Source organism: Phyllobates terribilis, unplaced genomic scaffold, assembly GCF_046119375.1.
Source record: "Phyllobates terribilis strain yellow unplaced genomic scaffold, ASM4611937v1 Scaffold_4__5_contigs__length_816908805, whole genome shotgun sequence".
NCBI lineage: Eukaryota > Metazoa > Chordata > Amphibia > Anura > Dendrobatidae > Phyllobates > Phyllobates terribilis.
In genome coordinates, this window is record NW_027362764.1 from 681165441 (window position 1) to 681295995 (window position 130555).

At 43.8% G+C, this 130555-nt stretch overlaps 3 non-coding genes and 26 pseudogenes across 3 annotated transcripts; all 29 read left to right on the plus strand.

Annotated features, from left to right (window-relative positions):
* The first annotated feature begins 2461 nt into the window (after positions 1 to 2461).
* On the plus strand, positions 2462 to 2581 carry LOC141269462 (5S ribosomal RNA; annotated as a pseudogene).
* Positions 2582 to 15104: 12523 nt separating this feature from the next.
* LOC141269823 (5S ribosomal RNA) lies at positions 15105 to 15224 on the plus strand (annotated as a pseudogene).
* Positions 15225 to 16206: 982 nt separating this feature from the next.
* On the plus strand, positions 16207 to 16325 carry LOC141268103 (5S ribosomal RNA; annotated as a pseudogene).
* Positions 16326 to 16931: 606 nt separating this feature from the next.
* Positions 16932 to 17051, plus strand: LOC141267318 (5S ribosomal RNA; annotated as a pseudogene).
* A 923-nt stretch (positions 17052 to 17974) lies between these two features.
* On the plus strand, positions 17975 to 18093 carry LOC141268573 (5S ribosomal RNA; annotated as a pseudogene).
* A 619-nt stretch (positions 18094 to 18712) lies between these two features.
* Positions 18713 to 18832, plus strand: LOC141267525 (5S ribosomal RNA; annotated as a pseudogene).
* Positions 18833 to 19844: 1012 nt separating this feature from the next.
* LOC141269696 (5S ribosomal RNA) lies at positions 19845 to 19963 on the plus strand (annotated as a pseudogene).
* Positions 19964 to 20583: 620 nt separating this feature from the next.
* On the plus strand, positions 20584 to 20698 carry LOC141270253 (5S ribosomal RNA; annotated as a pseudogene).
* Positions 20699 to 21648: 950 nt separating this feature from the next.
* On the plus strand, positions 21649 to 21757 carry LOC141267210 (5S ribosomal RNA; annotated as a pseudogene).
* Positions 21758 to 27358: 5601 nt separating this feature from the next.
* On the plus strand, positions 27359 to 27478 carry LOC141267450 (5S ribosomal RNA; annotated as a pseudogene).
* Positions 27479 to 42470: 14992 nt separating this feature from the next.
* On the plus strand, positions 42471 to 42589 carry LOC141266382 (5S ribosomal RNA). Its single transcript, XR_012320420.1, has one exon. It is a non-coding gene; the product is annotated as a 5S ribosomal RNA (ribosomal RNA).
* A 16912-nt stretch (positions 42590 to 59501) lies between these two features.
* On the plus strand, positions 59502 to 59620 carry LOC141269773 (5S ribosomal RNA; annotated as a pseudogene).
* A 941-nt stretch (positions 59621 to 60561) lies between these two features.
* LOC141267197 (5S ribosomal RNA) lies at positions 60562 to 60680 on the plus strand. The gene has a single exon (XR_012321210.1). It is a non-coding gene; the product is annotated as a 5S ribosomal RNA (ribosomal RNA).
* Positions 60681 to 66417: 5737 nt separating this feature from the next.
* On the plus strand, positions 66418 to 66537 carry LOC141268765 (5S ribosomal RNA; annotated as a pseudogene).
* Positions 66538 to 67478: 941 nt separating this feature from the next.
* LOC141266722 (5S ribosomal RNA) lies at positions 67479 to 67597 on the plus strand. The gene has a single exon (XR_012320749.1). It is a non-coding gene; the product is annotated as a 5S ribosomal RNA (ribosomal RNA).
* A 7299-nt stretch (positions 67598 to 74896) lies between these two features.
* On the plus strand, positions 74897 to 75016 carry LOC141269546 (5S ribosomal RNA; annotated as a pseudogene).
* A 939-nt stretch (positions 75017 to 75955) lies between these two features.
* On the plus strand, positions 75956 to 76074 carry LOC141268964 (5S ribosomal RNA; annotated as a pseudogene).
* Positions 76075 to 76694: 620 nt separating this feature from the next.
* LOC141268985 (5S ribosomal RNA) lies at positions 76695 to 76814 on the plus strand (annotated as a pseudogene).
* A 13065-nt stretch (positions 76815 to 89879) lies between these two features.
* On the plus strand, positions 89880 to 89999 carry LOC141268783 (5S ribosomal RNA; annotated as a pseudogene).
* A 941-nt stretch (positions 90000 to 90940) lies between these two features.
* LOC141270163 (5S ribosomal RNA) lies at positions 90941 to 91059 on the plus strand (annotated as a pseudogene).
* Positions 91060 to 91665: 606 nt separating this feature from the next.
* Positions 91666 to 91785, plus strand: LOC141268936 (5S ribosomal RNA; annotated as a pseudogene).
* A 6502-nt stretch (positions 91786 to 98287) lies between these two features.
* LOC141269569 (5S ribosomal RNA) lies at positions 98288 to 98396 on the plus strand (annotated as a pseudogene).
* Positions 98397 to 99017: 621 nt separating this feature from the next.
* LOC141268539 (5S ribosomal RNA) lies at positions 99018 to 99137 on the plus strand (annotated as a pseudogene).
* A 9281-nt stretch (positions 99138 to 108418) lies between these two features.
* Positions 108419 to 108538, plus strand: LOC141267914 (5S ribosomal RNA; annotated as a pseudogene).
* Positions 108539 to 115011: 6473 nt separating this feature from the next.
* Positions 115012 to 115142, plus strand: LOC141268736 (5S ribosomal RNA; annotated as a pseudogene).
* Positions 115143 to 116073: 931 nt separating this feature from the next.
* Positions 116074 to 116192, plus strand: LOC141268773 (5S ribosomal RNA; annotated as a pseudogene).
* A 620-nt stretch (positions 116193 to 116812) lies between these two features.
* On the plus strand, positions 116813 to 116932 carry LOC141270346 (5S ribosomal RNA; annotated as a pseudogene).
* Positions 116933 to 117883: 951 nt separating this feature from the next.
* Positions 117884 to 118002, plus strand: LOC141269912 (5S ribosomal RNA; annotated as a pseudogene).
* Positions 118003 to 118923: 921 nt separating this feature from the next.
* On the plus strand, positions 118924 to 119042 carry LOC141270290 (5S ribosomal RNA; annotated as a pseudogene).
* The last annotated feature ends 11513 nt before the right edge of the window (positions 119043 to 130555 follow it).

Consider the following 130555-nt stretch of genomic DNA (forward strand, 5'->3'; position numbering starts at 1 on the left):
GCAGGTGCTCCGTCACTAGGATGTATAAGAGAGGGGACAGAGGACATCCCTGCCTTGTCCCATTGGTGATTGTGAAAGGTGATGAAAATGTTCTGATGCACCCCCTGGGCCTTGGGACACCCGGAGCCGGACCCTTTTTGGTGGATGCTGGTGGTTGTAGTCTTCGTGGCGGCGACCCGGTTCCGTGGCTCAGGGTGGTCAAACCAGTGGCGGAACTATTTATGTGGTTTTGATGTTTAAATGTCCGACTATGCCACCCGTGGATTGCGGTCAGAGTGAACCGCCGCTGCAGGGCAGACCGCTGAGGCTGGTGTTGTGGGTGCAGCAGAGCGTAGCATAACTCCCCACGGGAGGAGTATAGCCTCAGGGCAGTGTATGCGGAGGATGGGGGTGATGGTGCAGGGCAGCAGCAGTAACGACACGGAGTCAGTGATGCAGTCCAGGGCCTTTACTCACAGTTCTTATTATCCAGACCACGTCTGCAGGTAACGGCTGCCCACGTCGTACTGTGCTCAAGAGGTGAGGGGCTCAGACAACTCCCAGATAACTTTGGAGCGCTTCACAGGACCCCCTTTGTGTGTCCTTTGTCTGGCCTTTCTTACCAACCCTTCTGTCCGGCTGCCTCGGGCCTCCTCTTGGTAAACTTGGCGCCAGTTTCCCTGACCCTATGTGGTGCCTTCCTAGCGGGTGTAGTGAGGGGCTGCGCCACATAAAATGTCACAGCCTCCGGTTTCTAGCTGAGGGTCGTTTCCTGCCTCCACTAGTTTCGGGGACCGGTCACCCCCTTTGGCCTGACCCCTCCACGCAGGTGGATTCGGGCGTGCGGTGGCGACTCGCCCGTCCGCACCCCTGGGATCCCTTCATTCCTCATTCCTGGAGCCTTCTCCGCTCCTCTTCCTTCCTTCTCCCTCTTGCAGGCCTGGGCCTCTGTTACTAGGCCCGCCTCCGGAGCAGAGCTCATGCAGAGCCCCTGCTCCCTGCCACTTCTGCTCAGACTTCTCTGCACTGAACTAAGATGGTGCCCACCTTTAATAATCCCTTCTCAATGCACCCAGGAACTGCTTCCTCCCTGCTCCTGCACTACAGGGTTCCCCTTCCTCAGTGTTCCCTCCCCCCACTCCAGCCAGGGACAGGGACTGTCGTGCCCATCTCAGAGGCATATTGGTCGCCCTGCCCCACAGCAATGTGGTGTAATGCATGCAGGTGTCGGGTCCTGATCCACACTCCATCCTTACCTGAGAGTGAGATATCACACCTCTGGGTGAGGTGCAATACCTCTGTAGCAACCGAGCCCTTAGGGTGCTACAGTTCCATTTATCTTCAGCCTAGGTGACGTATTGTGATACAGGGCCGTGATTTTGGCTATAAAAGGGTCCCCTAGACCCCTACCCCAAGCTTTTTAAGAGAATAATATATGGCGTGCCAGGAGACTCTATGGAATGCTTTCTCAGCATCCAACGAGAGTATCTAATTACAAATTTTTAACTGCATCTAGCCCAGGAAATACTTTGTGCCTAGTAGCAGTGTCTGCTAGTCAGCGGATTATCCCGGCTGTTAAGCAAGCTACACCACCTGTAGTTTAGACACTTAATTTTTTCAAAGGAAGTGCTTCGGGACCATGGGATACTCAGTGAAGAGCATCAGGAGGCACCCCAAGGCATAGGGGCTGGGACTGGCAGTAGGATGCCTTGCGGTGGACAGCCAAGATCGATCCTTATAAAAGCTTTTTAACTGCAGCAGCTTTAGTGGACGCTACTGGAGCTGGAATTACGCGGCTGCTGGCATGAGACTTGCCCTCCAATAGATCCTTGTAAATGGATTTAAAGTGTATTCATTCAAATTAGAGAGACAATTTAAATTAAAAAGCTTAGAGCTGCCTCCACCACAGGGGGGCTCGCTCGACCCACCAGCGGACAGGCACCAGTATTAGGAGAGGGGGGCTTGCCATCAGGGTTCACCGCGGCTCTGGCACAAACCCGGCTTCACGGAGGTGGCACGGGCAGGAGCGGACTGGCCGTGTCGGCTTCTCACTTTTTGGATTTTAGAAGGGCATGACATGCCTATATCTGTGTCTCCCCCTCCTTTTACTCCTCCACCTCTTTTATTTTCGCATGACTATATGTACTTGTCACTTTTCCATGTGTTAGTTATGTCTTCTGAGCAGTTTGTCAGCTTTTGGACACCTTTGAAGGTGTTTTCTATGTGTTTCTATGTGTTTTTGTTTGCCTGCCATTGGTTTTCACGGTGTTCGAAGGTGTTCGACGAACAGTTCGACGAACAGTTCGGCGAACACACGGGTGTTCGACGAACCGAACCGAACTCGAACACTACGGGGGTGGCTCAACACTAGTAGGGACGGCACAGCCTTAGCATGGACCCTTCGGAGCCCGCCCCGTCACGGCCAGATTGCTCGCCATCAAGCGATCCGGAGAAAGGCTGGCCGGGCGATGGATCGAGCAACGTCTACTGGCCATGCCACCTTGGATACGCCCGATCTCCTCTGATTTCGGAAGCAAAGGAGGGCTGGGCTCGGACAGTACTTGGAAGGGAGACCTCCTGGGAACACCGGGTGCTGTAGACCATTTTGATGACGTTTTGCCCTACTGCCCAGCTCGGCTAGCATGGAACGGCGCCTTGCCGGACACCGACCTTAAGTAACTTAGATGATGGAAGCCCCAAGGCCTCTGAGCCAGTTGGCAGCTAAGTACGCTACCCCGCCGCCTTCACGCAGGCCTGACACCGAGCTCCTTGCCACGGCTAGGAGTGCTTATTGACTCCGCAGCTCGCCGTGTGGAAATGATGGCGTTAAAAGCACTCGGGGCCGTGAAGGGGCCAGGCTTTCAGCAGGTGCGCAGGGAAGGTTTTGGATGCCGGCGGCCTAGCGAGGGCCAGCAGAAGTAACATGTTTCTCTGCAAAGAAGCTTGTGTAACCAAGCCAGACGGCTGACAAAGAGCTAACCTCAGTGCAAGGAAGGCAAGGAAGGTGCGGAAGGAATTGGGGAGGGGGGGGTGATTCCTGCTAGGGCCCTGAAATCATAAAACAGGCAGGAGAGTCAGACGCATGGTGATGGAGAGGTTGTAGGGGCAGATAGGGGGTGTTGTCACGTGCGAGCACGTGTGCATGCTGGCTTGTGTGTGAGAGTGCGCTTCCCAGGTGTGTCGCGCTGCAGACAGTCAAAGGGATTGTTTCCTTTCATTAAAAGTTAATCCCCGGCTGCAGGCTATTAGAAAGCAACTAACCGCGCTCTACTCACCTTACCCGGGTCTACCGGTGAGTCTCGCCTCTGCTCCCGGCCTGTGGCATTGGCCGTGAAGCTGACGTTCCGTCGACAGCGCTGCAGCCGATCAGTGAGCTCAGCGGCTCTGAGTGGGGCGTTGTGTCTACAAGACCTTTTTAGGAAGCCAGCAAAAAAATTGAAGAGAAGGGAAAGCACAAAAGGACCTGGTCTTGCTGAGCACTGTAAAGGGCAGCCGACAGCCAGACGTCAAAGTAGAAAAGCAGCAAGTGAGAGGCTTGTCTCTGCCTATGGCCACACCACCCTGAACACCCCCGATCTCATCTGATTTTGGAAGCTAAGCAGGGTCAGGCCTGGTTAGTACTTGGATGGGAGACTGTAAAATAATACTCTTCCTGTATTATTTTTTTCTACTGAGGACTTCTCAAAGTATCAATATCACGATATTCTTATAAAAAAATGTATCTATTTATTCTTGGATTGTCCATTAAAAAGAATCAGATTGCAGCAGGTACATACAATAATTAGTTATAAAGTAATTGTCCATTTGTCCATAATTAGCTTAATTGTTGAGATTCACCCATCTTTCCTTGGATCCTGGCTGGTAAATCATGTCTTTGTCCAGCATGTGTCCAGGCCTACATGTCATCTGCTTCTCAGCATGAAGATTCTGTGTCTTGTGGGGTGGGCAGAGCAAGAGAGCCCCCCTTTCTGTACCATGGGCTTTTATAGCCAGTCGTATGGACACCTGTTCTACATATGATAGTGAACCAAAAATACACACACAAATAGCGCATGTCAACTAGACACGATGGCTGAGGCATAGAACTCAGAAAAATGATTATCGATTAACATTCCAAATGAATTTCCATAATTAACCATTTAACATTTCCCCCTTTTTTGAGAATAAAAGGACTTTAACTGAAAATCTCCAAAGAAGATACATTCATCAATCATTTTTTCTTTCCTTCTTCCTTGGCAATATCATTAAATTTCCATAATAATAATAATAGTAATAATAGTATCAATATCGGATTATTGTTATATAATGATGTGAATTCATGTTATGGTAAGCCGTGACTAATATTCATTTAATATGTATAATTATACTTCCCTATATCTAAATTGAAGCAATCGCGGGTTCAATCGTCATCATCTGATGTCATCGGGTCGTCGTCTCGTCTTCTTCTTGGTTCTTTTATAACACAGTCTTTAGATGAAAACTCCTTTGAAATAAATTACAGCATGTAGATATTGTACAGTCCATAATTGTGTTCATTATTGTTCAGTCCATAAACTGTACTCTTTATTAGAAAGATCATGTGTGTCAGTTGATAAGAAAACAAAGTCCATGGATGAAATGTAGCTTTAATATCTGTGCAGTGTCACCTGGACTTACGTTGGATCGTCTTTGGAATCTTCCGTGTGTCCGCACTGGTCTCGTGTCACTTTTGGAACAGATGTGACGTCTTTGGTCAGTAAAGCAAGGGTAACTTGACACTTTCCTGCTTTATATAGCACCATAACTAGTACTCAGTCCTTTATATACAGGACACATATGCCAGGTATTACCTGTTCACCAGCTTTCATTGAAGCGTTGCAGGTGATAAGAAACCACTGGAACGTGATGAAACTTGAACACAACACAGTACATATAGGATCATCGTCCTCTGCCGTCCTGGTGATCAGTGGTGTGAATTGTATTGTATGTAATGGACACAGTCTATTATAACACTCAGCATTCACACCTGTTACCTTCTGAGACGTCCGGATATCAGTTGCTTCTTCTTGTAACTTTTGAGAATCTCTTTGATTTATAAAAATTAAAAGTCTTTATTAAGATAGAATTCATAATTGCGATGTCTTGATTGAAGTCTTCATTCCCTAATCTGATACCAAATCTGGCAGTTTTTCCTAACCTATAATATCACAGCGTACCATAGCAATCAGTAATATCCATCTAATTATTATCAAAATATTAAAATAAATTATGTTTGGAATAATAAACAATAATAGATAATAATTCATTATCAATCAAGTTCTCCATATGATAGAACATTTTTATGTCATAGGTGTAATTACTTTTTCCAACCCATAGGTGTCAGTGTATTTTGAAAAAACAAGTTTTTATATCTTTATTAAACCAATAATATCAAAGAATGTATACTCCTGAACCAAAATGAATAAATATATGAATGTATGAATGAATGAATGAATGAATAAATGAATGAATGAATTGTTGTGTTTACTCAGAAAATGTAAACATTTTTTTCCTTAGCAATATATATTTAATGAAGCAATACTCTTGTATTAGACATTACTTTATTAAATATTAATGTGTTTTCTCAATTGAGATATTGAACTCAAATAAAATCAAATGAGAATTAAAAAATTAAAAAATAGAAAAATAAGAAGTATAAAGTAAGAATAAAATTTTAAAAATGAAAAATAAAATTAAGAGTAAAAATAAGAATAAAAATAAGGCCTTTAAATTTTAATAACAAATGCAGAGTAATTATATTCTCCATAAAAAATACCATTATAGCTCCATTATCTGGATGATTTCATATTTGTCATAACCTTGTACCACCAAAAAATATTAAATTATGCAACTTTGCATGTAATACCCTTCTTAATTATACCATAGTACCTTATTATTATTTCTTCTTTATTAAAATGTGTGGAAAATAAGTATTGATCAAAAGTGATTATGTAATCAGGATCAAAAACACATTTTCCCCCTTAATACCAGAAATATTATTTTATAAAATTTATGTATATATCAGAACCAAATTAAAAATAATTTTTCTTCTAGAAATATTGTGCATAAATTTCATATCGATGAGTAGCATAGATTTGACTAAAGAGAGGTGTGTACCTATTTAGGTAACCATTAAAAATAATATTATAGTTATTCAAGAATATTATCATGTGGAAAATTATTCTAAATATAAATTTGCTTTGTAAACCATTTTGATGTGTGGTTGCCCTTATCCACTATTAGTTAAATCAAGAAATAATAATTATTAAAGAAATATAGAAATATATATATGTAGATACAGTAATACCTAATTATGTATTATAATTTCCTCAGAATTAAATATATTTTTGTACCTTCACATAAAGAAACATTTTTTTTTTTCAAACATACAAACATACGAGGCCTCTGTCACATCAATCACACTTAGCAGCTGCTGATTTACTCATCTGTCACCTTCACTCTGACATTCACAGATCTGTTCAACTCAAACATTCCACATATGAAGTTTTATATATATATATATATATATATATATATATATTTAACCCAAAATTGTTGTATCCCAATTTATTAATGCGCATTGCCATATCAATTGAATATCTTTATATTTATATACTGGATTTTGGCTGTTGGAGCTGAAAAAAGGACATCGGTAAACCAGGGGAGGAGTCCTGAGGAGATAATTTGCATATTCCCACTGCATTTTGGGGTAAGTGAAGAGTCTCCGTGAGCTCAAAGAACACTGGATTTTGGCTGTTGGAGCTGAAAAGAGGACATCGGTAGACCAGGGGAGGAGTCATGAGGAGATAATTTGCATATTCCCACTGCATTTTGGGGTAAGTGAAGAGTTTACGCAAGCTCAAAGAACCCTGGATTTTGGCTGTTGGAGCTGAAAAGAGGACATCGGTAAACCAGGGGAGGAGTCCTGAGGAGATAATTTGCATATTCCCACTGCATTTTGGGGTAAGTGAAGAGTCTCCGCGAGCTCAAAGAACACTGGATTTTGGCTGTTATAGCTGAAAAGAGGACATCGGTAAACCAGGGGAGGAGTCCTGAGGAGATAATTTGCATATTCCCACTGCATTTTGGGGTAAGTGAAGAGTCTCCGTGAGCTCAAAGAACACTGGATTTTGGCTGTTGGAGCTGAAAAGAGGACATCGGTAAACCAGGGGAGGAGTCCTGAGGAGATAATTTGCATATTCCCACTGCATTTTGGGGTAATTGAAGAGTCTCCGCAAGCTCAAAGAACACTGGATTTTGGCTGTTGGAGCTGAAAAGAGGACATCGGTAAACCAGGGGAGGAGTCCTGAGGAGATAATTTGCATATTCCCACTGCATTTTGGGGTAAGTGAAGAGTCTCCGCGAGCTCAAAGAACGCTGGATTTTGGCTGTTGGAGCTGAAAAGAGGACATCGGTAAACCAGGGGAGGAGTACTGAGGAGATAATTTGCATATTCCCACTGCATTTTGGGGTAAGTGAAGAGTCTCCGCGAGCTCAAAGAACACTGGATTTTGGCTGTTGGAGCTGAAAAGAGGACATCCTGCTACATGTTCACAGACTTGCCAGTGGAAAAGCCAAACTTCACATGCCAGAAATGCAAGCTTGTGTCCCTGTTGGAGGAGAAGTTGCGAAATCTAGAAGAGAGGTTAACTACCTTGAAAATCATTAAGGAAGGTGAAGAGTTCTTAGACAGAGCAGAATTATCTCTTCATGATTCAGAAAGAGAAGAAATTTGAACTGCACCTGACGAAACAGAGGAATGGAAGCATGTGACCCACAGAAGCAGGAGGATCGAGAGGCAGTCAGCACCCATACTGCTCAGGAACCAGTACCAGCCTCTCACGCAGGAGAACCATGAAGAAATACAGCAAAATAAGACTTTGCCAGCAATGAATAACCTTGTAAGCCCTCAGAATCCTCCTGGATGGGAAAAGAAGAATGTTGTGAAGAAAAAACGGAGAGTGGTGGTCATGGGGGATTCCCTGTTAAGAGGAAAAGAGGCCGCTATCTGCAGACCAGACATAACCTCAAGAGAAATGTGCTGTCTTCCAGGAGCAAAAATTAAAGATGTGTCTGACAGGATATCAAGACTATTCAGACCTACAGATCACTACCCATTCCTGCTAATACATGTGGGGACAAATGACACCGCAAGATAGGACCTGGAAACCATCTGCAGTAACTTTGAAGACTTAGGCAAGAAAGTGAAAGAATTGGGAGCACAGGTGGTCTTCTCATCCATCCTCCCAGTGGATGGCCATGGAACAATGAGGTGGAATAAGATTCTACAGGTGAACAACTGGCTACGTCGATGGCGCCGTCAACAAGGATTTGGATTTCTGGATCACGGAATGAATTACCTATACGATGGACTACTTGCTAGAGATGGGGTGCACCTTACGAAGACTGGAAAACATGTATTTGGAAGTCGCCTTGCTACACTCATCAGAAGAGCTTTAAACTAGAACAATGTGGGAAGGGAAGCAAAAGGCCAGAAAAAGCCATACAGCTGACAAATACTATTGAGATCTCTGCTACTGGAAGTGGAAAGGAAGAACAAAGACAAAACAATTTAAATAATAAAAATATGGGAGGAAGAGAAACCAATCACAAACTAAAATGTTTTTATACAAATGCACAAAGCATGGGCAACAAACAAGGAGAATTGGAACTACTAACGCAGGAAAAGGAATATGATGTCATTGGAATCACTGAAACTTGGTGGGACGATACACATGATTGGAATAAAAGGCTAAAAGGATACAACTTATTTGCAAGAAACAGACTTGATAAACGAGGAGGAGGTGTTGCATTGTATGTTAGAAAAGCGTATATCTGCACAGAGATTGAAGCTTCAGAGACTGGGAGTTCTGTGGAAACTGTTTGGGTAAGAATACAAGGAGAGAACAACGGAAAGGACACCATTGTAGGCATTTACTACAGGCCACCTGGGCAAGCTGAAGATATGGATGAACTCTTTATGTATCAAATGACCAAGTTCTCCAAAAAATATGACGTAGTGGTCATGGGAGATTTCAACTATCCAGACATTTGTTGGGAATCTCTCTCAAGTAAAACTAACAGGTCAAGCAAATTCTTATCCTCTCTTGCTGACAACTTTATCTTCCAAAAGGTAGGGGAGAAAACAAGGGGATCTGCTACTTTGGATCTAATCCTTATAAACAGGGAGGAAATGGTTGAGGAGGTAAAGGTGGCTGGGACCCTAGGAGGCAGCGATCATGCTATTATAGAATTTTGGATAACTAGAGGAGGAAGACATGTGAAGACTCAAACTTCAAGGTTAGATTTTAGAAAGGCAGATTTTAAGAGACTCAGAAAGAGAATAGGAGGGATCCAATGGCTGGATGTCCTTAAGGACAAAAATGTCCAGGAAGGATGGGAAATTTTTAAAAATGAGATTCTCAAAGCACAATCGTTAACAATCCCGAAAAGTAGGAAGAATGGGAAGCATTTAAGGAAACCAGGATGGATGAACACAGAACTTAAACACATGCTAAAAAGAAAGAAAGAAATGTTTATTAAATGGAAAGAGGGAGGCATATCTAAAGAAGATTATAATGCAGTCTGCAGATCCTGCAGGGCACGTATCAGGTTAGCTAAAGCAGACAATGAATTAAGGCTTGCAAGAGATGTCAAAAGCAATAAAAAAGGATTTTGGGGGTATGTCAAAAGTAAAAGAAAAGTCAAAGATGCTATAGGATTTTTACAGGATGAAAATGGAGAAATGGGAAGAGAGGATGTTGAGAAGGCCGAACGTTTTAATTCTTATTTTGCATCTGTTTTCTCTCAGAAAGAAAATGTAACATCAACTGATCTCCACTGTCCTTTTAAAGGAATAGAGGAATCCAAGATATCTGTAAACAGAAAGATTGTGAGGGAATATTTAGCTAACATAAATGAGTTCAAGTCTCCAGGTCCAGATGAATTACACCCCAGAGTACTGAAGGAGATCGTAGAAGAAATTTTAGAACCACTCTCCATAATCTTTGAAAATTCTTGGAGAACAGGAGAAGTCCCAGAAGACTGGAGAAGAGCAAATGTTGTTCCTATCTTCAAAAAGGGGAAGAAGGTGGACCCAGGGAACTATAGGCCGGTGAGTCTGACTTCTATACCAGGAAAGATCTTTGAACAAATTATTAAACAACATGTATGTAAGTACATGGATAAGAATGAAGTGATTAACCAGAGTCAGCATGGGTTTGTAACTAACAAGTCATGTCAGACTAACTTAATTTCCTTCTATGACAGAATCACTGACTGGGTGGATCAGGGAAATGCTGTAGATATAGTATATCTTGACTTCAGCAAAGCATTTGACAAAGTATCTCACACCATCCTTATTGAAAAAATGACCAAGTATGCAATGGACCAGGCAACTGTTAGGTGGATTCATAACTGGCTTAGTGATCGGACTCAAAGGGTGGTTGTAAATGGCTTCACATCCAGCTGGATGAATGTCTCAAGTGGGGTACCACAGGGCTCCGTCCTGGGACCTGTATTGTTCAACATCTTTATCAATGATTTAGATGAAGGAATTGAGGGTAAACTGATTAAATTTGCTGATAACACAAAGCTAGGAGGGATAGCTAATACTAGAGAAGAGAGAGAGAGGATTCAAAAAGACCTAAATAAACTGGAGCAGTGGGCAGCAACCAACAGAATGGTTTTTAACAGGGAAAAATGCAAAGTACTACATCTGGGCAATAAAAATGAAAAAAGCATATACAGAATGGGAGGAATAGAGCTAAGCAACAGTACATGTGAAAAAGACTTAGGTATACTAATAGATCATAGACTGAACATGAGTCAACACTGTGATGCAGCAGCAAAAAAGGCAAATACAATTCTGGGATGTATTAACAGAAGCATACAGTCTAGATCACGTGAAGTCATTATCGGTCTTTACTACTCTTTGGTCAGACCTCATCTGGAATACTGTGTACAGTTTTGGGCACCACATTTTAAAAAAACATAGACAAACTGGAGCAAGTTCAGAGAAGAGCGACCAGAATGGTGACTGGTCTGCAAACCATGTAGTATGAGGAACGGTTGCAAGATTTGGGAATGTTTAGCTTGAAAAAAAGAAGACTGAGAGGAGACTTAATAGCTGTCTACAAATATGTCAAGGGCTGTCACATTGTAGAAGGATGATCTTTATTCTCATTTGCACAAGGAAAGACTAGAAGCAATGGGATGAAACTAAATGGGAGGAGACACAGATTAGATATTAGAAAAAACTTTTTGACAGTTAGGGTGATTAATGAGTGGAACAGGCTGCCACGAGAGGTGGTGAGTTCCCCTTCAATGGACGTCTTCAAACAGAGGCTGGACAGACATCTGTCTGAGATGATCTAGTGAATCCTGCTTTGAGCAGGGGGTTGGACCAGATGACCCAGGAGGTCCCTTCCAACTCTACCATTCTATGATTCTATGATTCTATTTCTTTGAATATTCCCCAAGTACATATTATATAATATGAGAGTAAGTCACGGGAATTTCAGACACTTGAAAAAACTCTTGTCTTAGATTTTTTTTTCACTGACTGCCCGGTCTTAAGTTACATCAGTTGAAAATAGAATGAATGGGATCCTATACTATTAGCTCAAAGTTCAAAGGCCGCAGCTGTCACACGTCATGCTGTAAAGCTACTTTAATTTGCACGAACACTTCATGCACAGAAAATATTAGCAACACAAAAGAATTAATAAGTATTACATATATATTATAGTTCAACTAGATATATTGTTATTATTTTAAAATGTTATACACATAAAATCATGCAATTTTTTCACTTCCTGTGTGAATAAAGAAATAAATCCATTTTAGAGTTCTTTGATCAAATCCTGCTTTGGAATGAAAACTCTAAGGAAATATAAGAAAATAAAATTAAATATCAAATTCATACAGAAACAGAATTATTTAAATATCTTATACATATATTGGTTGGTTCTAATGTAATTCAAAATATTGCTACTTAAATTTATATATATGAAGTTCTAATTTATTAATTAATATATATATATATATTTTATAAACGTATATATAAATACAATTATACGCAATCTCTACTTAGACAAGTGTATGTATATAAATATATATATATATATATATATATATATATATATGAACTATTAGAAACTATGTATCTACAATTTTACTGTATAAGATTATAAATAAATATTGAGACATTGTATTACATTTTGATACAACATTATAATTACCGTTTTTCCTTAGCCACTCCCTAAACCAAATCTTCTGTCTCTCTCAAATATCTCCAGGAACGCCCTATTTAGGAAAGACATTTTTCTATCCTTCAAAACCTCAGAGAACTGCCTGTTCTTCTGTCCACATTCCATGACGTCACTGTGAGTTGGTCGTCTCACCTGTCTCTGTCCATCAGTTTCAGCCATTTTCCTTTTTAGAGAATCACAGTTCTGACTGAGAATTAACTCATTCTGTGGAGAGATGGATCTTTGCACTGGCTGATATGGCTTATAACATATATGAAATCTTCTGCGTATTTGATAGAGTTCACTATGGGGATGACTCAGTCTAGGAGAGTTTGATATTGGCTTTTGGTAAGATTTTACCTTTCCTGGTTTTATAAATTTAGCTTGATTTATTTTCTTTTCACGATTCTCATGTTTTCTAACAAAATCCAGCATCTGCGCACATTCAAATAATGAATTTTTTTGTGATGCCATAACTTGGGAAACTGAATTTAGGAATTTGAATTTTTGTACAAAAGTTGTTATCATATGTTGTACTTTTCCATTTTTGATGAGAGCTTTGTACAACCGTTCAAATATGGACATGAATGTATATGTACATTCCTTCCTACCAATCCTTAGTTTCTGCAGATCTTCTATGTTGGGAAAATCCTTTGTGACACAATAAATCAAATATCTTAATCTGTCCGAATCATTTTCCCATCCATTAGGAGAGTCATTTTCACAGGGCATTAAATGTAAACGTCTGGACAATGTCACAGGAATCCATATTTTAAATAATTGATTCCTCTCCTCATTGGATAAATCAAACTTATCAGAGAAGCTCTCAAATGTCTCTGAATTTCTACAGGCATGGATTTTGACATCATATTTTGGCATGATTTTGTATAATTTCAGCAAATTTTTCCTCATTTTAATTTGGAGTTGAGCCTGGGTAATTCCAGAATTCTCTGATATTTTTAGTGGCTCTTGTACGTCCGTTCCTCCTACGTCACTCACGTCTCCTCCCACATCACCTAGTATGTCGGTTTCTCGTATGTCAGTCATGTCTCCTCCCATGTCAGGTTTCTGTATGTCCGTCTCTTGGTCAGACCCAAGGTCACCTTCAGTTACAGACACGTGTCTTACTTCTTGTTCATTTTCCACATTACAGTCAGAATCAGTATCACCGTCTGACACTTCTACACTATTTTCCTGCTTAGAAATCTCTAACACAAGACTATGAAAAAAATCTACCAAATGTAGAATATTTCTCAATTTCTGTTTGTCTCTATTTACCAATTTAGAAGTTAACTGTAAATTCTGCAATTCACATTCTTTGTATAAACTGAGCCACAAAACTTCTATGTCATCTCCTACATTAACTTTGAAATTAATATTACTTTGTTTAGCAAAAGAAGAAATTATATCCATATTTTGCTTACCTTAAGATTCCTTGGCTTCTCTTTATCAGCACGTCCTGTCTTCAGTTCGTCTGATTCTTTTCCTGTGTGATTCTGTTCCTTGTTAGTACCTCTGCTTCCGGTCTTTCCTCAGTCTGTAGGTCCTTTCTGCTTCTCGTGACAAACTAGTGAATTTACTGACACGTGAACAACAGCTGTTCAGCTCGTCAGGACTCCCCCCTTGTTCACGGAAGAAATTCACTTACTTAATTTAAAAAACAAAAAAACAGGACTGGCTGGCTCACCATTGTAAAATAATACTCTTCCTGTATTATTTTTTTCTACTGAGTACTTCTCAAAGTATCAATATCACAATATTCTTATAAAAAAATGTATCTATTTATTCTTGGATTGTCCATTAAAAAGAATCAGATTGCAGCAGGTACATACAATAATTAGTTATAAAGTAATTGTCCATTTGTCCATAATTAGCTTAATTGTTGAGATTCACCCATCTTTCCTTGGATCCTGGCTGGTAAATCATGTCTTTGTCCAGCATGTGTCCAGGCCTACATGTCATCTGCTTCTCAGCATGAAGATTCTGTGTCTTGTGGGGTGGGCAGAGCAAGAGAGCCCCCCCTTTCTGTACCATGGGCTTTTATAGCCAGTCGTATGGACACCTGTTCTACATATGGTAGTGAACCAAAAATACACACACAAATAGCGCATGTCAACTAGACACGATGGCTGAGGCATAGAACTCAGAAAAATGATTATCGATTAACATTCCAAATGAATTTCCATAATTAACCATTTAACAGAGACCGCCTGGGAATGCCAGGTGATGTAGGCTTTTGCTTTTTCCTTCCTTCCACCAGCAGGGGGCACTCTCTTCTATGCCTTTTTTCCATTCCCTTTCACAAGTGCACACATTCATTCTCTTTTCTTTTTTTCATTTGCTTTCTCTCTTGCGCTATTTCATCTCTGCAAAATACCAGCATCCTTCTGATCACCGTGGGCCTCCAACATTGTTGCTTCTTTACTTTTAATACTAGGCTCCTTTTCACCAGGACCGGCGTCTCCCGCGTGGCTGGAGGCAACAACCGTTAACCCCAAGCAGAAGACCTTTGCAGGCAACACGACCCTCAACCCTGAAGAGCAGCTCAAAGTCACTGGCAACCATCTCACCCTCTTCCTTCATTCACCCCTGGACGTCTCGCTCCGCCCCCAAGTTACGGGTCCAGCTTGCTCTTTCTGTCACATTACCGCGATGAAGGGTTTAGCCTGCATGAGACCCTGCGCCGAGCCATTTTTGAAGACACCTGATGCGGCGGGTGAATCACTGCTAAACAAACCACACCTGTAGGGACGGCACAGCCTTTGCATGGACCCTTTGGAGCCCGCCCCGTCACCGCCAGATTGCTCGCCATCAAGCGATCCTGAGAAAGGCTGGCCTGGCGATGGATCGAGCAGCGTCTACTGGCCATACCACATTGGATACGCCCGACCTCATCTAATCTCGGAAGCAAAGCAGGGCTGGGCTTGGACAGTACTGGAATGGGAGACTTCCTGGGAACACCGGGTGCTGTAAACCATTTTGATGACGTTTTGCCCTACTGCCTAGCTCGGCTAGCATGGAACGGCGCCATGCCGGACACCGACCTTAAGTAACTTAGATGATGGAAGCCCCAAGTCCTCTGAGCCAGTTGGCAACTAAGTACGCTACCCCGCCGCCCTTCACGCAAGCCTGACACCGAGCTTCTTACCACGGCTAGGAGTGCTTATTGACTCCGCAGCTCGCCGTGTGGAAATGATGGCGTTAAAAGCACCCCGGGGCCGTGAATGGGACAGGCTTTCAGCAGGTGCCCAGGGAAGGTTTTGGATGCCGGCCGCCTAGCGAGGGCCAGCAGAAGTAACATGTTTCTCTGCAAAGAAGCTTGTGTAACCAAGCCAGACGGCTGCCAAAGAGCTAACCTCAGTGCAAGGAAGGCAAGGAAGGTGCGGAAGGAATTGGGGAGGGGGGGTGATTCCTGCTAGGGCCCTAAAATCATAAAACAGGCAGGAGAGTCTGACGCATGGTGACGGAGAGGTTGTAGGGGCAGTTAGGGGGTGTTGTCACGTGCGAGCACGTGTGCATGCTGGCTTGTGTGTGAGAGTGCGCTTCCTAGGTGTGCTGCGCTGCAGACAGTCAAAGGGATTGTTCCCATTCATTAAAAGTTAATCCCCGCTGCAGGCTATTAGAAAGCAACTAACCGCGCTCTACTCACCCTACCCGGGTCTACCGGTGAGTCTCGTCTCTGCTCCCAGCCTGTGGCATTGGCCGTGAAGCTGACGTTCCGTCGACAGCGCTGCAGCCGATCAGTGAGCTCAGCGGCTCTGAGTGGGGCCTTCTGTCTACAAGACCTTTTATGGAAGCCAGCAAAAAAATTGAAGAGAAGGGAAAGCACAAAAGGACCTGGTCTTGCTGAACACTGGAAAGGGCATCCGGCAGCCAGCCTTCAAAGTAGAAAAGCAGCAAGTGAGAGGCTTGTCTGTGCCTTCAAAGTAGAAAAGGAGCAAGTGAGAGATCTGTCTCAGGCTGTGGCCACACCACCCTGAACATGCCTGATCTTATCTGATATCAGAAGCTAAGCAGGGCTGGGCCTGGTTAGTATTTAGATGGGAGACCACCTGGTAATACCAGGTGCTATAGGCTTTTGCTTTTTCCTTCCTTCCACCAGCAGGGGGCACTCTCTTCTATGCCTTTTTTCCATTCCCTTTCACAAGTGCACACATTCATTCTCTTTTCTTTTTTTCATTTGCTTTCTCTCTTGCGCTATTTCATCTCTGCAAAATACCAGCATCCTTCTGATCACCGTGGGCCTCCAGCATTGTTGCTTCTTTACTTTTAATACTAGGACCAGCGTCTCCCGCGTGGCTGGAGGCAACCACCGGTAACCCCAAGCAGAAGACCTTTGCAGGCAACACGACCCTCCCCCATGAAGAGCAGCTCAAAGTCACTGGCAACCATCTCACCCTCTTCCTTCATTCACCACTGGACGTCTCGCTCCGCCCCCAAGTTACGGGTCCAGCTTGCTCTTTCTGTCACATTACCGCGATGAAGGGTTTAGCCTGCAGGAGAACCTGCGCCGAGCCATTTTTGAAGACACCTGATGCGGCGGGTGAATCACTGCTAAACAAACCACACCTGTAGGGACGGCACAGCCTTTGCATGGACCCTTCGGAGCCCGCCCCGTCACGGCCAGATTGCTCACCACCAAGCGATCCTGAGAAAGGCTGGCCGGGCGATGAGTCAAGCAGCGTCTACTGGCCATACCACCTTGGATACACCCGATCTCGTCTGATCTCGGAAGCAAAGCAGGGCTGGGCTCAGACAGTACTTGAATGGGAGACCTCCTGGGAACACCGGGTGCTGTAGACCATTTTGATGACGTTTTGCCCTACTGCCCAGCTCGGCTAGCATGGAACGGCGCCTTGCCGGACACCGACCTTAAGTAACTTAGATGATGGAAGCCCCAAGGCCTCTGAGCCAGTTGGCAGCTAAGTACGCTACCCCGCTGCCTTCACGCAGGCCTGACAGCGAGCTCCTTGCCACGACTAGGAGTGCTTATTGACTCCGCAGCTCGCCGTGTGGAAATGATGGCGTTAAAAGCACCCGGGACCGTGAAGGGGCCAGGCTTTCAGCAGGTGCCCAGGGAAGGATTTGGATGCCGGCCGCCTAGCGAGGGCCAGCAGAAGTAACATGTTTCTCTGCAAAGAAGATTGTGTAACCAAGCCAGACGGCTGACAAAGAGCTAACCTCAGGGCAAGGAAGGAATTGGGGAGGGGGGGGTGATTCCTGCTAGGGCCCTGAAATCATAAAACAGGCAGGATAGTCTGACGCATGGTGACGGAGAGGTTGTAGGGGCAGATAGGGGGTGTTTTCACGTGCGAGCACGTGTGCATGCTGGCTTGTGTGTGAGAGTGCGCTTCCTAGGTGTGGCGCGCTGCAGACAGTCAAAGGGATTGTTCCCATTCATTAAAAGTTATTCCCCGGCTGCAGGCTATTAGAAAGCAACTAACTGCGCTCTACTCACCCTACCCGGGTCTACCAGTGAGTCTCGCCTCTGCTCCCGGCCTGTGGCATTGGCCATGAAGCCGACGTTCCGTCGACAGCGCTGCAGCCGATCAGTGAGCTCAGCGGCTCTGAGTGGGGCGTTGTGTCTACAAGACCTTTTAAGGAAGCCAGCAAAAAAGTTGAAGAGAAGGGAAAGCACAAAAGGACCTGGTCTTGCTGAGCACTGGAAAGGGCAGCCGGCAGCCAGACGTCAAAGTAGAAAAGCAGCAAGTGAGATTCTTGTCTCTGCCTAAGGCCACACCACCCTGAACACGCCTGATCAAGTCTGATCTTACAAGCTAAGCAGGGTCAGGCCTGGTTAGTACTTGGATGGGAGACCACCTGGGAATACCAGGTGCTGTAGGCTTTTGCTTTTTCCTTCCTTCCACCAGCAGGGGGCACTCTCTTCTATGCCTTTTTTCCATTCCCTTTTACTAGTGCACACATTCATTCTCTTTTCTTTTTTTCATTTGCTTTCTCTTGCGCTATTTCATCTCTGCAAAATACCAGCATCCTTCTGATCACCGTGGGCCTCCAGCATTGTTGCTTCTTTACTTTTAATACTAGGCTCCTTTTCACCAGGAACAGCGTCTCCCGTGTGGCTGGAGGCAACAACCGGTAACCCCAAGCAGAAGACCTTTGCAGGCAACACGACCCTCCCCCCTGAAGAGCAGCTCAAAGTCACTGGCAACCATCTCACCCTCTTCCTTCATTCACCCCTGGACGTCTCGCTCCGCCCCCAAGTTACGGGTCCAGCTTGCTCGTTCTGTCACATTACCGCGATGAAGGGTTTAGCCTGCAGGAGACCCTGCGCCGAGCCATTTTTGAAGACACCTGATGCGGCGGTTGAATCACTGCTTAACAAACCACACCTGTAGGGACGGCACAGACTTTGCATGGACCCTTCGGAGCCCGCCCCGTCACGGCCAGATTGCTCGCCACCAAGCGATCCTGAGAAAGGCTGGCCGGGCGATGGATCGAGCAGCTTCTACTGGCCATACCACCTTGGATATGCCCGATCTCGTCTGATCTCGGAAGCAAAGCAGGGCTGGGCTCGGACAGTACTTGAATGGGAGACCTCCTGGGAACACCAGGTGCTGTAGACCATTTTGATGACGTTTTGCCCTACTGCCCAGCTCGGCTAGCATGGAACGGCACCTTGCCGGACACCGACCTTAAGTAACTTAGATGATGGAAGCCCCAAGGCCTCTGAGCCAGTTGGCAGCTAAGTACGCTACTACGCAGGCCTGACACCGAGCTCCTTTCCACGGCTAGGAGTGCCCATTGACACCGCAGCTCGCCGTGTGGAAATGATGGCGTTAAAAGCACCCAGGGCCGTGAAGGGGCCAGGCTTACAGCAGGTGCCCAGGGAAGGTTTTGGATGCCGGCCGCCTAGCGAGGGCCAGCAGAAGTAACATGTTTCTCTGCAAAGAAGCTTGTGTAACCAAGCCAGACGGCTGACAAAGAGCTAACCTCAGTGCAAGGAAGGCAAGGAAGATGTGGACGGAATTGGGGAGGGGGGGGTGATTCCTGCTAGGGCCCTGAAATCATAAAACAGGCAGGAGAGTCTGACGCATGGTGACGGAGAGGTTGTAGGTGCAGATAGGGGGTGTTGTCAGGTGCGAGCACGTGTGCATGCTGGCTTGTGTGTGAGAGTGCGCTTCCTAGGTGTGGCGTGCTGCAGACAGTCAAAGGGATTGTTCCCTTTCATTAAAAGTTAATCCCCGGCTGCAGCCTATTAGAAAGCAACTAACCGCGCTCTACTCACCCTACCCGGGTCTACCGGTGAGTCTCGCCTCTGCTCCCGGCCTGTGGCATTGGCCGTGAAGCTGACGTTCCGTCGACAGCGCTGCAGCCGATCAGTGAGCTCAGCGGCTCTGAGTGGGGCGTTGAGTCTACAAGACCTTTTAAGGAAGCCAGCAAAAAAATTGAAGAAAAGGGAAAGCACAAAAGGACCTGGTCTTGCTGAGCACTGGAAAGAGCAGCCGGCAGCCAGACGTCAAAGTAGAAAAGCAGCAAGTGAGAGGCTTGTCTGTGCCTTCAAAGTAGAAAAGCAGCAAGTGAGAGGCTTGTCTGCGCCTTCAAAGTAGAAAAGCAGCAAGTGAGAGGCTTGCATGTGCCTACGGCCAAACCACTCTGTACATGCCCGACCTTGTCTAATCTTGGAAGCTAAGCAGGGTTGGGCCTGGTTAGTACTTGGATGGGAGACTGCCTGGGAATGCCAGGTGCTCTAGGCTTTTGCTTTTTCTTTCCTTCCACCAGCAGGGGGCACTCTCTTCTATGCCTTTTTTCCATTCCGTTTCAAAAGTGCACACATTCATTCTCTTTTCTTTTTTTCATTTGCTTTATCTCTTGCGCTATTTCATCTCTGCAAAATACCAGCATCCTTCTGATCACCGTGGGCCTCCAGCATTGTTGCTTATTTACTTTTAATACTAGGCTCCTTTTCACCAGGACCAGCGTCTCCCGCGTGGCTGGAGGCAACCACCGGTAACCCCAAGCAGAAGACTTTGCAGGCAACACGACCCTCCCCCCTGAAGAGCAGCTCAAAGTCACTGGCAACCATCTCACCCTCTTCCTTCATTCACCTCTGGACGTCTCGCTCAGCCCCCAAGTTACGGGTCCAGCTTGCTCTTTCTGTCACATTACCGCGATGAAGGGTTTAGCCTGCAGGAGACCCTGCGCCGAGACATTTTTGAAGACAACTGATGCGGCGGGTGAATCACTGCTAAACAAACCACACCTGTATGGACGGCACAGCCTTTGCATGGACCCTTCGGAGCCTGCCCCGTCACGGCCAGATTGCTCGCCAACAAGCGATCCTGAGAAAGGCTGGCCGGGCGATGGATCGAGCAGCGTCTACTGGCCATACCACCTTGGATACGCCCGATCTCGTCTGATCTCGGATGCAGGGCTGGGCTCGGACAGTACTTGGATGGGAGACCTCGTGGGAACACAGGGTGCTGTAGACTATTTTGATGTCGTTTTGCCCTACTGCCCAGCTCGGCTAGCATGGAACGGCGCCTTGCCGGACACCGACCTTAAGTAACTTAGATGATGGAAGCCCCAAGGCCTCTGAGCCAGTTGGCAGCTAAGTACGCTACCCCGCCGCCTTCACGCAGGACTGACACCGAGCTCCTTGCCACGGCTAGGAGTGCTTATTGACTCCGCAGCTCGCCGTGTGGAAATGATGGCGTTAAAAGCACCCGGGGCCGTGAAGGGGCCAGGCTTTCAGCAGGTGCCCAGGGAAGGTTTTGGATGCCGGCCGCCTAGCGAGGGCCAGCAGAAGTAACATGTTTCTCTGCAAAGAAGCTTGTGTAACCAAGCCAGACGGCTGACAAAGAGCTAACCTCAGTGCAAGGAAGGCAAGGAAGGTGAGGAAGGAATTGGGGAGGGGGGGTTGTGATTCCTGCTAGGGCCCTGAAATCATAAAACAGGCAGGAGAGTCTGACGCATGGTGACGGAGAGGTTGTAGGGGCAGAGAGGGGGTGTTGTCACGTGCGAGCACGTGTGCATGCTGGCTTGTGTGTGAGAGTGCGCTTCCTAGGTGTGGCGCGCTGCAGACAGTCAAAGGGATTGTTCCCTTTCATTAACAGTTAATCCCCGGCTGCAGGCTATTAGAAAGCAACTAACCACGCTCTACTCAACCTACCCGGGTCTACTGGTGAGTCTCGCCTCTGCTCCCGGCCTGTGGCATTGGCCGTGAAGATGACGTTCCGTCGACAGCGCTGCAGCCGATCAGTGAACTCAGCGGCTCTCAGTGGGGCGTTCTGTCTACAAGACCTTTTAAGGAAACCAGCAAAAAAATTGAAGAGAAGGGAAAGCACAAAAGGACCTGGTCTTGCTGAACACTGGAAAGGGCAGCCGGCAGCCGGCAGTCAGACTTCAAAGTAGAAAAGCAGCAAGTGAGAGGCTTGTCTGTGCCTACGGCCACACCACCCTGAATGCGCCTGATCTCAGAAGCTAAGCAGGGTTGGGCCTGGTTAGTACTTGGATGGGAGACCGCCTGGGAATACCAGGTGTTGTAGGCTTTTGCTTTTTCTTTCCTTCCACCAGCAGGTCTCACTCTCTTCTGTGCCTTTTTTCTATTCCCTTTCACAAGTGCACACATTCATTCTCTTTTCTTTTTTTCATTTGCTTTCTCTCTTGCGCTATTTCATCTCTGCAAAATACCAGCATCCTTCTGATCACCGTGGGCCTCCAGCATTGTTGCTTCTTTACTTTTAATACTAGGCTGCTTTTCACCAGGACCAGCATCTCCCGCGTGGCTGGAGGCAACCACCGGTATCCCCAAGCAGAAGACCTTTGCAGGCAACACGACCCTCCCCCCTGAAGAGCAGCTCAATGTCACTGGCAACCATCTCACCCTCTTCCTTCATTCACCCCTGGACGTCTCGCTCCGCCCCCAAGTTACGGGTCCAGCTTGCTCTTTCTGTCACATTACCGCGATGAAGGGTTTAGCCTGCAGGAGACCCTGCGCCGAGACATTTTTGAAGACACCTGATGCGGCGGGTGAATCACTGCAAAACAAACCACACCTGTAGGGACGGCACAGCCTTTGCATGGACCCTTCGGAGCCCGCCCCGTCACGGCCAGATTGCTCGCCACCAAGCGTGTTACAACTCTCCTGTTAGGTTTTTTTTTATTTTGCTGGTCACATGACCATTTTGCCTATTTTATCCGGCTCCGCCCTCCTGGCTTTGCTGGACTTCATTTGTATTTACTACTGTTGAGCTAGCTTGTTGCTCTGTTGCCGTTCTCTGTTAGTTTTGCTAGGTCTTCTGACCCCTATGCCTTTTTGTTGTGTGTTTGTCTTTGACTGCTACTATTTCTGCTAGGAGGTGTCCAACTTTTCCCAGTCCCTAGATCTTGTAGGGATCCCTCCCTCACATCTATAGGTCTGCGTTCAGACTAGCCGAGGACTTTAGTGGGTCTGATCGCAGGATCAGGTTCCCCGTTACGTCGTAGGGATCTAGTTTAGTTCTATTGTAGGGATAGATCTCCTTTCTTTCCTTAGTCTCTGTAGCAGATCATAACAGTAATTCCAGCCATAAAAAAAAAAAAATTTCTCTAAGAAAAGACCTCCAGTTTTCCATCATGGTCTCGGTGCAAGATTTGGCTCAACGCTTGCAGGGACTCTCTCTGGAGGTGACCAAGCTCCAACAACACGTGAGTAGCTGTTCTGGAGCTCATTTTTTGGAGCCTAAGGTACGTCTGCCTGGTCTATTTTTTGGCAAACAACAAGATTTTTTTTCTTTTAAAAATGCTTGTCTATTATATTTTCGTTTGAGACCCGGATCCTCTGGTGATGAATCACAGCGCATAGGGATCATAATGTCACTTTTGCGCAAAGATCTTCAGGGATGGGCCTTCTCTCTCCAACCTAGTGATCCGTGCTTTAGATCAGTGGATAGTTTTTTTTCTGCTTTGGGTTTGTTGTACGATGATCCTGATCGTGTCTCATTTGCTGAGTCTGAATTAAGACGTTTGAGGCAGGGATCAGGTAATGTGGAAAAATATTGTTCTCACTTCCGTCGGTGGTCTGCCCAGGTGGGGTGGAACGATTCTGCTCTGAAAAGCTTGTTTCTTGCAGGGCTATGTGAAAGGGTAAAGGATTTACTGATTGCTTATCCCACACCTGGAAACTTGCAGGAGGCAATGCAATTAGCTATACGGGTGGACAGGAGACTGCGTGAAAGGGTTAATGAGAGCAAATCCTCTGCTATGTCAGCTTCGAGTCCTGAGAGGTTCTGTGCTGACAATGGAGAGCCGATGGCACCCAACTCTCAGGAAAAAGACCGCCGACTTTCTGAAGGCTTGTGTTTCTATTGCGGAAATTCGGGTCATTTTATTAAGAGCTGTGTGCTTCGTAAGAAGAAAGAAAAAAAAATGGTCAGTCATGCTCGTATTGCCTGTTTAAATTCTAAGGGAGTATTCCTATCTGCCACTACTGCTGCTCAGGATGAATTAATTGAGTTTCGGGTATTTGTGGATTGTGGATCTACTCTGAATGTGATTGATGGGGGATTCTTAAGAAAAACTTAGATTAGAACCTAAAACTTTGTCATCCCCTATTGCTGTGGTTTCAGTCGATGGCTCTCCCTTGAAGAGTGTTACTCACAAGGTCTGTGAATTTCCCTTCACTATTAATGGTATTCATCAAGAGAATTTGGATTTGGTGGTATTGGATAATTTGCCTTCTCCAGTAATATTGGGGTTACCCTGGTTAAAATTGCACAATCCTGTACTGGATTGGTCTACCAATGAAATTAAGTCCTGGAGCCCTAAGTGTTATGACAAGTGTTGTAACGGGTGCATTGCTGCTGTGGATAGAGGGGAATTGCCTGTACCTATTCAGGATTTTTGGAGAGTTTTTTCTGAGGAGGAGTCGCAGGTTTTGCCTCCCCATAGAGACTATGATTGTACCATTGAATTTGTCCCTGGCGCGACTCTTCCTAAGAGTCGTTTATTTAATCTTACTATTCCTGAAAGAAAGGCTTTGGAAGAATACATACAGACAAGCTTGGCCGCCGGTCACATTAGGCCTTCCAAGTCTCCTGTAGCTGTTGGATTTTTTTTTGTAAAAAAAAAAGATGGCGGTTTACGTCCTTGTCTGGACTTTCGTGAGATTAATAAAATTACTGTACGCAATCCTTACCTACTGCCATTGATTCCTGATTTATTTAACCAGTTAGTGGGGGCCAAGTGGTTCTCTAAAATTGATCTCCGGGGAGCATACAATTTGTTGCGCATGAAGGAGGGTGATGAATGGAAGACTGCTTTTAACACTCCTGTGGGTCATTTTGAGAATCTGGTTATGCCTTTTGGTCTCACCAATGCTCCAGCATTTTTTCAGAATCTTATTAATGATATCCTTAGACCTTTAATCGGCAAAAATGTGGTTGTGTATTTGGATGACATTTTGATTTATTCGCCGGATCTGGAGTCTCATTGGCGGAGCGTACGTGAGGTATTACAGTTATTAATGGACAATTCGCTTTTTGCTAAGCTGGAGAAATGTGAGTTCGCTGTACAGAGAATTAGTTTTTTGGGCTACATTGTCTCCAGTGAAGGTTTTGAGATGGACCCGGTTAAAGTTCAAGCTGTGCAGGAATGGCCTAGGCCTATTGATTTGAAATCGATACAGAGGTTTTTGGGTTTCGCCAATTATTACAGAAAATTCATAAAAAAGTTTTCTATTATTGTCAAACCGCTGACCGATCTCACCAGGAAAGGTGCTAATGTGGTTCAGTGGACTTCTGAGGCTATTGAAGCTTTTGTGTTTCTAAAGGAGAGGTTCACCTCTGCTCCCATCCTTATGCAGCCTGATGTGACTAAGCCGTTTTTGGTTGAGGTTGATGCTTCTTCGGTGGGGGTTGGTGCGGTGTTGTCTCAGGAAAACAAGGATGGAGTACATCCCTGTGCCTTTTTTTCAAAAAAATTTTCCGAGACTGAACTTAATTACGATATTGATAATCGGGAATTGCTGGCGATTAAACTCGCATTTGAACACTGGCGTCATCTCTTGGAAGGTGCTGAATTTCCCATTCAAGTTTTCACTGATCATAAAAATCTGATCTATCTTGATGCTGCCAAGCGCTTGAATGCCCGTCAGGCTAGGTGGGCACTTTTTTTCTCGCGGTTTAATTTTTCCGTTACTTACATCCCGGGTACCAAGAATGTTAAAGCGGATGCTTTGTCTCGCAGCTTTTCTCCCATGGTCGGTGTTGAGGAGGAAGAGGAGACCATTTTACAAGAAGGTGTTGTGATTGCTGCTTTGGACTCCGTTTTGGAGGATGAGATTCTTAAAGCACAGGAGAATGCCCCATCTAACACTCCCCATGGGAGGTTGTTTGTGCCTAGGACCTTTAGGAGAGATTTGTTTGTTGAGTGTCATGAGTCTCGGTTGGCAGGTCATCCAGGAATTTCTGAGACCAAGAGACTTGTGGGTCGCAGTTTTTGGTGGCCTGGATGGCAGAAGGAAGTCATTAAGTGGGTGCGCCAATGTACTGTGTGTGCAAGATCCAAGTCTTCGCATGCTCCTGCTGCGGGGTTGCTTTGCCCTCTGGAGGTTCCTAGTGCACCTTGGACACATCTGGCTATGGACTTTATTACTGACCTTCCTCCCTCTGAAGGTTTCACGGTCATCTGGGTGGTCGTGGACCGTTTTAGCAAGATGTGTCACTTGGTTCCCTTCATCAAACTGCCTTGCGGTAAGACACTCGCTAAGGCCTTTGTCAAGGAGATTGTCAGACTACATGGTGTTCCTACTGACATTATTTTTGATAGGGGACCTCAGTTCGTGGCTCGTTTTTGGCGTGCCTTTTGTGACAGGTTGGGAGTTCATTTGTCGTTTTCATCCGGATATCATCCTGAGTCTAATGGCCAGACAGAAAGGAAGAACCAGGATGTTGAGCAGTTCTTGCGTTGTTTTGGGGCAGACAATCAAGAGGGGTGGTCTGAGTTTCTGCCACTTGCTGAATTTGCTCTTAACAACCATACATCCTCTTCTGCTGGGTGTTCGCCTTTTTTTTGTTGTTCTGGGAGACATCCGTCTTTTGGGTCATTTTCCAAATTGGTTTCGGCTGTGCCTGAGGAGGAGAGTTTTTCCGGTGATTTGGAGAGAGTTTGGACGGATGTGCGTGGTAATCTTCAGGAGGCTAACAAAAAATCTAAGAGGTACTTTGATAGGAAACGGCAAGAGATTTTGTTTGCGGTTGGTGACATGGTTTGGTTGTCCTCTAAGAATCTGCGATTGAGGATTCCTTCTAAAAAATTGGGTCCCAAGTTCGTAGGGCCCTTTAAGGTACTTCAGATAGTTAACCAATCTGCTGTTAGGCTGGAGGTTCCTACGTCCTGGAGGATTAATCCGGTGTTTCATGTTTCTCTGTTGAAAAAAGCTGATGTGTCGGATGGTGACGCCTCTGCCACTGTTCCTCCGGTGGTGGAGGACGGGGAATATGAAATTTCCCGCATCCTAAATTCTAGACGGTATAGAGGGAGTTTGCAGTATCTCGTCGCTTGGAAGGGTTTCGGACCTGAGGATAACTCATGGGTGAGAGCGGATTATGTTTCTGCCCCCAGACTTCTCCGAGCGTTTCACCGGAGGTTTCCTGGTAAGCCTGGGCCTAGGGGATCCGGAGGATCGTCTTAGAAGAGGGGGTACTGTTACAACTCTCCTGTTAGGTTTTTTTTAGTTTGCTGGTCACATGACCATTTTGCCTATTTAATCCGGCTCCACACACCTGGCTTTGCTGGACTTCATTTGTATTTACTACTGTTGAGCTAGCTTGTTGCTCTGTTGCCGTTCTCTGTTAGTTTTGCTAGGTCTTCTGACCCCTATGCCTTTTTGTTGTGTGTTTGTCTTTGACTGCTACTATTTCTGCTAGGAGGTGTCCAACTTTTCCCAGTCCCTAGATCTTGTAGGGATCCCTCCCTCACATCTATAGGTCTGCGTTCAGACTAGCCGAGGACTTTAGCGGGTCTGATCGCAGGATCAGGTTCCCCGTTACATCGTAGGGATCTAGCTTAGTTCTATTGTAGGGATAGATCTCCTTTCTTTCCTTAGTCTCTGTAGCAGATCATAACAAAGCGATCCTGAGAAAGGCTGGCCGGGCGATGGATCGAGCAGCGTCTACTGGCCATACCACCTTGGATGCGCCTGATCTCGTCTGATCTCGGAAGCAAAGCAGGGCTGGGCTCGAACAGTACTTGGATGGGATACCTCCTGGGAACACCGGGTGCTGTAGACCATTTTGATGACGTTTTGCCCTACTGCCCAGCTCAGCTAGCATGGAACGGCTCCTTGCCGGACACCGACCTTAAGTAACTTAGATGATGGAAGCCCCAAGGCCTCTGAGCCAGTTGGCAGCTAAGTACGCTACCCCGCCGCCTTCACGCAGGCCTGACACCGAGCTCCTTGCCACGGCTAGGAGTGCTTATTGACTCCGCAGCTCGCCGTGTGGAAATGATGGCGTTAAAAGCACCCGGGGCCGTGAAGGGGCCATGCTTTCAGCAGGTGCCCAGGGAAGGTTTTGGATGCCGGCCGCCTAGCGAGGGCTAGCAGAAGTAACATGTTTCTCTGCAAAGAAGCTTGTGTAACCAAGCCAGACGGCTGACAAAGAGCTAACCTCAGTGCAAGGAAGGCAAGGAAGGTGCGGAAGGAATTGGGGAGGGGAGGGGGTGATTCCTGCTAGGGCCCTGAAATCATAAAACAGGCAGGAGAGACTGACGCATGGTGACGGAGAGGTTGTAGGGGCAGATAGGGGGTGTTGTCACGTGCGAGCTCGTGTGCATGCTGGCTTGTGTGTGAGAGTGCGCTTCCAAGGTGTGGCGCGCTGCAGACAGTCAAAGGGATTGTTCCCTTTCATTAAAAGTTAATCCCCGGCTGCAGGCTATTAGAAAGCAACTAACCGCTCTCTACTCAACCTAGCCGGGTCAACCGGTGAGTCTCGCCTCTGCTCCCGGCCTGTGGCATTGGCCGTGAAGCTGACGTTCCGTCTACAGCGCTGCAGCCGATCAGTGAGCTCAGCGGCCCTGAGAGGGGCGTTGTGTCTCCAAGACCTTTTAAGGAAGCCAGCAAAAAAATTGAAGAGAAGGAAAAGCACAAAAGGACCTGGTCTTGCTGAGCACTGGAAAGGGCAGCCGGCAGCCAGACGTCAAAGTAGAAAAGCAGCAAGTGAGAGGCTTGTCTCTGCTTACGGCCACACCACCCTGAACATGCTCGATTTCATCTGATCTCAGAAGATAAGCAGCGTTGGGCCTGGTTAGTACTTGGATGGGAGACTGTAAAATAATACTCTTCCTGTATCATTTTTTTCTACTGAGGACTTCTCAAAGTATCAATATCACGATATTCTTATAAAAAATTGTATCTATTTATTCTTGGATTGTCCATTAAAAAGAATCAGATTGCAGCAGGTACATAAATAATTAGTTATAAAGTAATTGTTCATTTGTCCATAATTAGCTTAATTGTTTAATTGTTGAGATTCACCCATCTTTCCTTGGATCCTGGCTGGTAAATCATGTCTTTGTCCAGCATGTGTCCAGGCCTACATGTCATCTGCTTCTCAGCATGAAGATTCTGTGTCTTGTGGGGTGGGCAGAGCAAGAGAGCCCCCCCCTTTCTGTACCATGGGCTTTTATAGCCAGTCGTATGGACACCTGTTCTACATATGGTAGTGAACCAAAAATACACACACAAATAGCGCATGTCAACTAGACACGATGGCTGAGGCATAGAACTCAGAAAAATGATTATCGATTAACATTCCAAATGAATTTCCATAATTAACCATTTAACATTTCCCCCTTTTTGAGAATAAAAGGACTTTAACTGAAATATCTCAAAAGAAGATACATTCATCAATCATTTTTTCTTTCCTTCTTCCTTGGAAATATCATTAAATTTCCATAATAATAATAATAGTAATAATAGTATCAATATCGGATTATTGTTATATAATGAAGTGAATTCATGTTATGGTAAGCCGTGACTAATATTCATTTAACATGTATAATTATACTTCCCTATATCTAATTTGAAGCAATCGCGGGTTCAATCGTCATCATCTGATGTCATCGGGTCGTCGTCTCGTCTTCTTCTTTGTTCTTTTATAACACAGTCTTTAGATGAAAACTCCTTTGAAATAAATTACAGCATGTAGATGATGTACTCATTATTGTTCAGTCCATAAACTGTACTCTTTATTAGAAAGATCATGTGTGTCAGTTGATAAGAAAACAAAGTCCATGGATGAAATGTAGCTTTAATATCTGTGCAGTGTCACCTGGACTTACGTTGGATCGTCTTTGGAATCTTCCGTGTGTCCGCACTGGTCTCGTGTCACTTTTGGAACAGATGTGACGTCTTTGGTCAGTAAAGCAAGGGTTAACTTGCCACTTTCCTGCTTTATATAGCACCATAACCAGTACTCAGTCCTTTATATACAGGACACATATGCCAGGTATTACCTGTTCACCAGCTTTCATTGAAGCGTTGCAGGTGATAAGAAACCACTGGAACGTGATGAAACTTGAACACAACACAGTACATATAGGATCATCGTCCTCTGCCGTCCTGGTGATCAGTGGTGTGAATTGTATTGTATGTAATGGACACAGTCTATTATAACACTCAGCATTCACACCTGTTACCTTCTGAGACGTCCGGATATCAGTTGCTTCTTCTTGTAACTTTTGAGAATCTCTTTGATTTATAAAAATTAAGAGTCTTTATTAAGATAGAATTCATAATTGCGATGTCTTGATTGAAGTCTTCATTCCCTAATCTGATACCAAATCTGGCAGTTTTTCCTAACCTATAATATCACAGCGTACCATAGCAATCAGTAATATCCATCTAATTATTATCAAAATATTAAAATAAATTATGTGCGGAATAATAAACAATAATAGATAATAATTCATTATCAATCAAGTTCTCCACATGATAGAACATTTTTATGTCATAGGTGTAATTACCTTTTCCAACCCATAGGTGTCAGTGTATTTTGAAAAAACAAGTTTTTATATCTTTATTAAACCAATAATATCAAAGAATGAATACTCCTTAACCAAAATGAATAAATATATGAATGTATGAATGAATGAATGAATAAATGAATGAATGAATTGTTGTGTTTACTCAGAAAATGTAAACATTTTTTTCCTTAGCAATATATATTTAATGAAGCAATACTCTTGTATTAGACATTACTTTATTAAATATTAATGTGTTTTCTCAATTGAGATATTGAACTCAAATAAAATCAAATGAGAATTAAAAAATGAAAAAATAGAAAAATAAGAAGTATAAAGTAAGAATAAAATTTTAAAAATGAAAAATAAAATTAAGAGTAAAAATAAGAATAAAAATAAAAATAAGGCCTTTAAATTTTAATAACAAATGCAGAGTAATTATATTCTCCATAAAAAATACCCTTATATCTCCATTATTTGGATGATTTCATATTTGTCATAACCTTGTACCATCAAAAAATATTAAATTATGCAACTTTGCATGTAATACCCTTCTTAATTATACCATAGTACCTTATTATTATTTCTTCTTTATTAAAATGTGTGGAAAATAAGTATTGATCATAAGTGATTATGTAATCAGGATCAAAAACACATTTTCCCCCTTAATACCAAAAATATTATTTTATAAAATTTAGGTATATATCAGAACCAAATTAAAAATAATTATTCTTCTAGAAATATTGTGCATAAATTTCATATCGATGAGTAGCATAGATTTGACTAAAGAGATGTGTGTACCTATTTAGGTAAACATTAAAAATAATATTATAGTTATTCAAGAATATTATCATGTGGAAAATTATTCTAAATATAAATTTGCTTTGTAAACCATTTTGATGTGTGGTTGCCCTTATCCACTATTAGTTAAATCAAGAAATAATAATTATTAAAGAAATATAGAAATATATATATGTAGATAATACCTAATTATGTATTATATTTTCCTCAAAATTAAATATATTTTTGTACCTTCACATAAAGAAACATTTTTTTTTTCAAACATACAAACATACGAGGCCTCTGTCACATCAATCACACTTAGCAGCTGCTGATTTACTCATCTGTCACCTTCACTCTGACATTCACAGATCTGTTCAACTCAAACATTCCACATATGAAGTTTTAGATATATATATATATATTTAACCCAAAATTGTTGTATCCCAATTTATTAATGCGCATTGCCATATCAATTGAATATCTTTATATTTCTTTGACTATTCCCCAAGTACATATTATATAATATGAGAGTAAGTCACTGGAATTTCAGACACTTGAAAAAACTCTTGTCTTAGATTCTTTTTTCACTGACTGCCCGGTCTTAAGTTACATCAGTTGAAAATAGAATGAATGGGATCCTATACTATTAGCTCAAAGTTCAAAGGCCGCAGCTGTCACACGTCATGCTGTAAAGCTACTTTAATTTGCACGAACACTTCATGCACAGAAAATATTAGCAACACAAAAGAATTAATAAGTATTACATATATATTATAGTTCAACTAGATATATTGTAATTATTTTAAAATGTTATACACATAAAATCATGCAATTTTTTCACTTCCTGTGTGAATAAAGAAATAAATCCATTTTAGAATTCTTTGATCAAATCCTGCTTTGGAATGAAAACTCTAAGGAAATATAAGAAAATAAAATTAAATATCAAATTCATACAGAAACAGAATTATTTAAATATCTTATACATATATTGGTTGGTTCTAATGTAATTCAAAATATTGCTACTTAAATTTATTTATATGAAGTTCTAATTTACTAATTAATATATATATATATATATCTTATAAACGTATATATAAATACAATTATACGCAATCTGTTATGCACACGCCCGGACTGACTGGCGTGTGCGTGTTTATGTAGTGATTCCACTGTGCCATGAACCGGAGAGTGCCTGGAGGGGCGTAACTAAGTATCTGCCCGATCCGACCAAGGTCGCACGAAGGCATACGACGCCAGTGCACCAGGGAGGAACCGAGCAGAGGAACCAGGGTCTACTCCAGGTCAGGCTCCGGACACGGCTGTTGACCCACACCGGGGAATACAGGAACAGGCAGACTAGAGCACAGGCTGGGTAGGGTCAGTACAGACTGGGAGACAAATTCGAAACCGCAGACGCGGTAGACAGAGCTGAGCAAAGCGAAAACCGCAGACGCGGTGGACAGAGCTGAGCAAAGCGAAAACCGCAGACGCGGTGGACTGAGCTGAGCAAAGCGAAAACCGCAGACACGGCGGACAGAGCTGAGCAAAGCGAAAACCGCAGACGCGGCGGACAGAGCTGAGCAAAGCGAAAACCGCAGACGTGGCAGACAGAGCTGAGCAAAGCGAAAACCGCAGACGCGGCGGACAGAGCTGAGCAAAGCGAAAACCGCAGACGCGGCGGACAGAGCTGAGCAAAGCGAAAACCGCAGACGCGGCGGACAGAGCAGAGCAAAGCGAAAACCGCAGACGGGGCGGGCAGAGCAGAGCAAAGCGAAAACCGCAAACGGGGCGGGCAGAGCAGAGCAAAGCGAAAACCGCAGACGGGGCGGACAGAGCAGAGCAAAGCGAAAACCGCAGACGGGGCGGACAGAGCAGAGCAAAGCGAAAACCGCAGACGCGGCGGACAGAGCTGAGCAAAGCGAAAACCGCAGACGCGGCGGACAGAGCTGAGCAAAGCGAAAATCGCAGACGCGGCGGACAGAGCTGAGCAAAGCGAAAACCGCAGACGCGGCGGACAGAGCTGAGCAAAGCGAAAACCGCAGACCTGGCGGACAGAGCTGAGTAAAGCGAAAACCGCAGATGCGGCGGACAGAGCTGAGCAAAGCGAAAACCGCAGACGCGGCGGACAGGACTCTTTTCACACGGAACAGACTAGAAGGGAAAGGCAGAACCAGATACCCACAGGGTACTTGCAGAGAAGTAGCGAGTGGACCACAAACTCACAAACGGAAGTACAGTGACAACGAGCAGGAGTTAGGTACGAGTTCAGACTCTGCAGAAAAAGGAATGGAACGGACATAGAGAAAAAACAGGTAAAAGATAGGAGAGAGTTCAGACTGGAACTGAGTGTACGGAGGAGACCGACACTGCAGCGGGATACAGGAGCGGGTCTGGGAATACGGCCCCCAGAGAGGCAGGACGAACAGGCAAGGAGCGTGTTCAGACTGGTCTGGAAATACAGCCTCCAGGAAGGCGGAACGAACAGGCAAGGAACGAGTACAGACTGCAGGTTAAGGTACACAGATAGGACACAGTACAGACACGGGAACTGATACCGCAAGGCAGGAGACATAGACAGGACTCAATTCAGACACGGGAACTGATACCGCAAGGCAGGAGACAAAGACAGGACTCAGTTCAGACACGGGAACTGATACCGCAAGGCAGGAGACATAGACAGGACTCAGTTCAGACACGGGAACTGATACCACAAGGCAGGAGACAAAGAACGGGACCCAGTTCAGACACGGGAACTGATACCGCAAGGCAGGAGACAAAGACAGGACTCAGTTCAGACACGGGAACAGATACCGCAAGGCAGGAGACATAGACAGGACTCAGTTCAGACACGGGAACTGATACCGCAAGGCAGGAGACAAAGAACGGGACCTGGCACCTTCAAAGTGCAAGCACACACTGAATGAAACACTATGCTCAGGCAGGGATAGATGGGAGCAGCTGAGCTATATACCTGGTGACAGACAGCAATAGGCTGAGGACGCACAAGGGGTGTGACCCACAGCAGGTACAAAAAGCTGGAAGTGATCGGGCGCTGCCCTTAAGCAGCAGAAACAGACAAACAGACAGCAAGGAGGGAAGCCAGAGAGACATTCTGGACTGGAGATCAAGTGCGCGCTGTTGCACAGTGGGAGATGGACCACCATGCCAGGACGCCGCCAGGTATGTTACAGTACCCCCCCCCTTACGCCCCCTCTTCTTCAGGCCTGCCAGAATCTTCCGCAGGGAATTCGAAGGCCAGTTGTTCACTTCAAGGAGATCACTTCCACAGTCCACAGGAAAAATTGATCTCATCTGGTTAGCTAGGATGCTACCTCCTATCCAGCCATCCTTGGCAACAGACGAAACGGGTGGAGTACCAATAACAGCACACAAGGAAGTCTCTCTCCACATATTTTCAGGTGGCACCCCAGAGGGTACAGGAGACAACTGGAAGTCCTTCACCGGGTTGGAGGGGGACAGAGACTTGGGGGTAATCTCTGCTTCGAGGTACATCTTGTCAAGCTCACAGGAAGAAATAGACGGGTTATCAGGTACATAATGAGGAAAAGTCACTGTCTCTTTGTTATCTGGTGGTACCCCGGAGAATTCAGGAAACAACTGGAGGTCCTCCGCCGGGTCAGAAGAGTGCAGAGGCTCAGAGAAAACATCTGCTTCAGAGTACACTAGGTCGGACTCACTGGAGGAAGCAGGCGAGGTATCGGGTAACGAGTATAGGAAAGTCTCTGTCCATTCACCACCAGGTGGCACCCCAAAGGGTTCTGGAGACAACTGGGGGTACTCCGCCTGGTCAGAGGAGTGTAGAGACTCATGGGTAACCTCTGCTTCAGAGTACACAAGGTCGAACTCACTGAACGAAGCAGGCGAGGTATCAGATCCAGGATATAGGAAAGTCTCTGTCCATTCACCACCAGGTGGCACCTCGAAGGGTTCTGGAGACAACTGGAGGTCCTCTGCCTGGTCGGAGGGGTGTAGAGACTTGGGAGTTACCTCTGCTTCGGAGTACACTAGGTTGGACTCACTGGACGAAGCGAGCGAGGTATCAGGTACAGAGTATAGGAGAGTCTCTGTCCTTTCGCTACCAGGTAGCACCCCGTAGGGTTCTGGAGACGACTGGAGGTCCTCCGCCTGGTCGGAGGGGTGTAGAGACTCGGGAGTAACCTCTGCTTCGGAGTACACTAGGTTGGACTCACTGGACGAAGCGAGCGAGGTATCAGGTACAAAGTATAGGAGAGTCTCTGTCCTTTCGCTACCAGGTAGCACCCCGAAGGGTTCTGGAGACAACTGGAGTTCCTCCGCCTGGTCGGAGGGGTGTAGAGACTCGGGGGTAACAACCACTTTGGGGTACCCATTGTCAGGCTCACAGGACGAAGCGGACAAAGTATCGAGTACCGAGTGTAGAGATGTCTATCTCCATTTGTCATCGAGTGGTATCCCGGAGGATTCAGGAGGCAACAGGGGGTCCTTCACCAGGTAGTAGAGGTGCACAGACTCAGAGGTAACCACAGCTTTGGAGCATCCTTGGACATGCACACCGGTTAAAGTGGGTGAAGCATCTGATGCCGGGTGCAGGAAGTTCTCCTGTGTGGAGTCTGGATGGGCAGAAGTCTCTTCGGGCAGGAGAACCGGTGCACTACCAACGCACATTACCCGTTGGGGCTTCTGCGGGATACAGGGAGATGAAGCTTCAGTAGGGACTTCAAGGTTGGGGTCAGGAGGTCTCAGGGAGGACAGACCCTGGCGTGACGGCTTGCCTCTACGTCTAGCACGTCTGGACTGCCTCTTGAGGTTGGGAGAAGTCTTCTGGGAAGCGTAGTCACCCTGTGAGGATTCTGGGTGGGCAGTAGTCTCATTGGGCTGGAGGACTATTGCGCTACCCACACACATTACCCATCGGGGCTGCTCCGGGATATTGGGAGGTGAAGCTTCAGCAGGAGCCTCCGGGTTAGGATCATCGAAGACCATTAGAAAGGCCACCAGGAAGGCCATTAGGTCCAGGAGGATCGGATCCTGTGTTTCATATAGGGGGTTGATCCATTCCAAGGCATCACCCGCCAGGTAAGACATAATGAATGCCACCTTAACCCGATCGATGGGAAAACATAGAGGGTAGAACTTGAAGTGTAGCATGCATTGCTCCACAAATGCACGACTTTGTCTTGGATCCCCATAGTGACGTGGCGGATCCGCAGGAACGAGAGCAGATAGATCCATCTGGACGGGTGCGTAATTCGCCTGGAACTCAACTGAGAAAAAAAAAAATTATTTATTTATTTTTAATGCATGTATTCGCTGGAAAACTTCTCAGAGAGCGAAGGCCGTGGGGCTCAACGGGAACCATGGCCTGATCATGCTGTTATGCACACGCCCGGACTGACTGGCGTGTGCGTGTTTATGTTGTGATTCCACTGTGCCATGAACCGGAGAGTGCCTGGAGGGGCGTAACTAAGTATCTGCCCGATCCGACCAAGGTCGCACGACGGCATACGACGCCAGTGCACCAGGGAGGAACCGAGCAGAGGAACCAGGGTCTACTCCAGGTCAGACTCCGGACACGGCTGTTGACCCACACCGGGGAATACAGGAACAGGCAGACTAGAGCACAGGCTGGGTAGGGTCCAGTACAGACTGGGAGACAAATTCGAAACCGCAGACGCGGTAGACAGAGCTGAGCAAAGCGAAAACCGCAGACGCGGTGGACAGAGCTGAGGAAAGCGAAAACCGCAGACGTGGTGGACAGAGCTGAGCAAAGCGAAAACCGCAGATGCGGCGGACAGAGCTGAGCAAAGCGAAAACCGCAGACGCGGCGGACAGAGCTGAGCAAAGCGAAAACCGCAGAAGGGCGGACAGAGCTGAGCAAAGCGAAAACCGCAGATGCGGCGGACAGAGCTGAGCAAAGCGAAAACCGCAGACGCGGCGGACAGAGCTGAGCAAAGCGAAAACCGCAGACGCGGCGGACAGAGCAGAGCAAAGCGAAAACCGCAGACGCGGCGGACAGAGCTGAGCAAAGCGAAAACCGCAGACGCGGCGGACAGAGCTGAGCAAAGCGAAAACCGCAGACGCGGCGGACAGAGCAGAGCAAAGCGAAAACCGCAGACGGGGCGGACAGAGCAGAGCAAAGCAAAAACCGCAGACGGGGCGGACAGAGCAGAGCAAAGCGAAAACCGCAGATGGGGCGGACAGAGCAGAGCAAAGCGAAAACCGCAGACGGGGCGGACAGAGCAGAGCAAAGCGAAAACCGCAGACGCGGCGGACAGAGCTGAGCAAAGCGAAAACCGCAGATGCGGCGGACAGAGCTGAGCAAAGCGAAAACCGAGGACGCGGCGGACAGAGCTGAGCAAAGCGAAAACCGCAGACGCGGCGGACAGAGCTGAGCAAAGCGAAAACCGCAGACGCGGCGGACAGAGCTGAGCAAAGCGAAAACCGCAGACGCGGCGGACAGGACTCTGTTCACACGGAACAGACTAGAAGGGAAAGGCAGAACCAGATACCCACAGGGTACTTGCAGAGAAGTAGCGAGTGGACCACAAACTCACAAACGGAAGTACAGTGACAACGAGCAGGAGTTAGGTACGAGTTCAGACTGCAGAAAAAGGAATGGAACGGACATAGAGAAAAAACAGGTAAAAGATAGGAGAGAGTTCAGACTGGAACTGAGTGTACGGAGGAGACCGACACTGCAGCGGGATACAGGAGCGGGTCTGGGAATACGGCCCCCAGAGAGGCAGGTCGAACAGGCAAGGAGCCTGTTCAGACTGGCCTGGAAATACAGCCTCCAGGAAGGCGGAACGAACAGGCAAGGAACGAGTACAGACTGCAGGTTAAGGTACACAGATAGGACACGGTACAGACACGGGAACTGATACCGCAAGGCAGGAGACATAGACAGGACTCAGTTCAGACACGGGAACTGATACCGCAAGGCAGGAGACAAAGACAGGACTCAGTTCAGACACGGGAACTGATACCGCAAGGCAGGAGACATAGACAGGACTCAGTTCAGACACGGGAACTGATACCGCAAGGCAGGAGACAAAGAACGGGACCCAGTTCAGACACGGGAACTGATACCGCAAGGCAGGAGACAAAGACAGGACTCAGTTCAGACACGGGAACAGATACCGCAAGGCAGGAGACATAGACAGGACTCAGTTCAGACACGGGAACTGATACCGCAAGGCAGGAGACAAAGAACGGGACCTGGCACCTTCAGAGTGCAAGCACACACTGAATGAAACACTATGCTCAGGCAGGGATAGATGGGAGCAGCTGAGCTATATACCAGATGACAGACAGCAATAGGCTGAGGACGCACAAGGGGTGTGACCCACAGCAGGTACAAAAAGCAGGAAGTGATCGGGCGCCGCCCTTAAGCAGCAGAAACACACAAACAGACAGCAAGGAGGGAAGCCAGAGAGACATTCTGGACTGGAGATCAAGTGCGCGCTCTTGCACAGTGGGAGATGGACCACCATGCAAGGACGCCGCCAGGTATGTTACACAATCTCTACTTAGACAAGTGTATATATATATATATATATATATATATATATATATGAACTATTAGAAACTATGTAGCTACAATTTTACTGTATAAGATTATAAATAAATATTGAGACATTGTATTACATTTTGATACAACATTATAATTACAGTTTTTCCTTAGCCACTCCCTAAACCAAATCTTCTGTCTCTCTCAAATATCTGTGAGTTGGTCGTCTCACCTGTCTCTGTCCATCAGTTTCAGCCATTTTCCTTTTTAGAGAATCACAGTTCTGACTGAGAATTAACTCATTCTGTGGAGAGATGGATCTTTGCACTGGCTGATATGGCTTATAACATATATGTAATCTTCTGCGTATTTGATAGAGTTCACTATGGGGATGACTCAGTCTAGGAGAGTTTGATATTGGCTTTTGGTAAGATTTTACCTTTCCTTGTTTTATAAATTTAGCTTGATTTATTTTCTTTTCACGATTCTCATGTTTTCTTACAAAATCCAGCATCTGCGCACATTCAAATAATGAATTTTTTTGTGATGCCATAACTTGGGAAACTGAATTTAGGAATTTGAATTTTTGTACAAAAGTTGTTATCATATGTTGTACTTTTCCATTTTTGATGAGAGCTTTGTACAACCGTTCAAATATGGACATGAATGTATATGTACATTCCTTCCTACCAATCCTTAGTTTCTGCAGATCTTCTATGTTGGGAAAATCCTTTGTGACACAATAAAACAAATATCTTAATCTGTCCGAATCCTTTTCCCATCCATTAGGAGAGTCATTTTCACAGGGCATTAAATGTAAACGTCTGGACAATGTCACAGGAATCCATATTTTAAATAATTGATTCCTCTCCTCATTGGATAAATCAAACTTATCAGAGAAGCTCTCAAATGTCTCTGAATTTCTACAGGCATGGATTTTGACATCATATTTTGGCATGATTTTGTATAATTTCAGCAAATTTTTCCTCATTTTAATTTGGAGTTGAGCCTGGGTAATTCCAGAATTCTCTGATATTTTTAGTGGCTCTTGTACGTCCGTTCCTCCTACGTCACTCACGTCTCCTCCCACATCACCTAGTATGTCGGTTTCTCTTATGTCAGTCATGTCTCCTCCCATGTCAGGTTTCTGTATGTCCGTCTCTTGGTCAGACCCAAGGTCACCTTCAGTTACAGACACGTGTCTTACTTCTTGTTCATTTTCCACATTACAGTCTGAATCAGTATCACCGTCTGACACTTCTACACTATTTTCCTGCTTAGAAATCTCTAACACAAGACTATGAAAAAAATCTACCAAATGTAGAATATTTCTCAATTTCTGTTTGTCTCTATTTACCAATTTAGAAGTTAACTGTAAATTCTGCAATTCACATTCTTTGTATAAACTGAGCCACAAAACTTCTATGTCATCTCCTACATTAACTTTGAAATTAATATTACTTTGTTTAGCAAAAGAAGAAATTATATCCATATTTTGCTTACCTTAAGATTCCTTGGCTTCTCTTTATCAGCACGTCCTGTCTTCAGTTCGTCTGATTCTTTTCCTGTGTGATTCTGTTCCTTGTTAGTACCTCTGCTTCCTGTCTTTCCTCAGTCTGTAGGTCCTTTCTGCTTCTCGTGACAAACTAGTGAATTTACTGACACGTGAACAACAGCTGTTCAGCTCGTCAGGACTCCCCCCTTGTTCACGGAAGAAATTCACTTACTTAATTAAAAAAAAAAAAAAACAGGACTGGCTGGCTCACCATTGTAAAATAAAACTCTTCCTGTATTATTTTTTTCTACTGAGGACTTCTCAAAGTATCAATATCACGATATTCTTATAAAAAAGGTATCTATTTATTCTTGGATTGTCCATTAAAAAGAATCAGATTGCAGCAGGTACATACAATAATTAGTTATAAAGTAATTGTCCATTTGTCCATAATTAGCTTAATTGTTGAGATTCACCCATCTTTCCTTGGATCCTGGCTGGTAAATCATGTCTTTGTCCAACATGTGTCCAGGCCTACGTGTCATCTGCTTCTCAGCATGAAGATTCTGTGTCTTGTGGGGTGGGCAGAGCAAGAGAGCCCCCCCTTTCTGTACCATGGGCTTTTATAGCCAGTCGTATGGACACCTGTTCTACATATGGTAGTGAACCAAAAATACACACACAAATAGCGCATGTCAACTAGACACGATGGCTGAGGCATAGAACTCAGAAAAATGATTATCGATTAACATTCCAAATGAATTTCCATAATTAACCATTTAACAGAGACCGCCTGGGAATGCCAGGTGCTGTAGGCTTTTGCTTTTTCCTTCCTTCCACCAGCAGGGGGCACTCTCTTCTATGCCTTTTTTCCATTCCCTTTCACAAGTGCACACATTCATTCTCTTTTCTTTTTTTCATTTGCTTTCTCTCTTGCGCTATTTCATCTCTGCAAAATACCAGCATCCTTCTGATCACCGTGGGCCTCCAGCATTGTTGCTTCTTTACTTTTAATACTAGGCTCCTTTTCACCAGGACCAGCGTCTCCCGCGTGGCTGGAGGCAACCACCGGTAACCCCAAGCAGAAGACCTTTGCAGGCAACACGACCCTCCCCCCTGAAGAGCAGCTCAAAGTCACTGGCAACCATCTCACCCTCTTCCTTCATTCACCCCTGGACGTCTCGCTCCGTCCCCAAGTTATGCGTCCAGCCTGCTCTTTCTGTCACATTACCGCGATGAAGGGTTTAGCCTGCAGGAGACCCAGCGCCGAGACATTTTTGAAGACACCTGATGCAGCGGGTGAATCACTGCTAAACAAACCACACCTGTAGGGACGGCACAGCCTTTGCATGGACCCTTCGGAGCCCGCCCCGTCATGGCCAGATTGCTCGCCACCAAGCGATCCTGAGAAAGGCTGGCCGGGCGATTGATCGGACAGCGTCTACTGGCCATACCACCTTGGATACGCCCGATCTCGTCTGATCTCGGAAGCAAAGCAGGGCTGGTCTCGGACAGTACTTGGATGGGAGACTATTTTGATGACGTTTTGCCCTACTGCCCAGCTCGGCTAGCATGGAACGGCGCCTTGCCGGACACCGACCTTAAGTAACTTAGATGATGGAAGCCCCAAGGCCTCTGAGCCAGTTGGCAGCTAAGTACGCTACCCCGCCGCCTTAACGCAGGCCTGACACCGAACTCTTTGCCACGGCTAGGAGTGCTTATTGACTCAGCAGCTCGCCGTGTGGAAATCATGGCGTTAAAAGCACCCGGGGCCGTGAAGGGGCCAGGCTTTCAGCAGGTGCCCAGGGAAGGTTTTGGATGCCGGCCGAATAGCGACGGCCAGCAGAAGTAACATGTTTCTCTGCAAAGAAGCTTGTGTAACCAAGCCAGACGGCTGACAAAGAGCTAACCTCAGTGCAAGGAAGGCAAGGAAGGTGCGGAAGGAATTGGGGAGGGGGGGGTGATTCCTGCTAGGGCCCTGAAATCATAAAACAGGCAGGAGAGTCTGACGCATGGTGACGGAGAGGTTGTAGGGGCAGATAGGGGGTGTTGTCACGTGCGAGCACGTGTGCATGCTGGCTTGTGTGTGAGAGTGCGCTTCCTAGGTGTGGCGCGCTGCAGACAGTCAAAGGGATTGTTCCCTTTCATTAAAAGTTAATCCCCGGCTGCAGGCTATTAGAAAGCAACTAACCGCGCTCTACTCACCCTACCCGGGTCTACCGGTGAGTCTCGCCTCTGCTCCCGGCCTGTGGCATTGGCCGTGAAGCTGACGTTCCGTCGACAGCGCTGCAGCCGATCAGTGAGCTCAGAGGCTCTGAGCGGGGCGTTGTGTCTACAAGACCTTTTAAGGAAGCCAGCAAAAAAATTGAAGAGAAGGGAAAGCACAAAAGGACCTGGTCTTGCTGAGCACTGGAAAGGGCAGCCGGCAGCCAGACGTCAAAGTAGAAAAGCAGCAAGTGAGAGATCTGTCTCTGCCTATGGCCACACCAATCTGAACATGCCTGATCTTGTCTGATCTCAGAAGCTAAGCAGGTTTGGGCCTGATTAGTACTTGGATGGGAGACCACCTGGGAATACCAGGTGCTGTAGGCTTTTGCTTTTTTCTTCCTTCCACCAGCAGGGGGCACTCTCTTCTATGCCTTTTTTCCATTCCCTTTCACAAGTGCACACATTCATTCTCTTTTCTTTTTTTCATTTGCTTTCTCTCTTGCGCTATTTCATCTCTGCAAAATACCAGCATCCTTCTGATCACCGTGGGCCTCCAGCATTGTTGCTTCTTTACTTTTAACCACTTCGCGCCAGAGCCTGTTTTTGCCTTCGTGACCGGGCCAATTTTTTCAATTCTGACCACTGTCACTTTATGAGGTAATTACTCTGGAACGCTTCAACGGATCCCCCTGATTCTGAGACTGTTTTTTTGTGACATATTGTACTTCATGATAGTGGTAAAATTTCTTTGATATCTCTTGCGTTTGATTGTGGAAAAATCGGAAATTTCGCGAAAATTTTGAAAATTTTGCAATTTTCAAATTTTGAATTTTCATGCCCTTTAATCAGAGAGATATATCACACAAAATAGTTAATAAATAACATTGCCCACATGTCTACTTCACATCAGCACAATTTTGGAACCAAAATTTTTTTTTGTTAGGAAGCTATAAGGGTTAAAAGTTGACCAGCGATTTCTCATTTTTACAACAAAATTTACAAAAACATTTTTTTTAGGGACCACATCTTATTTGAAGTGACTTTGAGGAGCCTTTATGACAGAAAATACCCAAAAGTGATACCATTCTAAAAACTGCACCCCTCAAGGTGCTCAAAACCACATTCAAGAAGTTTATTAACCCTTCAGGTGCTTCACAGGAATTTTTGGAATGTGGAAGAAAACAATGAACATTTAACATTTTTTCACAAAACTGCTACTTTAACCTCAAATTTTTAATTTTCACAAGGGCAGCCAGAAAAAATGGACCCTAAAATGTGTTGTGTAATTTCTCCTGAGCACGCTGATACCCCATATGTGGTGCAAAGCCACTGTTTGGGTGCACGGCATGGCTTGGAAGGTAAGGAGCGCCATTTGACTTTTGGAATGGAAATTTGACTGGAATGGATAGCGGACGCCATGTTGCATTTGGAGAGCCCCAGAGGTGTCTAAACAGAGGAAACCCCCAACAAGTGACCCCATTTTGGAAACTAGACCCCTCAAGGAACTTATCTAGATGTGTGGTGAGCACCTTGAACCCCCAGGGGCTTCACAGAATTTTATAATGTTGAAGTGTGAAAATAAAAAAACACATTTTTAACACAAAACTGCTACTTTAGCCTCAAATTTTTAATTTTCACAAGGGCAGCCAGAAAAAATGGACCCCAAAATGTGTTGAGCAATTTCTCCTGAGCACGCTGATACCCCATATGTGGTGCAAATCCACTGTTTGGGCGCACGGCATGGCTTGGAAGGTAAGGAGCGCCATTTTACTTTTGGAATGGAAATTTGACTGGAATGGATAGCGGACGCCATGTTGCATTTGGAGAGCCCCTGAGGTGCCTAAACAGAGGAAACCCCCAACAAGTGACCCCATTTTGGAAACTAGACCCCTCAAGTAACTTGTCTAGATGTGTGGTGAGCACCTTGAACCCCCAGGGGCTTCACAGAATTTTATAATGTTGAAGTGTGAAAATAAAAAAACACATTTTTAACACAAAACTGCTACTTTAGCCTCAAATTTTTAATTTTCACAAGGGCAGCCAGAAAAAATGGACCCCAAAATGTGTTGTGCAATTTCTCCTGAGCATGCTGATACCCCATATGTGGTGCAAAGCCACTGTTTGGGCGCACGGCATGGCTTGGAAGGTAAGGAGCGCCATTTGACTTTTGGAATGGAAATTTGACTGGAATGGATAGCGGACGCCATGTTGCATTTGGAGAGCCCCTGAGGTGCCTAAACAGAGGAAGCCCACAACAAGTGACCGAATTTTACAATCTACTCCTCTGTATAAATTAATCTCGTGGTGGGAAAATAAGTAGATAGGTAAATGGTCACTAAACCCATAGATGAATTCCCACAGAGGTGTCATTTCTATAATGGGGTCACTTCAGGGGGGATTATGCTGTTCTGGCACTTTTCAGAGTACCAGAGCTAAAGAATCCCCCCTGAAGTGACCAAATTTTGGAAATGAAACCCCTCTGGGAATTCATCTATGGGTTTAGTGACCATTTTAACTCAATGGATGATTTCCAGAAACAAGCACGCAATGGAAGGTTTAGATTCTGGAGAACCCCCCCTGGAAATTAAGTGAGCTCTACTCGAATGTGTCATTCACTAAATGAACCAAATGTTTGAATGACAAATTGGGATACATTTTTACAGTTTAAAAACGTGGTTCTGTGTGGAAGATTTTAAAGCAGTCAGTGACGCATAAGGCTGGCAATGATGGGCATTGTGGGCAATAGTAGCGGGTATCATGCCTCATTCCTCTCTTAGTACATACACGACATCTTTTCTGGGGGTTCCTTCTTGTTTCCGTTGCTGGAATAAGTGCAATAAAATGTCGCTCAGTGAGTCTTTTCACATCCTCAGATTCTAATGGATGAGCGGGGCTAACACTTTGAAAGACAAGATTTTCAATTACCTTTTCTTGATAATCAAGAAAAGGATCTGAATTTCCTGCTTTTTTGTACAACACAAAAGAATTGTATGTGGCCACCTGAAACAAATAAATAACCAACTTTTTATACCAGGTATAGGACTTTCTTGATACCTGGTATGGCTGTAGAACCTGGTCTGCAAGGTCCACCCCCCCCATGTGCTTGTTGTAGTCAATGACTGACACAGGTTTTTGCTTCGGAGTGGTGGATCCTAGTTCTACAGTGGCCCTTGTGGCATCTGTGTGGATTGAGCTGAGGACAAAAATATCCCTCTTATCCCTATATTTCAGGGCAAGCAGCTCTCCGTTGTGTACAGACCCTGACTGCCCCTTTTGAAACTTTTGGTTGACCAATGGTTGTGGAAACCCCTGACGGTTTTTACGGATGGTCCCACAAGCCCCGATGTTGTGTTCAACCAGACTTTTAAATAGGGGTATGCTGGTGTAATAATTGTCCACATATAGATTGTAGCCTTTTTGAAAAAATGGACTTATCAGCTCCCAAACTATTTTTCCAGATGTCCCCAGATAAGTAGGGCATCCTGGTGGGTTTAGTTGGCTATCTTTCCCCTCATATATGCGAAAAGCGGATGTGTATCCGGTTGAACTTTCGCACATTTTATAGAGCTTTATTCCAAACCTTGCCCTTTTAGATGGGATAAATTGCTTGAGGTGCAGTCTTCCTTTGAATTTTACAAGGGACTCGTCTATAGAAATATTTTGTGTTGGGGTGTAGAGGCTTAAGAATTTTTCTGACAAATTTTCAATGATGGGTCTAATTTTATATAACCTGTCATGTTCTGGGGCATTTCTGGGCAGGCATTGACTATTGTCGTTAAAATGCCAAAACCGCATGAGCATTTCATAACGGGTCCTAGGCAGAATGACTGAAAACATAGGGGTGGCTTGAACAGGGTGGTTGGACCAGTAGGATCGAATGCTCGGTTTTTTAACAAGCCCCATGGCAAATGTAAGTCCTAAAAATTTTTTTATTTCCGGGACATTAGTTGGTGTCCATAAATTTGCCCTAGCATAGTAAGATCGGGGATTCTGGCTTATGAATTGGGACGCGTATAAATTTGTTTGCACGACAATATGCTCTAGCAAGCTGTCTGTAAAAAACAAATTAAAAAAATGAATTGGTCCAAAATCTTCCACCTCCACATTTATACCAGGAATGGCATTGAAATCAGGGCTGAATGGAGCAGCCGAATCTGAAGCCTCCCATCTGGGAAATGCTAGATCATGTGGCAACGCCCCTTGTACACTGGCGTGCGCCAATTCACTAGTAGCAGGGACAGCGCTTGTACTGGGCAGTGTTCCCTGATTTGGAGACGTTTCTCCAGTAGCGCTATTTGCCCCTATTGCTGTACTGGTCCTTGGGCTTGAGGATGGAACAGAATCACTGCTCATTTCTGGGCTCTCAGTGTCGCCGCTACTAAAGCCCTCAAAATCCATATCTCCATCTGAAATTGCGCTGTCATCAGTGTCAGAACACAGCAGGGCATACACCTCCTCTGCGGTATAAGTCTGACGGGCCATTTTATTTTTATATTTTTTGACTGGACTGAACGGACCGGACTGAAAGGACGGGACCGGACTGGACTGACCGGACTGATCTGACAGGACTGACTGACTGATGTGACAGGACTGACTGACTGATCTGACAGGACTGACTTACTGACAGATCTGACAGGACTGACTGACTGACAGATCTGACTGACTGACAGATCTGACAGGACTGACTGACTGACAGATGTGACAGGACTGACAGATCTAACAGGACTGACTGACAGACAGATCTGACTGACTGACAGATCTGACAGGACTGACTGACTGACAGATCTGACAGGACTGACTGACTGACAGATCTGACCTGACTGACTGACTGACAGATCTGACAGGACTGACTGACTGACAGATCTGACAGGACTGACTGACTGACAGATCTGACAGGACTGACTGACAGATCTGACAGGACTGACTGACTGACAGATCTGACAGGACTGACAGGACTGACTGACAGATCTGACAGGACTGACTGACAAATCTGACAGGACTGACTGACTGACAGATCTGACAGGACTGACAGATCTGACTGACAGATCTGACAGGACTGACAGATCTGACTGGACTGATCTGACAGGACTGACTGATCTGACAGACTCACTAACCCTAACTCTTACTTTCTTTTTTATTTTATTTTTTTTTTTACTTTCACAGTGGCAAGGCTGACAGCTCTTGTCACACTGTTTCTCCTCTGCTCTCTCACTGAGATCGGAGGAGAAACTGCATTTATCAGACAGATCGCCCGGGAAAGTTTGTTGCTAAAACAAACTTCCCTGGTGATCTCTCTGATTGGCTGGTGTGACGCTGACATCATCGAGTCCTGAGCCAATCAGGTCTCGATGATGTCAGAGGTCACAGCACTGGGATCCCCGCCGCTGACAGGTATGTGGGGGGTCCCGATCGCCGACCACTGGCTGTCCCTATCTTTTAAATGCCGCGATCGCTATGGATCGCGGCATCTAAAAGATAGGAACAGGTTAACATCATGGGGACCTGATCCAATCAGGTCCCCATGATGCCACATGTCAGAGCTATCGCTCTGAACCGGTACCGCAGCGCTAGCAGGACCCTGGGGGTCCTGAGCGCTGCGGGACCACCCACCTTTTTTAAACGTCGGCGCTGCACAGAGCCCAGGCAGCGCCGACGTTTATGTACAGTGGGCGGTCCTGAACCGGTTAATACTAGGCTCCTTTTCACCAGGACCAGCGTCTCCCGCGTGGCTGGAGGCAACCACCGGTAACCCTAAGCAGAAGACCTTTGCAGGCAACATGACCCTCCCCCCTGAAGAGCAGCTCAAAGTCACTGGCAACCATCTCACCCTCTTCCTTCATTCACCCCTGGACGTCTCGCTCCGCCCCCAAGTTACAGGTCCAGCTTGCTCTTTCTGTCACATTACCGCGATGAAGGGTTTAGCCTTCAGCAGCAAGTGAGAGGCATGTCTCTGCCTACGGCCACACCACCCTGAACACGCCCGATCTCATCTGATCTTGGAAGCTAAGCAGGGTCGGGCCTGGTTAGTAATTGGATGGGAGACTGTAAAATAATACACTTCCTGTATTATTTTTTTCTTCTGAGGACTTCTCAAAGTATCAATATCACGATATTCTTATAAAAAAATGTATCTATTTATTCTTGGATTGTCCATTAAAAAGAATCAGATTGCAGCAGGTACATACAATAATTAGTTATAAAGTAATTGTCCATTTGTCCATAATTAGCTTAATTGTTTAATTGTTGAGATTCACCCATCTTTCCTTGGATCCTGGCTGGTAAATCATGTCTTTGTCCAGCATGTGTCCAGGCCTACATGTCATCTGCTTCTCAGCATGAAGATTCTGTGTCTTGTGGGGTGGGCAGAGCAAGAGAGCCCCCCCTTTATGTACCATGGGCTTTTATAGCCAGTCGTATGGACACCTGTTCTACATATGGTAGTGAATCAAAAATACACACACAAATAGCGCATGTCATCTAGACACGATGGCTGAGGCATAGAACTCAGAAAAATGATTATCGATTAACATTCCAAATGAATTTCCATAACTAACCATTTAACATTTCCCCCTTTTTGAGAATAAAAGGACTTTAACTGAAAATTCTCAAAAGAAGATACATTCATCAATCATTTTTTCTTTCCTTCTTCCTTGGCAATATCATTAAATTTCCATAATAATAATAATAGTAATAATAGTATCAATATCGGATTATTGTTATATAATGATGTGAATTCATGTTATGGTAAGCCGTGACTAATATTCATTTAATATGTATAATTATACTTCCCTATATCTAAATTGAAGCAATCGCGGGTTCAATCGTCATCATCTGATGTCATCGGGTCGTCGTCTCGTCTTCTTCTTGGTTCTTTTATAACACAGTCTTTAGATGAAAACTCCTTTGAAATAAATTACAGCATGTAGATATTGTACAGTCCATAATTGTGCTCATTATTGTTCAGTCCATAAACTGTACTCTTTATTAGAAAGATCATGTGTGTCAGTTGATAAGAAAACAAAGTCCATGGATGAAATGTAGCTTTAATATCTGTGCAGTGTCACCTGGACTTACGTTGGATCGTCTTTGGAATCTTCCGTGTGTCCGCACTGGTCTCGTGTCACTTTTGGAACAGATGTGACGTCTTTGGTCAGTAAAGCAAGGGTTAACTTGACACTTTCCTGCTTTATATAGCACCATAACCAGTACTCAGTCCTTTATATACAGGACACATATGCCAGGTATTACCTGTTCACCAGCTTTCATTGAAGCGTTGCAGGTGATAAGAAACCACTGGAACGTGATGAAACTTGAACACAACACAGTACATATAGGATCATCGTCCTCTGCCGTCCTGGTGATCAGTGGTGTGAATTGTATTGTATGTAATGGACACAGTCTATTATAACACTCAGCATTCACACCTGTTACCTTCTGAGACGTCCGGATATCAGTTGCTTCTTCTTGTAACTTTTGAGAATCTCTTTGATTTATAAAAATTAAAAGTCTTTATTAAGATAGAATTCATAATTGCGATGTCTTGATTGAAGTCTTCATTCCCTAATCTGATACCAAATCTGGCAGTTTTTCCTAACCTATAATATCACAGCGTACCATAGCAATCAGTAATATCCATCTAATTATTATCAAAATATTAAAATAAATTATGTTTGGAATAATAAACAATAATAGATAATAATTCATTATCAATCAAGTTCTCCATATGATAGAACATTTTTATGTCATAGGTGTAATTACCTTTTCCAACCCATAGGTGTCAGTGTATTTTGAAAAAACAAGTTTTTATATCTTTATTAAACCAATAATATCAAAGAATGTATATGTAGTGCCGGCGTCCCTGCCCTCTGCTAGGCAGGGACGCTGTTCCCCTCACCTCTCTGCTCCGTGCCCGGCGTCCTCCTCCCGCTCTGCTGGCAGCGCGCGCTCCTTCCTGCCCACTGTGCTTAGGGCGCGCGTGCTCTCCCTCCCTCTTAAAGGGGCCGCGCGCGCCGTCATAAGGAGTCCCCGGCCAATGGCCGGAGGACTTCACCATATATAAGGCACCTCCTCCAAAATGGAGGTGCCCGAGCAATGTTGTTGCACTGTTCACTACTCTGCTTCAGACCAGACCAAGATGGTCAAAACCCATCAGGACTTACGCCGTGCCGAGGGGAGCTGCTTCTACTGTGGCAGTAAGGAGCACCGGATCCGTGCCTGCCCGGAGAGGTCGGGAAACGCCTGTGTCTAGGTTCGCTCAGAGAGGTCGACCTAGACAAGAATAAATCCTCTCCATCTCTGCTGCTGTCAGTCTCAATCGTCTGCGGGGAGAACCGTTATTTCGAACTAGCCCAACTTGACTCTGGAGCAGCCGGGAATCTTATTTCACAGTCCCTGGTAGAGAAATACCGCATCCCCACCAAACCTCTGGCTGTACCCTTGTCTGTTGCTGCCGTGGATGGGGGTCTCTTACCACGCCCCATCCAACTCATCACCGAATCCATTACTCTGCAGGTGGGAATGCTGCATTCTGAGAGTATCTCCTTTCATGTTCTGCCTGGACTCTCTCACGCCCTCTTGCTAGGTCTACCTTGGCTCCAGAGACATGCACCCGTGCTTGACTGGCAGACCGGAGAAGTCCTTCGCTGGGGACAGGACTGCCATAAGACCTGTCTGGTTCCCGTCCATCCCGTCCGTCCTTCTCCTACCCCAGCTAATCTACCTGGACTTCCGATTCCTTATTGGTCTTATGCTGATGTCTTTAATAAAAAGGAGGCAGAGACACTACCCCCTCATAGACCATACGACTGCCCTATCGACCTGTTACCCGGTACTACTCTTCCCCGTGGGCGTATTTATCCATTATCCGCTGCTGAGACCCGGTCGATGTCCGAATATATTGAGGAGAATCTGGCCAGGGGATTCATCCGGAAATCTACCTCCCCGGCGGGAGCAGGCTTCTTTTTCGTCAAAAAGAAGGACGGCTCTCTCTGTCCCTGTATAGACTATAGAGGCCTTAACCAGATCACGGTGAAGAATAAGTACCCCCTTCCGCTCATTCCGGAGTTATTTGATCGTCTGAGGGGGGCTAGAATCTTCACCAAACTGGACCTCCGTGGGGCGTACAACCTGGTTCGTATCCGTCAGGGGGATGAATGGAAGACGGCATTCAACACCCGGGACGGCCACTATGAATATCTGGTAATGCCCTTTGGTCTCTGTAACGCTCCTGCCGTCTTTCAAGAGTTGGTCAATGACATCTTTCGGGACCTTCTCTACTCCTGCGTAGTGGTGTGCCTGGACGACATCTTGGTCTTCTCTCCGGATCTCCAGACTCACCGGAGGGACGTTCGTCAGGTCCTGCTCAGGCTCAGGCAGAATCACCTCTTCGCTAAATACGAGAAGTGCCTCTTTGAGCAGACCTAGCTTCCGTTTTTGTGCTACATTATTTCTCAGACCGGCCTATGAATGGATCCAGAGAAACTGTCTGCCATCGAGAAATGGCCTCGACCGGAGGGGTTGAAGGCCATTCAGCGGTTCCTGGGCTTCGCCAACTACTACGGCCTCTTCATACCGCACTTCTCTTCCCGGACTGCCCCAATTTCCGCGCTCACCCATAAGGGTACTAATCCCAAAGAGTGGCCGCCCGAAGCAGAGGAGGCCTTTCTTTCCTTAAAACAGGCCTTCTCTTCCGCCCCGGTGCTGCATCGCCCGGACGGCAACAAGCAGTTCTTCCTGGAAGTTGACGCCTCCTCCTCTGGAGCCGGAGCGGTACTTACTCAAAAATCATCTTCCGGGAGGATGGTAACTTGCGGCTTCTTCTCTAAACTCTTCTCCTCCTCAGAGCGCAATTATTCCATATTAGACCGAGAGTTATTGGCCATCAAACTGGCATTGGAGGAGTGGCGTTACCTGCTCGAGGGGGCTCTTCACCCGGTAATAATTTACACTGACCACAAGAACTTGGCTTATCTCCAGCATGCCCAGAGACTTAACCCGCGCCAAGCCCGGTGGTCCTTGTTTTTTGCTCGCTTTGACTTTGTTCTTCATTTTCGCCCGGCTGACGAAAACGTCAAGGCGGACGCCTTGTCTCGATCCTTTCTGGTGTCTGATCTCGAGGAAGATCCGAAACACATCATCGATCCCGCCAGAGTAATGCAGGTGGCTCCCGTGAGTCTAAATCGTCTCCCTCCCGGAAAGACGTTCGTATCAGTACCTGATCGGGAGAAGATCCTTCACTGGGGTCACTCGTCTAAACTGGCTGGCCACGCCGGTCAGAAAAAGACCCTCCAGCTTATTACCCGGCACTACTGGTGGCCTACCCTGCACAAGGACGTAATAGACTTTGTTTCTGCCTGTGTGTCCTGCGCCCGCAACAAGGTTCCGAGACATCTGCCAGCCGGTCGTCTCCTTCCGCTTTCTGTACCTGCTGCCCCCTGGCAGCATATAGCAATGGACTTTATAACTGACCTCCCAGTCTCTGCCGGTTGTACGGTCATTTGGGTGGTCGCTGACCGCTTCTCCAAGATGGCTCATTTTGTTCCCCTGCCAGGCCTCCCGTCTGCACCCGAGCTAGCTAAAGACTTTATTCGTCACATCTTCCGTCTTCATGGCCTGCCCCTCCACATCATGTCGGATCGTGGGGTACAGTTCACCTCACGCTTCTGGAGAGCCACTTGTAAACTGCTAGACGTCACCCTGGACTTCTCTTCCGCTTACCACCCACAGTCCAATGGTCAAGTGGAGCGGATCAATCAGAACCTGACCAGTTACCTCCGGCACTTCGTTAATGCCCATCATTCAGACTGGGTGGATCTCTACCATGGGCCAAGTTCTCTTATAACAATCACGAGAGCGAATCCACCTCCAAATCCCCGTTTTTTGTAGTCTTCGGTCAGCATCCTCGGATTCCTTTTCCTGTCTCCACCTCTGTGGACAACCCGGCTGCGGAATCTCTCGTTAGCAAATTTTCCTCCATTTGGGAGAGTACCCGATCCGCACTCCTTCAGTCGTCCGAACGGATGAAAAGACACGCTGACAAAAAACGCCTGGATCCTCCACAATTTCATCCTGGAGATAAAGTCTGGCTCTCATCTAAATATGTCCGACTCAAGATACCTTCTTACAAGTTAGGGCCTCGGTTCATCGGTCCTCTGGAGGTCATCAGTCAGATCAACCCGGTGGCCTATAAATTGAAACTCCCGGCCAACTTATGGATCCCTAACTCCTTCCATGTATCTCTCCTCAAACCTGTGGTACTTAACTCTTTTTCCAAGTCTACAGGTACGACTCCTGCTCCGGTTTCTGCTGAGGACGAGTTTGAGGTAGAGAACATTCTTGCCACCAAAAGGGTAAGAGGAAAGACCATTTTTCTAGTAGATTGGAAGGGGTTTGGTCCTGAGGAGAGAACGTGGGAGCTCCGGGAGAACATCCATGCCCCGCTCATCCTTGCTAAATTTCTGTCTGGCCTAAAAAAGGGGGTGCCTAAAGGGGGGGGTACTGTAGTGCCGGCGTCCCTGCCCTCTGCTAGGCAGGGACGCTGTTCCCCTCACCTCTCTGCTCCGTGCCCGGCGTCCTCCTCCCGCTCTGCTGGCAGCGCGCGCTCCTTCCCGGCCACTGTGCTTAGGGCGCGCGCACTCTCCCTCCCTCTTAAAGGGGCCGCGAGCGCCGTCCTAAGGAGTCCCCGGCCAATGGCCGGAGGACTTCACCATATATAAGGCACCTCCTCCAAAATGGAGGTGCCCGAGCAATGTTGTTGCACTGTTCACCACTCTGCTTCAGCCCTCAGGTCCCGTTGCCAGTTACCTGCCAGATACCTGCCAGATTCCTGCCAGCTTGCTGTCTTATTCCTGCCTGATATTCTGCTACCTGCCTGCTAGCCTGAGGTCCGACGGTCTGCCTTACAACTCCTGTCAGTCTGTCTAAGGACCAGCTTGCCCGCTCACCTGGGAGCGCACATCTGCTACCTGCCTGCTAGTCTACCTGAAGGCCCCGCCGTCACGTGCTGTGACCACCTGCCTGTCCAGTGACTCCTGCCCGCTCACCTGGGAGCGCTCATCTGCCGCCTGTCTGTTGGTCTTCCTGGAGGCTCCGCCGTCACATGCTGTGACCACCCGTTTATCCAGAGACTCTCGCCTGCTCACCTGGGAGCTCACGTCTACCATCAGCCGCCACAGGTCGTTCCAACCCTTTACCCAGAGACTGCCCCGGTCACTTGCCGTGACCCTCTGCCCGTTCACCCAGAGACTGCCCCGGTCACTTGCCGTGACCATCTGCCCGTTCATCCAGAGACTGCCCCGGTCACTTGCCGTGACCTCCTGCCCATTCTTCCAGAGACTGTCCCGGTCACCTGCTGTGACTGCCTGCCTGGTCGCCACCCGCTCCCTTACAAGGACCGCCCCCTTGTATAGTAGCTCAGAGGTTCCGCCTCCCAGACCCGTTACAGTATACTCCTGAACCAAAATGAATAAATATATGAATGTATGAATGAATGAATGAATGAATGAATGAATAAATGAAAAAATGAATGAATGAATTGTTGTGTTTACTCAGAAAATGTAAACATTTTTTTCCTTAGCAATATATATTTAATGAAGCAATACTCTAGTATTAGACATTACTTTATTAAATATTAATGTGTTTTCTCAATTGAGATATTGAACTCAAATAAAATCAAATGAGAATTAAAAAATGAAAAAATAGAAAAATAAGAAGTATAAAGTAAGAATAAAATTTTAAAAATGAAAAATAAAATTAAGAGTAAAAATAAGAATAAAAATAAAAATAAGGCCTTTAAATTTTAATGACAAATGCAGAGTAATTATATTCTCCATAAAAAATACCCTTATAGCTCCATTATCTGGATGATTTCATATTTGTCATAACCTTGTACCACCAAAAAATATTAAATTATGCAACTTTGCATGTAATACCCTTCTTAATTATACCATAGTACCTTATTATTATTTCTTCTTTATTAAAATGTGTGGAAAATAAGTATTGATCAAAAGTGATTATGTAATCAGGATCAAAAACACATTTTCCCCCTTAATACCAAAAATATTATTTTATAAAATTTATGTATATATCAGAACCCAATTAAAAATAATTATTCTTCTAGAAATATTGTGCATGAATTTCATATTGATGTGTAGCATAGATTTGACTAAAGAGAGGTGTGTACCTATTTAGGTAACCATTAAAAATAATATTATAGTTATTCAAGAATATTATCATGTGGAAAATTATTCTAAATATAAATTTGCTTTGTAAACCATTTTGATGTGTGGTTGCCCTTATCCACTATTAGTTAAATCAAGAAATAATAATTATTAAAGAAATATAGAAATATATATATGTAGATAATACCTAATTATGTATTATAATTTCCTCAGAATTAAATATATTTTTGTACCTTCACATAAAGAAACATTTTTTTTTTTAAACATACAAACATACGAGGCCTCTGTCACATCAATCACACTTAGCAGCTGCTGATTTACTCATCTGTCACCTTCACTCTGACATTCACAGATCTGTTCAACTCAAACATTCCACATATGAAGTTTTAGATATATATATATATATATATATTTAACCCAAAATTGTTGCATCCCAATTTATTAATGCGCATTGCCATATCAATTGAATATCTTTATATTTCTTTGAATATTCCCCAAGTACATATTATATAATATGAGAGTAAGTCACTGGAATTTCAGACACTTGAAAAAACTCTTGTCTTAGATTCTTTTTTCACTGGCTGCCCGGTCTTAAGTTACATCAGTTGAAAATAGAATGAATGGGATCCTATATTATTAGCTCAAAGTTCAAAGGCCGCAGCTGTCACACGTCATGCTGTAAAGCTTCTTTAATTTGCACGAACACTTCATGCACAGAAAATATTAACACAAAAGAATTAATAAGCATTACATATATATTATAGTTCAACTAGATATATTGTTATTATTTTAAAATGTTATACACATAAAATCATGCAATTTTTTCACTTCCTGTGTGAATAAAGAAATAAATCCATTTTAGAGTTCTTTGATCAAATCCTGCTTTGGAATGAAAACTCTAAGGAAATATAAGAAAATAAAATTAAATATCAAATTCATACAGAAACAGAATTATTTAAATATCTTATACATATATTGGTTGGTTATAATGTAATTCAAAATATTGCTACTTAAAGTTATATATATGAAATTCTAATTTATTAATTAATATGTATATATATATATTTTATAAAAGTATATATAAATACAATTATACGCAATCTCTACTTAGACAAGTGTATATATATATATATATATATATATATATATGAACTATTAGAAACTATGTAACTACAATTTTACTGTATAAGATTATAAATAAATATTGAGACATTGTATTACATTTTGATACAACATTATAATTACAGTTTTTCCTTAGCCACTCCCTAAACCAAATCTTCTGTCTCTCTCAAATATCTCCAGGAACGCCCTATTTAGGAAAGACATTTTTCTATCCTTCAAAACCTCAGAGAACTGCCTGTTCTTCTGTCCACATTCCATGACGTCACAGTGAGTTGGTCGTCTCACCTGTCTCTGTCCATCAGTTTCAGCCATTTTCCTTTTTAGAGAATCACAGTTCTGACTGAGAATTAACTCATTCTGTGGAGAGATGGATCTTTGCACTGGCTGAAATGGCTTATAACATATATGAAATCTTCTGCGTATTTGATAGAGTTTGATAGAGTTCACTATGGCGTTGACTCAGTCTAGGAGAGTTTGATATTGGCTTTTTATAAGATTTTACCTTTCCTGGTTTTATAAGTTTAGCTTGATTTATTTTCTTTTCACGATTCTCATGTTTTCTAACAAAATCCAGCATCTGCGCACATTCAAATAATGAATTTTTTTGTGATGCCATATCTTGGGAAACTGAATTTAGGAATTTGAATTTTTGTACAAAAGTTGTTATCATATGTTGTACTTTTCCATTTTTGATGAGAGCTTTGTACAACCGTTCAAATATGGACATGAATGTATATGTACATTCCTTCCTACCAATCCTTAGTTTCTGCAGATCTTCTATGTTGGGAAAATCCTTCGTGACACAATAAATCAATACCTTAATCTGTCCGAATCATTTTCCCATCCATTAGGAGAGTCAGTTTCACAGGGCATTAAATGTAAACGTCTGGACAATGTCACAGGAATGCATATTTTAAATAATTGATTCCTCTCCTCATTGGATAAATCAAACTTATCAGAGAAGCTCTCAAATGTCTCTGAATTTCTACAGGCATGGATTTTGACATCATATTTTGGCATGATTTTGTATAATTTCAGCAAATTTTTCCTCATTTTAATTTGGAGTTGAGCCTGGGTAATTCCAGAATTCTCTGATATTTTTAGTGGCTCTTGTACGTCCGTTCCTCCTATGTCACTCACGTCTCCTCCCACATCACCTAGTATGTCGGTTTCTCGTATGTTAGTCATGTCTCCTCCCATGTCAGGTTTCTGTATGTCCGTCTCTTGGTCAGACCCAAGGTCACCTTCAGTTACAGACACGTGTCTTACTTCTTGTTCATCTTCCACATTACAGTCTGAATCAGTATCACCGTCTGACACTTCTACACTATTTTCCTGCTTAGAAATCTCTAACACAAGACTATGAAAAAAATCTACCAAATGTAGAATATTTCTCAATTTCTGTTTGTCTCTATTTACCAATTTAGAAGTTAACTGTAAATTCTGCAATTCACATTCTTTGTATAAACTGAGCCACAAAACTTCTATGTCATCTCCTACATTAACTTTGAAATTAATATTACTTTGTTTAGCAAAAGAAGAAATTATATCCATATTTTGCTTACCTTAAGATTCCTTGGCTTCTCTTTATCAGCACGTCCTGTCTTCAGTTCGTCTGATTCTTTTCCTGTGTGATTCTGTTCCTTGTTAGTACCTCTGCTTCCTGTCTTTCCTCAGTCTGTAGGTCCTTTCTGCTTTTCGTGACAAACTAGTGAATTTACTGACACGTGAACAACAGCTGTTCAGCTCGTCAGGACTCCCCCCTTGTTCACGGAAGAAATTCACTTACTTAATTTGAAAAACAAAAAAACAGGACTGGCTGGCTCACCATTGTAAAATAATACTCTTCCTGTATTATTTTTTTCTACTGAGGACTTCTCAAAGTATCAATATCAAGATATTCTTATAAAAAATGTATCTATTTATTCTTGGATTGTCCATTAAAAAGAATCAGATTGCAGCAGGTACATAAAATAATTAGTTATAAAGTAATTGTCCATTTGTCCATAATTAGCTTAATTGTTGAGATTCACCCATATTTCCTTGGATCCTGGCTGGTAAATCATGTCTTTGTCCAGCATGTGTCCAGGCCTACATGTCATCTGCTTCTCAGCATGAAGATTCTGTGTCTTGTGGGGTGGGCAGAGAAAGAGAGCCCCCCCTTTCTGTACCATGGGCTTTTATAGCCAGTCGTATGGACACCTGTTCTACATATGGTAGTGAACCAAATATACACACACAAATAGCGCATGTCAACTAGACACGATGGCTGAGGCATAGAACTCAGAAAATTGATTATCGATTAACATTCCAAATGAATTTCCATAATTAACCATTTAACAGAGACCGCCTGGGAATGCCAGGTGCTGTAGGCTTTTGCTTTTTCCTTCCTTCCACCAGCAGGGGGCACTCTCTTCTATACCTTTTTTCCATTCCCTTTCACAAGTGCGCACATTCATTCTCTTTTCTTTTTTTCATTTGCTTTCTCTCTTGCGCTATTTCATCTCTGCAAAATACCAGCATCCTTCTGATCACCGTGGGCCTCCAGCATTGTTGCTTCTTTACTTTTAATACTAGGCTCCTTTTCACCAGGACCAGCGTCTCCCGGGTGGCTGGAGGCAACCACCGGTAACCCCAAGCAGAAGGCCTTTGCAGGCAACACGACCCTCCCCCCTGAAGAGCAGCTCAAAGTCACTGGCAACCATCTCACCCTCTTCCTTCATTCACCCGTGGACGTCTCGCTCAGACCCCAAGTTACGGGTCCAGCTTGCTCTTTCTGTCACATTACCGCGATGAAGGGTTTAGGGTGCAGGAGACCCTGCGCCGAGCCATTTTTGAAGACACCTGATTCAGCGGGTGAATCATTGCTAAATAAACCACACCTGTAGGGACGGCACAGCCTTTGCATGGACCCTTCGGAGCCCGCCCCGTCACGGCCAGATTGCTCACCACCAAGCGATCCTGAGAAAGGCTGGCCGGGCGATGGATCAAGCAGTGTCTACTGGCCATACCACCTTGGATACGCCTCATCTTGTCTGATCTCGGAAGCAAGCAAGGCAGGGCTCGGACAGTACTTGGATGGGAGACCTCCTGGGAACACCGGGTGCTGTAGACCATTTTGATGACGTTTTGCCCTACTGCCCAGCTCGGCTAGCATGGAACGGCGCCTTGCCGGATACCGACCTTAAGTAACTTAGATGATGGAAGCCCCAAGGCCTCTGAGCCAGTTGGCAGCTAAGTACGCTACCTCGCCGCTTTCACGCATGCCTGACACCGAGCTCTTTTCCACGGCTAGGAGTGCTTATTGACTCCGCAGCTCGCCGTGTGGAAATGATGGCGTTAAAAGCACCCGGGGCCGTGAAGGGGCCAAGCTTTCAGCAGGTGCCCAGGGAAGGTTTTGGATGCCGGCCGCCTAGCGAGGGCCAGCAGAAGTAACATGTTTGTCTGCAAAGAAGCTTGTGTAACCAAGCCAGACGGCTGACAAAGAGCTAACCTCAGGGCAAGGAAGGCAAGGAAGGTGCGGAAGGAATTGGGGAGGGGGGGGTGATTCCTGCTAGGGCCCTGAAATCATAAAACAGGCAGGAGAGTCTGACGCATGGTGACGGAGAGGTTGTAGGGGCAGATAGGGGGTGTTGTCACGTGCGAGCACGTGTGCATGATGGCTTGTGTGTGAGAGTGCGCTTCCTAGGTGTGGCGCGCTGCAGACAGTCAAAGGGATTGTTCCCTTTCATTAAAAGTTAATCCCCGGCTGCAGGCTATTAGAAAGCAACTAACCGCGCTCTACTCACCCTACCCGGGTCTACCGGTGAGTCTCGCCTCTGCTCCCGGCCTGTGGCATTGGCCGTGAAGCTGACGTTCCGTCGACAGCGCTGCAGCCGATCAGTGAGCTCAGCGCCTCTGAGTGGGGCCTTCTGTCTTCAAGACCTTTTAAGGAAGCCAGCAAAAAAATTGAAGAGAAGGGAAAGCACAAAAGGACCTGGTCTTGCTGAGCACTGGAAAGGGCAGCCGGCAGCCAGACGTCAAAGTAGAAAAGCAGCAAGTGAGAGGCTTGTCTCTCCCTACGGCCACACCACCCTGAACATACCCAATCTTGTCTGATCTTGAAAGCCAAGCAGGGTTGGGCCCGGTTAGTACTTTGATGGGAGACCGCCTGGGAATACCAGGTGCTGTAGGCTTTTGCTTTTTCCTTCCTTCCACCAGCAGGGGGCACTCTCTTCTATGCCTTTTTTCCATTCCCTTTCACAAGTGCACACATTCATTCTCTTTTCTTTTTTTCATTTGCTTTCTCTCTTGCGCTATTTCATCTCTGCAAAATACCAGCATCCTTCTGATCACCGTGGGCCTCCAGCATTGTTGCTTCTTTACTTTTAATACTAGGCTCCTTTTCACCAGGACCAGCATCTCCCGCGTGGCTGGAGGCAACCACCGGTAACCCCAAGCAGAAGACATTTGAAGGCAACACGACCCTCCTCCCTGAAGAGCAGCTCAAAGTCACTGGCAACCATCTCACCCTCTTCATTCATTCACCCCTGGACGTCTCGCTCCGCCCCCAAGTTACGGGTCCAGCTTGCTCTTTCTGTCACATTACCGCGATGAAGGGTTTAGGGTGCAGGAGACCCTGCGCTGAGCCATTTTTGAAGACACCTGATGCGACGGGTGAATCAATGCTAAACAAACCACACCTGTAGGGACGGCACAGACTTTGCATGGACCCTTCGGAGCCCGCCCCGTCACGGCCAGATTGCTCGCCACCAAGCGATCCTGAGAAAGGCTGGCCGGGCGATGGATCGAGCAGCTTCTACTGGCCATACCACCTTGGATACGCCCGATCTCATCTGATAATATCACAGCGTACCATAGCAATCAGTAATATCCATCTAATTATTATCAAAATATTAAAATAAATTATGTTTGGAATAATAAACAATAATAGATAATAATTCATTATCAATCAAGTTCTCCATATGATAGAACATTTTTATGTCATAGGTGTAATTACCTTTTCCAACCCATAGGTGTCAGTGTATTTTGAAAAAACAAGTTTTTATATCTTTATTAAACCAATAATATCAAAGAATGTATACTCCTGAACCAAAATGAATAAATATATGAATGTATGAATGAATGAATGAATGAATAAATGAATGAATGAATTGTTGTGTTTACTCAGAAAATGTAAACATTTTTTTCCTTAGCAATATATATTTAATGAAGCAATACTCTTGTATTAGACATTACTTTATTAAATATTAATGTGTTTTCTCAATTGAGATATTGAACTCAAATAAAATCAAATGAGAATTAAAAAATGAAAAAATAGAAAAATAAGAAGTATAAAGTAAGAATAAAATTTTAAAAATGAAAAATAAAATTAAGAGTAAAAATAAGAATAAAAATAAAAATAAGGCCTTTAAATTTTAATGACAAATGCAGAGTAATTATATTCTCCATAAAAAATACCCTTATATCTCCATTATCTGGATGATTTCATATTTGTCATAACCTTGTACCACCAAAAAATATTAAATTATGCAACTTTGCATGTAATACCCTTCTTAATTATACCATAGTACCTTATTATTATTTCTTCTTTATTAAAATGTGTGGAAAATAAGTATTGATCAAAAGTGATTATGTAATCAGGATCAAAAACACATTTTCCCCCTTAATACCAAAAATATTATTTTATAAAATTCATGTATATATCAGAACCAAATTAAAAATAATTATTCTTCTAGAAATATTGTGCATAAATTTCATATCGATGAGTAGCATAGATTTGACTAAAGAGAGGTGTGTACCTATTTAGGTAACCATTAAAAATAATATTATAGTTATTCAAGAATATTATCATGTGGAAAATTATTCTAAATATAAATTTGCTTTGTAAACCATTTTGATGTGTGGTTGCCCTTATCCACTATTAGTTAAATCAAGAAATAATAATTATTAAAGAAATATAGAAATATATATATGTAGATAATACCTAATTATGTATTATAATTTCCTCAGAATTAAATATATTTTTGTACCTTCACATAAAGAAACATTTTTTTTTTTAAACATACAAACATACGAGGCCTCTGTCACATCAATCACACTTAGCAGCTGCTGATTTACTCATCTGTCACCTTCACTCTGACATTCACAGATCTGTTCAACTCAAACATTCCACATATGAAGTTTTAGATATATATATATATATATATATATTTAACCCAAAATTGTTGCATCGAAATTTATTAATGCGCATTGCCATATCAATTGAATATCTTTATATTTCTTTGAATATTCCCCAAGTACATATTATATAATATGAGAGTAAGTCACTGGAATTTCAGACACTTGAAAAAACTCTTGTCTTAGATTCTTTTTTCACTGGCTGCCCGGTCTTAAGTTACATCAGTTGAAAATAGAATGAATGGGATCCTATATTTTTAGCTCAAAGTTCAAAGGCCGCAGCTGTCACACGTCATGCTGTAAAGCTTCTTTAATTTGCACGAACACTTCATGCACAGAAAATATTAGCAACACAAAAGAATTAATAAGCATTACATATATATTATAGTTCAACTAGATATATTGTTATTATTTTAAAATGTTATACACATAAAATCATGCAATTTTTTCACTTCCTGTGTGAATAAAGAAATAAATCCATTTTAGAGTTCTTTGATCAAATCCTGCTTTGGAATGAAAACTCTAAGGAAATATAAGAAAATAAAATTAAATATCAAATTCATACAGAAACAGAATTATTTAAATATCTTATACATATATTGGTTGGTTATAATGTAATTCAAAATATTGCTACTTAAAGTTATATATATGAAATTCTAATTTATTAATTAATATGTATATATATATATTTTATAAAAGTATATATAAATACAATTATACGCAATCTCTACTTAGACAAGTGTATATATATATATATATATATATATATATATGAACTATTAGAAACTATGTAACTACAATTTTACTGTATAAGATTATAAATAAATATTGAGACATTGTATTACATTTTGATACAACATTATAATTACAGTTTTTCCTTAGCCACTCCCTAAACCAAATCTTCTGTCTCTCTCAAATATCTCCAGGAACGCCCTATTTAGGAAAGACATTTTTCTATCCTTCAAAACCTCAGAGAACTGCCTGTTCTTCTGTCCACATTCCATGACGTCACAGTGAGTTGGTCGTCTCACCTGTCTCTGTCCATCAGTTTCAGCCATTTTCCTTTTTAGAGAATCACAGTTCTGACTGAGAATTAACTCATTCTGTGGAGAGATGGATCTTTGCACTGGCTGAAATGGCTTATAACATATATGAAATCTTCTGCGTATTTGATAGAGTTCACTATGGCGTTGACTCAGTCTAGGAGAGTTTGATATTGGCTTTTTATAAGATTTTACCTTTCCTGGTTTTATAAGTTTAGCTTGATTTATTTTCTTTTCACGATTCTCATGTTTTCTAACAAAATCCAGCATCTGCGCACATTCAAATAATGAATTTTTTTGTGATGCCATATCTTGGGAAACTGAATTTAGGAATTTGAATTTTTGTACAAAAGTTGTTATCATATGTTGTACTTTTCCATTTTTGATGAGAGCTTTGTACAACCGTTCAAATATGGACATGAATGTATATGTACATTCCTTCCTACCAATCCTTAGTTTCTGCAGATCTTCTATGTTGGGAAAATCCTTTGTGACACAATAAATCAATACCTTAATCTGTCCGAATCATTTTCCCATCCATTAGGAGAGTCAGTTTCACAGGGCATTAAATGTAAACGTCTGGACAATGTCACAGGAATGCATATTTTAAATAATTGATTCCTCTCCTCATTGGATAAATCAAACTTATCAGAGAAGCTCTCAAATGTCTCTGAATTTCTACAGGCATGGATTTTGACATCATATTTTGGCATGATTTTGTATAATTTCAGCAAATTTTTCCTCATTTTAATTTGGAGTTGAGCCTGGGTAATTCCAGAATTCTCTGATATTTTTAGTGGCTCTTGTACGTCCGTTCCTCCTATGTCACTCACGTCTCCTCCCACATCACCTAGTATGTCGGTTTCTCGTATGTTAGTCATGTCTCCTCCCATGTCAGGTTTCTGTATGTCCGTCTCTTGGTCAGACCCAAGGTCACCTTCAGTTACAGACACGTGTCTTACTTCTTGTTCATCTTCCACATTACAGTCTGAATCAGTATCACCGTCTGACACTTCTACACTATTTTCCTGCTTAGAAATCTCTAACACAAGACTATGAAAAAAATCTACCAAATGTAGAATATTTCTCAATTTCTGTTTGTCTCTATTTACCAATTTAGAAGTTAACTGTAAATTCTGCAATTCACATTCTTTGTATAAACTGAGCCACAAAACTTCTATGTCATCTCCTACATTAACTTTGAAATTAATATTACTTTGTTTAGCAAAAGAAGAAATTATATCCATATTTTGCTTACCTTAAGATTCCTTGGCTTTTCTTTATCAGCACGTCCTGTCTTCAGTTCGTCTGATTCTTTTCCTGTGTGATTCTGTTCCTTGTTAGTACCTCTGCTTCCTGTCTTTCCTCAGTCTGTAGGTCCTTTCTGCTTTTCGTGACAAACTAGTGAATTTACTGACACGTGAACAACAGCTGTTCAGCTCGTCAGGACTCCCCCCTTGTTCACGGAAGAAATTCACTTACTTAATTTAAAAAACAAAAAAACAGGACTGGCTGGCTCACCATTGTAAAATAATACTCTTCCTGTATTATTTTTTTCTACTGAGGACTTCTCAAAGTATCAATATCAAGATATTCTTATAAAAAATGTATCTATTTATTCTTGGATTGTCCATTAAAAAGAATCAGATTGCAGCAGGTACATAAAATAATTAGTTATAAAGTAATTGTCCATTTGTCCATAATTAGCTTAATTGTTGAGATTCACCCATCTTTCCTTGGATCCTGGCTGGTAAATCATGTCTTTGTCCAGCATGTGTCCAGGCCTACATGTCATCTGCTTCTCAGCATGAAGATTCTGTGTCTTGTGGGGTGGGCAGAGAAAGAGAGCCCCCCCTTTCTGTACCATGGGCTTTTATAGCCAGTCGTATGGACACCTGTTCTACATATGGTAGTGAACCAAATATACACACACAAATAGCGCATGTCAACTAGACACGATGGCTGAGGCATAGAACTCAGAAAATTGATTATCGATTAACATTCCAAATGAATTTCCATAATTAACCATTTAACAGAGACCGCCTGGGAATGTCAGGTGCTGTAGGCTTTTGCTTTTTCCTTCCTTCCACCAGCAGGGGGCACTCTCTTCTATACCTTTTTTCCATTCCCTTTCACAAGTGCGCACATTCATTCTCTTTTCTTTTTTTCATTTGCTTTCTCTCTTGCGCTATTTCATCTCTGCAAAATACCAGCATCCTTCTGATCACCGTGGGCCTCCAGCATTGTTGCTTCTTTACTTTTAATACTAGGCTCCTTTTCACCAGGACCAGCGTCTCCCGGGTGGCTGGAGGCAACCACCGGTAACCCCAAGCAGAAGGCCTTTGCAGGCAACACGACCCTCCCCCCTGAAGAGCAGCTCAAAGTCACTGGCAACCATCTCACCCTCTTCCTTCATTCACCCGTGGACGTCTCGCTCAGACCCCAAGTTACGGGTCCAGCTTGCTCTTTCTGTCACATTACCGCGATGAAGGGTTTAGGGTGCAGGAGACCCTGCGCCGAGCCATTTTTGAAGACACCTGATTCAGCGGATGAATCACTGCTAAATAAACCACACCTGTAGGGACGGCACAGCCTTTGCATGGACCCTTCGGAGCCCGCCCCGTCACGGCCAGATTGCTCACCACCAAGCGATCCTGAGAAAGGCTGGCCGGGCGATGGATCAAGCAGTGTCTACTGGCCATACCACCTTGGATACGCCTCATCTTGTCTGATCTCGGAAGCAAAGCAAGGCAGGGCTCGGACAGTACTTGGATGGGAGACCTCCTGGGAACACCGGGTGCTGTAGACCATTTTGATGACGTTTTGCCCTACTGCCCAGCTCGGCTAGCATGGAACGGCGCCTTGCCGGATACCGACCTTAAGTAACTTAAATGATGGAAGCCCCAAGGCCTCTGAGCCAGTTGGCAGCTAAGTACGCTACCTCGCCGCTTTCACGCATGCCTGACACCGAGCTCTTTTCCACGGCTAGGAGTGCTTATTGACTCCGCAGCTCGCCGTGTGGAAATGATGGCGTTAAAAGCACCCGGGGCCGTGAAGGGGCCAAGCTTTCAGCAGGTGCCCAGGGAAGGTTTTGGATGCCGGCCGCCTAGCGAGGGCCAGCAGAAGTAACATGTTTGTCTGCAAAGAAGCTTGTGTAACCAAGCCAGACGGCTGACAAAGAGCTAACCTCAGGGCAAGGAAGGCAAGGAAGGTGCGGAAGGAATTGGGGAGGGGGGGGTGATTCCTGCTAGGGCCCTGAAATCATAAAACAGGCAGGAGAGTCTGACGCATGGTGACGGAGAGGTTGTAGGGGCAGATAGGGGGTGTTGTCACGTGCGAGCACGTGTGCATGATGGCTTGTGTGTGAGAGTGCGCTTCCTAGGTGTGGCGCGCTGCAGACAGTCAAAGGGATTGTTCCCTTTCATTAAAAGTTAATCCCCGGCTGCAGGCTATTAGAAAGCAACTAACCGCGCTCTACTCACCCTACCCGGGTCTACCGGTGAGTCTCGCCTCTGCTCCTGGCCTGTGGCATTGGCCGTGAAGCTGACGTTCCGTCGACAGCGCTGCAGCCGATCAGTGAGCTCAGCGCCTCTGAGTGGGGCCTTCTGTCTTCAAGACCTTTTAAGGAAGCCAGCAAAAAAATTGAAGAGAAGGGAAAGCACAAAAGGACCTGGTCTTGCTGAGCACTGGAAAGGGCAGCCGGCAGCCAGACGTCAAAGTAGAAAAGCAGCAAGTGAGAGGCTTGTCTCTCCCTACGGCCACACCACCCTGAACATACCCAATCTCGTCTGATCTTGAAAGCCAAGCAGGGTTGGGCCCGGTTAGTACTTTGATGGGAGACCGCCTGGGAATACCAGGTGCTGTAGGCTTTTGCTTTTTCCTTCCTTCCACCAGCAGGGGGCACTCTCTTCTATGCCTTTTTTCCATTCCCTTTCACAAGTGCACACATTCATTCTGTTTTCTTTTTTTCATTTGCTTTCTCTCTTGCGCTATTTCATCTCTGCAAAATACCAGCATCCTTCTGATCACCGTGGGCCTCCAGCATTGTTGCTTCTTTACTTTTAATACTAGGCTCCTTTTCACCAGGACCAGCATCTCCCGCGTGGCTGGAGGCAACCACCGGTAACCCCAAGCAGAAGACATTTGAAGGCAACACGACCCTCCTCCCTGAAGAGCAGCTCAAAGTCACTGGCAACCATCTCACCCTCTTCATTCATTCACCCCTGGACGTCTCGCTCCGCCCCCAAGTTACGGGTCCAGCTTGCTCTTTCTGTCACATTACCGCGATGAAGGGTTTAGGGTGCAGGAGACCCTGCGCTGAGCCATTTTTGAAGACACCTGATGCGGCGGGTGAATCAATGCTAAACAAACCACACCTGTAGGGACGGCACAGACTTTGCATGGACCCTTCGGAGCCCGCCCCGTCACGGCCAGATTGCTCGCCACCAAGCGATCCTGAGAAAGGCTGGCCGGGCGATGGATCGAGCAGCTTCTACTGGCCATACCACCTTGGATACGCCCGATCTCATCTGATAATATCACAGCGTACCATAGCAATCAGTAATATCCATCTAATTATTATCAAAATATTAAAATAAATTATGTTTGGAATAATAAACAATAATAGATAATAATTCATTATCAATCAAGTTCTCCATATGATAGAACATTTTTATGTCATAGGTGTAATTACCTTTTCCAACCCATAGGTGTCAGTGTATTTTGAAAAAACAAGTTTTTATATCTTTATTAAACCAATAATATCAAAGAATGTATACTCCTGAACCAAAATGAATAAATATATGAATGTATGAATGAATGAATGAATGAATAAATGAATGAATGAATTGTTGTGTTTACTCAGAAAATGTAAACATTTTTTTCCTTAGCAATATATATTTAATGAAGCAATACTCTTGTATTAGACATTACTTTATTAAATATTAATGTGTTTTCTCAATTGAGATATTGAACTCAAATAAAATCAAATGAGAATTAAAAAATGAAAAAATAGAAAAATAAGAAGTATAAAGTAAGAATAAAATTTTAAAAATGAAAAATAAAATTAAGAGTAAAAATAAGAATAAAAATAAAAATAAGGCCTTTAAATTTTAATGACAAATGCAGAGTAATTATATTCTCCATAAAAAATACCCTTATATCTCCATTATCTGGATGATTTCATATTTGTCATAACCTTGTACCACCAAAAAATATTAAATTATGCAACTTTGCATGTAATACCCTTCTTAATTATACCATAGTACCTTATTATTATTTCTTCTTTATTAAAATGTGTGGAAAATAAGTATTGATCAAAAGTGATTATGTAATCAGGATCAAAAACACATTTTCCCCCTTAATACCAAAAATATTATTTTATAAAATTCATGTATATATCAGAACCAAATTAAAAATAATTATTCTTCTAGAAATATTGTGCATAAATTTCATATCGATGAGTAGCATAGATTTGACTAAAGAGAGGTGTGTACCTATTTAGGTAACCATTAAAAATAATATTATAGTTATTCAAGAATATTATTATGTGGAAAATTATTCTAAATATAAATTTGCTTTGTAAACCATTTTGATGTGTGGTTGCCCTTATCCACTATTAGTTAAATCAAGAAATAATAATTATTAAAGAAATATATAAATATATATATGTAGATACAGTGCCTACAAGTAGTATTCAACCCACTGCAGATTTAGCTGGTTTGATAAGATGCAAATAAGTTAGAGCCTTCAAACTGCAAACGAGAGTAGGTTTTATGAAAAGAAGCATAAATCTTACAAACCAAAAAGTTATGTTGCTCAGTTGAATTTTATTAAATTTTAAACATAAAAGTGTGGGTCAATTATTATTCAACCCCTATGTTTAATTTTTTGTGGAATAACCCTTGTTTGCAATTACAGCTAATAATCGTCTTTTATAAGACCTGATCAGGCCGGCACAGGTCTGTGGAGTTATCTTGGCCCACTCCTCCATGCAGATCTTCTCCAAGTTATCTAGGTTCTTTGGGTGTCTCATGTGGACTTTATTCTTGAGCTTCTTCCACAAGTTTTCAATTGGGTTAAGGTCAGGAGACTGACTAGGCCACTCCAACACCTTGACTTTTTCCCTCTTGAACCAGGCCTTGGTTTTCTTGGCTGTGTGCTTTGGGTCGTTGTCTTGTTGGAAGATGAAATTACGACCCATCTTAAGATCCTTGATGGAGGAGCGGAGGTTCTTGGCCAAAATCTCCAGGTAGGCCGTGCTATCCATCTTCCCATGGATGCGGACCAGATGGCCAGGCCCCTTGGCAGAGAAACAGCCCCACAGCATGATGCTGCCACCACCATGCTTGACTGTAGGGATGGTATTCTTGGGGTCGTATGCAGTGCCATCCAGTCTCCAAACGTCACGTGTGTGGTTGGCACCAAAGATCTCGATCTTGATCTCATCAGACCATAGAACCTTGAACCAGTCTGTCTCAGAGTCCTCCAAGTGATCATGAGCAAACTGTAGACGAGACTTGACATGACGCTTTGAAAGTAAAGGTACCTTACGGGCTCGTCTGGAACGGAGACCATTGCGGTGGAGTACGTTACTTATGGTATTGACTGAAACCAATGTCCCCACTGCCATGAGATCTTCCCAGAGCTCCTTCCTTGTTGTCCTTGGGTTAGCCTTGACTCTTCGGACAAGCCTGGCCTCGGCACGGGAGGACACTTTCAAAGGCTGTCCAGGCCGTGGAAGGCTAACAGTAGTTCCATAAGCCTTCCACTTACGGATGATGCTCCCAACAGTGGAGACAGGTAGGCCCAACTCCTTGGAAAGGGTTTTGTACCCCTTGCCAGCCTTGTGACCCTCCACGATCTTGTCTCTGATGGCCTTGGAATGCTCTTTTGTCTTTCCCATGTTGACCATGTCTGAGTGCTGTTCACAAGTTTGGGGAGGGTCTTAAATAGTCAGAAAAGGCTGGCAAAAGAGATCTTTAATCCACACATGTGAAGCTCATTATTCTTGGTGCCTGAACTACTTCTTAATACTTTAGGGGGACCAAACAGAATTCTTGTGGTTTGAGGGGTTGAATAATAAATGACACTCTGAATTAACTTTTAACGTTTTAAAAAAACGAAAAAAAAGTTGCTGCAGTGCATTTCCCACTTCCAGGCTGATCTACAGTATAAATGTCACAATGCCAAGTTAATTCCGCATGTGTCAACCACCTAAATCTGCAGGGGGTTGAATACTACTTGTAGGCACTGTAATACCTAATTATGTATTATAATTTCCTCAGAATTAAATATATTTTTGTACCTTCACATAAAGAAACATTTTTTTTTTCAAACATACAAACATACGAGGCCTTTGTCACATCAATCACACTTAGCAGCTGCTGATTTACTCATCTGTCACCTTCACTCTGACATTCACAGATCTGTTCAACTCAAACATTCCACATATGAAGTTTTAGATATATATATATTTAACCCAAAATTGTTGTATCCCAATTTATTAATGCGCATTACCATATCAATTGAATATCTTTATATTTCTTTGAATATTCCCCAAGTACATATTATATAATATGAGAGTAAGTCACTGGAATTTCAGACACTTAAAAAAACTCTTGTCTTAGATTCTTTTTTCACTGGCTGCCCGGTCTTAAGTTACATCAGTTGAAAATATAATGAATGGGATCCTATACTATTAGCTCAAAGTTCAAAGGCCGCAGCTGTCACACGTCATGCTGTAAAGCTACTTTAATTTGCACGAACACTTCATGCACAGAAAATATTAGCAACACAAAAGAATTAATAAGTATTACATATATATTATAGTTCAACTAGATATATTGTTATTATTTTAAAATGTTATACACATAAAATCATGCAATTTTTTCACTTCCTGTGTGAATAAAGAAATAAATCCATTTTAGAGTTCTTTGATCAAATCCTGCTTTGGAATGAAAACTCTAAGGAAATATAAGAAAATAAAATTAAATATCAAATTCATACAGAAACAGAATTATTTAAATATCTTATACATATATTGGTTGGTTCTAATGTAATTCAAAATATTGCTACTTAAATTTATATATATGAAGTTCTAATTTATAAATTAATATATATATATATTTTATATTCGTATATATAAATACAATTATGTGCAATCTCTACTTAGACAAGTGTATATATATATATATATATATATATATATATGAACTATTAGAAACTATGTAACTACAATTTACTGTATAAGATTATAAATAAATATTGAGACATTGTATTACATTTTGATACAACATTATAATTACAGTTTTTCCTTAGCCACTCCCTAAACCAAATCTTCTGTCTCTCTCAAATATCTCCAGGAACGCCCTATTTAGGAAAGACATTTTTCTATCCTTCAAAACCTCAGAGAACTGCCTGTTCTTCTGTCCACATTCCATGACGTCACAGTGAGTTGGTCGTCTCACCTGTCTCTGTCCATCAGTTTCAGCCATTTTCCTTTTTAGAGAATCAAAGTTCTGACTGAGAATTAACTCATTCTGTGGAGAGATGGATCTTTGCACTGGCTGATATGGATTATAACATATATGAAATCTTCTGCGTATTTGATATAGTTCACTATGGGGATGACTCAGTCTAGGAGAGTTTGATATTGGCTTTTGGTAAGATTTTACCTTTCCTGGTTTTATAAATTTAGCTTGATTTATTTTCTTTTCACGATTCTCATGTTTTCTAACAGAATCCAGCATCTGCGCACATTCAAATAATGAATTTTTTTGTGATGCCATAACTTGGGAAACTGAATTTAGGAATTTGAATTTTTGTACAAAAGTTGTTATCATATGTTGTACTTTTCCATTTTGATGAGAGCTTTGTACAACCGTTCAAATATGGACATGAATGTATATGTACATTCCTTCCTACCAATCCTTAGTTTCTGCAGATCTTCTATGTTGGGAAAATCCTTTGTGACACAATAAATCAAATATCTTAATCTGTCCGAATCATTTTCCCATCCATTAGGAGAGTCATTTTCACAGGGCATTAAATGTAAACGTCTGGACAATGTCACAGGAATCCATATTTTAAATAATTGATTCCTCTCCTCATTGGATAAATCAAACTTATCAGAGAATTCATCAAATGTCTCTGAATTTCTACAGGCATGGATTTTGACATCATATTTTGGCATGATTTTGTATAATTTCAGCAAATTTTTCCTCATTTTAATTTGGAGTTGAGCCTGGGTAATTCCAGAATTCTCTGATATTTTTAGTGGCTCTTGTACGTCCGTTCCTCCTACGTCACTCACGTCTCCTCCCACATCACCTAGTATGTCGGTTTCTCGTATGTCAGTCATGTCTCCTCCCATGTCAGGTTTCTGTATGTCCGTCTCTTGGTCAGACCCAAGGTCACCTTCAGTTACAGACACGTGTCTTACTTCTTGTTCATTTTCCACATTACAGTCAGAATCAGTATCACCGTCTGACACTTCTACACTATTTTCCTGCTTAGAAATCTCTAACACAAGACTATGAAAAAAATCTACCAAATGTAGAATATTTCTCAATTTCTGTTTGTCTCTATTTAACAATTTAGAAGTTAACTGTAAATTCTGCAGTTCACATTCTTTGTATAAACTGAGCCACAAAACTTCTATGTCATCTCGTACATTAACTTTGAAATTAATATTACTTTGTTTAGCAAAAGAACAAATTATATCCATATTTTGCTTACCTTAAGATTCCTTGGCTTCTCTTTATCAGCACGTCCTGTCTTCAGTTCGTCTGATTCTTTTCTGTGTGATTCTGTTCCTTGTTAGTACCTCTGCTTCCTGTCTTTCCTCAGTCTGTAGGTCCTTTCTGCTTCTCGTGACAAACTAGTGAATTTACTGACACGTGAACAACAGCTGTTCAGCTCGTCAGGACTCCCCCTTGTTCACGGAAGAAATTCACTTACTTAATTTAAAAAACAAAAAAACAGGACTGGCTGGCTCACCATTGTAAAATAATACTCTTCCTGTATTATTTTTTTCTACTGAGGACTTCTCAAAGTATCAATATCACGATATTCTTATAAAAAAATGTATCTATTTATTCTTGGATTGTCCATTAAAAAGAATCAGATTGCAGCAGGTCATACAATAATTAGTTATAAAGTAATTGTCCATTTGTCCATAATTACCTTAATTGTTGAGATTCACCCATCTTTCCTTGGATCCTGGCTGGTAAATCATGTCTTTGTCCAGCATGTGTCCAGGCCTACATGTCATCTGCTTCTCAGCATGAAGATTCTGTGTCTTGTGGGGTGGGCAGAGCAAGAGAGCCCCCCCTTTCTGTACCATGGGCTTTTATAGCCAGTCGTATGGACACCTGTTCTACATATGGTAGTGAACCAAAAATACACACACAAATAGCGCATGTCAACTAGACACGATGGCTGAGGCATAGAACTCAGAAAATTGATTATCGATTAACATTCCAAATGAATTTCCATAACTAACCATTTAACAGAGACCGCCTGGGAATGCCAGGTGCTGAAGGCTTTTGCTTTTTCCTTCCTTCCACCAGCAGGGGGCACTCTCTTCTATGCCTTTTTTCCATTCCCTTTCACAAGTGCACACATTCATTCTCTTTTCTTTTTTTCATTTGCTTTCTCTCTTGCGCTATTTCATCTCTGCAAAATACCAGCATCCTTCTGATCACCGTGGGCCTCCAGCATTGTTGCTTCTTTACTTTTAATACTAGGCTCCTTTTCACCAGGACCAGCGTCTCCCGCGTGGCTGGAGGCAACCACCGGTAACCCCAAGCAGAAGACCTTTGCAGGCAACACGACCCTCCCCCCTGAAGAGCAGCTCAAAGTCACTGGCAACCATCTCACCCTCTTCCTTCATTCACCCCGGAGACGTCTCACTCCGCCCCCACGTTACGGGTCCAGCTTGCTCTTTCTGTCACATTACCGCGATGAAGGGTTTATCCTGCAAGAAACCCTGCGCCGAGACATTTTTGAAGACACCTGATGCGGCCGGTGAATCACTGCTAAACAAACCACACCTGTAGGGACGGCACAGCCTTTGCATGGACCCTTCGGAGCCCGCCCCATCACGGCCAGATTGCTCGCCAAAAAGCGATCCTGAGAAAGGCTGGCCGGGCGATGGATCGAGCAGCGTCTACTGGCCATACCACCTTGGATACCCCCGAACTTGTCTGATCTTGGAAGCAAAGCACGGTTGGGCTCGGACAGTACTTGGATGGGAGACCTCCTGGGAACACAAGGTGCTGTAGACCATTTTGATGACGTTTTGCCCTACTGCCCAGCTCGGCTAGCATGGAACGGCGCCTTGCCGGACACCGACCTTAAGTAACTTAGATGATGGAAGCCCCAAGGCCTCTGAGCCAGTTGGCAGCTAAGTACGCTACCCCGCCGTCTTCACGCAGGCCTGACACCGAGCTCCTTGCCATGGCTAGGAGTGCTTATTGACTCCGCAGCTCGCCGTGTGGAAATGATGGCATTAAAAGCACCCGGGGCCGTGAAGGGGCCAAGCTTTCAGTAGTTGCCCAGGGAAGGTTTTGGATGCCGGACGACTAGCAAGGGCCAGCAGAAGTAACATGTTTCTCTGCAAAGAAGCTTGTGTAACCAAGCCAGACGGCTGACAAAGAGCTAACCTCAGTGCAAGGAAGGCAAGGAAGGTGCGGAAGGAATTGGGGAGGGGGGGGTGATTCCTGCTAGGGCCCTGAAATCATAAAACAGGCAGGAGAGTCTGACGCATGGTGACGGAGAGGTTGTAGGGGCAGATAGGGGGTGTTGTCACGTGCGAGCACGTGTGCATGCTGGCTTGTGTGTGAGAGTGCGCTTCCTAGGTGTGGCGTGCTGCAGACAGTCAAAGGGATTGTTCCCTTTCATTAAAAGTTAATCCCCGGCTGCAGGCTATTAGAAAGAAACTAACCGCGCTCTACTCACCCTACCCGGGTCTACCGATGAGTCTCGCCTCTGCTCCCGGCCTGTGGCATTGGCAGTGAAGCTGACGTTCTGTCGACAGCGCTGCAGCCGATCAGTGAGCTCAGCGGCTCTAAGTGGGGCGTTGTGTCTACAAGACCTTTTAAGGAAGCCAGCAAAATTTGAAGAGAAGGGAAAGAACAAAAGTACCTGGTCTTGCTGAGCACTGGAAAGGGCAGCCGGCAGCCAGACTTCAAAGTAGAAAAGCAGCAAGAGAGAGGCTTGTCTCTGCCTACGGTCACACCAACTTGAACACGCCCAATCTCGTCTGATCTTGGAAGCTAAGCAGCGTCAGGCCTGGTTAGTACTTGGATAGGAGACCACCTGGGAATACCAGGTGCTGGAGGCTTTTGCTTTTTCCTTCCTTCCACCAGCAGGGGGCACTCTCTTCTATGCCTTTTTTCCATTCCCTTTCACAAGTGCACACATTCATTCTCTTTTCTTTTTTTCATTTGCTTTCTCTCTTGCGCTATTTCATCTCTGCAAAATACCAGCATCCTTCTGATCACCGTGGGCCTCCAGCATTGTTGCTTCTTTACTTTTAATACTAGGCTCCTTTTCACCAGGACCAGCGTCTCCCACGTGGCTGGATTCAACCACCGGTAACCCCAAGCAGAAGACCTTTGCAGGCAACACGACCCTCCCCCCTGAAGAGCAGCTCAATGTCACTGCAACCATCTCACCCTCTTCCTTCATTCACCCCTGGACGTCTCGCTCCGCCCCCAAGTTACGGGTCCAGCTTGCTCTTTCTGTCACATTACCGTGATGAAGGGTTTAGCCTGCAGGAGACCCTGCGCCGTGACATTTTTGAAGACACCTGATGCGGCGGGTGAATCACTGCTAAACAAACCACACCTGTAGGGACGGCACAGACTTTGCATGGACCCTTCGGAGCCCGCCCCGTCACGGCCAGATTGCTCGCCACCAAGCGATCCTGAGAAAGGCTGGCCGGGCGATGTATCGAGCAGCGTCTACTGGCCATACCACCTTGGATATGCCTGATGTCGTCTGATCTCGGAAGCAAAGCAGGGCTGGGCTCAGACAGTACTTGGATGGGAGACCTCCTGGGAACACTTTGTGCTGTAGACCATTTTGATAACGTTTTGCCCTACTGCCCAGCTTGGCTAGCATGGAACGGCGCCTTGCCGGACACCGACCTTAAGTAACTTAGATGATGGAAGCCCCAAGGCCTCTGAGCCAGTTGGCAGCTAAGTACGCTACCCCGCCGCCTTCACGCAGGACTGACACCGAGCTCCTTGTCACGGCTAGGAGTGCTTATTGACTCCGCAGCTCGCCGTGTGGAAATGATGGCGTTAAAAGCACACGGGGCCGTGAAGGGGCCAGGCTTTCAGCAGGTGCCCAGGGAAGGTTTTGGATGCCGGCCGCCTAGCGAGGGCCAGCAGAAGTAACATGTATCTCTGCAAAGAAGCTTGTGTAACCAAGCCAGACGGCTGCCAAAGAGCTAACCTCAGTGCAAGGAAGGCAAGGAAGGTGCGGAAGGAATTGGGGAGGGGGGGTGGGTGATTCCTGATAGGGCCCTGAAATCATAAAACAGGCAGGAGAGTTTGACGCATGGTGACGGAGAGGTTGTAGGGGCAGATAGGGGGTGTTGTCACGTGCGAGCACGTGTGCATGCTGGCTTGTGTGTGAGAGTGCGCTTCCTAGGTGTGGCGCGCTGCAGACAGTCAAAGGGATTGTTCCCTTTCATTAAAAGTTAATCCCCGGCTGCAGGCTATTAGAAAGCAACTAACCGCGCTCTAATCACCCTACCCGGGTCTACCGGTGAGTCCCGCCTCTGCTCCCGGCCTGTGGCATTGGTCGTGAAGCTGACGTTCCGTCGACAGCGCTGCAGCCGATCAGTGAGCTCAGCGGCTCTGAGTGGGGCGTTGTGTCTACAAGACCTTTTAAGGAAGCCAGCCAAAAAATTGAAGAGAAGGGAAAGCACAAAAGGACCTGGTCTTGCTGAGCACTGGAAAGGGCAGCCGGCAGCCAGACGTCAAAGTAGAAAAGCAGCAAGTGAGAGGCTTGTCTCTGTCTACGTCCACACGACCCTGAACAAGCTCGATCTCATCTGATCTCGAAAGCTAAGCAGGGTCGGGCCTGGTTAGTACTTGGATGGGAGACTGTAAAAGAATACTCTTTCTGTATTATTTTTTTCTACTGAGGACTTCTCAAAGTATCAATATCAAGATATTCTTATAAAAAATGTATCTATTTATTCTTGGATTGTCCATTAAAAAGAATCAGATTGCAGCAGGTACATACAATAATTAGTTATAAAGTAATTGTCCATTTGTCCATAATTAGCTTGTTGAGATTCACCCATCTTTCCTTGGATCCTGGCTGGTAAATCATGTCTTTGTCCAGCATGTGTCCAGGCCTACATGTCATCTGCTTCTCAGCATGAAGATTCTGTGTCTTGTGGGGTGGGCAGAGCAAGAGAGCCCCCCCTTTCTGTACCATGGGCTTTTATAGCCAGTCGTATGGCACACTTGTTCTACATATGGTAGTGAACCAAAAATACACACACAAATAGCGCATGTCAACTAGACACGATGGCTGAGGCATAGAACTCAGAAAAATGATTATCGATTAACATTCCAAATGAATTTACATAATTAACCATTTAACATTTCCCCCTTTTTTGAGAATAAAAGGACTTTAACTGAAAAATCTCAAAAGAAGATACATTCATCAATCATTTTTTCTTTCCTTCTTCCTTGGCAATATCATTAAATTTCCATAATAATAATAGTAATAGTAATAATAGTATCAATATCGGATTATTGTTATATAATGATGTGAATTCATGTTATGGTAAGCCGTGACTAATATTCATTTAATATGTATAATTATACTTCCCTATATCTAAATTGAAGCAATCGCGGGTTCAATCGTCATCATCTGATGTCATCGGGTCGTCGTCTCGTCTTCTTCTTGGTTCTTTTATAACACAGTCTTTAGGTGAAAACTCCTTTGAAATAAATTACAGCATGTAGATATTGTACAGTCCATAATTGTGTTCATTATTGTTCAGTCCATAAACTGTACTCTTTATTAGAAAGATCATGTGTGTCAGTTGATAAGAAAACAAAGTCCATGGATCAAATGTAGCTTTAATATCTGTGCAGTGTCACCTGGACTTACGTTGGATCGTCTTTGGAATCTTCCGTGTGTCCGCACTGGTCTCGTGTCACTTTTGGAACAGATGTGACGTCTTTGGTCAGTAAAGCAAGGGTTAACTTGACAATTTCCTGCTTTATATAGCACCATAACCAGTACTCAGTCCTTTATATACAGGACACATATGCCAGGTATTACCTGTTCACCAGCTTTCATTGAAGCGTTGCAGGTGATAAGAAACCACTGGAACGTGATGAAACTTAAACACAACACAGTACATATAGGATCATCGTCCTCTGCCGTCCTGGTGATCAGTGGTGTGAATTGTATGTAATGGACACAGTCTATTATAACACTCAGCATTCACACCTGTTACCTTCTGAGACGTCCAGATATCAGTTGCTTCTTCTTGTAACTTTTGAGAATCTCTTTGATTTATAAAAATTAAAAGTCTTTATTAAGATAGAATTCATAATTGCGATGTCTTGATTGAAGTCTTCATTCCCTAATCTGATACAAATCTGGCAGTTTTTCCTAACCTATAATATCACAGCGTACCATAGCAATCAGTAATATCCATCTAATTATTATCAAAATATTAAAATAAATTATGTTTGGAATAATAAACAATAATAGATAATAATTCATTATCAATCAAGTTCTCCATATGATAGAACATTTTTATGTCATAGGTGTAATTACCTTTTCCAACCCATAGGTGTCAGTGTATTTTGAAAAAACAAGTTTTTATATCTTTATTAAACCAATAATATCAAAGAATGTATACTCCTGAACCAAAATGAATAAATTTATGAATGTATGAATGAATGAATGAATGAATGAATAAATGAATGAATGAATTGTTGTGTTTACTCAGAAAATGTAAACATTTTTTTCCTTAGCAATATATATTTAATGAAGCAATACTCTTGTATTAGACATTACTTTATTAAATATTAATGTGTTTTCTCAATTGAGATATTGAACTCAAATAAAATCAAATGAGAATTAAAAAATGAAAAAATAGAAAAATAAGAAGTATAAAGTAAGAATAAAATTTTAAAAATGAAAAATAAAATTAAGAGTAAAAATAAGAATAAAAATAAAAATAAGGCCTTTAAATTTTAATGACAAATGCAGAGTAATTATATTCTCCATAAAAAATACCCTTATATCTCCATTATCTGGATGATTTCATATTTGTCCTAACCTTGTACCACCAAAAAATATTAAATTATGCAACTTTGCATGTAATACCCTTCTTAATTATACCATAGTACCTTATTATTATTTCTTCTTTATTAAAATGTGTGGAAAATAAGTATTGATCAAAATTGATTATGTAATCAGGATCAAAAACACATTTTCCCCCTTAATACCAAAAATATTATTTTATAAAATTTATGTATATATCAGAACCAAATTAAAAATAATTATTCTTCTAGAAATATTGTGCATAAATTTCATATCGATGAGTAGCATAGATTTGACTAAAGAGAGGTGTGTACCTATTTAGGTAGCCATTAAAAATAATATTATAGTTATTCAAGAATATTATCATGTGGAAAATTATTCTAAATATAAATTTGCTTTGTAAACCATTTTGATGTGTGGTTGCCCTTATCCACTATTAGTTAAATCAAGAAATAATAATTATTAAAGAAATATAGAAATATATATGTAGATACAGTAATACCTAATTATGTATTATAATTTCCTCAGAATTAAATATATTTTTGTACCTTCACATAAAGAAACATTTTTTTTTTCAAACATACAAACATACGAGGCCTCTGTCACATCAATCACACTTAGCAGCTGCTGATTTACTCATCTGTCACCTTCACTCTGACATTCACAGATCTGTTCAACTCAAACATTCCACATATGAAATTTTAGATATATATATATATATATATATATATATATATTTAATCCAAAATTGTTGTATCCCAATTTATTAATGCGCATTGCCATATCAATTGAATATCTTTATATTTCTTTGAATATTCCCCAAGTACATATGATATAATATGAGAGTAAGTCACTGGAATTTCAGACACTTGAAAAAACTCTTGTCTTTGATTCTTTTTTCACTGGCTGCCTGGTCTTAAGTTACATCAGTTGAAAATAGAATGAATGGGATCCTATACTATTAGCTCAAAGTTCAAAGCCGCCGATGTCACACGTCATGCTGTAAAGCTACTTTAATTTGCACGCACACATCATGCACAGAAAATATTAGCAACACAAAAGAATTAATAAGTATTACATATATATTATAGTTCAACTAGATATATTGTTATTATTTTAAAATGTTATACACATAAAATCATGCAATTTTTTCACTTCCTGTGTGAATAAAGAAATAAATCCATTTTTAGAGTTCTTTGATCAAATCCTGCTTTGGAATGAAAACTCTAAGGAAATATAAGAAAATAAAATTAAATATCAAATTCATACAGAAACAGAATTATTTAAACATCTTATACATATATTGGTTGGTTCTAATGTAATTCAAAATATTGCTACTTAAATTTATATATATGAAGTTCTAATTTTTTAATATATATATATTTTATAAACGTATATATAAATACAATTATACGCAATCTCTACTTAGACAAGTGTATATATATATATATATATATATGTATATATGAACTATTAGAAACTATGTAACTACAATTTTACTGTATAAGATTATAAATAAATATTGAGACATTGTATTACATTTTGATACAACATTATAATTACAGTTTTTCCTTAGCCACTCCCTAAACCAAATCTTCTGTCTCTCTCAAATATCTCCAGGAACGCCCTATTTAGGAAAGACATTTTTCTATCCTTCAAAACCTCAGAGAACTGCCTGTTCTTCTGTCCACATTCCATGACGTCACTGTGAGTTGGTCGTCTCACCTGTCTCTGTCCATCAGTTTCAGCCATTTTCCTTTTTAGAGAATCACAGTTCTGACTGAGAATTAACTCATTCTGTGGAGAGATGGATCTTTGCACTGGCTGATATGGCTTATAACATATATGAAATCTTCTGCGTATTTGATAGAGTTCACTATGGGGATGACTCAGTCTAGGAGAGTTTGATATTGGCTTTTGGTAAGATTTTACCTTTCCTGGTTTTATAAATTTAGCTTGATTTATTTTCTTTTCACGATTCTCATGTTTTCTAACAAAATCCAGCATCTGCGGACATTCAAATAATGAATTTTTTTGTGATGCCATAACTTGGGAAACTGAATTTAGGAATTTGAATTTTTGTACAAAAGTTGTTATCATATGTTGTACTTTTCCATTTTTGATGAGAGCTTTGTACAACCGTTCAAATATGGACATGAATGTATATGTACATTCATTCCTACCAATCCTTAGTTTCTGCAGATCTTCTATGTTGGGAAAATCCTTTGTGACACAATAAATCAAATATCTTAATCTGTCCGAATCATTTTCCCATCCATTAGGAGAGTCATTTTCACAGGGCATTAAATGTAAACGTCTGGACAATGTCACAGGAATCCATATTTTAAATAATTGATTCCTCTCCTCATTGGATAAATCAAACTTATCAGAGAAGCTCTCAAATGTCTCTGAATTTCTACAGGCATGGATTTTGACATCATATTTTGGCATGATTTTGTATAATTTCAGCAAATTTTTCCTCATTTTAATTTGGAGTTGAGCCTGGGTAATTCCAGAATTCCCTGATATTTTTAGTGGCTCTTGTACGTCCGTTCCTCCTACGTCACTCACGTCTCCTCCCACATCACCTAGTATGTCGGTTTCTCGTATGTCAGTCATGTCTCCTCCCATGTCAGGTTTCTGTATGTCCGTCTCTTGGTCAGACCCAAGGTCACCTTCAGTTACAGACACGTGTCTTACTTCTTGTTCATTTTCCACATTACAGTCAGAATCAGTATCACCGTCTGACACTTCTACACTATTTTCCTGCTTAGAAATCTCTAACACAAGACTATGAAAAAAATCTACCAAATGTAGAATATTTCTCAATTTCTGTTTGTCTCTTTTTACCAATTTAGAAGTTAACTGTAAATTCTGCAATTCACCTTCTTTGTATAAACTGAGCCACAAAACTTCTTTGTCATCTCCTACATTAACTTTGAAATTAATATTACTTTGTTTAGCAAAAGAAGAAATTATATCCATATTTTGCTTACCTTAAGATTTCTTGGCTTCTCTTTATCAGCACGTCCTGTCTTCAGTTCGTCTGATTCTTTTCCTGTGTGATTCTGTTCCTTGTTAGTACCTCTGCTTCCTGTCTTTCCTCAGTCTGTAGGTCCTTTCTGCTTCTCGTGACAAACTAGAGAATTTACTGACACGTGAACAACAGCTGTTCAGCTCGTCAGGACTCCCCCCTTGTTCACGGAAGAAATTCACTTACTTAATTTAAAAAACAAAAAAACAGGACTGGCTGGCTCACCATTGTAAAATAATACTCTTCCTGTATTATTTTTTTCTACTGAGGACTTCTCAAAGTATCAATATCACGATATTCTTATAAAAAAATGTATCTATTTATTCTTGGATTGTCCATTAAAAAGAATCAGATTGCAGCAGGTACATACAATAATTAGTTATAAAGTAAATGTCCATTTGTCCATAATTACCTTAATTGTTGAGATTCACTCATCTTTCCTTGGATCCTGGCTGGTAAATTATGTCTTTGTCCAGCATGTGTCCAGGCCTACATGTCATCTGCTACTCAGCATGAAGATTCTGTGTCTTGTGGGGTGGGCAGAGCAATAGAGCCCCCCCTTTCTGTACCATGGGCTTTTATAGCCAGTCGCATGGACACCTGTTCTACATATGCTATTGAACCAAAAATACACACACAAATAGCGCATGTCAACTAGACACGATGGCTGAGGCATAGAACTCAGAAAAATGATTATCGATTAACATTCCAATTGAATTTCCATAATTAACCATTTAATATTTCCCCCTTTTTTGAGAATAAAAGGACTTTAACTGAAAAATCTCAAAAGAAGATACATTCATCAATCATTTTTTCTTTCCTTCTTCCTTGGCAATATCATTAAATTTCCATAATAATAATAGTAGTAATTATAGTATCAATATCGGATTATTGTTATATAATGATGTGAATTCATGTTATGGTAAGCCGTGACTAATATTCATTTAATATGTATAATTATACTTCCCTATATCTAAATTGAAGCAATCGCGGGTTCAATCGTCATCATCTGATGTCATCGGGTCGTCGTCTCGTCTTCTTGGTTCTTTTATAACACAGTCTTTAGATGAAAACTCCTTTGAAATAAATTACAGCATGTAGATATTGTACAGTCCATAATTGTGTTCATTATTGTTCAGTCCATAAACTGTACTCTTTATTAGAAAGATCATGTGTGTCAGTTGATAAGAAAACAAAGTCCATGGATGAAATGTAGCTTTAATATCTGTGCAGTGTCACCTGGACTTACGTTGGATCGTCTTTGGAATCTTCCATGTGTCCGCACTGGTCTCGTGTCACTTTTGGAACAGATGTGACGTCTTTGGTCAGTAAAGCAAGGGTTAACTTGACACTTTCCTGCTTTATATAGCACCATAACCAGTACTCAGTCCTTTATATACAGGACACATATGCCAGGTATTACCTGTTCACCAGCTTTCATTGAAGCGTTGCAGGTGATAAGAAACCACTGGAACGTGATGAAACTTGAACACAACACAGTACATATAGGATCATCGTCCTCTGCCGTCCTGGTGATCAGTGGTGTGAATTGTATTGTATGTAATGGACACAGTCTATTATAACACTCAGCATTCACACCTGTTACCTTCTGAGACGTCCGGATATCACTTGCTTCTTCTTGTAACTTTTGAGAATCTCTTTGATTTATAAAAATTAAAAGTCTTTATTAAGATAGAATTCATAATTGCGATGTCTTGATTGAAGTCTTCATTCCCTAATCTGATACCAAATCTGGCAGTTTTTCCTAACCTATAATATCACAGCGTACCATAGCAATCAGTAATATCCATCTAATTATTATCAAAATATTAAAATAAATTATGTTTGGAATAATAAACAATAATAGATAATAATTCATTATCAATCAAGTTCTCCATATGATATAACATTTTTATGTCATAGGTGTAATTACCTTTTCCAACCCATAGGTGTCAGTGTATTTTGAAAAAACAAGTTTTTATATCTTTATTAAACCAATAATATCAAAGAATGTATACTCCTGAACCAAAATGAATAAATATATGAATGTATGAATAAATGAATGAATGAATAAATGAATGAATGAATTGTTGTGTTTACTCAGAAAATGTAAACATTTTTTTCCTTAGCAATATATATTTAATGAAGCAATACTATTGTATTAGACATTACTTTATTAAATATTAATGTGTTTTCTCAATTGAGATATTGAACTCAAATAAAATCAAATGAGAATTAAAAAAATGAAAAAATAGAAAAATAAGAAGTATAAAGTAAGAATAAAATTTTAAAAATGAAAAATAAAATTAAGAGTAAAAATAAGAATAAAAATAAAAATAAGGCCTTTAAATTTTAATGACAAATGCAGAGTAATTATATTCTCCATAAAAAATACCCTTATATCTCCATTATCTGGATGATTTCATATTTGTCATAACCTTGTACCACCAAAAAATATTAAATTTTGCAACTTTGCATGTAATACCCTTCTTAATTATAGCATAGTACCTTATTATTATTTCTTCTTTATTAAAATGTGTGGAAAATAAGTATTGATCAAAATTGATTATGTAATCAGGATCAAAAACACATTTTCCCCCTTAATACCAAAAATATTATTTTATAAAATTTATGTATATATCAGAACCAAATTATAAATTTCATATCGATGAGTAGCATAGATTTGACTAAAGAGAGGTGTGTACCTATTTAGGTAACCATTAAAAATAATATTATAGTTATTCAAGAATATTATCATGTGGAAAATTATTCTAAATATAAATTTGCTTTGTAAACCATTTTAATGTGTGGTTGCCCTTATCCACTATTAGTTAAATCAAGAAATAATAATTATTAGAGAAATATAGAAATATATATATGTAGATAATACCTAATTATGTATTATAATTTCCTCAGAATTAAATATATTTTTGTACCTTCACATAAAGAAACATTTTTATTTTTTCAAACATACAAACATACGAGGCCTCTGTCACATCAATCACACTTAGCAGCTGCTGATTTACTCATCTGTCACCTTCACTCTGACATTCACAGATCTGTTCAACTCAAACATTCCACATATGAAGTTTTAGACATATATATATTTAACCCAAAATTGTTGTATCCCAATTTATTAATGCGCATTGCCATATCAATTGAATATCTTTATATTTCTTTGAATATTCCCCAAGTACATATTATATAATATGAGAGTAAGTCACTGGAATTTCAGACACTTGAAAAAACTCTTGTCTTAGATTCTTTTTTCACTTGCTGTCCGGTCTTAATTTACATCAGTTGAAAATAGAATGAATGGGATCCTATACTATTAGCTCAAAGTTCAAAGGCCGCAGCTGTCACACGTCATGCTGTAAAGCTACTTTAATTTGCACGAACACTTCATGCACAGAAAATATTAGCAACACAAAAGAATTAATAAGTATTACATATATATTATAGTTCAACTAGATATATTGTTATTATTTTAAAATGTTATACACATAAAATCATGCAATTTTTTCACTTCCTGTGTGAATAAAGAAATAAATCCATTTTAGAGTTCTTTGATCAAATCCTGCTTTGGAATGAAAACTCTAAGGAAATATAAGAAAATAAAATTAAATATCAAATTCATACAGAAACAGAATTATTTAAATATCTTATACATATATTGGTTGGTTCTAATGTAATTCAAAATATTGCTACTTAAATTTATATATATGAAGCTCTAATTTATTAATTAATATATATATATATATATATTTTATAAACGTATATATAAATACAATTATACGCAATCTCTACTTAGACAAGTGTATATATATATATATATATATATATAAACTATTAGAAACTATGTAACTACAATTTTACTGTATAAGATTATAAATAAATATTGAGACATTGTATTACATTTTGATAAAACATTGTAATTACAGTTTTTCCTTAGCCACTCCCTAAACCAAATCTTCTGTCTCTCTCAAATATCTACAGGAACGCCATATTTAGGAAAGACATTTTTCTATCCTTCAAAACCTCAGAGAACTGCCTGTTCTTCTGTCCACATTCCATGACGTCACTGTGAGTTGGTCGTCTCACCTGTCTCTGTCCATCAGTTTCAGCCATTTTCCTTTTTAGAGAATCACAGTTCTGACTGAGAATTAACTCATTCTGTGGAGAGATGGATCTTTGCACTGGCTGATATGGCTTATAACATATATGAAATCTTCTGCGTATTTGATAGAGTTCACTATAGGGATGACTCAGTCTAGGAGAGTTTGAAATTGGCTTTTGGTAAGATTTTACCTTTCCTGGTTTTATAAATTTAGCTTGATTTATTTTCTTTTCACGATTCTCATGTTTTCTAACAAAATCCACCATCTGCGCACATTCAAATAATGAATTTTTTGGGATGCCATAACTTGGGAAACTGAATTTAGGAATTTGAATTTTTGTACAAAAGTTGTTATCATATGTTGTACTTTTCCATTTTTGATGAGAGCTTTGTACAACCGTTCAAATATGGACATGAATGTATATGTACATTCCTTCCTACCAATCCTTAGTTTCTGCAGATCTTCTATGTTGGGAAAATCCTTTGTGACACAATAGATCAAATATCTTAATCTGTCCGAATCATTTTCCCATCCATTAGGAGAGTCATTTTCACAGGGCATTAAATGTAAACGTCTGGACAATGTCACAGGAATCCATATTTTAAATAATTGATTCCTCTCCTCATTGGATAAATCAAACTTATCAGAGAAGCTCTCAAATGTCTCTGAATTTCTACAGGCATGGATTTTGACATCATATTTTGGCATGATTTTGTATAATTTCAGCAAATTTTTCCTCATTTTAATTTGGAGTTGAGCCTGGGTAATTCCAGAACTCTCTGATATTTTTAGTGGCTCTTGTACGTCCGTTCCTCCTAAGTCACTCACGTCTCCTCCCACATCACCTAGCATATCGGTTTCTCGTATGTCAGTCATGTCTCCTCCCATGTCAGGTTTCTGTATGTCCGTCTCTTGGTCAGAACCAAGGTCACCTTCAGTTACAGACACGTGTCTTACTTCTTGTTCATTTTCCACATTACAGTCTGAATCAGTATCACCGTCTGACACTTCTACACTATTTTCCTGCTTAGAAATCTCTAACACAAGACTATGAAAAAAATCTACCAAATGTAGAATATTTCTCAATTTCTGTTTGTCTCTATTTACCAATTTAGAAGTTAACTGTAAATTCTGCAATTCACATTCTTTGTATAAACTGAGCCACAAAACTTCTATGTCATCTCCTACATTAACTTTGAAATTAATATTACTTTGTTTAGCAAAAGAAGAAATTATATCCATATTTTGCTTACCTTAAGATTCCTTGGCTTCTCTTTATCAGCACGTCCTGTCTTCAGTTCGTCTGATTCTTTTCCTGTGTGATTCTGTTCCTTGTTAGTACCTCTGCTTCCTGTCTTTCCTCAGTCTGTAGGTCCTTTCTGCTTCTCGTGACAAACTAGTGAATTTACTGACACGTGAACAACAGCTGTTCAGCTCGTCAGGACTTCCCCCTTGTTCACGGAAGAAATTCACTTACTTAATTTAAAAAACAAAAAAACAGGACTGGCTGGCTCACCATTGTAAAATAATACTCTTCCTGTATTATTTTTTTCTACTGAGGACTTCTCAAAGTATCAATATCACGATATTCTTATAAAAAAATGTATCTATTTATTCTTGGATTGTCCATTAAAAAGAATCAGATTGCAGCAGGTACATACAATAATTAGTTATAAAGTAATTGTCCATTTGTCCATAATTAGCTTAATTGTTGAGATTCACCCATCTTTCCTTGGATCCTGGCTGGTAAATCATGTCTTTGTCCAGCATGTGTCCAGGCCTACATGTCATCTGCTTCTCAGCATGAAGATTCTGTGTCTTGTGGGGTGGGCAGAGCAAGAGAGCCCCCCCTTTCTGTACCATGGGCTTTTATAGCCAGTCGTATGGACACCTGTTCTACATATGGTAGTGAACCAAAAATACACACACAAATAGCGTATGTCAACTAGACACGATGGCTGAGGCATAGAACTCAGAAAAATGATTATCGATTAACATTCCAAATGAATTTACATAATTAACCATTTAACAGAGACCGCCTGGGAATGCCAGGTGCTGTAGGCTTTTGCTTTTTCCTTCCTTCCACCAGCAGGGGGCACTCTCTTCTATGCCTTTTTTCCATTCCCTTTCACAAGTGCACACATTCATTCTCTTTTCTTTTTTTCATTTGCTTTCTCTATTGAGCTATTTCATCTCTGCAAAATACCAGCATCCTTCTGATCACTGTGGGCCTCCAGCATTGTTGCTTATTTACTTTTAATACTAGGCTCCTTTTCACCAGGACCAGCGTCTCCCGGGTGGCTGGAGGCAGCCACCGGTAACCCCAAGCAGAAGACCTTTGCAGGCAACACGACCCTCCCCCCTGAAGAGCAGCTCAAAGTCACTGGCAACCATCTCACCCTTTTCCTTCATTCACCCCTGGACGTCTCGCTCCGTCCCCAAGTTACGGGTCCAGCTTGCTCTTTCTGTCACATTACCGCGATGAAGGGTTTAGCCTGCAGGAGACCCAGCGGCGAGACATTTTTGAAGACACCTGATGCGGCGGGTGAATCACTGCTAAACAAACCACACCTGTAGGGACGGCACAGCCTTTGCATGGACCCTTCGGAGCCCACCCCGTCACGGCCAGATTGCTCGCCACCAAGCGATCCTGAGAAAGACTGGCCGGGCGATGGATCAAACAGCATCTACTGGCCATACCACCTTGGATACGCCTGATCTCGTCTGATCTTGGAAGCAAAGCAGGGCTGGGCTCAGACAGTACTTGGATGGGAGACCTCCTGGGAACACCGGGTGCTGTAGACCATTTTGATGACGTTTTGCCCTACTGCCCAGCTCGGCTAGCATGGAACGGCGCCTTGCCGGACACCGACCTTAAGTAACTTAGATGATGGAAGCCCCAAGGCCTCTGAGCCAGTTGGCAGCTAAGTACGCTACCCCGCCGCCTTCACCCAGGCCTGACACCGAGCTCCTTGTCACGGCTAGGAGTGCTTATTGACTCCGCAGCTCACCGTGTGGAAATGATGGCGTTAAAAGCACCCGGGGCCGTGAAGGGGCCAGGCTTTCAGCACGTGCCCAGGGAAGGTTTTGGATGCCGGCCGCCTAGCGAGGGCCAGCAGAAGTAACATGGTTCTCTGCAAAGAAGCTTGTGTAACCAAGCCAGATGGCTGCCAAAGAGCTAACCTCAGTGCAAGGAAGGCAAGGAAGGTGCGGAAGGAATTGGGGAGGGGGGGGTGATTCCTGCTAGGGCCCTGAAATCATAAAACAGGCAAGAGAGTCTGACGCATGGTGACGGAGAGGTTGTAGGGGCAGATAGGGGGTGTTGTCACGTGCGAGCACGTGTGCATGCTGGCTTGTGTGTGAGAGTGCGCTTCCTAGGTGTGGCGTGCTGCAGACAGTCAAAGGGATTGTTCCCTTTCATTAAAAGTTAATCCCCGGCTGCAGCCTATTAGAAAGCAACTAACTGCGCTCTATTCACCCTACCCGGGTCTACTGGTGAGTCTCGCCTCTGCTCCCGGCCTGTGGCATTGGCCGTGAAGCTGACGTTCCGTCGACAGTGCTGCAGCCGATCAGTGAGCTCAGCCGCTCTGAGTGGGGCGTTGAGTCTACAAGACCTTTTAAGGAAGCCAGCAAAAAAATTGAAGAAAAGCGAAAGCACAAAAGGACCTGGTCTTGCTGAGCACTGGAAAGGGCAGCCGGCAGCCAGACGTAAAAGTAGAAAAGCAGCAAGTGAGTGGCTTGTCTCTGCCTACGGCCCCACCACCCTGAACACGCCTGATCTCGTCTGATCTTGGAAGCTAAGCACTTTTGGGCCTGGTTATTACTTGGATGGGAGACCGCCTGGGAATACCAGCTGCTATAGGCTTTTGCTTTTTCCTTCCTTCCACCAGCAGGGGGCACTCTCTTCTATGCCTTTTTTCCATTCCCTTTCACAAGTGCACACATTCATTCTCTTTTCTTTTTTTCATTTGCTTTCTCTCTTGCGCTATTTCATCTCTGCAAAATACCAGCATCCTTCTGATCACCGTGGGCCTCCAGCATTGTTGCTTCTTTAATTTTAATACTAGGACCAGCGTCTCCCGCGTGGCTGGAGGCAACCACCGGTAACCCCAAGCAGAAGACCTTTACAGGCAACACGACCCTCCACCCTGAAGAGCAGCTCAAAGTCACTGGCAACCATCTCACCCTCTTCCTTCATTCACCCCTGGACGTCTCGCTCCGCCCCCAAGTTACGGGTCCAGCTTGCTCTTTCTGTCACATTACCGCGATGAAGGGTTTAGCCTGCAGGAGACCCTGCGCCGAGACATTTTTGAAGACACCTGATGCGGCGGGTGAATCACTGCTAAACAAACCACACCTGTAGGGATGGCACAGCTTTTGCATGGACCCTTAGGAGCCCGCCCCGTCACGGCCAGATTGCTCGCCACCAAGCGATCCTGAGAAAGGCTGGCCGGGCGATGGATCGAGCAGCGTCTACTGGCCATACCACATTTGATACGCCCGATCTCGTCTGATCTTGGAAGCAAAGCAGGGCTGGGCTCAGACAGTACTTGGATGGGAGACCTCCTGGGAACACCGGGTGCTGTAGACCATTTTGATGACGTTTTGCCCTACTGCCCAGCTCGGCTAGCATGGAACGGCGCCTTGCCGGACACCGACCTTAAGTAACTTAGATGATGGAAGCCCCAAGGCCTCTGAGCCAGTTGGCAGCTAAGTACGCTACCCCGCCGCCTTCACGCAGGCCTGACACCGAGCTCCTTGCCACGGCTAGGAGTGCTTATTGACTCCGCAGCTCGCCGTGTGGAAATGATGGCGTTAAAAGCACCCGGGGCCGTGAAGGGTCCAGGCTTTCAGCAGGTGCCCAGGGAAGGTTTTGGATGCCGGCCGACTAGCGAGGGCCAGCAGAAGTAACATGTTTCTCTGCAAAGAAGCTTGTGTAACCAAGCCAGACGGCTGACAAAGAGCTAACCTCAGTGCAAGGAAGGCAAGGAAGGTGCGGAAGGAATTGGGGAGGGGGGGTGATTCCTGCTAGGGCCCTGAAATCATAAAACAGGCAGGAGAATCTGACGCATGGTGACGGAGAGTTTGTAGAGGCAGATAGGGGGTGTTGTCACGTGCGAGCACGTGTGCATGCTGACTTGTGTGTGAGAGTGCGCTTCCTAGGTGTGGCGCGCTGCAGACAGTCAAAGGGAATGTTCCCTTTCATTAAAAGTTAATCCCCGGCTGCAGGCTATTATAAAGCAAGTAACCGCGCTCTACTCACCCTACCCGGGTCTACCGGTGAGTCTCGCCTCTGCTCCCGGCCTGTGGCATTGGCCGTGAAGCTGACGTTCCGTCGACAACGCTGCAGTCGATCAGTGAGCTCAGCGGCTCTGAGTGGGGCCTTCTGTCTACAAGACCTTTTAAGTAGTGTTGAGCCACCCCCATAGTGTTCGGGTTCGGTTCGGTTCGTCGAACACCGGGATGTTCGAGGAACTGTTCGTCGAACTGTTCGTCGAACACCTTAGAACACCGTCGAACACCGTTAAAACCAATGGCAGGCAAACAAAAACACATAGAAACACATAGAAAACACCTGCAAAGGTGTCCAAAAGCTGACAAACTGCTCAGAAGACACTCTCTTTAAAAAAGCCGGCCGGCAAATTCAGCAGCGGCATACACCGGTACCCGACAATTTAGACAAGAAGGAATAGAGCATCACACATAGATTAGATAGATAGAAACATGTCAGTCACACATATAAGAAGCACAGTGACAGTGTTGGTTACTGCACTTGTCATTTAGTGTAAAGGATTTATTAAAAAAATATTGGTGTTTTCATGCACCGTCTCTTTAAAAAAGCCGGCCGGCAATTCAGCATCTGTACCCGACAAATTAGAACAGAAAGAATAGAGCTTCACACATAGATTAGATAGATAGAAACATGTCAGTCACATATATAATAAGTACAGTGATAGTGTTGCTTACTATACTTGTCATTTAGTGTAAAGGATTTATTTAAAAAAATAATAGTGTTTTCATGCACTGTCTCTTTAAAAAAGCCGGCCGGCAATTCAGCAGCGGTACCCGACAATTTAGAACAGAAAGATAGAGCATCACACATAGATTAGATAGATAGAAACATGTCAGTCACATATATATGAAGTACAGTGATAGTGTTGGTTACTGTACTTGTCATTTAGTATTAAAATAAAGGATTTATTATTAAAAAAATTGGCGTGGGGTTCCCCTTAATTTTAGGCTCTAGCGGAGGTTAAGCAGACGGCTGGGGCAGATGTTTGAAGCCTGGGAAGGGGGTAATACCCACGTAGCTTCCCAGGCTACTAATATCAGCCCCCAGCTGAATACATAGCCTTTACTAGCTATTAAAATGGGGGACCCCCCCAAAAAAATGACGTGGGGTCCCCCCTAATTTAATAGCTAGCAAAGGCTAGGCAGACAGCTGGGGGCTGATATTAATAGCCCAGGAAGGGAGCCATGAATATTGGCCCCCTCCCAGGCTAGAAACACCAGCCGTCAGCAGCCCCAGAAATGGTGCATTCATAGGATGCGCCAATTCTGGCACTTAGCCTCGCTCTTCCACGCTGCCCTGGTGCGGTGGCAGGGGGTAATAGGGTTGGGGTTGATGTCAGCTTATAATGCCAGCTGACATCAAGCCCAGGTTAGTAATGGAGAGGCGTCTATGAGACACCCCCATTACTAACCCCATAGTCAAAGTTAAAAAAAACACAAACACCCAGAATAAAGTCCTTTAATTGAAATAAAGACACAATCCTTTATTGTTCTAAATTAAACCATACTTACCATCACGCCCATTCCAGCTGAAGCCAACGATCTCCTGCAATAAAAGAAAAATAATAAAGCAACCTCATCCTTACCTTTCCATGGTTCCCACGACAGCTTCAGCTCTGCTACATCGAGATGACAGGCTGGACCGCAGCAGAACGCTGCCATCCAGCCTGTCATCCCGCAGACACTGAGAAGCGCAGGCTTGCTTGCGCTGCTCAGCGTCTCTCTGTGACGACATCCAGATGAGCCGAGTTCATGTCCAATGAACTCGGCTCACCTCATGCACGTCACTGACAGCGTGGGAAAATTCTCACGCTGAAGCGCTGATTGCAGGAGAATTTTCCCACGCTGTCAGTGACGTGCATGAGGTGAGCCGAGTTCATTGGACATGACCTCGGCTCATCTGGATGCCGTCACAGCGAGACAGTGAGGAGCGCAAGCATGCCTGCGCTTCTCAGTGTCTGCGGGATGACAGACTGGATGGCAGCGTTCTGCTGCGGTCCAGCCAGTCATCTCGATGTAGCAGAGCTGAAGCTGTCGTGGGAACCATGGAAAGGTAAGGATGAGGTTGGTTTATTATTTTTCTTTTATTGCAGGAGATCGTTGGCTTCAGCTGGAATGGGTGTGATGGTAAGTATGGTTTAATTTAGAACAATAAAGAATTGTGTCTTTATTTCAATTAAAGGACTTTATTCTGGGTGTTGTGTTTTTTTTAAATACTTTACTAGAAATTCATGGCAGTCATGTCTAATACTGGCGTGACCCCATGAATTTTGGGCTTGGGGCCAGCTGATAATACCAAGCTGGCCCTAACCCCTTTATTACCCAGTGAGCCACCGCATCAGGGCCCTGGATGAGTTGGGTACAGCGCCAGAAGATGGCGCTTCTATGAACGCGACATTTTCTGGGGCGGCTGCGGACTGCAATTTGCAGCGGGGGTGGCCCAGAAAGCTTGGGCCTCCCTGCGCTGCAGATTGCAGCCCCCAGCTGCCTAGTTGTACCTGGCTGGACACAAAAATAGGGCGAAGCCCCACGTACTTTTTTTTTAATTATTTCATGAAATTCATGAAATAATTAAGAAAAAAAGGCCTTCCCTATATTGTTGTGTCCGGCCAGGTACAAATAGGCAGCTGATGGTTGGGGGCAGCCCGTTCCTGCCTGCTGTACCTGGCTGGACACAAATATAGTGCGAAGCCCCACTTCAATTTTTTTTAATTATTTCATGAATTTCATGAAATAATTAAGAAAAAAAGGGCTTCCCTATATTGTTGTGTCCGGCCAGGTACAAATAGGCAGCTGGTGGATGGGGGCAGCCCGTTCCTGCCTGCTGTACCTGGCTGGACACAAATATAGTGCGAAGCCCCACTTCAATTTTTTTAAATTATTTCAGGAAATTCATGAAATAATTAAAAAAAAATTGACGTGGGGCTTCGCACTATATTTGTGTCCAGCCAGGTACAGCAGGCAGGAACGGGCTGCCCCCAACCACCAGCTGCCTATTTGTACCTGGCCGGACACAACAATATAGGGAAGCCCTTTTTTTCTTAATTATTTCATGAAATAATTTAAAGAAAATTGACGTGGGGCATCGCCCTGTTTTTGTGTCCAGCCAGGTACAACTAGGCAGCTGGGGGCTGGAATCCGCAGCGCAGGGAGGCCCAAGCTTTCTGGGCCACCCCCGCTGCAAATTGCAGTCCGCAGCCACCCCGGAAAATGGCGCGTTCATAGAAGCGCCATCTTCTGGCGCTGTACCCAACTCATCCAGGGCCCTGATGCGGTGGCTCACTGGGTAATAAAGGGGTTAGGGCCAGCTTGGCATTATCAGCTGGCCCTAAGCCCGAAATTCATGGGGTCACGCCAATATTAGACATGACCACCATGAATTTCTAGTAAAGTATTTAAAAAAAACACAACACCCAGAAAAAAGTCCTTTAATTGAAATAAACACACAATTCTTTATTGTTCTAAATTAAACCATACTTACCATCACGCCCATTCCAGCTGAAGCCAACGATCTCCTGAAATAAAAGAAAAATAATAAAGCAACATCATCCTTACCTTTCCATGGTTCCCATGACAGCTTCAGCTCTGCTACATCGAGATGACAGGCTGGACCGCAGCAGAACGCTGCCATCCAGCCTGTCATCCCGCAGACACTGAGAAGCGCAGGCTTGCTTGCGCTCCACAGTGTCTCTCTGTGAGGGCATCCAGATGAGCCGAGTTAATGTCCAATGAACTCGGCTCACCTCATGCACGTCACTGACAGCGTGGGAAAATTCTCCTGCACTCAGCGCTTCATCGTGGGAGAATTCTCACACTGAAGCGCTGAGTGCAGGAGAATTCTCCCACGCTGTCAGTGACGTGCAGGAGGTGAGCTGAGTTCATTGGACATGAGCTCACCTTATGCACGTCACTGACAGCGTGGGAAAAATCTCCTGCACTCAGCGCTTCAGCGTGGGAGAATTCTCACGCTGAAGCGCTGAGTGCAGGAGAATTCTCCCACGCTGTCAGTGACGTGCAGGAGGTGAGCTGAGTTCATTGGACATGAGCTCACCTTATGCACGTCACTGACAGCGTGGGAGAATTCTCCTGCACTCACCGCTTCAGCGTGAGAATTTTCCCACGCTGTCAGTGACGTGCATGAGGTGAGCCGAGTTCATTGGACATGAACTCGGCTCATCTGGATGTCGTCACAGAGAGACGCTGAGCAGCGCAAGCAAGCCTGCGCTTCTCAGTGTCTGCGGGATGAGAGGCTGGATGGCAGCATTCTGCTGCGGTCCAGCCTGTCATCTCGATGTAGCAGAGCTGAAGCTGTCGTGGGAACCATGGAAAGGTAAGGATGAGGTTGCTTTATTATTTTTCTTTTATTGCAGGAGATCATTGGCTTCAGCTGGAATGGGCGTGACGGTAAGTATGGTTTAATTTAGAACAATAAAGGATTGTGTCTTTATTTCAATTAAAGGACTTTATTCTGGGTGTTTGTGTTTTTTTTAACTTTGACTATGGGGTTAGTAATGGGGGTGTCTTATAGACGCCTCTCCATTACTAACCTGGGCTTGATGTCAGCTGGCATTATAAGCTGACATCAACCCCAACCCTATTACCCCCTGCCACCGCACCAGGGCAGTGTGGAAGAGCGAGGCTAAGTGCCAGAATTGGCGCATCCTATGAATGCGCCATTTCTGGGGCGGCTGACGGCTGGTGTTTCTAGCCTGGGAGGGGGCCAATATTCATGGCTCCCTTCCTGGGCTATTAATATCAGCCCCCAGCTGTCTGCCTAGCCTTTGTTAGCTATTAAATTAGGGGGGACCCCACGTCAATTTTTTGGGGGGGTCCCCCATTTTAATAGCTAGTAAAGGCTATGTATTCAGCTGGGGGCTGATATTAGTAGCCTGGGAAGCTCCGTGGGTATTACCCCCTTCCCAGGCTTCAAACATCTGCCCCAGCCGTCTGCTTAACCTCCGCTAGAGCCTAAAATTAAGGGGAACCCCACGCCAATTTTTTTAGTAATAAATCCTTTATTTTAATACTAAATGACAAGTACAGTAACCAACACTATCACTGTACTTCATATATATGTGACTGACATGTTTCTATCTATCTAATCTATGTGTGAAGCTCTATTCTGTCTGTTATAAATTGTCGGGTACCGCTGCTGAATTGCCGGCCGGCTTTTTTAAAGAGACGGTGCATGAAAACACTATTATTTTTTTTGATAAATCCTTTACGCTAAATGACAAGTACAGTAAGCAGCACTTTCACTGTACTTCGTATATATGTGGCTGACATGTTTATATCTATCTAATCTATGTGTGAAGCTCTATTCTTTCGGTTCTAAATTGTCGGGTACAGGTGTATGCCGCTGCTGAATTGCCGGCTTTTCATGTTTCACTGTTGGCACTGTTCCCATCGATTTGGGCAATCACTGTAATGCCACAACCACCATGGCTGTGGCATTACAGTGAGTGGCAGACAATCCCTGCGTGATTGGTGCTCTAAATAGCGCCAGACATGCAGGACACGCTTTTGGTGCACGAACAGTTATCGAACATAACCTCGAACAGCCGAATTTTTTGCAAATCGTTCGGGTTCGTCGAACAACTCGAACACCGCCCAAAACAGCTCGAATTTGAGATTGGCGAACAGTTCTAGTCGAACACCGCTCATCTCTACTTTTAAGGAAGCCAGCAAAAAAATTGAAGAGAAGGGAAAGCACAAAAGGACCTGGTCTTGCTGAGCACTGGAAAGGGCAGCCGGCAGCCAGACGTCAAAGTAGAAAAGCAGCAAGTGAGAGGCTTGTCTCTGTCTACGGCCACACCATCCTGAACACGCCTGATTTCGGAAGCTAAGCAGGGTCGGGCCTGGTTAGTACTTGGATAGGAGACCACCTGGGAATACCAGGTGCTGTGGGCTTTTGCTTTTTCCTTCCTTCCACCAGCAGGGGGCACTCTCTTCTATGCCTTTTTTCCATTCCCTTTCACAAGTGCACACATTAATTCTCTTTTTTTTTTTTCATTTGCTTTCTCTCTTGCGCTATTTCATCTCTGCAAAATACCAGCATCCTTCTGATCACCGTGGGCCTCTAGCATTGTTGCTTCTTTACTTTTAATACTAGGCTCGTTTTCACCAGGACCAGCGTCTCCCGCGTGGCTGGAGGCAACCACCGGTAACCCCAAGCAGAAGACCTTTGCAGGCAACACGACCCTCCCCCCTGAAGAACAGCTCAAAGTCACTGGCAACCATCTCACCCTCTTCCTTCATTCACCCCTGGACGTCTCGCTCCGCCCACAAGTTACGGGTCCAGCTTGCTCTTTCTGTCACATTACCGCGATGAAGGGTTTAGCCTGCAGGAGACCCTGCGCCGAGACATTTTTGAAGACACCTGATGCGGCGGGTGAATCACTGCTAAACAAACCACACCTGTAGGGACGGCACAGCCTTTGCATGGACCCGTCGGAGCCCGCCCCGTCATGGCCAGATTGCTCGCCACCAAGCGATCCTGAGAAAGGCTGGCCAGGCGATGGATCGAGCAGCGTCTACTGGCCATACCACGTTGGATACGCCCGATCTCGTCTGATCTCGGAAGCAAAGCAGGGCTGGGCTCGGACAGTACTTGGATTGGAGACCTCCTGGGAACACTGAGTGCTGTAGACCATTTTGATGAAGTTTTGCCCTACTGCCCAGCTCGACTATCATGGAACGGCACCTTGCCGGACACCGACCTTAAGTAACTTAGATGATGGAAGCCCCAAGGCCTCTGAGCCAGTTGGCAGCTAAGTACGCTACCCCGCCGCCTTCACGCAGGCCTGACACCGAGCTCCTTGCCACGGCTAGGAGTGCTTATTGACTCCGCAGCTCGCCGTGTGGAAATGATGGCGTTAAAAGCACCCGGGGCCGTGAAGGGGCCAGGCTTTCAGCAGGTGACCAGGGAAGGTTTTGGATGCCGGCCGCCTAGCGAGGGCCAGCAGAAATAACATGTTTCTCTGCAAAGAAGCTTGTGTAACCAAGCTAGACGGCTGACAAAGAGCTAACCTCAGTGCAAGGAAGGCAAGGAAGGTGCGGAAGGAATTGTGGAGGGGGGCGGTGATTCCTGCTAGGGTCCTGAAATCATAAAACAGGCAGGAGAGTCTGATGCATGGTGACGGAGAGGTTGTAGGGGCAGATAGGGGGTGTTGTCACATGCGAGCACGTGTGCATGCTGGCTTGTGTGTGAGAGTGCGCTTCCTAGGTGTGGCGCGTTGCAGACAGACAAAGGGATTGTTCCCTTTCATTAAAAATTAATCCCCGGCTGCAAGCTATTAGAAAGCAACTAACCGCGCTCTACTCACCCTACCCGGGTCTACCGGTGAGTCTCGCCTCTGCTCCCGGCCTGTGGCATTGGCCGTGAAGCTGACATTCCGTCGACAGCACTGCAGCCGATCAGTGAGCTCAGTGGCTCTGAGTGGGGCGTTCTGTCTACAAGACCTTTTAAGGAAGCCAGCAAAAAAATTGAAGAGAAGGGAAAGCACAAAAGGACCTGGTCTTGCTGAGCACTGGAAAGGGCAGCCGGCAGCCACACGTCAAAGTAGAAAAGCAGCAAGTGAGAGGCTTGTCTCTGCCTACGGCCACACCGCCCTGAACACGCCCAATCTCATCTGATCTTGGAAGCTAAGCAGGGTCAGGCCTGGTTAGTACTTAGATGGGAGACTGTAAAATAATACTCTTCCTGTATTATTTTTTTTCTACTAAGGACTTCTCAAAGTATCAATATCACGATATTCTTATAAAAAAATGTATCTATTTATTCTTGGATTGTCCATTAAAAAGAATCAGATTGCAGCAGGTACATACAATAATTACTTATAAAGTAATTGTCCATTTGTCCATAATTAGCTTAATTGTTGAGATTCACCCATCTTTCCTTGGATCCTGGCTGGTAAATCATGTCTTTGTCCAGCATGTGTTCAGGCCTACATGTCATCTGCTTCTCAGCATGAAGATTCTGTGTCTTGTGGGGTGGGCAGAGCAAGAGAGCCCCCCCTTTCTGAACCATGGGCTTTTATAGCCAGTCGTATGGACACCTGTTCTACATATGGTAGTGAACCAAAAATACACACACAAATAGCGCATGTCAACTAGACACGATGGCTGAGGCATATAACTCAGAAAAATGATTATCGATTAACATTCCAAATGAATTTCCATAATTAACCATTTAACATTTCCCCCTTTTTTGAGAATAAAAGGACTGTAACTGAAAAATCTCAAAAGAAGATACATTCATCAATCATTTTTTCTTTCCTTCTTCCTTGGCAATATCATTAAATTTGCATAATAATAATAACAGTAATAATAGTATCAATATCGGATTATTGTTATATAATGATGTGAATTCATGTTATGGTATGCCGTGACTAATATTCATTTAATATGTATAATTATACTTCCCTATATCTAAATTGAAGCAATCACGGGTTCAATCGTCATCATCTGATGTCATCGGGTCGTCGTCTCATCTTCTTCTTGGTTCTTTTATAACACAGTCTTTAGATGAAAACTCCTTTGAAATAAATTACAGCATGTAGATATTGTACCGTCCATAATTGTGTTCATTATTGTTCAGTCCATAAACTGTACTCTTTATTAGAAAGATCATGTGTGTCAGTTGATAAGAAAACAAAGTCCATGGATGAAATGTAGATTTAATATCTGTGCAGTGTCACCTGGACTTACGTTGGATCGTCTTTGGAATCTTCCGTGTGTCCGCACTGGTCTCGTGTCACTTTTGGAACAGATGTGACGTCTTGGTCAGTAAAGCAAGGGTTAACTTGACACTTCCCTGCTTTATATAGCACCATAACCAGTACTCAGTCCTTTATATACAGGACACATATGCCAGGTATTACCTGTTCACCAGCTTTCATTGAAGCGTTGCAGGTGATAAGAAACCACTGGAAGGTGATGAAACTTGAACACAACACAGTACATATAGGATCATCGTCCTCTGCCGTCCTGGTGATCAGTGGTGTGAATTGTATTGTATGTAATGGACACAGTCTATTATAACACTCAGCATTCACACCTGTTACCTTCTGAGACGTCCGGATATCAGTTGCTTCTTCTTGTAACTTTTGAGAATCTCTTTGATTTATAAAAATTAAAAGTCTTTATTAAGATAGAATTCATAATTGCGATGTCTTGATTGAAGTCTTCATTCCCTAATCTGATACCAAATCTGGCAGTTTTTCCTAACCTATAATATCACAGCGTACCATAGCAATCAGTAATATCCATCTAATTATTATCAAAATATTAAAATAAATTATGTTTGGAATAATAAACAATAATAGATAATAATTCATTATCAATCAAGTTCTCCATGTGATAGAACATTTTTATGTCATAGGTGTAATTACCTTTTCCAACCCATAGGTGTCAGTGTATTTTGAAAAAACAAGTTTTTATATCTTTATTAAACTAATAATATCAAAGAATGTATACTCCTGAACCAAAATGAATAAATATATGAATGTATGAATAAATGAATGAATGAATAAATGAATGAATGAATTGTTGTGTTTACTCAGAAAATGTAAACATTTTTTTCCTTAGCAATATATATTTAATGAAGCAATACTCTTGTATTAGACATTACTTTATTAAATATTAATGTGTTTTCTCAATTGAGATATTGAACTGAAATAAAATCAAATGAGAATTAAAAAATGAAAAAATAGAAAAATAAGAAGTATAAAGTAAGAATAAAATTTTAAAAATGAAAAATAAAATTAAGAGTAAAAATAAGAATAAAAATAAAAATAAGGCCTTTAAATTTTAATGACAAATGCAGAGTAATTATATTCTCCATAAAAAATACCCTTATATCTCCATTATCTGGATGATTTCATATTTGTCATAACCTTGTACCACCAAAAAATATTAAATTATGCAACTTTGCATGTAATACCCTTCTTAATTATACCATAGTACCTTATTATTATTTCTTCTTTATTAAAATGTGTGGAAAATAAGTATTGATCAAAAGTGATTATGTAATCAGGATCAAAAACACATTTTCCCCCTTAATACCAAAAATATTATTTTATAACATTTATGTATATATCAGAACCAAATTAAAAATAATTATTCTTCTAGAAATATTGTGCATAAATTTCATATCGATGAGTAGCATAGATTTGACAAAAGAGAGGTGTGTACCTATTTAGGTAACCATTAAAAATAATATTATAGTTATTCAAGAATATTATCATGTGGAAAATTATTCTAAATTTAAATTTGCTTTGTAAACCATTTTGATGTGTGGTTGCCCTTATCCACTATTAGTTAAATCAAGAAATAATAATTATTAAAGAAATATAGAAATATATATATGTAGATAATACCTAATTATGTATTATAATTTCCTCAGAATTAAATATATTTTTGTACCTTCACATAAAGAAACATTTTTTTTTTTCAAACATACAAACATACGAGGCCTCTGTCACATCAATCACACTTAGCAGCTGCTGATTTACTCATCTGTCACCTTCACTCTGACATTCACAGATCTGTTCAACTCAAACATTCCACATATGAAGTTTTAGATATACAGTACAGACCAAAAGTTTGGACACACCTTCTCATTTAAAGATTTTTCTGTATTTTCATGACTATGAAAAGTGTACATTCACACTGAAGGCTTCAAAACTATGAATTAACACATGTGGAATTATATACTTAACAAAAAAAGTGTGAAGCAACTGAAAATATGTCTTCTATTCTAGGTTCTTCAAAGTAGCCACCTTTTGCATTGATGACTGCTTTGCACACTCTTGGCATTCTCTTGATGAGCTTCAAGAGGTAGTCACCGGAAATGGTTTTCACTTCACAGGTGTGCCCTGTCAGGTTTAATAAGTGGGATTTCTTGCCTTATAAATGGGGTTGGGACCTTCAATTGTGTTGTGCAGAAGTCTGGTGGATACACAGCTGATAGTCCTACTGAATAGACTGTTAGAATTTGTATTATGGCTAGAAAAAATCAGCTAAGTAAAGAAAAACGAGTGGCCATCATTACATTAAGAAATTAAGGTCAGTCAATCTGAAAAATTGGGCAAACTTTGAAAGTGTCCCCAAGTGCAGTTGCAAAAACCATCAAGCGCTACAAAGAAACTGGCTCACATGAGGACCGCCCCAGGAAAGGAAGACCAAGAGTCTCCTCTGCTTCTGAGGATAAGTTTATCCTAGTCACCAGCCTCAGAAATCACAGGTTAACAGCAGCTCAGATTAGAGACCAGGTCAATGCCACACAGAGTTCTAGCAGCAGACACATCTCTTCAACTACTGTTAAGAGGAGACTTTGTGCAGCAGGCCTTCATGGTAAAATAGCTGCTAGGAAACCACTGCTAAGGACAGGCAACAAGCAGAAGAGACTTGTTTGGGCTAAAGAACACAAGGAATGGACATTAGACCAGTGGAAATCTGTGCTTTGGTCTGATGAGTCCAAATTTGAGATCTTTGGTTTCAACCACCGTGTCTTTGTGCGACGCAGAAAAGGTGAACGGATGGACTCTACATGCCTGGTTCCCATCGTGAAGCATGGAGGAGGAGGTGTGATGGTGTTGGGGTGCTTTGATGGTGACACTGTTGGGGATTTAATCAAAATTGAAGGCATACTGAACCAGCATGGCTACCACAGCATCTTGCAGCGGCATGCTATTCCATCCTGTTTGCGTTTAGTTGGACCATCATTTATTTTTCAACAGGACAATGACCCCAAATACACCTCCAGGCTGTGTAAGGGCTATTTGACCAAGAAGGAGAGTGATGGGGTGCTAGGCCAGATGACCTGGCCTCCACAGTCACCAGACCTGAACCCAATCGAGATGGTTTGGGGTGAGCTGGACCGCAGAGTGAAGGCAAAGGGGCCAACAAGTGCTTAGCATCTCTGGGAACTCCTTCAAGATTGATGGAAGACCATTTCTGGTGACTACCTCTTGAAGCTCATCAAGAGAATGCCAAGAGTGTGCAAAGCAGTAATCAAAGCAAAAGGTGGCTACTTTGAAGAACCTAGAATATAAGACATATTTTCAGTTGTTTCACACTTTTTTGTTAAGTATATAATTCCACATGTGTTAATTCATAGTTTTGATGCCCTCAGTGTGAATGTACAATTTTCATAGTCAAGAAAATACAGAAAAATCTTTAAATGAGAATGTGTGTCCAAACTTTTGGTCTGTACTGTAAATATATATATATTTAACCCAAAATTGTTGTATCCCAATTTATTAATGCGCATTGCCATATCAATTGAATATCTTTATATTTCTTTGAATATTCCCCAAGTACATATTATATAATATGAGAGTAAGTCACTGGAATTTCAGACACTTGAAAAAACTCTTGTCTTAGATTCTTTTTTCACTGGCTGCCCGGTCTTAAGTTACATCAGTTGAAAATAGAATGAATGGGATCCTATACTATTAGCTCAAAGTTCAAAGGCCGCAGCTGTCACACGTCATGCTGTAAAGCTTCTTTAATTTGCACGAACACTTCATGCACAGAAAATATTAGCAACACAAAAGAATTAATAAGTATTGCATATATATTATAGTTCAACTAGATATATTGTTATTATTTTAAAATGTTATACACATAAAATCATGCAATTTTTTCACTTCCTGTGTGAATAAAGAAATAAATCCATTTTAGAGTTCTTTGATCAAATCCTGCTTTGGAATGAAAACTCTAAGGAAATATAAGAAAATAAAATTAAATATCAAATTCATACAGAAACAGAATTATTTAAATATCTTATACATTTATTGATTGGTTCTAATGTAATTCAAAATATTGCTACTTAAATTTATATATATGAAGTTCTAATTTATTAATTAATATATATATATATTTTATAAACGTATATATAAATACAATTATACGCAATCTCTACTTAGACAAGTGTATATATATATATATATATATATATATATATATGAACTATTAGAAACTATGTAACTACAACTTTACTGTATAAGATTATAAATAAATATTGAGACATTGTATTACATTTTGATACAACATTATAATTACAGTTTTTCCTTAGCCACTCCCTAAACCAAATCTTCTGTCTCTCTCAAATATCTCCAGGAACGCCCTATTAGGAAAGACAGTTTTCTATCCTTCAAAACCTCAGAGAACTGCCTGTTCTTCTGTCCACATTCGATGACGTCACTGTGAGTTGGTCGTCTCACCTGTCTCTGTCCATCAGTTTCAGCCATTTTCCTTTTTAGAGAATCACAGTTCTGACTGAGAATTAACTCATTCTGTGGAGAGATGGATCTTTGCACTGGCTGATATGGCTTATAACATATATGAAATCTTCTGCGTATTTGATAGAGTTCACTATGGGGATGACTCAGTCTAGGAGAGTTTGATATTGGCTTTTGGTAAGATTTTACCTTTCCTGGTTTTATAAATTTAGCTTGATTTATTTTCTTTTCACGATTCTCATGTTTTCTAACAAAATCCAGCATCTGCGCACATTCAAATAATGAATTTTTTTGTGATGCCATAACTTGGGAAACTGAATTTAGGAATTTGAATTTTTGTACAAAAGTTGTTATCATATGTTGTACTTTTCCATTTTTGATGAGAGCTTTGTACAACCGTTCAAATATGGACATGAATGTATATGTACATTCCTTCCTACCAATCCTTAGTTTCTGCAGATCTTCTATGTTGGGAAAATCCTTTGTGACACAATAAATCAAATATCTTAATCTGTCCGAATCATTTTCCCATCCATTAGGAGAGTCATTTTCACAGGGCATTAAATGTAAACGTCTGGACAATGTCACAGGAATCCATATTTTAAATAATTGATTCCTCTCCTCATTGGATAAATCAAACTTATCAGAGAAGCTCTCAAATGTCTCTGAATTTCTACAGGCATGGATTTTGACATCATATTTTGGCATGATTTTGTATAATTTCAGCAAATTTTTCCTCATTTTAATTTGGAGTTGAGCCTGGGTAATTCCAGAATTCTCTGATATTTTTAGTGGCTCTTGTACGTCCGTTCCTCCTACGTCACTCACGTCTCCTCCCACATCACCTAGTATATCGGTTTCTCGTATGTCAGTCATGTCTCCTCCCATGTCAGGTTTCTGTATGTCCGTCTCTTGGTCAGACCCAAGGTCACCTTCAGTTACAGACACGTGTCTTACTTCTTGTTCATTTTCCACATTACAGTCAGAATCAGTATCACCGTCTGACACTTCTACACTATTTTCCTGCTTAGAAATCTCTAACACAAGACTAGGAAAAAAATCTACCAAATGCAGAATATTTCTCAATTTCTGTTTGTCTCTATTTACCCATTTAGAAGTTAACTGTAAATTTTGCTATTCACATTCTTTGTATAAACTGAGCCACAAAACTTCTATGTCATCTCCTACATTAACTTTGAAATTAATATTACTTTGTTTAGCAAAACAAGAAATTATATCCATATTTTGCTTACCTTAAGATTCCTTGGCTTCTCTTTATCAGCACGTCCTGTCTTCAGTTCGTCTGATTTTTTTCCTGTGTGATTCTGTTCCTTGTTAGTACCTCTGCTTCCTGTCTTTCCTCAGTCTGTAGGTCCTTTCTGCTTCTCGTGACAAACTAGTGAATTTACTGACACGTGAATAACAGCTGTTCAGCTCGTCAGGACTCCCCCCTTGTTCAGGGAAGAAATTCACTTACTTAATTTAAAAAACAAAAAAACAGGACTGGCTGGCTCGCCATTGTAAAATAATACTCTTCCTGTATTATTTTTTTCTACTGAGGACTTCTCAAAGTATCAATATCACGATATTCTTATAAAAAAATGTATCTATTTATTCTTGGATTGTCCATTAAAAAGAAACAGATTGCAGCAGGTACATACAATAATTAGTTATAAAGTAATTGTCCATTTGTCCATAATTAGCTTAACTGTTGAGATTCACCCATCTTTCCTTGGATCCTGGCTGGTAAATCATGTCTTTGTCCAGCATGTGTCCAGGCCTACATGTCATCTGCTTCTCAGCATGAAGATTCTGTGTCTTGTGGGGTGGGCAAAGCAAGAGAGCCCCCCCTTTCTGTACCATGGGTTTTTATAGCCAGTCATATGGACACCTGTTCTACATATGGTAGTGAACCAAAAATACACACACAAATAGCGCATGTCAACTAGACACGATGGCTGAGGCATAGAACTCAGAAAAATGATTATCGATTAACATTCCAAATGAATTTCCATAATTAACCATTTAACAGAGACCGCCTGGGAATGCCAGGTGCTGTAGGCTTTTGCTTTTTCCTTCCTTCCACCAGCAGGGGGCACTCTCTTCTATGCCTTTTTTCCATTCCCTTTCACAAGTGCACACATTCATTCTCTTTTCTTTTTTTCATTTGCTTTCTCTCTTGCGCTATTTCATCTCTGCAAAATACCAGCATCCTTCTAATCACCGTGGGCCTCCAGCATTGTTGCTTCTTTACTTTTAATACTAGGCTCCTTTTCACCAGGACGAGCGTCTCCCGGGTGGCTGGAGGCAACCACCGGTAACCCCAATCAGAAGACCTTTGCAGGCAACACGACCCTCCCCCCTGAAGAGCAGCTCAAAGTCACTGGCAACCATCTCACCCTCTTCCTTCATTCACCCCTGGACGTCTCGCTCCGCCCCCAAGTTACGGGTCCAGCTTGCTTTTTCTGTCACATTACCGCGATGAAGGGTTTAGCCTGCAGGAGACCCTGCGCCGAGCCATTTTTGAAGACACCTGATGCGGCGGGTGAATCACTGCTAAACAAACCACACCTGTAGGGACGGCACAGCCTTTGCATGGACCCTTCGGAGCCCGCCCCGTCACGGCCAGATTGCTTACCAACAAGCGATCCTGAGAAAGGCTGGCCGGGCGATGGATCGAGCAGCGTCTACTGGCCATACCACCTTGGATACGCCCGATCTCGTCTGATCTCGGAAGCAAATCAGGGCTGGGCTCGGACAGTACTTTAATGGGACACCTCCTGGGAATACCGGGTGCTGTAGACCATTTTGATGACGTTTTGCCCTACTGCCCAGCTCGGCTAGCATGGAACGGCGCCTTGCCGGACACCGACCTTAAGTAACTTAGATGATGGAAGCCCCAAGGCCTCTGAGCCAGTTGGCAGCTAAGTACGCTACCCCGCCGCCCTTCACACAGGCCTGACACCGAGCTCCTTACCACGGCTAGGAGTGCTTATTAGAGATGAGCGGTGTTCGACTAGAACTGTTCGCCAATCTCAAATTCGAGCTGTTTTGGGCGGTGTTCGAGTTGTTTGACGAACCCGAACGATTTGCAAAAAATTCGGCTGTTCGAGGTTATGTTCGATAACTGTTCGTGCACCAAAAGCGTGTCCTGCATGTCTGGCGCTATTTAGAGCACCAATCATGCAGGGATTGTCTGCCACTCACTGTAATGCCACAGCCATGGTGGTTGTGGCATTACAGTGATTGCCCAAATCGATGGGAACAGTGCCAACAGTGAAACATGAAAAGCCGGCAATTCAGCAGCGGCATACACCTGTACCCGACAATTTAGAACCGAAAGAATAGAGCTTCACACATAGATTAGATAGATAGAAACATGTCAGCCACATATATACGAAGTACAGTGACAGTGTTGCTTACTGTACTTGTCATTTAGCGTAAAGGATTTATCAAAAAAAATAATAGTGTTTTCATGCACTGTCTCTTTAAAAAAGCCGGCCGGCAATTCAGCAGCGGTACCCGACAATTTATAACAGACAGAATAGAGCTTCACACATAGATTAGATAGATAGAAACATGTCAGCCACATATATACGAAGTACAGTGACAGTGTTGCTTACTGTACTTGTCATTTAGTATTAAAATAAAGGATTTATTATTAAAAAAATTGGCGTGGGATTCCCCTTAATTTTAGTCTCTAGCGGAGGTTAAGCAGACGGCTGGGGCAGATGTTTGAAGCCTGGGAAGGGGGTAATACCCACGGAGCTTCCCAGGCTACTAATATCAGCCCCCAGCTGAATACATAGCCTTTACTAGCTATTAAAATGGGGGACACCCCAAAAAAAATGACGTGGGGTCCCCCCTAATTTAATAGCTAGCAAAGGCTAGGCAGACAGCTGGGGGCTGATATTAATAGCCCAGGAAGGGAGCCATGAATATTGGCCCCCTCCCAGGCTAGAAACACCAGCCGTCAGCCGCCCCAGAAATGGCGCATTCATAGGATGCGCCAATTCTGGCACTTAGCCTCGCTCTTCCACGCTGCCCTGGTGCGGTGGCAGGGGGTAATAGGGTTGGGGTTGATGTCAGCTTATAATGCCAGCTGACATCAAGCCCAGGTTAGTAATGGAGAGGCGTCTATAAGACACCCCCATTACTAACCCCATAGTCAAAGTTAAAAAAAACACAAACACCCAGAATAAAGTCCTTTAATTGAAATAAAGACACAATCCTTTATTGTTCTAAAATAAACCATACTTACTGTCACGCCCATTCCAGCTGAAGCCAACGATCTCCTGCAATAAAAGAAAAATAATAAAGCAACCTCATCCTTACCTTTCCATGGTTCCCACGACAGCTTCAGCTCTGCTACATCGAGATGACAGGCTGGACCGCAGCAGAACGCTGCCATCCAGCCTCTCATCCCGCAGACACTGAGAAGAGCAGGCTTGCTTGCGCTGCTCAGCGTCTCTCTGTGACGACATCCAGATGAGCCGAGTTCATGTCCAATGAACTCGGCTCACCTCATGCACGTCACTGACAGCGTGGGAAAATTCTCACGCTGAAGCGGTGAGTGCAGGAGAATTCTCCCACGCTGTCAGTGACGTGCATAAGGTGAGCTCATGTCCAATGAACTCAGCTCACCTCCTGCACTTCACTGACAGCGTGGGAGAATTCTCCTGCACTCAGCGCTTCAGCGTGAGAATTCTCCCACGCTGAAGCGCTGAGTGCAGGAGAATTTTCCCACGCTGTCAGTGACGTGCATGAGGTGAGCCGAGTTCATTGGACATTAACTCGGCTCATCTGGATGCCCTCACAGAGAGACACTGTGGAGCGCAAGCAAGCCTGCGCTTCTCAGTGTCTGCGGGATGAGAGGCTGGATGGCAGCGTTCTGCTGCGGTCCAGCCTGTCATCTCGATGTAGCAGAGCTGAAGCTGTCATGGGAACCATGGAAAGGTAAGGATGAGGTTGCTTTATTATTTTTCTTTTATTTCAGGAGATCGTTGGCTTCAGCTGGAATGGGCGTGATGGTAAGTATGGTTTAATTTAGAACAATAAAGAATTGTGTGTTTATTTCAATTAAAGGACTTTTTTCTGGGTGTTGTGTTTTTTTTAAATACTTTACTAGAAATTCATGGTGGTCATGTCTAATATTGGCGTGACCCCATGAATTTCGGGCTTAGGGCCAGCTGATAATGCCAAGCTGGCCCTAACCCCTTTATTACCCAGTGAGCCACCGCATCAGGGCCCTGGATGAGTTGGGTACAGCGCCAGAAGATGGCGCTTCTATGAACGCGCCATTTTCCGGGGTGGCTGCGGACTGCAATTTGCAGCGGGGGTGGCCCAGAAAGCTTGGGCCTCCCTGCGCTGCGGATTCCAGCCCCCAGCTGCCTAGTTGTACCTGGCTGGACACAAAAACAGGGCGAAGCCCCACGTCAATTTTCTTTAAATTATTTCATGAAATAATTAAGAAAAAAAGGGCTTCCCTATATTGTTGTGTCCGGCCAGGTACAAATAGGCAGCTGGTGGTTGGGGGCAGCCCGTTCCTGCCTGCTGTACCTGGCTGGACACAAATATAGTGCGAAGCCCCACGTCAATTTTTTTTAAATTATTTCATGAATTTCCTGAAATAATTTAAAAAAATTGAAGTGGGGCTTCGCACTATATTTGTGTCCAGCCAGGTACAGCAGGCAGGAACGGGCTGCCCCCATCCACCAGTTGCCTATTTGTACCTGGCCGGACACAACAATATAGGGAAGCCCTTTTTTTCTTAATTATTTCATGAATTTCATGAAATATTTAAAAAAAATTGAAGTGGGGCTTCGCACTATATTTGTGTCCAGCCAGGTACAGCAGGCAGGAACGGGCTGCCCCCAACCACCAGCTGCCTATTTGTACCTGGCCGGACACAACAATATAGGGAAGGCCTTTTTTTCTTAATTATTTCATGAATTTCATGAAATAATTAAAAAAAAAGTACGTGGGGCTTCGCCCTATTTTTGTGTCCAGCCAGGTACAACTAGGCAGCTGGGGGCTGGAATCTGCAGCGCAGGGAGGCCCAAGCTTTCTGGGCCCCCCCCCGCTACAAATTGCAGTCCGCAGCCACCCCGGAAAATGGCGCGTTCATAGAAGCGCCATCTTCTGGCGCTGTACCCAACTCATCCAGGGCCCTGGTGCGGTGGCTCACTGGGTAATAAAGGGGTTAGGGCCAGCTTGGTATTATCAGCTGGCCCCAAGCCCAAAATTCATGGGGTCACGCCAGTATTAGACATGACCGCCATGAATTTCTAGTAAAGTATTTAAAAAAAACACAACACCCAGAATAAAGTCCTTTAATTGAAAAAAAGACACAATTCTTTATTGTTCTAAATTAAACCATACTTACCATCACACCCATTCCAGCTGAAGCCAACGATCTCCTGCAATAAAAGAAAAATAATAAACCAACCTCATCCTTACCTTTCCATGGTTCCCACGACAGCTTCAGCTCTGCTACATCGAGATGACAGGCTGGACCGCAGCAGAACGCTGCCATCCAGTCTGTCATCCCGCAGACACTGAGAAGCGCAGGCATGCTTGCGCTCCTCACTGTCTCGCTGTGACGGCATCCAGATGAGCCGAGGTCATGTCCAATGAACTCGGCTCACCTCATGCACGTCACTGACAGCGTGGGAAAATTCTCACGCTGAAGTGCTGAGTGCAGGAGAATTCTCCCACGCTGTCAGTGATGTGCATGAGGTGAGCTCATGTCCAATGAACTCAGCTCACCTCCTGCACGTCACTGACAGCGTGGGAAAATTCTCCTGCAATCAGCGCTTCAGCGTGAGAATTTTCCCACGCTGTCAGTGACGTGCATGAGGTGAGCCGAGTTCATTGGACATGAACTCGGCTCATCTGGATGTCGTCACAGAGAGACGCTGAGCAGCGCAAGCAAGCCTGCGCTTCTCAGTGTCTGCGGGATGAGAGGCTGGATGGCAGCGTTCTGCTGCGGTCCAGCCTGTCATCTCGATGTAGCAGAGCTGAAGCTGTCGTGGGAACCATGGAAAGGTAAGGATGAGGTTGCTTTATTATTTTTCTTTTATTGCAGGAGATCGTTGGCTTCAGCTGGAATGGGCGTGATGGTAAGTATGGTTTAATTTAGAACAATAAAGGATTGTGTCTTTATTTCAATTAAAGGACTTTATTCTGGGTGTTTGTGTTTTTTTTAACTTTTACTATGGGGTTAGTAATGGGGGTGTCTTATAGACGCCTCTCCATTACTAACCTGGGCTTGATGTCAGCTGGCATTATAAGCTGACATCAACCCCAACCCTATTACCCCCTGCCACCGCACCAGGGCAGCGTGGAAGAGCGAGGCTAAGTGCCAGAATTGGCGCATCCTATGAATGCGCCATTTCTGGGGCGGCTGACGGCTGGTGTTTCTAGCCTGGGAGGGGGCCAATATTCATGGCTCCCTTCCTGGGCTATTAATATCAGCCCCCAGCTGTCTGCCTAGCCTTTGCTAGCTATTAAATTAGAGGGGACCCCACGTCATTTTTTTGGGGGGGTCCCCCATTTTAATAGCTAGTAAAGGCTATGTATTCAGCTGGGGGCTGATATTAGTAGCCTGGGAAGCTCCGTGGGTATTACCCCCTTCCCAGGCTTCAAACATCTGCCCCAGCCGTCTGCTTAACCTCCGCTAGAGACTAAAATTAAGGGGAACCCCACGCCAATTTTTTTAATAATAAATCCTTTATTTTAATACTAAATGACAAGTACAGTAACCAACACTATCACTGTACTTCATATATATGTGACTGACATGTTTCTATCTATCTAATCTATGTGTGATGCTCTATCTTTCTGTTCTAAATTGTCGGGTACCGCTGCTGAATTGCCGGCCGGCTTTTTTAAAGAGACAGTGCATGAAAACACTATTATTTTTTTAAATAAATCCTTTACACTAAATGACAAGTACAGTAAGCAACACTATCACTGTACTTATTATATATGTGACTGACATGTTTCTATCTATCTAATCTATGTGTGAAGCTCTATTCTTTCTGTTCTAAATTGTCGGGTACAGATGCTGAATTGCCGGCCGGCTTTTTTAAAGAGACGGTGCATGAAAACACTAATATTTTTTTTAATAAATCCTTTACACTAAATGACAAGTGCAGTAACCAACACTGTCACTGTGCTTCTTATATGTGTGACTGACATGTTTCTATGTATCTAATCTATGTGTGATGCTCTATTCCTTCTTGTCTAAATTGTCGGGTACCGGTGTATGCCGCTGCTGAATTTGCCGGCCGGCTTTTTTAAAGAGAGTGTCTTCTGAGCAGTTTGTCAGCTTTTGGACACCTTTGCAGGTGTTTTCTATGTGTTTCTATGTGTTTTTGTTTGCCTGCCATTGGTTTTAACGGTGTTCGACGGTGTTCTAAGGTGTTCGACGAACAGTTCGACGAACAGTTCCTCGAACATCCCGGTGTTCGACGAACCGAACCGAACCCGAACACTACGGGGGTGGCTCAACACTAGTGCTTATTGACTCCGCAGCTCGCCATGTGGAAATAATGGCGTTAAGAGCACCCGGGGCCGTGAAGGGGCCAAGCTTTCAGCAGGTGCCCAGGGAAGGTTTTGGATGCCGGCCGCCTAGCGAGGGCCAGCAGAAGTAACATGTTTCTCTGCAAAGAAGCTTGTGTAGCCAAGCCAGACGGCTGACAAAGAGCTAACCTCAGGGCAAGGAAGGCAAGGAAGGTGCGGAAGGAATTGGGGAGGGGGGGGTGATTCCTGCTAGGGCCCTGAAATCATAAAACAGGCAGGAGAGTCTGACGCATGGTGACGGAGAGGTTGTAGGGGCAGATAGGGGGTGTTGTCACGTGCGAGCACGTGTGCATGCTGGCTTGTGTGTGAGAGTGCGCTTCCTAGGTGTGGCGCGCTGCAGACAGTCAAAGGGATTGTTCCCTTTCATTAAAATTTAATCCCCGGCTGCAGGCTATTAGAAAGCAACTAACCGCGCTCTACTCACCCTACCCGGGTCTACCGGTGAGTCTCGCCTCTGCTCCCGGCCTGTGGCATTGGTCATGAAGCCGACGTTCCGTCGACAGCGCTGCAGCCGATCAGTGAGCTCAGCGGCTCTGAGTGGGGTCTTCTGTCTACAAGACCTTTTAAGGAAGCCAGCAAAAAAATTGAAGAGAAGGGAAAGCACAAAAGGACCTGGTCTTGCTGAGCACTGGAAAGGGCAGCCGGCAGCCAGACTTTAAAGTAGAAAAGCAGCAAGTGAGAGGCTTGTCTCTGCCTATGGCCACACCAACCTGAACATGCCCCTGAACATGCCCAATCTCGTCTGATCTCGGAAGTTAAGCAGATTTGGGCCTGGTTAGTACTTGGATGGGAGACCTTCTGGGAACATCAGGTGCTGTAGACCATTTTGATGACGTTTTGCCCTACTGCCCAGCTCGGCTAGCATGGAACGGCACCTTGCTGGACACCGACCTTAAGTAACTTAGATGATGGAAGCCCCAAGGCCTCTGAGCCAGTTGGCAGCTAAGTACGCTACCCCGCCGCCCTTCACGCAGGCCTGACACCGAGCTCCTTGCCACGGCTAGGAGTGCCTATTGACACCGCAGCTCGCCGTGTGGAAATGATGGCGTTAAAAGCACCCGGGGCCGTGAAGGGGCCAGGCTTACAGCAGGTGCCCAGGGAAGGTTTTGGATGCCGGCCGCCTAGCGAGGGCCAGCAGAAGTAAGATGTTTCTCTGCAAAGAAGCTTGTGTAACCAAGGCAGACGGCTGACAAAGAGCTAACCTCAGTGCAAGGAAGGCAAGGAAGGAATTGGGGGGGGGGGTGATTCCTGCTAGGGCCCTGAAATCATAAAACAGGCAGGGGGGTCTGACGCATGGTGACTTAGAGGTTGTAGGGGCAGATAGGGGGTGTTGTCACGTGCGAGCACGTGTGCATGCTGGCTTGTGTGTGAGAGTGCGCTTCCTAGGTGTGGCGCGCTGCAGACAGTCAAAGGGATTGTTCCCGTTCATTAAAAGTTAATCCCCAGCTGCAGGCTATTAGAAAGCAACTAACCGCGCTCTACTCACCCTACCCGGGTCTACCGGTGAGTCTCGCCTCTGCTCCCGGCCTGTGGCATTGGCCGTGAAGCTGACGTTCCGTCGACAGCGCTGCAGCCGATCAGTGAGCTCAGTGGCTCTGAGTGGGGCCTTCTGTCTACAAGACCTTTTAAGGTAGCCAGCAAAAAAATTGAAGAGAAGGGAAAGCACAAAAAGACCTGGTCTTGCTGATCACTGGAAAGGGCAGCCGGCAGCCAGACTTCAAAGTAGAAAAGCAGCAAGTGAGAACCTTGTCTCTGCCTATGGCCACACCACCTTGAACACACTCGATCTCGTCTGATCTCGGAAGCTAAGCAGGGTTCAGTCTGGTTAGTACTTGGTTGGGAGACTGCCTGGGAATACCAGGTGCAGTAGGCTTTTGCTTTTTCCTTCTTTCCACCAGCAGGGGGCACTCTCTTTTATGCCTTTTTTCCATTCCTTTTCACAAGTGCACATATTCATTCTCTTTTCTTTTTTTCATTTGCTTTCTCTCTTGCGCTATTTCATCTCTGCAAAATACCAGCATCCTTCTGATCACCGTGGGCCTCCAGCATTTTTGCTTCTTTACTTTTAATACTAGGCTCCTTTTCACCAGGACCAGCGTCTCCCGCGTGGCTGGAGGCAACCACCGGTAACCCAAGCAGAAGACCTTTGCAGGCAACACGACCCTCCCCCCTGAAGAGCAGCTCAAAGTCACTGGCAACCATCTCACCCTCTTCCTTCATTCACCCCTGGACGTCTCGCTCCGCCCCCAAGTTATGGATCCAGCTTGCTCTTTCTGTCACATTACCGCGATGAAGGGTTTAGCCTGCAGGAGACCCTGCGCCGAGACATTTTTGAAGACACCTGATGCGGCGGGTGAATCACTGCTAAACAAACCACACCTGTGGGGACGGCACAGCCTTTGCATGGACCCTTCGGAGCAAGCCCCGTCACGGCCAGATTGCTCGCCACCAAGCGATCCTGAGAAAGGCTGGCCGGGCAATGGATCAAGCAGTGTCTACTGGCCATACCACCTTTGATATGCCTGATCTCGTCTGATTTCGGAAGCAAAGCAGGGCTGGGCTCGGACAATATTTGGACGGGAGACCTCCTGGGAACACTGGCTGCTGTAGACCATTTTGATGACGTTTTGCCCTACTGCCCAGCTCGGCTAGCATGTAATGGCGCCTTGCCGGACACCGACCTTAAGTAACTTAGATGATGGTAGCTCCAAGGCCTCTGAGCCAGTTGGCAGCTAAGTACGCTACCCCGCCGCCTTCACGCAGGCCTGACACCGAGCTCCTTGCCACGGCTAGGAGTGCTTATTGACTCCAAAGCTCGCCGTGTGGAAATGATGGGGTCAAAAGCACCCGGGGCCGTGAAGGGGCCAGGCTTTCAGCAGGTGCCCAGGGAAAGATTTGGATGCCAGCCGCCTAGCGAGGGCCAGCAGAAGTAACATGTTTCTCTGCAAAGAAGCTTGTGTAACCAAGCCAGACGGCTGACAAAGAGCTAACCTCAGAGCAAGGAAGGCAAGGAAGGCAAGGAAGGCAAGGAAGGAATTGGGGAGGGGGGGGGTGATTCCTGCTAGAGCCCTGAAATCATAAAACAGGCAGGAGAGTCTGACGCATGGTGACGGAGAGGTTGTAGGGGAAGATAGGGGGTGTTGTCACTTGCGAGCACGTGTGCATGCTGGCTTGTGTGTGAGAGTGCGCTTCCTAGGTGTGGCGCGCTGCAGACAGTCAAAGGGATTGTTCCCTTTCATTAAAAGTTAATCCCCGGCTGCAGGCTATTAGAAAGCAACTAACCACGCTCTACTCACCCTACTCGGGTCTACCGGTGAGTCTCGCCTCTGCTCCCGGCCTGTGGCATTGGCCGTGAAGCTGACGTTCCGTCGACAGCGCTGCAGCCGATCAGTGAGCTCAGCGGCTCTGAGTGGGGCGTTGTGTCTACAAGACCTTTTAAGGAAGCCAGCAAAAAAATTGAAGAGAAGGGAAAGCACAAAAGGACCTGGTCTTGCTGAGCACTGGAAAGGGCAGCCGGCAGCCAGACGTCAAAGTAGAAAAGCAGCAAGTGAGAGGCTTGCCTCTGCCTACGGCCACACCACCCTGAACACGCCAGATCTCGTCTGAACTTGGAAGCTAAGCAGGGTCAGGACTGGTTAGTACTTGGATGCGAGACCTCCTGGGAACACCGGGTGCTCTAGACCATTTTGATGACATTTTGCCCTACTGCCCAGCTCGGCTAGCATGGAATGGCGCCTTGCCGGACTCCGACCTTAAGTAACTTAGATTATGGAAGCCCCAAGGCCTCTGAGCCAGTTGGCAGCTAAGTACGCTACCACGCAGGCCTGACACCGAGCTCCTTGCCACGGCTAGGAGTGCATATTGACTCCGCAGCTCGCCGTGTGGAAATGATGGCGTTAAAAGCACCCGGGGCCGTGAAGGGGCCAGGCTTTCAGCAGGTGCCCAGGGAAGGTTTTGGATGCCGGCCGCCTAGCGAGGGCCAGCAGAAGTAACATGTTTCTCTGCAAAGAAGCTTGTGTAACCAAGCCAGACGGCTGACAAAGAGCTAACCTCAGTGCAAGGAAGGTGCGAAAGGAATTGGGGAGGGGGGGGTGATTCCTGCTAGGGCCCTGAAATCATAAAACAGGCAGGAGAGTCTGACGCATGGTGACGGAGAGGTTGTAGGGGAAGATAGAGGGTGTTGTCACGTGCGAGCACGTGTGTATGCTGGCTTGTGTGTGAGAGTGCGCTTCCTAGGTGTGGCGCGCTGCAGACAGTCAAAGGGATTGTTCCCTTTCATTAAAAGTTAATCCCCGGCTGCAGGCTATTAGAAAGCAACTAACCGTGCTCTACTCACCCTACCCGGGTCTACCGGTGAGTCTCGCCTCTGTTCACGGCCTGTGGCATTGGCCGTGAAGCCGACGTTCCGTCGACAGCGCTGCAGCCGATCAGTGAGCTCAGCGGCTCTGAGTCGGGCGTTGTGTCTACAAGACCTTTTAAGGAAGCCAGCAAAAAAATTGAAGAGAAGGGAAAGCACAAAAGGACCTGGTCTTGCTGAGCACTGGAAAAGGCAGCCGGCAGCCAGACGTCAAAGTAGAAAAGCAGCAAGTTAGAGGCTTGTCTCTGCCTAGGGTGACACCACACTGAACACGCCCAATCTTATCTGATATCAGAAGCTAAGCAGGGTTGCGCCTGGTTAGTACTTGGATGGGAGACCGCCTGGGAATACAAGGTGCTGTAGGCTTTTGCTTTTTCCTTCCTTCCACCAGCAGGGGGCACTCTCTTCTATGCCTTTTTTCCATTCCCTTTCACAAGTGCACACATTCATTCTCTTTTCTTTTTTTCATTTGCTTACTCTCTTGCGCTATTTCATCTCTGCAAAATACCAGCATCCTTCTGATCACCGTGGGCCTCCAGAATTGTTGCTTCTTTACTTTTAATACTAGGCTCCTTTTCACCAGGACCAGCGTCTCCCGTGTGGCTGGAGGCAACCACCGGTAACCCAAGCAGAAGACCTTTGCAGGCAACACGACCCTCCCCCCTGAAGAGCAGCTCAAAGTCACTGGCAACCATCTCATCCTCTTCCTTCATTCACCCCTGGACGTCTCGCTCCGAACCCAAGTTACGGGTCCAGCTTGCTCTTTCTGTCACATTACCGCGATGAAGGGTTTAGCCTGCAGGAGACCCTGCGCCGAGACATTTTTGAAGACACCTGATGCGGCGAGTGAATCACTGCTAAACAAACCACACCTGTGGGGACGGCACAGCCTTTGCATGGACACTTCGGAGCCCGCCCCGTCACGGCCAGATTGCTCGCCATCAAGCGATCCTGAGAAAGGCTGGCCGTGCGATGGATCGTGCAGGGTCTACTGGTCATACCACCCTGAACACGCACGATCTCGTCTGATCTTGGAAGCTAAGCAGGGTTGGGCCTGGTTTGTACTTGGATGGGAGACTGTAAAATAATACTCTTCCTGTATTATTTTTTCTACTGAGGACTTCTCAATGTATCAATATCACGATATTCTTATAAAAAAATGTATCTATTTATTCTTGGATTGTCCATTAAAAAGAATCAGATTGCAGCAGGTACATACAATAATTAGTTATAAAGTAATTGTCCATTTGTCTATAATTAGCTTAATTGTTGAGATTCACCCATCTTTCCTTGGATCCTGGCTGGTAAATCATGTTTTTGTCCAGCATGTGTCCAGGCCTACATGTCATCTGCTTCTCAGCATGAAGATTCTGTGTCTTGTGGGGTGGGCAGAGCAAGAGAGCCCCCCCTTTCTGCACCATGGGCTTTTATAGCCAGTCGTATGGACACCTGTTCTACATATGGTAGTGAACCAAAAATACACACACAAATAGCGCATGTCAACTAGACACGATGGCTGAGGCATAGAACTCAGAAAAATGATTATCGATTAACATTCCAAATGAATTTCCATAATTAACCATTTAACATTTCCCCCTTTTTTGAGAATAAAAGGACTTTAACTGTAAATTCTCAAAAGAAGATACATTCATCAATCATTTTTTCTTTCCTTCTTCCTTGGCAATATCATTAAATTTCCATAATAATAATAATAATAGTAATAATAGTATTAATATCGGATTATTGTTATATAATGATGTGAATTCATGTTATGGTAAGCCGTGACTAATATTCATTTAATATGTATAATTATACTTCCCTATATCTAAATTGAAGCAATCGCGGGTTCAATCGTCATCATCTGATGTCATTGGGTCGTCGTCTCGTCTTCTTCTTGGTTCTTTTATAACACAGTCTTTAGATGAAAACTTCTTTGAAATAAATTACAGCATGTAGATATTTTACAGTCCATAATTGTGTTCATTATTGTTCAGTCCATAAACTGTACTCTTTATTAGAAAGATCATGTGTGTCAGTTAATAAGAAAACAAAGTCCATGGATGAAATGTAGCTTTAATATCTGTGCAGTGTCACCTGGACTTACGTTGGATCGTCTTTGGAATCTTCCGTGTGTCCGCACTGGTCTCGTGTCACTTTTGGAACAGATGTGACGTCTTGGTCAGTAAAGCAAGGGTTAACTTGACACTTTCCTGCTTTATATAGCACCATAACCAGTACTCAGTCCTTTATATACAGGACACATATGCCAGGTATTACCTGTTCACCAGCTTTCATTGAAGCGTTGCAGGTGATAAGAAACCACTGGAACGTGATGAAGCTTAAACACAAAACAGTACATATAGGATCATCGTCCTCTGCCGTCCTGGTGATCAGTGGTGTGAATTGTATTGTATGTAATGGACACAGTCTATTATAACACTCAGCATTCACACCTGTTACCTTCTGAGACGTCCGGATATCACTTGCTTCTTCTTGTAACTTTTGAGAATCTCTTTGATTAATAAAAATTAAAAGTCTTTATTAAGATAGAATTCATAATTGCGATGTCTTGATTGAAGTCTTCATTCCCTAATCTGATACCAAATCTGGCAGTTTTTCCTAACCTATAATATCACAGCGTACCATAGCAATCAGTAATATCCATCTAATTATTATCAAAATATTAAAATAAATTATGTTTGGAATAATAAACAATAATAGATAATAATTCATTATCAATCAAGTTCTCCATATGATAGAACATTTTTATGTCATAGGTGTAATTACCTTTTCCAACCCATAGGTGTCAGTGTATTTTGAAAAAACAAGTTTTTATATCTTTATTAAACCAATAATATCAAAGAATGTATACTCCTGAACCAAAATGAATAAATATATGAAGAAGAGCAAATGTTGTTCCTATCTTCAAAAAGGGGAAGAAGGTGGACCCAGGGAACTATAGGCCGGTGAGTCTGACTTCTATACCAGGAAAGATCTTTGAACAAATTATTAAACAACATGTATGTAAGTATATGGATAAGAATGAAGTGATTAACCAGAGTCAGCATTGGTTTGTAACTAACAAGTCATGTCAGACTAACTTAATTTCCTTCTATGACAGAATCACTGACTGGGTGGATCAGGGAAATGCTGTGTAACATACCTGGCGGCGTCCTTGCATAGTGGTCCATTTCCCACTGTGCAGGAGCGCGCACTTGATCTCCTGTCCGGAATGTCTCTCTGGCTTCCCTCCATGCTGTCTGTTTGTGTCTGTCTCTGCTGCTTAAGGGCGGCGCCCGATCACTTCCTGCTTTTTGTACCTGCTGTGGGTCACACCCCTTGTGCGTCCTCAGCCTATTGCTGTCTGACACTTGGTATATAGCTCAGCAGCTCCCTTCTATCCCTGCCTGAGCATAAGTGTTTTCCTTCAGTGTGTGCTTGCACTCTGAAGGTGCCAGGTCCCGTCTTTGTTTCCTTGTCTGCCTTTCCTGGAGGCTGTATTTCCAGGCCTGTCTGAACTTAGTCCTGTATGTCTCCTGCTTTGCGGTATTAGTTCCCGTGTCTGAACTAAGTCCTGTATGTCTCCTGCTTTTTGTATCAGTTCCCGTGTCTGAACTGAGTCCTGTATGTCTCCTGCTTTTTGTATCAGTTTCCGTGTCTGAACTGAGTCCTGTATTTCTCCTGCTTTGCGGTATTAGTTCCCGTGTCTGAACTAGTCCTGTATGTCTCCTGCTTTTTGTATCAGTTCCCGTGTCTGAACTGAGTCCTGTATGTCTCCTGCTTTTTGTATCAGTTCCCGTGTCTGAACTGAGTCCTGTATGTCTCCTGCTTTGCGGTATCAGCTCCCGTGTCTGAACTGTGTCCTGTATGTCTCCTGCTTTGCGGTATTAGTTCCCGTGTCTGAACTAAGTCCTGTATGTCTCCTGCTTTGCGGTATTAGTTCCCGTGTCTGAACTGAGTCCTTTCTGTGTTCTCTTGTCTGTCCTGTCTGAACACGCTCCTAGCCTGTTCCTCTCGCCTTCTAGTGGCCGATTTCCTAGACCCGCTCCTGTGTCTGGTCTGTCCTGTCTGAACACGCTCCTTGCCTGTTCGTTCCGCCTCTCTGGGGGCCGTATTCCCAGACCCGCTCCTGTATCCCTCTGCAGTGTCGGTCTCCTCCGTACACTCAGTTCCAGTCTGAACTCTCTCCTGTCCTTTACCTGTTTTGCCTCTATGTCCGTTCTCTTCCTTTTTCTGCAGAGTCTGAACTCGTACCTAACTCCTGCTTGTTGTCTCTGCAAGTACTGTGTGAGTATCTGGCTCTGTCTTTCCCTTCCTGTCTGTTCCGTGTGAACAGAGCCCTGTCCTCCCTGCTCAGCCTTGTCGGCACTCTAGCTGTGCTTGCCTGTAACCCTCTGCCTGTATTGTTCCTGAGTCCCGGTGTGTACTGGGTCCTATCCCGCCTGTGTTCCTACCTGCTAGTGCCTCCCTGTCTGCACTCTAGCTGTGCTTGCCTTTACCCCCCTGCCTGCATACCCGCCTGCCTGCATACCAGTCGTGCCTGCCTATACCCACCAGTCTGTGTGCCAGCCTACCAGCCTGTTCCTGTATTCCCCTGTGTGGGTCAACAGCCGTGTCCGGGGTCTGTCCTGGAGTAGCACCTGGTCCCTCTGCTCGGTTCCTCCTTGGTGCACTGGCGTCGTATGCCGTCGTGCGACCCTGGTCGGATCGGGTGAATACTTAGTCACGCCCCTCCAGGCATTCACTCTCCGGCACGGTCCAGTGGAATCACTACCAATCACACGCACACGCCGCTTAGCCCGGGCGTGTGCATAACAGCATGCTCAGGCCATGGTTCCCGGTGAGCCCCACGGCCTTCGCCTTCTGAGAAGTTTTCCAGCGAATATATGCATTAAAATAAATAAATAAATTTTTTTTCTCTTAGCTGAGTTCCAGGCGAAATTACGCACCGTCCAGATGGATCTATCAGCTCTCGTTTCTGCGGATCCGCCACGTTACTATGGGGATCCAAGACAGTGTCGTGCATTTGTGGAGCAATGCATGCTACACTTTAAGGCCTACCCTCTCTACTTTCCTTCCGATTGGGCTAAAGTGGCCTTTATGATGTCTTACCTGGCTGGTGATGCCTTGGAATGGATCAACCCCCTATATGAAACACAGGATCCGATCCTCCGGGACCTAATGGCCTTCCTGGTGGCCTTTCTAATGGTCTTCGATGATCCTAACCCGGAGGCTCCTGCTGAAGCTTCACCTCCCAATATCCCGGAGCAGCCCCGATGGGTAATGTGTGTGGGTAGCGCAATAGTCCTCCAGCCCAATGAGACTACTGCCCACCCAGAATCCTCACAGGGTGACTACGCTTTCCGGAATACTTCTCTCAACCTCAAGAGGCAGTCCAGACGTGCTAGACGTAGAGGCAAGCCGTCACGCCAGGGTCTGTCCTCCCTGAGACCTCCTGACCCCAACCTTGAAGTCCCTACTGAAGCTTCATCTCCCTGTATCCCGGAGAAACCCCAATGGGTAATGTGCGTGGGTAGTGCACCAGTTCTCCTGCCCGAAGAGACTTCTGCCCATCCAGACTCCACACAGGAGAACTTCCTGCACCCGGCATCAGATGCTTCTCTCTCTTTAACCGGTGTGCATGTCCAAGGATGCTCCAAAGCTGTGGTTACCTCTGAGTCTGTGCACCTCTACTACCTGGCGGAGGATCCCCTGTTGCCTCCTGAATCCTCCGGGATACCACTCGATGACAAATGGAGAGAGACTTCTCTACACCCGGTACTCAATACTTTGTCCGCTTCGTCCTGTGAGCCTGACAATGGGTACCCCAAAGTGGTAGTTACCTCCGAGTCTCTACACCCCTCCGACCAGGCGGAGGATCTCCAGTTGTCTCCTGAACCCTTCGGGGTGCTACCTGGTAACGAAAGGACAGAGACTCTCCTATACTCTGTACCTGATACCTCGCTCGCTTCGTCCAGTGAGTCCAACCTAGTGTACTCCGAAGCAGAAGTTACTCCCGAGTCTCTACACCCCTCCGACCAGGCGGAGGACCTCCAGTTGTGTTCAGAACCCTTCGGGGTGCCACCTGGTGGTGAATGGACAGAGACTTTCCTATACTCGGTACCCAATACCTCGCCTGCTTCCTCCAGTGAGTCCAACCTAGTGTACTCCGAAGCAGAGGTTACTCCCGAGTCTCTACACCCCTCCGACCAGGCGGAGGACCTCCAGTTGTGTTCAGAACCCTTCGGGGTGCCACCTGGTGGTGAATGGACAGAGACTTTCCTATACTCGGTACCCGATACCTCGCCTGCTTCCTCCAGTGAGTCCGACCTAGTGTACTCTGAAGCAGTTGTTTTCTCTGAGCCTCTGCACTCTTCTGACCCGGCGGAGGACCTCCAGTTGTTTCCTGAATCCTCCGGGGTACCACCAGATAACAAAGAGACAGTGACTTTTCCTCATTATGTACCTGATAACCCGTCTATTTTTTCCTGTGAGCTTGACGAGATGTACCTCGAAGCAGAGATTACCCTCAAGTCTCTGTCCCCCTCCAACCCAGTGAACGACTGGTCCTCGAATTCCCTGCGGAAGATTCTGGCAGGTCTGAAGAAGAGGGGGCGTAAGGGGGGAGGTACTGTAACATACCTGGCGGCGTCCTTGCATAGTGGTCCATTTCCCACTGTGCAGGAGCGCGCACTTAATCTCGTGTCCGGAATGTCTCTCTGGCTTCCCTCCATGCTGTCTGTTTGTGTCTGTCTCTGCTGCTTAAGGGCGGCGCCCGATCACTTCCTGCTTTTTGTACCTGCTGTGGGTCACACCCCTTGTGCGTCCTCAGCCTATTGCTGTCTGACACTTGGTATATAGCTCAGCAGCTCCCTTCTATCCCTGCCTGAGCATAAGTGTTTTCCTTCAGTGTGTGCTTGCACTCTGAAGGTGCCAGGTCCCGTCTTTGTTTCCTTGTCTGCCTTTCCTGGAGGCTGTATTTCCAGGCCTGTCTGAACTTAGTCCTGTATGTCTCCTGCTTTGCGGTATTAGTTCCCGTGTCTGAACTAAGTCCTGTATGTCTCCTGCTTTTTGTATCAGTTCCCGTGTCTGAACTGAGTCCTGTATGTCTCCTGCTTTTTGTATCAGTTTCCGTGTCTGAACTGAGTCCTGTATTTCTCCTGCTTTGCGGTATTAGTTCCCGTGTCTGAACTAGTCCTGTATGTCTCCTGCTTTTTGTATCAGTTCCCGTGTCTGAACTGAGTCCTGTATGTCTCCTGCTTGTTGTATCAGTTCCCGTGTCTGAACTGAGTCCTGTATGTCTCCTGCTTTGCGGTATCAGCTCCCATGTCTGAACTGTGTCCTGTATGTCTCCTGCTTTGCGGTATTAGTTCCCGTGTCTGAACTAAGTCCTGTATGTCTCCTGCTTTGCGGTATTAGTTCCCGTGTCTGAACTGAGTCCTTTCTGTGTTCTCTTGTCTGTCCTGTCTGAACACGCTCCTAGCCTGTTCCTCTCGCCTTCTAGTGGCCGATTTCCTAGACCCGCTCCTGTGTCTGGTCTGTCCTGTCTGAACACGCTCCTTGCCTGTTCGTTCCGCCTCTCTGGGGGCCGTATTCCCAGACCCGCTCCTGTATCCCTCTGCAGTGTCGGTCTCCTCCGTACACTCAGTTCCAGTCTGAACTCTCTCCTGTCCTTTACCTGTTTTGCCTCTATGTCCGTTCCCTTCCTTTTTCTGCAGAGTCTGAACTCGTACCTAACTCCTGCTTGTTGTCTCTGCAAGTACTGTGTGAGTATCTGGCTCTGTCTTTCCCTTCCTGTCTGTTCCGTGTGAACAGAGCCCTGTCCTCCCTGCTCAGCCTTGTCGGCACTCTAGCTGTGCTTGCCTGTAACCCTCTGCCTGTATTGTTCCTGAGTCCCGGTGTGTACTGGGTCCTATCCCGCCTGTGTTCCTACCTGCTAGTGCCTCCCTGTCTGCACTCTAGCTGTGCTTGCCTTTACCCCCCTGCCTGCATACCCGCCTGCCTGCATACCAGTCGTGCCTGCCTATACCCACCAGTCTGTGTGCCAGCCTACCAGCCTGTTCCTGTATTCCCCTGTGTGGGTCAACAGCCGTGTCCGGGGTCTGTCCTGGAGTAGCACCTGGTCCCTCTGCTCGGTTCCTCCTTGGTGCACTGGCGTCGTATGCCGTCGTGCGACCCTGGTCGGATCGGGTGAATACTTAGTCACGCCCCTCCAGGCATTCACTCTCCGGCACGGTCCAGTGGAATCACTACCAATCACACGCACACGCCGCTTAGCCCGGGCGTGTGCATAACATGCTGTAGATATAGTATATCTTGACTTCAGCAAAGCATTTGACAAAGTATCTCACACCATCCTTATTGAAAAAATGACCAAGTATGCAATGGACCAGGCAACTGTTAGGTGGATTCATAACTGGCTTAGTGATCGGACTCAAAGGGTGGTTGTAAATGGCTTCACATCCAGCTGGATGAATGTCTCAAGTGGGGTACCACAGGGCTCCGTCCTGGGACCTGTATTGTTCAACATCTTTATCAATGATTTAGATGAAGGAATTGAGGGTAAACTGATTAAATTTGCTGATGACACAAAGTTAGGAGGGATAGCTAATACTAGAGAAGAGAGAGAGAGGATTCAAAAAGATCTAAATAAACTGGAGCAGTGGGCAGCAACCAACAGAATGGTTTTTAACAGGGAAAAATGCAAAGTACTACATCTGGGCAATAAAAATGAAAAAAGCATATACAGAATGGGAGGAATAGAGCTAAGCAACAGTACATGTGAAAAAGACTTAGGTATACTAATAGATCATAGACTGAACATGAGTCAACAGTGTGATGCAGCAGCAAAAAAGGCAAATACAATTCTGGGATGTATTAACAGAAGCATACAGTCTAGATCACGTGAAGTCATTATCGGTCTTTACTCCTCTTTGGTCAGACCTCATCTGGAATACTGTGTACAGTTTTGGGCACCACATTTTAAAAAAGACATAGACAAACTGGAGCAAGTTCAGAGAAGAGCGACCAGAATGGTGACTGGTCTGCAAACCATGTCCTATGAGGAACGGTTGCAGGATTTGGGAATGTTTAGCTTGCAAAAAAGAAGACTGAGAGGAGACTTAATAGCTGTCTACAAATATGTCAAGGGCTGTCACATTGTAGAAGGATCATCTTTATTCTCATTTGCACAAGGAAAGACTAGAAGCAATGGGATGAAACTAAATGGGAGGAGACACAGATTAGATATTAGAAAAAACTTTTTGACAGTTAGGGTGATTAATGAGTGGAACAGGCTGCCACGAGAGGTGGTGAGTTCCCCTTCAATGGACGTCTTCAAACAGAGGCTGGACAGACATCTGTCTGAGATGATCGAGTGAATCCTGCTTTGAGCAGGGAGTTGGACCAGATGACTCAGGAGGTCCCTTCCAACTCTACCATTCTATGATTCTATGATTCTATGATTCTATGAATGTATGAATGAATGAATGAATGAATAAATGAATGAATGAATTGTTGTGTTTACTCAGAAAATGTAAGCATTTTTTTCCTTAGCAATATATATTTAATGAAGCAATACTCTTGTATTAGACATTACTTTATTAAATATTAATGTGTTTTCTCAATTGAGATATTGAACTGAAATAAAATCAAATGAGAATTAAAAAATGAAAAAATAGAAAAATAAGAAATATAAAGTAAGAATAAAATTTTAAAAATGAAAAATAAAATTAAGAGTAAAAATAAGAATAAAAATAAAAATAAGACCTTTAAATTTTAATGACAAATGCAGAGTAATTATATTCTCCATAAAAAATACCCTTATATCTCCATTATCTGGATGATTTCATATTTGTCATAACCTTGTACCACCAAAAAATATTAAATTATGCAACTTTGCATGTAATACCCTTCTTAATTATACCATAGTACCTTATTATTATTTCTTCTTTATTAAAATGTGTGGAAAATAAGTATTGATCAAAAGTGATTATGTAATCAGGATCAAAAACACATTTTCCCCCTTAATACCAAAAATATTATTTTATAAAATTTATGTATATATCAGAACCAAATTAAAAATAATTATTCTTCTAGAAATATTGTGCATAATTTTCATATCGATGAGTAGCATAGATTTGACTAAAGAGAGGTGTGTACCTATTTAGGTAACCATTAAAAATAATATTATAGTTATTCAAGAATATTATCATGTGGAAAATTATTCTAAATATAAATTTGCTTTGTAAACCATTTTGATGTGTGGTTGCCCTTATCCACTATTAGTTAAATCAAGAAATAATAATTATTAAAGAAATATAGAAATATATATATGTAGATACAGTGCCTACAAGTAGTGTTCAACCCCCTGCAGATTTAGCTGGTTTGATAAGATGCCAATAAGTTAGAGCCTTCAAACTGCAAACGAGAGTAGGTTTTATGAACAGAAGCATAAATCTTACAAACCAAAAAGTTATGTTGCTCAGTTGAATTTTATTAAATTTTAAACATAAAAGTGTGGGTCAATTATTATTCAACCCCTATGTTTAATATTTTGTGGAATAACCCTTGTTTGCAATTACAGCTAATAATCGTCTTTTATAAGACCTGATCAGGCCGGCACACGTCTGTGGAGTTATCTTGGCCCACTCCTCCATGCAGATCTTCTCCAAGTTATCTAGGTTCTTTGGGTGTCTCATGTGGACTTTATTCTTGAGCTCCTTCCACAAGTTTTCAATTGGGTTAAGGTCAGGAGACTGACTAGGCCACTCCAACACCTTGACTTTTTCCCTCTTGAACCAGGCCTTGGTTTTCTTGGCTGTGTGCTTTGGGTCGTTGTCTTGTTGGAAGATGAAATTACGACCCATCTTAAGATCCTTGATGGAGGAGCGGAGGTTCTTGGCCAAAATCTCCAGGTAGGCCGTGCTATCCATCTTCCCATGGATGCGGACCAGATGGCCAGGCCCCTTGGCAGAGAAACAGCCCCACAGCATGATGCTGCCACCACCATGCTTGACTGTAGGGATGGTATTCTTGGGGTCGTATGCAGTGCCATCCAGTCTCCAAACGTCACGTGTGTGGTTGGCACCAAAGATCTCGATCTTGGTCTCATCAGACCATAGAACCTTGAACCAGTCTGTCTCAGAGTCCTCCAAGTGATCATGAGCAAACTGTAGACGAGACTTGACATGACGCTTTGAAAGTAAAGGTACCTTACGGGCTCGTCTGGAACGGAGACCATTGCGGTGGAGTACGTTACTTATGGTATTGACTGAAACCAATGTCCCCACTGCCATGAGATCTTCCCGGAGCTCCTTCCTTGTTGTCCTTGGGTTAGCCTTTGTAACGGGTCTGGGAGGCGGAACCTCTGAGCTACTATACAAGGGGGCGGTCCTTGTAAGGGAGCGGGTGGCGACCAGGCAGGCAGTCACAGCAGGTGACCGGGACAGTCTCTAGAAGAATGGGCAGGAGGTCACGGCAAGTGACCGGGGCAGTCTCTGGATGAACGGGCAGATGGTCACGGCAAGTGACCGGGGCAGTCTCTGGGTAAAGGGTTGGTACGACCTGTGGCGGCTGATGGTAGACGTGAGCTCCCAGGTGAGCAGGCGAGAGTCTCTGGATAAACGGGTGGTCACAGCATGTGACAGCGGAGCCTCCAGGAAGACCAACAGACAGGCGGCAGATGAGCGCTCCCAGGTGAGCGGGCAGAAGTCTCTGGACAGGCGGGTGGTCACAGCACGTGACGGCAGATCCTCCAGGTAGGCTAGCAGACAGGCAGCAGATGAGCGCTCCCAGGTGAGCGGGCAGGAGTCACTGGACAGGCAGGTGGTCACAGCACGTGACGGCAGAGCCTCCAGGTAGGCTAGCAGGCAGGTAGC